The sequence below is a fragment of the Lepidochelys kempii genome, chromosome 1 (assembly GCF_965140265.1).
Source record: "Lepidochelys kempii isolate rLepKem1 chromosome 1, rLepKem1.hap2, whole genome shotgun sequence".
Lineage (NCBI taxonomy): Eukaryota > Metazoa > Chordata > Testudines > Cheloniidae > Lepidochelys > Lepidochelys kempii.
The window spans coordinates 347,305,293-347,413,182 of NC_133256.1; the positions used below are offsets into that span (position 1 = coordinate 347,305,293).

The 107,890-nt window shown below is 65.2% G+C and overlaps 1 protein-coding gene across 1 annotated transcript; it reads left to right on the forward strand.

Annotated features, from left to right (window-relative positions):
- Nucleotides 1–22,625: 22,625 nt before the first annotated feature.
- KCP (kielin cysteine rich BMP regulator) lies at nucleotides 22,626–76,481 on the forward strand. Its single transcript, XM_073328950.1, is given in 45 exon segments — nucleotides 22,626–23,326; nucleotides 26,964–27,520; nucleotides 28,156–28,228; nucleotides 30,476–30,726; nucleotides 32,609–32,792; nucleotides 36,382–36,458; nucleotides 37,956–38,052; nucleotides 48,127–48,209; nucleotides 48,884–48,977; nucleotides 50,065–50,147; nucleotides 50,885–50,978; nucleotides 51,422–51,501; nucleotides 52,404–52,489; nucleotides 52,734–52,824; nucleotides 53,264–53,363; nucleotides 53,966–54,051; nucleotides 54,354–54,386; nucleotides 54,388–54,448; nucleotides 54,919–55,071; nucleotides 56,346–56,452; nucleotides 58,236–58,329; nucleotides 58,922–59,095; nucleotides 59,757–59,839; nucleotides 60,391–60,484; nucleotides 60,781–60,963; nucleotides 61,831–62,001; nucleotides 62,176–62,352; nucleotides 63,275–63,357; nucleotides 63,551–63,724; nucleotides 64,193–64,375; nucleotides 65,761–65,854; nucleotides 66,171–66,338; nucleotides 67,145–67,227; nucleotides 68,576–68,696; nucleotides 69,667–69,749; nucleotides 70,754–70,853; nucleotides 71,428–71,516; nucleotides 72,086–72,188; nucleotides 72,773–72,915; nucleotides 73,250–73,422; nucleotides 73,974–74,085; nucleotides 74,286–74,387; nucleotides 74,600–74,764; nucleotides 75,290–75,590; nucleotides 76,086–76,481. Coding segments are annotated over 45 exon segments (5,973 nt in total). The 5' UTR covers nucleotides 22,626–23,214; the 3' UTR covers nucleotides 76,304–76,481.
- Nucleotides 76,482–107,890: the final 31,409 nt, after the last annotated feature.

The following is a 107,890-nucleotide window of genomic DNA, read 5'->3' on the forward strand; positions in this document are numbered from 1 at the left end:
TTTCTGCTCCAAGTCAAGGGCGCCAGAAGAGGGGGGGACCAAGGGGCCATGGCCCCTCTGCTTTTTACCATCCATAAGGGCGAGCGATGGGGGGAGGGAGCAGAGAGGATTGAGTGCGGGGTGGGACTTGGGGGAAGAGGTGGTGGAAGGGTGGGGGTTTAGGGGGGCGGTGCAGCGGGGGGGGTCACGGTTCAGACACCTGTGGGGCCCCTCCCCACACTTTTAGGGTGCTTCCACCACTCCTGCTCCAAGTGCCAGGTGCATTCCTTTGACCAGCCTTCTCTAATATAACAACCCAGCAACAGGTGTATTTACCAACAACAACCCTACCAAAACAAGCCACTTCACGCACATCTCCCTCTGGGCCGCAGCTGAGAGACCCACCGACCTGGGACGGAGCCGCGTTGCAAAACGCTCAGATACTGCGGTGATGAGCGCGGGATAAAACCCTCTCTCGGAGAGAAGGAGGCTAGGAATTACACAGGCCGTCGCTCCAATCCGTGCCCCCAACGTCCCTCCCGACCCCGCCTCCTCCAGCCCTGCTTTCAGGGAGCACTTCATGCGCCTTGGGAAGCGTCTGCCTTCAGGGGGCACCGGGTCTCTCGGACACGCTGGCCGTGGGGTCGCCCTGGCCGATTCCCTGATTGTTGCCCCCTGGAGCCGGCCCGGTGTGGGTGTTTGGCTGGCTGGATTCGCGGAGGGGCTGATGCATAGGTACGGCAGGAAGCTGTTAAACGCAGAGCTCCGGCGCGCTTGGCCGGCTGCCACCCCACCCTGAGCTGTCGGCTTGTCAGAGCTCTCAGGGACAGGCGAAGCCAGGATGGGTCTGGCTAGTCCAGAGCCTGGAGACCTCCGAGCCAGAGCCGGGGGCTGCGCAATGTAGTACGGCGACCCCTGCCATTCCCCCAGTCAGTGCTGCCCTCAGTGTCCCAGACTGGCACTAGGGGGCGCTGGGCTGCAGGGTGTGGGGTGATGGACTCAATGGGGGCCCTCTCCCCTCTCAGTCAGTGCTGACCCCAATGCCCTAGGGGGCACTGTGCTGCAGGAAGCGGGGGGGGGCTCAGTAAGGGGCGCTCTCCCCTCTAGGTGGGTGCTGACCCCAATGCCCTAGGGTGGCACTAGGGGGCGCTGTGCTGCCAGGAGCAGGGCAGGGGCTCAGTAGGGGGCGCTCTCCCCTCCATCAGGGCTGCCTGCAACAGCAGGATCGTCAGCACAGGGCAGGCGAACACGGATCAACCAACCCCACTTCCAGCTCTGCAGCTTGGCAGAGACACGTGAATTTGCCGCCGTGGCAAAGACCAGGGGGCCATCTAGACCAGCATCCCGTTGTTCCACAGCTGCCTAGCGTAGTCACACCCCCCTCTGGTGGCTGGTCCGCACAGAGGATAACAGCCTGCTGCTGCTGCCAGCTAAGGAAGTAGCGAGGCCTGCGTGGTGGAGCTAAACGACTCAAGGCCCATTGACGACCCCAGGGTTGGGGTTGTTACACTGTCCCCAGTGGTGGCCAGCACTGATTGCAGCAGATGAAGGCGTGACAGCTCCCCGAGTCCCTGTGATTCCTCAGGGGTGGGGAGTTCTTCCTGACCCCCCGCTGCAAAGCAGTCGTGCCCTGGAGCATGACGATTGATGGCCTTTGTCACCTGTATTCCACAGGCTTTAATGGCGGGTGCTCTCCCAGTTCAGGTCCGTGTCTAAGTCTCTTTGTCACGTCTTGCCTCCATAAAATCATGTGGCAGTGAGTTCTGCGGGTTAACCGTGTCCCAGCAGACAGCAGACCCCACCCCCCCCCACTGCAGAAGGCCAGGCCGCTCTTGTGCCAAGCTCTCGTCTCAAGCTGGGAACCGAACGCATTCCAAACAGAAACCTGGCAGAATCAATCCGCCAGCATCCCAAATGCCAGCACCGGGGGACGCTTTCCAAGGGCCCGGCTCCACTGGGTTGGCGCTGGGGAGGTGAAACCACATGGGGAGTGTGGGGGGACATCCTCACTGTGCTCTCGCTGTCTACATGCAGCAAGTCCATGGTGGGAGAGAGAGAGAGACGAGCTCCCGGCACCTGGGGACTGGGACGAGAAGCCCGGGACTAGAGTCCTTCGTTCCCTCCCTTCAGGTCCCCACTGCCCCCCCCATGCTCCCATGCCCCCTCTCTATGGACAGCCTGGCACTTTATCAGTGCTGCCCCACCCTCAGAACTGGCCAGTACCAGGGGTGCTGGACCCGCTTCCTTCAAAGCCCCCCCCACCCGCCAGTGCCCGTCTCTCGAATCTCTCGGAGCTGTAGATGTCAGGGAAGTAGGAAATGGCCCAGATGGGACCTAGAGAGATTAGCGAGCAGGAGGGATCAGGGAGAGCGGCTGAATGAACAGAGCAACCGGCATCATCTACAACATGGATTTCCCAGGCTGCCTGCTCCGTCCGTTCAGCCGCTGTCCCAGACCCCCGGAGACCCACTCTCCCAGGCTTCGTGCCTGGCCTGTGAGATCTGCAGGGAAGCACACGGACTCTGCTGGGAAAGCCTGGAGCAGCGTCACACCTGTGCCCCAGCCCTGAGCCTCGGGGGGGGGGGGGCGCTCCCTCCCTGCGGCTCGCTTCTAACTCCCCTGGGAACTGGCCGAAGATCCCCCCTGCCACGGAGCCCCAGGAGCCGGGCCATGCCCAGCTTGCCAGCCCCCCAAGGATCCAGCTAGGCTGTGACCCATCACGGCGTGCCCCCCCAGCCCCACTCCAGCACGCACTGCTTGGCCATCTTCCCCTAGGGCTCTGTCCTACACACCAGAGGTGGGGCGGGTCCAAGCAGCGACGTAGCTGTGCCACCCTGAAGAGCGGCTTTCGAACCCCAAACCCACCCCGTGCTCCCACATGAGTGTCCTAGGGTCAATGCCTGCCCTGGCTCACTGCCCAGGGGCTGGAATCCCCCTGCGGACCAGCCCACCGGCCTTGGGGTTATTGTCAGGCCAGACCCTTCCTGCCCTCCGGGGCTGGGCTGAGACCCTCGTGTCACTCAACAGCGCCCCCTCTGGCCTGGTGAGGCTCAAGGAGCCCCAGCTGCGAGGACAAGGGCTAGGATGGGAAATGTGGGGGGGGGAGAACGGAGCCCCGACCCTGCCCTCCAGCCCCAGATACCCCCAGTGAGGATCCCATCACCCGGGGGTCTGTGCCAGGCCCCTCCCCAAGCCCAGGGGAGTCCTGAGGCTCAGCTGAATATGGGTCCACTCACCCTGGCGCCAGCCCCATTGCTGCCCCCTGCCGCCAGGCTGCCAGGCTCAGCTGGGGGCAAAGGCAAGATGGAAGGTACTGGTCAGGATCCCTCACGCAAAGCCTCGGAGAGGCCAGTGGCTTGCAAGGGTGGCATGGCATGGCCCCACCCCACTCACACCGGCCGCGTCGCCCCATTGCATAGACTCCTAGAACCAGAGGGTTGGGAGGGATCGCATGGGGCATCTAGTTTGACCCCCCTGCCAGGACAGAGGATTTGTTGGGTCTAAACCGTCCCAGACAGATGGCTGCTCAGCCTCCTCTCGAAAACATCCCGTGAAGGAGCTTCCACACCCTCCCGAGGTGTCTGTCCCAGTGTCCTACTGTTCTTACCGTTAGGAAGGGTTTCCTGAGATGTCGGCTAAATCTGCCGGGCTGCAGTTGCACCCATCGCCCCTTGTCCTGCCCTCTGCGGCAAGAGGGAACAACTTTCCTCCGTCTTTTTTGTGGCAGCCTTTCAAGGCCACTGCCATGCCCCCCCTGAGTCTCCTCTTTTCCAAACAAACATAGCCATTTCCTTCTGCCTTTGCATTCCATCCCTTTCATCGTCTCTGCCGCCCGCCTGTCAGTCCTTTCCAGTTTCTCTGCATCCTTTCTACCCATTGGTGACCAAAACCGGACCCAGTCCTCCAGCTGAGGAGCGGTACTTTCACCTCCCGTGACCGGCATGCTCTGCCTCTGTTTGTGCAGCCTTAACATTGCATATGCTTTTTGGGCAACAGCATCACATTGCTGACTTCCGTTGATCCACCACAACTCCCAGATCCTGCTCAGCAGCCCTGCTGCCAAGCTAGTTATCCCCCATTCTGTACTTCATACAGTCATAGGACTGGCAGGGACCACGAGAGGTCATCTAGTCCAGTCCCCTGCACCCAGGGCAGAACTAAGTATTATCTAGACCGTCCCTGACAGGTGTTTGTCCAACCTACTCTTAAAAATCTCCAATACTCTCTAGGCAATTTATCCCAGTGCTTAACCCCCCTGACAGTCAGGAAGTTTTTCCCAATGTCCAACCTAAACCTCCCTGGCTGCAATTTAAGCCCCTTGCTTCTTGTCCTGTCCTCAGAGATTAAGAACAATTTTTCTCCCTCCTCCTGGTAACAACCTTTTATGTACTTGAAAACTGTTCTCTTGTCCCCTCTCAGTCTGCTCTTCTCCAGACTAAACAAACCCAGTTTTTTCAATCTCCCCTCAGATGTCATGTTTTCTAGGCCTTTAATCGTTTTGGTTGCTCTTCTCTGGACTTTCTCCAATTTGTCCACATCCTTCCTGAAATGTGGCACCCAGAATTGGACACAATACTCCAGTTAAGGCCTAATCAGTGCAGAGTAGAGGGGAAGAATTACTGCTCGGGTCTTGCTTACAACACTCCTGCTAATACATCCCAGAATGATGTTCACTTTTTTTTGCAAGTGTTACACTGTTGACTCAAGAGTGGCATCAGAATCCACCCCTCTTCTCCTGCCCCCACCTGGCTCAGGGCCCTCCTTGGGCCACATTAGTCTCTCCCAAGTGGTTTGCTTGGATCAGGGGCCTCTCCTAGGTCTCCTTTCTCCACCCATGTATGTAGCTGGCTGCTCCGTGTGTCAGCCTGGGCACCAGGGCTGGGCTCACAAGCCAGGCATGGGCTGTGGCTGGCCAGGGGAGACCAGTTCTGTGTGCTGATGCAGCCTGTAACCCTGGCCTGATGGCTCAGCCCCTCCGCTGCTCCCCAAGGGCCCCAGAAGCTTGGTGCCGGGGCTTTCAATCCTGTCCCCCCAGCTCCCACTTCCCGGGGACTGAAAGCGGCAGGTGGGGAAGTAGGAGTGCTGGATGCTCTGCTCGAGAGCTGTCTGCTGGGGAACCCGCTGGGCCCAGCCAGGGGGGCCAGGCCTGGGGTCTTACCCCACACGCCCTGCCAGGAGCGGCCCAGGGCATCACTCGGGCTGAGGGCACCAGGTGAGGCGCTTGAGTGTATTCAGTTACCCTTGTACGGGCTTTGATACCCTGCGAGGGGGATCGGCCCCGGTGCCAGGGTGACCTCCAGAGGGCATGGGGCTGCGTGGGAGATCCCAGGGCAGTTTGGGGGTTGGAAGCCTGGACACAGGCAGGGCCCGATCCTGCGAGGGGCTGAGCGTCCCTGAGGGGGCCGAGTGCCCTCTGGCATGTAGGGTCTCTACGGGCCAGGCCCAGACGGTGCTGGGGACATGCTAAGGATGAGCCACTCCTGAGCATGGGCACCTCACTCCCTCAGCCCCCACTTCTGACTGCACCCCGGGCGGGGGGGGGGCTGCACCCGGGGAATGGCCACTGACGCAGCAGCAGGGCCAAAAGTCAATCAGGAGGGAGAAGGGAGGGACCCAGCTGGCTGGGCTGGCAGAGAGGGGTCCTTCCCATTTACCTTGGCTCCACTCCGCCCTCCCCACCCCATGCGGAGCCAGCCTGGTGAAGAGGGGAACCAAATGGCAGGAGTTGTCAACAGGCTTTGAGCTGGGGCCCTTCAGCACTGGCTGCTCCACAGGAGGAGCTCCAGAAAGTGGCCGCAGTAGTAGACCATTATCCTCCATGTGTATGAGCTACGAGCAGGGGACGCAGCACCCACTCCAGCAGCCTGTCTCAGGGCTGGCTGAGGGGAATGCGCCCCCCTTCCCTCCCCCCCGGACACATTCAGCACTGGTGCTGGGCTGGGCAAGCAGATGGGGCCTAGGAGCAGCTGTCCCACACAGCAGCTCCCCCTCTCACCCAGACAAGCGCCTGGCACCTGGCAGGGGGCACAGGAGCTGATGGCAGCCTGCCCCACGGTGGCTGTTGGTAGCGGGTGGAATGGGGCACCGGGGTCTGCAGTGAAGGGTTCACTTGGATCCCCGGCCGATGCCGCTGAGCCGCACCCCATCCACGGACCAACACACAATGCCCCCGGGTCCTTGTGCAAGAGGGGACGGGCCACGGGCCTGACAGCCCAGGAGCCGCCCTCCGGCCCCAGGACAGAACACCCTGGCAGATCTGCCATGGTCGCTCACTTAGCATTGGCTCATACAGTGCCCAGCGGGCATTAGGGCTTCCCGGCCAGCTAGCCAGGCCCAGTCCCTGCAAGGCCAGTCCCTAGGGAACCCCCTGCTTTAGCATGGCAGCTGCCGGTGCCAGAGCCGGGCACTGTGCCCAGGGGAGGGACTGGCCCGATTTGGTGCCTGGGGATCTGAGGCCCCCAGAGCAGAACCACTGGGTGCACGAGATCACAACCGACATCTACCTGGGGTCACCTTCTCCTGGGCACCTTTCCCAGCATGCTCCGTGTCTTCTCTGCCCCGCTCCCGCCGGGCTCCTGACACAGAGGCCAGCTCCCAGAGGCTGGTCTGCCCCAGGCCCCCCTCACCCACCTGGCCCACCTCCAAAGCAGCAGCCATATAACGCCTGCCCGGCTGCCCTGCTGGCCACCTCTAACGCCCATGACCGTTTCCTGCCGTGGAGCCAAGAATCAGGAAGATTCTTCTCCGCTCATCACAGGCCTGTGACGAGAGCCGCCTTGACTCAAACCCAGGCCAGTGGCTCGACAAGAAACCAGCTCAAAGGTCTTCTGATCCCCTGAACTGTAAACTCTCCAGGGCCTCACATTTGAATAGTGCCCAGCTCGATTATTATTCTTTGCATCGCGAAGTCATGTTAGTTTCCTTCCCCCCACCCCATACAAAAACCTGGGCTCATCCCAGGAAATTCACAGGCCGCAGGTTGAATACGAACTAGAGGAAATACTTGTTTGCACTACGCAGAGCTAACCTGTGGAACTCATTGCCAGGGGATGTTGTGATGGGTTCAGAACAGAATTAGATAACAGGACAGGTCCATCAACGGCCGTTAGCCAAGATGGTCAGACGCAGCCCCATGCTCGGGGCGAGACAAAACCTCTGACGGCCAGAAGAAAGGAGGGGAACACAGGGGTGGATCTCTCAAAATTGCCCTGCCCTGCTCACCCCCCAGAAACTGGACCAGGCCCTTGCGGTGCCAGGAGTTGTACAAACCCAGAACAAAAAGCCAGTCCCCACTCCAAAGAGTTCACAATCCAACCCTAACTCCACTGGCCCATTTTCCGAGGAGCCAGCTGATCTGGGAAGGAACCAAACCCTCCTGTACCCTTTGTGATGCAGCATCACGGTGCAGGAGAGCCGGGCTCCAGCGTCAGCGAGGTGGCCAAATGCAGTCATTTGCACCAGCATGGTGCCGCCCTGGTGATCTGGGGGCGTTTCAAGCTCCCATTGCACAGGTGCAAACGCCAGTGCGAGGGGTGAGGCATGGAGGAGGCCGGCCCGGGAAGGGACAGGAACAAAATAACTGGTCCATCTCCTGTTTGATGTTTGTGCAACACCCAACGCCCTGAGGTCCCAATTCTGGGCACCACTGCAGCCCGGCTAGTTGGGGATCGACGGGGAAACTGAGGTACAGAGACGTTAAGCGCCTCCGGAAATCAGCCCCCTAATTTATCTGCCTAGCCCCCAAGTTGGAAAATGCCGGCCTAAGTGATATGCGGAAGATCACCTGGCATAGTGCAGGCAGAGAGCTAGGAGAAGAACCCAGGAGTCCTGGTGCCCAGCTCCACCCGCATCACCCCGGACCACAACTGCCCCGTGACCAGGAAAAGCGGCTGGCAGGTGGCACGCTCTCTCCTGCTAGTGGCTGGCATTGTCCCCGCTACAGGGAGGTAGCAAATGGCTTGGCCACCTCAGCGAGCTCACTGGCAGGCCAGCCTCCCTGGGCCCTGCGTCACTGGGACCGGGCTGACAGCCCTGGGCTATGGCAGTGGGGGATGGCCCCAGGCAGGGGGAGATCATTCCACTTGGGCAAGACGGCCCCCGGATGCCAGCTGGAATGGCAGGATTCCCACCCAGCTGTGCTCACACCCTGACATTCCCCACCCCGGCTGAGCTGGGAAATCCCCATGGCCCTTTTGGATGTCAGCAGCTTCCTCGGCTGGCCTAGGAGAGGCCATATGGCCACAGGGCCCCTCCGAGCCTGGAGGCCTGGCTCTGACAGCGGCCAATGCCAGCTGCCTTCCCCTCCCCCACCACAAGTGGGGTTTAGCCATGTTAATCGTGGGGAGGGGGATTTCTCCCCCACTCCATCTGGCCCTCAGCTTAGCGCTCATGGAGCCAGAGCCCTTGTCGCTTTCCTCCCAGTCGGTCTCAGTGGAGTCGATATTCGGAGTCATATGAATGGCCGTCCCCATATGCTGAATCCACTTGCCTCTGTACCATCCTGCAGCACTGAGTTCCTCGAGTTAACGGGAGGAAATATTGCCTTTCCCATGGGGAAATATGACCCTGACAACAGATGGCGTGGAACAACAGCCGTGCTGGGCAGATCCTGAGGCAAAACCCCCTTGGACTACAATAGCGCCAGGATTTGGCTCAGACATAGGATCCATAAGAAAATAAGAGGCTACTACTGGTACCAGCAAAGGGAGTTGCTTCTTTCGCCCCAGGGGCAACAGTCTGTGCTCTGGTGCTGAAGGTCCCCGGTTTGATCTCTGTGTGGTGGGAGGAAGACAGGCAGGCCAGTTGCCTCTGTGCCCAGCCCCCCAGAGTGGCAAACTGCAGCTGCTCACTACCCCTAGAGGTTCTGACTTCTGACCCCACTGCCCAAGAAACCCCATGCTTCAGAGAGGGTGGGGGGCCCAGTGGGGTTAGCGAGATGCCCCCTCTGCACGATCCCCCTCTAGCATGCTGGGCACCATGGGTGCTACAGGGTCCCTGGGTCCCCTGATTACGCCCAGGCTACCCCTGCCCTCCGCAGCCTGGGGAGCGGGCAGGGCTGGACGTGGGCCAGAGGGGGAAACACCAGAAGGCACAGGCCTCAGCTCACACAGGGAGCCCCAAACAGAGCTGGGGAGAGAACCCAGGAGTCCTGACTGCTAGTCCTCCCCATTCTAACCATTAGACTCCATTCCCAAAGCTGGGATTAGAACCCAGGAGTCCTGGACCCCAGCCCCCCTCCACTGGACCACACAACCCCCTGCTCTGACCACTGAAGCCCGCCAGACTCTCTCTAAGTGAGAGGTGGGGCTGGGCCCTTCTCCTGTCACTTTCCCAGCATGCCTCAGCGGGTGGGGAGACCCCCCTAAATGCCTGCTGGGGGGGCTCTGTATTCAGGTCGCTCCCCCGAAGGGAGCAGGATGGCGGGACTTGGGCTGTGGACACGTCCCTGTCCTCTCGTGCCTGACCCCATGCGCCAGCTGCAGAGCAGGGCTCCCCATTCACCAGCACCCCACACGCTGCCCGTCACGTACTTTGTCCTCTCCGTAGAGTGTCAGGCTGCACCCCAGAGCCGCCAGCCTGGGCCCCTCCCCGCTGAAGGGCTCCGAGCCAGCAGGTGCCCTTGGGCCTCGGGGATGGGTCCGCCCCTGGAGAAGCAGCAGGTAGTTTTCCACGCCAGCCAGGGCAGATCCACTAGAGACCAGGATCCACGATCCACTGGAGACCAGCTTCTTCTGTTCCCCCAGCCCCCTAGAGCAACGGCTGAGGGGGGGCACCCAGCCATCCATGGGGAGCAGCTCCATCTGCCCCCCCCCCACTCCATTTCCCAGGGCAGGGCTGCCTTCACAGCAGGCTGTGCCCAGGCCGGGGGTAATGCCCCTCAGCCCCCTGAGGGGGACTGGGGCAACGGAACACGCACAGAACAGGGGAGAGCAGCGTCCCAGTGAGGGGAATAGAACCCAGGCATCCTGGCCCTTGGTCCCCCCCCACATCCCCTGATCTAGCAGCCGGACACACACACACAGCCCGCTCCCAGAGAAGGGTGGGGAATGGGCAAGGAGCTGCGTGTCCCCCCCCGGATGCCCATGCCGGGGTCACGGTGCCGGGGATCCAGGGCTGGGAAGGGTCGCCAGGTGCAGGAGCCCCGGCTGGTGGTGTGGGGCAGCGGGGGGAGCCAGGGGGAGAGGGGCCAGGTTGCCACCCGGCCCCAAGCGCCTTACCTGTGGGCGAGGGTCCCACGTGTTACCTGATGCCTAGCACGCTGCTCCGCGCCGAGGAGCCAGCCGCCCCCGCCAGCTGCTGGGCCTCATGGCCCCGTCGCTCGCCCCACCATAGCTCCGGGGTGCCGCTGCCCCACGCTGCCCCACGGCACGCCGGGTGCTCCACACCGGCGGGCGCTGGGCAGAGACAGGCTCACGCCGGGCACCAGCTGCTGCTGCTGCTCAGAGGCTCAGCGTTAACCCTGTGAGGCCCAGGCGGGTGGGCGGGCAGCTAATGCCCTTCCTGCAGGCCCATAATTGGATTCGGCTTTGCCCGACACTAATGGATTGATCCCTTTTCCGTCATGTGCCGGCCTTCAGCTCCACTGGGGCCACGGCACGACACCCAGCTGCCTTGCTGCAGGGCCGGGAGCTTGACGGGACCAAGAGGCAGTGGGGTCTAGTGATGAGAGCAGGGGGCTGGAAGCCAGGACTCCTGGGTTCTAACTTCAGCGGGGGAGTGGGGTCTAGTGGTTAAAGTTGGGGGGCTGGGAGTCGGGGCTTCTGGGTTCTGTCTCCAGCTCTGGGAGAGGAGGGGACGGGACGGGGGTCTAGTAGTTAGAGCACGGGGCTGGGAGTCAGGACTCCTGGGTTCTATCCCCATCTCTGGGAGGGAAGGGGGGGTCTAGTAATTAGAGATGGGGGGCTGGGAGCCAGGACTCCTGGGTTCTATTCCAGGTTCCACCACCGACATCCACAGGCAAATCTCTCCCTGCCCCGCATGCCTCAGGCGCCCTCTGTAAACTGGGGGTGATGAAATGTCCCGCCCCCAGAGAGGGGCTTGGGGCTTCACTCAGGATGGCGACGCGCTTTGGGATCTTCCCCTGGAAGATGGTACAAGTCGGGCCGAGGGTTACTGGGGCGGCCCCAGTTGTGACTTTGCTCCTGCTTCTTAAAGCCTGAAACTTCCACTCCACCACTGAGAGAGACACAGAAGGAAAGAACTAGCAATGGTTTGTGTAGGTCCTACCAAAACCCCACCCAGGAGCTCCCCCTCCTGGCTTTACAAGGGTGCTGGTGTGGCAGAGGCTGCTCCCCGGGTGCCGCTGAAGAGCCGGGGCCGCCCCGCGAGCCAGGAGCCCAGCGGAGTCCCGGCGGGTTTACTCCTCCTTGCCCGCTGCGGGGGGACCTGTGCAGAGCCTGGCCCCTTCAAGGAGCCGTTCCTGGGGCGCAGGGTCCCCTGAGACCCACAGGTCTGGGGGACAATAACTTCTGCAAAAGATGGCCCAGCCCTGCCCCCACAAAGGATCTCAGGAAACCTCAGGGGGAACTGCGTGGTGTTTCTCTCCCCACCCCCGCTGGTAGTTCTGGGGGCGGGGGGTGGGGCCCGGGGCCCGCGCTGTGTTTGCAAATGCCCGGTTTTACTCAAATCTTCTTCCACGTTTCCTGCTGCTGCTCGAAATGCCGGCAACAGCCCCAGTCCCCCGGGGCTGCCCTGCCTGGCGTCTCCTGGGCCGCTCCCACCCTGGGCACAGCTCAGCGTTCACCCCCGCTGGGCCCCCTGGGGCAAACGGCGACAGGTGGTCCCCGCAGGGGGGACTCCATGCTGGGATGGCAACCCCAACGCCCCAAATCTACGGCTTGGCTTCACCTACCTTGTCCTTAGCTGGCCCACCAACACCTTTCATGGCCACCTGCTGCAGGCCCCCAAAGGCCAGTGAGTCCCCGTAGCCAAGAAGCCTCCTGCAGTAGCCATGGGCCATTCTGGAGCCCCAGCAAATTTTGCTAGGGTCAGGGCAAGTTTTGAAGCAAAGCCCCGTCAATCGGGCTCCCCAGGTGGCCATGCTCAGAGGGGGCCCCTGTGTCTGGGCATCAACAGGCACAAGGAAACCTGCCCCCAGGAGCAGGTGCTCTCCCCCAGGGTTGCCCCCTCTGAACCCACTGGACCCGGGCCCTGGATCACCGGAGCTGGGGTCGGGGGGAGAGCGGCACAGGCCCATAATAAGACACTTGGCGCAGGCTCTGGGAGACCCCACCTGGGGCTATGGGGCAGCCCGGGCTGGGTGAGCCTAGAGAGAACCCCAGGGTGGGTCCGTGCCCAGCCGCCTCAGGAGATATTCCTGGGGGAGCAGGGGAGGGGGGCGCACGCCCCGGCAGCGGGACTAGACCCACACGGGGGCTACGTGTGCCAAGCTGGGAGCGATTCTACGCAGCAGCTGCTTCGGGCGGGCTCGTCCCACAGCCAGAGACGTAGTCGGCAGGAAACAGACAAACCGGCTTCAACTTCCCTTGGCCTCCCCGGGGGTGAGGTTCAGCTCTTCCGTCCCGCTGCAGCCCGCGGGGGCTGGGCCTGCTCCCTCCTCCCCAGCCTGGACCTAGCCCATGGGCTTGGAGAAGCCAGAGTCAAGTGAGAAAAACAACAGCCGTGCACGACAAGTTCCACCTACGCAGGCCTGCAGGAGCCTGGTCTGGGACCCCGGCCCCAAGCTCCCCGGCAGGACAGAGCCATGCTACAGCCAGGGCGCGCCAAGCTCAGGGGCACCAGGCCCTTCGCAGACGGTCGTGCAGGATCATGGCCCCCTGGCGGGACCGTTCCTGCAGCCCCCCGGGCAGTACCCTCGCCCGGCCGCGGGGCCCTCTGCGTCGCCCTCAGCACCCGCTCCTGCAGCCCCCCGGGCAGTACCCTCGCCCGGCCGCGGGGCCCTCTGCATCACCCTCAGCGCCCGCTCCTGCAGCCCCCCGGGGCAGTACCCTCGCCTGGCTGCGGGGCCCTCTGCGTCGCCCTCAGTGCCCGCTCCTGCAGCCCCCCGGGGCAGTACCCTCGCCCGGCTGCGGCGCCCTCTGCGTCGCCCTCAGCGCCCGCTCCTGCAGCCCCCCGGGGCAGTACCCTCGCCCGGCTGCGGGGCCCTCTGTGTCGCCCTCAGCGCCCGCTCCTGCAGCCCCCCAGGCAGTACCCTCGCCCGGCCGCGGGGCCCTCTGCATCGCCCTCAGCACCCGCTCCTGCAGCCCCCTGGGGCAATACCCTCGCCCGGCCGCGGGGCCCTCTGTGTCGCCCTCAGCACCCGCTCCTGCAGCCCCCCGGGGTAGTACCCTCGCCCGGCTGCGGGGCCCTCTGCGTCGCCCTCAGCGCCCGCTCCTGCAGCCCCCCGGGGCAATACCCTCGCCCGGCCGCGGGGCCCTCTGCGTCACCCTCAGCTCCACGCTGCGATGCGGGGAGCACCCACAAACCAACCCCCACAGCTCCACGCCACGGCAGCTTGACGAGGCCGAGGAGGGGGGAGGAGAAACACCGGTGGAGTTACAGCAGGGATGAGTTTGGCCCGATGAGCCCAGAGCTTTGGGAAGTTGGCCCGGCGGGAGCCCTGGCACTGCAGCTGGTCTGTGTCTGGGCCGGTTTGACTGTATAGGCGGTGGGTCCCATTCAGTACCTGCCCCCAATGCCGAGGGGAGGTCCCCTGGGGAGGGTCAGCACGGGAGGTGCTGGACTGGTGCCAGTTACAGTGCCCAGTGGGGCCGGCACAGGGGACGAGCCCGACGCTGAATAATCCCCAAGCTCCCGCCGGGGCACCGCCAGCCGCGGGTACCTCCTGGCACTCCGGGGGAGCGGCACCCGTCAGGCCCAGACAGTTTTGGAGCATCTCAGGTCTGAATCTCCTGCCAGGCGCCCAGAGCTGTTACCCTGTAGCAAAGCAGAGCTGTCTCCAGGGTCCCGGGTGCGAGTGCCCCCCAGCCTGGCTGATCCGGGGGGCGGGCTCCGCTGACGGCACAAACAGAGGTGTGTCCTGTTCCCAGAGTCTTTGACTTTTCCCACCCCCTGGGAGGCTCAGTCAGCTGGGCTGGCTGTCTCGCCCTGCTGCTACGGGACCCCTCACCGTGGTACCTGGCCTCTTATCCCACCTCCTGCCAGACGGGCTCGAACCCTCTGTTCAGTTAGGGGCAGGGGAGCTCAGCTCCCAATGGGGCGGGGGGTGACAGGGACACTTTGGAACTCCTGCCCCCTCGGCTGGGCCCCACCATCCAGCCCCTCCCCGCTGACTCCAGACCCCTTGACCCTGGGCGGGGGGCGTCCTGCAGCGGGTGAAGAGCATTATTAGTAGCTGTGTCCATTCTGACCAGCCCTGATCTCTCGCTAATGAGCTTTGAGGACAAAGAGGATTAGGGCTCCAGCAGCTGGAGGGCCGGCGGGGTGGGACACGTCCCCGGGATAAAGGGGGCCAGCGGGGGGTTAGTGGGCGAGCCCGGCGGGGAGGTGAGCAGGTGAACACTCGCCTGGCTCCTGCATGGCCGGTGGAAGAGGGACGGAGCCAGGTCTCGAACCAGCCCCGGGGGACGGAGCCTGGCAGGGGTCCACAGGGCACGGGGGGGCTCATGGCAGGAGCTGCAGCGTCTGGACACAGAGGGGTGACCCCGCACAGACCGAAGGGGGCTCTGCTACCGGCCGCACTGGGGTGCACCCCGCGGGGAGAGCGGATCCCAGCAGACACCCCTCCACTGGGGCCCTCAGCCCTTCCCCCACTCCATCCTCCCTGCCCTTGGACCAGCCGCGCCCCCGTCTCCTCCGGACCCCTCCTTCCAGCCTGCTTCGCCCACGGCGGTGCCCGGCACCCACCTTCCCCTATCCCTGCTGTGTCGGCCCTGCGACCTGGGGTGAGTGGGAGCGGGAGGTGGGCGTGAGTTCGCTGGCCCCGTCTTTGCCCGACAGCGACTGATCCATGGGCAAACTGAGCTCACAAGAGTCAGTCAGCAACACCCCTGAGCCCCTGGCCATGCCGGTGCGGGTAGGACCCCTGAGCCCCCTCTCCCTTGAGCTGCAGGAGAATCTCCGCTAGCAGGATGGGGCCTATGACACGCAGCCACAGGGTTCTGTATCCGACCAGCACAGGTCTGCCAGCTGCCCCAGATGTTCCCCCGAATGGATCCCTTCAGGATCCCAGCCTGCCCCTGATTCCCAGGACGTTCTCTGGTCCCGCAGAGATGGGGACACGCTCTGTGTAACTGCTGGGCGCACCAAGCAGGGGTGTCAGGCTCTTCTGCTGCTAAGCTGCCCCCTGCCCCCTGAAGGGGGAGAGAAATGTCCCCAGTGGGTAGTGAGAGGTCCTGATTGTCATATCCCAGCCCCCACCACACCCCACGCATGGTGATCCCAGCCCCCACGACAGCCCCAGCCCCATGCAGGGCAATCCCAGCCCCCACCACGCACGGCGATCCTAGCCCCCACAATGGCCCCAGCCCCACGGAGGGCGATCCCAGCCCCCACGATTGCCCCAGCCCAATGCAGGGTGATCCCAGTCCCCGCCACGCCCCTGGCCCCATGCACATCGACCCCAGCCCCCACCATGTCCCAGTCCCATGCACGGTGATCCCAGCCCCCGCCACACCCGACACACAGCCTTCCCAGGCCCCAGAGGAAGAGCAGCATGATCCCAACTCCGATTCTCCTCCCCTGTGTGATGAAGTGGAGGAGTTTCTTGTTTTTCCTTCTTTCCTATGGGGGATTTTCTTGGTTTTCCTATGGTTTGCATGCAGAGGGGGTGGGACTCAGTTTCCCTAGGTGCTACGGGTTTAACAAGGTGATGGGAGAGGGAGTTTGTTGTTACAGAGGACCGGCGAGGGAACTTGGGACCCCAGCCACTGGCTGGAGAATGGAGACCCCAAAACTGGTGACCTGGTGACCCGGAGCTCAGCTCAGGAGTCCCAGCCGGGTTTGGCCAGTGGGAGGACAATGGGCTGCGAAGAGAGGAGGGGGGCCCAGGCGACTCTGTTTACCTGTCAGAATTCAATGGACAGAGGTGGGGCTTGGGGCCGTGATCTCAGATGCCCAGCGGGGAAGCAGGGGGGCTCTGGGCTGGAGGGAGGGAGCAGGCAGAGCCCACCTGGATGCAGGGGAGACTTGGATGTGCTGTGCTGGGGGAGGCCAGGCCTGAGGCCCTGAGAGTTTCCCGTGCTGTGTTCAACGCTCAATAAACCCTCCTGTTTTATGCTGGCTGAGGGTCACTCTGGGCTAGAGAACAGGGGGGTGGAGGCCCCGGGGGTCCAGAGCAAGTGGACTCTCTGAGGGGGCCCACAGCGGGAAACAGGTGTGCTAAGGCTCAGAGAGGTGCGGCTCCAGGAGTTGGAGGGGCTTAACCCCCGAGAGAGAGTGGACCCCCGGGAGAAGGGCTGTCTCACTGAAAGGGGTACCCCCTATGACGGTGCTTCCTGTGGGAGCCAGCGGAGGTCGCTCAATCAGGGTGAACTGGAAACAGAATGGGGCAGACAAACCCCAAAGGCTGGGGGATATTCCAGTACTTAGATGTACCAAACCAGCTTCTTTCACACCTCACTGGTTACTCAGAAGTCCAAACAAGGAAGTTCCCTTCAAGTGCCCAGCCTCTGGCCTCCCTCCAGACACACACGTCAGATATGATGGCGGTTACTGGAAATCTGATTTCATCATATAAAAGAAAAGGTCCTTCCAACCCCAAAGGAGCAAGCCCCAGACCCAGGTCAAATAATAACTTAGATCTTACCCCAAATTCACAATTACAGCCAATTCTTACTAACTCAACTAACATTTATTAAAAAAGAAAAGAGAGCGTGTTGGTTAAAAGCTCAAGATACATAAATACTTGAGTTCAATTCTTGAGGTCCAGATACAGAGCAGAGATGAGCTCGTAGTTGCCAAAAGTCCTTTTAGAAATAGTCCAGAGGTTAGAGCCCAATGTCCATATTCAGGGTGACTCTGGTCAGTGACTAGGGATCTCCATCCTTATGGCTCAGGGTTTCCCCCTCTTGAACCCAAAGCAGATCTGAGATGAAGAAGGATCCTGTCCCAGGGTTTTTATACATTTCCTGCAACCATTTGGCCTGAGAAAACAATACACTTAACTTTCCTTCTCCCAAACATCCTGGCAATTAGCACAGGGTCATTTATCCATTAAATCGTTCAGACACAGGCTATCCCAACCTTCAAAGACACATACAGACAACAATCCTATTTCACTCAAGTGTCTTCCTAAATGTTAATATTCCTTTTTTGATCTTTGAATCAAAGCCATAGCAATAGACAAGACTCGTTTGCTGACATCACAAGACCTGAGCCAACATCTCCCCTTCTACCGCTAACAATGCCGGCTGCATTTCACAGCTCGGTTCATGTCCAGATCTCCCTAACTTGTCTTTAAAGTTCGGCCCTGTGTCCGGTCAGTCTGTGAGTTAATTAACTCTTTCTGCCCCTGTCACCTTTCAATGAGATATAATAATTTTATTAAGATGATGTTGAAGTAAAAAGAAAACGGTACAGAGTTTAAGCATAGAAGTTTCTGGTTATCAGGGAATAAGGTACAGATTATCAAGGGGTGCGAAATTCGGTTTAGGAGTGGGTGGCGTTATTACACACATAACGTCACACCCCCCATAGACCGCATGGGGCCAAGAGTGGGCACAATCTGTGAGTCCATGACACCCCTCACCACACGCAGCCATTCAGGCCTGGGCAGAGTGGAGAGATCCTGAGTCCTGTCTGTGCCCATGTGCCAAGCTCATGGCACGACTCCGTGCGAGGCGGTCAGCTCAGAAGGTTTCTATGACACCACGCCGGGTGCTTTCCGGGGCTCCCACCAAGGCCTGTCATTGAAGGGGTCCCAACGGGTTACCCTGGCCTCAGTGCAACATGGACTCTTTGCCAGGCTGCCTGCGGGGCACCGCGTGGATACAGCACGCAGGGCCAGAGCTGAGCGGGCCAGCAGTGGACTGGGCTGGGCAAACAGCTAAACAGAGAGCTGAGAATTGAGGCATATGGGCTTGCACGAGAGCCAAGCCGCCGGCTCCTTCTCAGCTCTCCGCTCCACCAGCCAAGCCAGGGCCGGCAGTCAGGGCACCTCGACACCCCATCGTCCGAGGTCTGATGGTTTCTCAGGAGTCACCGAAGTTGCCAGGTGGCTCGACACCATGCTGAGCACAGCTGCAGAGGGGAGACCATCCTCCAGAGCAAATCAGCTCCCACAACGGGCCTCAGTTTCCCCCGAGACCTTTCAGAGGTTTGTGGATACCTGCGGCATCACTCACGTCACAGCCAGCACCCTGTTCCCCCCAGTAAGGGTGAACCAGAACATGCAGAAAAGTTAATCAAACCCCTTCAGATTCTCCTCTGGACCCCCTGGCCCGGAGCCATCCCACCTGCCAGGAGACATTGGATCCAGGTCTGTTGGTGGGAGGGGAGTCCAGGCCCACTACCCAGGTAGACCCTGGGGGACCTGACTGCCAGGGGAGTCCAGGCCCACTACCCAGGTAGACCCTGGGGGACCTGACTGCCCGAGATTACAGCAGAAGGAAGATCAACATAAAACCCATCAGAAGAGGTGCCATAGGGTGGGGGATCCCGAATCACATCTGGGGGCAAGATTCTCAAGAAAGGGGGACAAAGCAGGGATGTGCCGGGACCCCTCGATCCTGCTGTTAGGGGGCCAGTGGGATCCACCCATCAGAACAGGTCCTATCTTGTAGCAAATACACCCTGATCGCTACCCCAGACTGACTCTGTGGGCAAGCCCCAGCCTGTTTCCTTCAGACCCCGCCAGGAGATACCCAGCCAGAGCCAGGTGCCGCCTGCATTCCCGGAGGGTTATGTCAGAGGCGAGAGGTTCAGGCAAGCCCCCCGCCCTCTGTAGGGCAGCTTGGCTTTGCTCTGCTGTTTCACAGCTGCTGAAGGCTGTGGCTTCGTGCAGAGTTCGGATCGAGGTCTCAGTCCTGGGGCCTTCGGTGGGAAGGGTTAGTGCGGCCACTCGGGGGCACAATCGAGCCAGGCAGGAAGGGTTAGAGTGGCAGGCAAGCCTGGGTTCGGGCTCGGGGAGGGGCGGAGAGTGGGTTGGGGACATGAGGCATTTATATCCAGCTCTGGGCGGGAATTGGGGTCTAGTGGCTAGAGCAGAGGTGCTGACCCTGATACATTCTCCCAATGTCCTGCCACTGTTAATAATTTACACCTTATTTCCTGTCTGAATTTGCCTAGCTTCAGCGTCCAGCCATGGGATCGCCTTAGACCTTCCTCTGTTAGGCTGCAGAGCCCATTCATAGATACTCACAGACTGGGGTCAAGCCACCCTGGCCCTTCTCTTGGTTCAGCTAACAAGATATGGAGCTGCCTGTCCTGTAGCGAGGCCCCGAGAGCTCCAACCACTTTGCAAAGCTTCATTCGTCATCCCAGCCCCGCTGGGCAGCAGCCAAGGATTGCTGCCAACTGGCTGGTGTACATGTGCCCTACTGCCCTCGAGTGGCTGCAATCAGAACAGCTCAGCTGTGTCCCAAGCCCTATACTGCTTATGGAGATTCTCCTTTAGCTCAGTAGCAGGGACTCTGGAATGGGAGAACACCAAGCTCTACCCCCCACTGTCCTCATGCAGCTCTGCGAGGCCCAGCTGGGCAGCACAGTGACCACCATCGCTTTGTTATAGCATTGCTAGCCCCATTGTATAGGTGGGGAAACTGAGTCACAGACCAGCTTGGCACCTGCCCTCCAGCCCCCTGTTCTCACCATGGGATCAGAGTGTCTTTTGCACTGCTGGAGTGACTTTTGAGGGCTGGGGCGGGGCACGGGGGGAGGGGTATTAGCCACAGAGAACTCAATAGTGGGGTGCAGTGACTACTGACCACCCCTCAATCTGTATCTCTATGCTGTGGCTATTTCACTCAAGTGTCTTCCCACACTACCAGAGGCTCGTTCACCTGCACGTCTACCAATGTGATCTATGCCATCATGTGCCAGCAATGCCCCTCTGCCATGTACATTGGCCAAACCAGACAGTCTCTACGTAAAAGAATAAATGGACACAAATCAGACATCAAGAACTGTAACATTCAAAAACCATCCGGAGAACACTTCAATCTCCCTGGTCACTCGATTACAGACCTCAAAGTGGCAATTCTTCAACAAAAAAACTTCAGAAACAGACTCCAACGAGAGACTGCTGAATTGGAATTAATTTGCAAACTGGATACAATTAACTTAGGCTGAATAGAGACTGGGAGTGGATGGGTCATTACACAAAGTAAAACTATTTCCCCATGTTTATTCCCCCCCACCCCACCCCCCACTCTTCCTCACACATTCTTGTCAACTGCTGGAAATGGCCCACCTTGATTATCGCTACAAAAGGTCCCCACCCCCACCCCCCTCTCCTGCTGGTAATAGCTCACCTGACCTGATCTCTCTCGTTACAGTGTGTACGGTAATACCCATTGTTTTATGTTCTCTGTGTATATATATATATATCTTCCTACTGTATTTTCCACTGAATGCATCCGATGAAGTGAGCTGTAGCTCATGAAAGCTCATGCTCAAATAAATTTGTTAGTCTCTAAGGTGCCAACAAGTCCTCCTGTTCTTTTTGCGGATACAGACGAACACGGCTGCTACCCTGAAACCTATTCCTAAATGTTAATACTCCTGTTTTGATCTTTGACTCAAAGCCATAGTATAGACAAGACTCGTTTGCTGACATCCCAAGCCCTGAGCACACAGCTCCCCTTCTCTCTCTCACAATGCCCCGCATGTCACAGTGCTGTTTGTGATGAAGTGGGACTGTTCTTAATGTTTCCTCCGAATATTGTGGGGGTGCCTCAGTTTCCCCTATGTAGTTCTTAAGTATCTAGGTGGTGGGGTAAGGGTGTATGATCATTGCAGAGCCCTAGAGGGCAGGTGTGTACAGGGGTCTGGACACAGAGAATGGCCGACACCCTGTTTCCTGGCCACTGATGGCCTGGCCCTTCCCCCCTGCAAGGTGAGAGCTAAAGGGTTGGAGAACAAAGGGATCAGGTGACCTCCTGGCCTGGGAAAGGGACAAAGCCCAGGGGAGGAGAGGCTGGAGGGAATTTCAGTTTGGGGCTGGCTGGGACATGGAGTGAAGGGCAGACTTGGTTGTCTGGCTCACTGCCCCCCACAAAAAATGGACCCAGCTGAGGGGTCCTGTTCTCTGCACCTGCAAGCTCTGTGTTAGACCATGTTCCTGTCATCTAATAAACTTCTGTTTTACTGGCTGGCTGAGAGTCACATCTGACTGCGGAGTCGGGGGGCAGGACCCTCTGGCTTCCCCAGGACCCTGCCTGGGCGGACTCACTGTGGGAAGCGCACGGAGGGGCAGAGGATGCTGAATGCTCCGAGGTCAGACCCAGGAAGGTGGAAGCTGGGTGAGCTGTGTGTCCTGAAGACAGGCTGCTCACAGAAAGGCGACTGCCCCAGAGTCCTGCCTGGCTTCATGGGGAGCAGTTCCAGAGCATCGCCCGGGGACTCCATGACACTGTTCATTTCCAGATCTGCCAAGCCAGTCAGGTCAGGCTGGAGGTAATTAACTCTTTCCGGCCCTGTCACCTTTCAATGGGACATTAATAATTTTATTAAGATGATGTTGAAGTAAAAAGAAAACGGTACAGAGTTTAAGCATAGAAGTTTCTGGTTATCAGGGAATAAGGTACAGATTATCAAGGGGTGCGAAATTCGGTGTAGGAGTGGGTGGCGTAAGGGATACATCATCTGCAATCTCCCCGATTGGGGGTAAAAGTTTAGCGGGTCAAAGTACAGACATTGAGCTATGGGGGTGTGTTGTCCACATCATGGCTATGTTCAGGTGTGGAGTATAATGAGTGGATAGGATGATGAGGATGGATCTACCCTCATTTGGTGGGCTTTAATGTTCCGTGAGTTTATGGTTCCAGTTCATACGGTCCAATGGGAAAGTCTCTCGGTCCTTTTCCCGTAGTGGATGCAGGATGTCGTACCAACTCATAGTACACTCAGGACCTCACACAGGGCACGGTGGGCAAAGGTTGTTGACTCTCTGCAGAGACCCAGGTGTGACTGACACCACCTGCCTGGGCCCTGGGCCCCGGGCCCCGTGGAGAGTCCGAGAAGACAGTGGCCACTCCAAGGGAACATTTGGCCCCTGGCAACTAACGCCCGTGGAGCCCTTCCCCCCCCCCACCAGGAAGCCAGTGGGGTGCGACCAGCTGGGGACCAAGGGGCTGGAAGGAGGAGACGCTCCTGGCCTGGGACTAAGGCGGGCTCAGGGGGCTCGGGGCCGAGCCAGGGGGCAACTGCCTGTTCTCTTGGCTAACCAAGGGCTTTCCAGGCGGTGTCCAGACATCTAATAACCCGACTGCCTGTCCCCGCTGGCTGAGTCCCAGCAGGCGCGGGGGGGGGGGGTGTCCTCCCCGGGTGTCCAAGCAAGGAGGACTCGCTGCAGGGAGCTCCCGGGGGACGCAGGGGGGCTGGGGGCGCCGAGGATGGGACCCAGGAGGCGGTGAAGCCAGGGGAGCGTGTGCCCCTGCGGGGACTGGCGACTGAAGGGGTCCGGGGCCTGTCCCAGAGCACCGGGCTGGGGATCCCTGACACCCCATCTCACACCCAGAACCGAAGCAGGGAAGCCAGGGGTCAGATTTTCAAAAGAGCCGGCGCTTGGCCCGCAGGGTTCTGGACCCTGCCCGGGCAGGCTCGGGCCCTCAGCCCGGGGCTGGGCTGAGTCGATGCCGGTGCGGTGCCGCGTTCCGGGCCCAGCTGTCCCCGGCCCCCTCTGGGGGCGAGACACCCCCTTTGCCCAGCTCTGAGCGGGTCCCTTCCGCGCTGCCTCTCGCCCGGCTCCGCTCCGGGTTTTCGCTCCGGCCCCCAGAGGGTCCCGGCGCCGGCCCCCTTCCCCGCAAGGGGATCCCGCCGCTGCATTGCACCGAGGGGCGCACGGAGTCCGGAGCGCGCCCGGCTGCTGCTCCCCCCGCCGCCGCCCCGCCAGCTCCGCTCCCCCGCGGGCCGCCCCGGCTGTGCCCCCAGAGGGGACGGGCGCGGTCCCCGGCACCTCCGGCTCCGGGCCAAGGCAGAGCCCGGCTGCGCTGCGGGGTGTGGCGCGGGGCCCCCCATCCCCGTGCGCCCTGCGCCTTGGCCGGTGCTGCGGCCTGGCTCTGCCCCGGGGGCTCCCCGAGCTAAACTGTACACGGCGGGACCCCCGGCCCCGATCCGGCCCCGATCCGGCCGCCCTTCTCCCCGCGCTCCGTGCGCCTGGCCCCGGGCGCTCGGCCCATGGCGCGGCTGCCCCTGGCCCTTTGGCTCGGGCTGGCGGCGCTGTCCCTGCAGGCCCCGCCGGGCGGCGAGCCGGGCCCCGAGCTGCCCCCGCTCCACTACGGCGACAACGGTGAGTGAGCCCCGCTCCGACGGCCGGGCCGAGGGGACCCACGTGCCCCGCCCGGCTCCGCGCAGATTCCTTCCCGGCGTCGGGAATCCCCTGCCCCGCGGCGGCCCCAGCCCTGGCCCCGCCGGCGAGGCGCGGAGCCCCCCTGCTCCATGGGGGCCCCCTGGGCTCGGGCTTCCGCTGCTGGAGCGGGCCCGGGGCCAGGCACAGCCTGGGTTGCTGGACCTGCCCGGAGGGTTCTCGGTTTGGGGGGCCCAGGGCTGGCCTTGGGGGCACCTAGGGGGGTTCCCTGTTGGAGGGCCTGGGGCTGGCACTGGAATGGAGTTGGCACTGGCCCAGGAGGGGATGAGCCACCCCTGGGCGCTGCGTGTTTCCTTGGGGCGCCCGGCAGCACTTTGGGCCTAGTCACGGTTCTTCTTCCCCTTGGGGTCAGGCTGGGCCCCTTCTTTCCCCCCCTCCACGTGCTGGTTTGGTGTGGGGACGGGGCAGGGAGAGGGGTGACATGAACCAGGGCCGAGAGCCCCAGGGCCTGCCGCCTGTCCTGGGCTGGATTCCCAGGTGATGATTCTCCTGGGGCCTGTTCACTCCAGAGGGCCTGCAGGCTGGGACCCCGGCGTCCGGGTGCCCCCGGCGATATGTGGCTGAGAATGCGGGCACTCTCTGCAGCTGGGCCTCCCACGCCCTCCCGGGGCCATCTCCAGATGTTCCTAACTCTGGGATCTCACCAGATGTGGGGTCACTAAAGATACAAGGGCCAAACCCAGCTGTGGTGGGAGTGGTAGAATCCCTGTCTCTGACACCGGGATCCAGCTGGCCCGTTCCCTTTATCGTACTAAAGGAGGCCTGTCTCTCTGGCCCCCTTGTTGATCTGGGTCAGTTTCAGCCAGTTTCTTAAGAACTCTTCATTCCAGCCCAACAGGGAGGTGACCCCCACCCCATCCTGCCCTGCAACCATAGCCCATTTCCCATGCTGGGGAACCACGCAACGGATAAGGGGAAACCGAGGCACACTCAGGCATCGTAAAAATATTCCAGAAAATTCCCACTGTATCACGTTTCTTCCAACTGGAGCAGGGTCACTTTAACCAGTGGCCTGGGGAAGTTTGGCCCCACCGGTGCCCCAGCGTCTCTCCCGGCCCCAGGGGTCTCACAGCACCTGGCTCACCAGGTCCGGCCTCTTCCGTGGCACATGAGGAGCTGCTGTGTGGCCCTGCCCTCCCAGACCCTTTGGGTTTGAAACGGGGCTGGGGTCCTGCTACTGCCTCGTCCCCCTCGTCTGCAGGGAGCGAGGAGGGCCATGAATCCACCTTCCTCCGAGTCTCCACCCCACCAATGTCTCCCCATTAACCTTCTGCTCCCTCTGGGGGTCAGATGGGTCTGAGCCCAGGTGGGTCCAAGAGGACATGGGTACTGATACCGGGAGTGGGAGCCCGTCTGTCCCCACCCTCTGTGCCCCCGAGGCTGGGTGGATGCTTCCCTCCAAAGGATCAGCCCTAGCTGGACACTCCCCTGCCCTGGGCAAACCCTGTGCCATCCAGCCTGGGGCAGCCTGCCCGCTGATGGCCTGATTCCCTACAGGTGTTGCACCCCCAGTCCTGGTGATCCCGCGGTGGGGGTCTGCCGGGCCGGCTGCTCACCCCACTTTGGGTTTACCCGAGTCCCACTCCTGGGGCCCCTCCGCTGGTTCCTGGGCCCAGCACCCAGCTTGGTGTGCCTGGTACTGCCTAGGGAAGGCAGAGAGAGACTGGGGCAGAAACGGGGGGGTTCTCCAAGAGTCTGTATGAAGTTGGGGTGCGGCCCCCACCCTGTGGCGCCGGGACATGCCCTTTTGGGGGGAACGCCCCCAAACCAGTAGACGCACCCCCTGCTGGCTCATATGCTCTGGCAGAACCAGGAGTGTTGCATGCAGGAGAAAACACTCCTTGCAGGCATCGCAGCGCCCCCTACAGACAGGCTGCACCGCGGCGCCCATCCACGCCGCCCTGCTCTGCCTGCTCCTTGGCGCTGGTTGGTAACCGCCCGGGGTGGGGTGCGGGCGTCATGTGTGTCACAGCCCCTCCCCTCTGGGGTTTGGGATCAGCCCGCTTGGGAGCCAGGAGGGTGCCATGGGGAGCCCCACAGGAAACCGAAATGAGGGGGGCTGTCAGGAGGGGAATTTCCCCGCCCCTCAGCTCCATCCAGGCAGGCGTGGGGCAGAGCCCCTGCCCGGCGTATCAGGGAATGCTGCCGGCCTGCCATGGGCCGCACTGCCCATGGGCCTGTGGCAGCAGCCCGGGCAGAGCCGAGGACACCAAAGGCCATGAAGCCGCGCCAGCTGCCCCATCAGCCAGGGCTTGGGGTGCAGCCCGCGGGGCTGCAGCTTCCCGCTCGCAAAGCCTGGGCGGGCTCGGCCCGGTCTCCCCGCGCTGCCAGAGCAGGATGGAGCCGCCCGGAGCCGGCGACCGCTCCCTGCCCCGTGGGGCCGCGTGGCGGAGGGGAGCTGGTGGCAGCCGTCTGGGGCATGTGGGCAGCGAGGCCTCGGCTCTGGGCACCTCGTGTGGCTGACGCTGTCGCTGGCCTCGGCACCGGGGGGAAGGCAACTGGGACCGAGCTGGGGAGGGGGCCGTGTGGCGAACGCGGCTGGGCAGCAGGGGGCTGCAGGCCGGAGGCCCAGGCTGAGAGAGGTTGGGGTGCGGGGACCCCCTGTACGAGGAGCAGGAGACCAGGCCTGGCGCCTGGGGGCGGCACTCGAGAGGGGCTGAACGGCTGCATGGCTCAGGCTGCCCATAGCCACTACCCGGTCTCTAGAGCCGCAGGCCTGGCAGGAGGAGATGGACGTGCTGCGGGGGATCCTGCCGCTGGTGCCCCCGGGCACAGACCCCGCTGGGCTGGGGGGGCTGAGTGAATCCCAGTGAGATCCAAGGTCTCTCTCTCTCTCTGCCTCTCCTCCCCTTGCCCCCCAGGCAGCCCCCCCGATTCCCTCTGCCCCCCTCCACCTTCTTCAGCAGGGCTCCCATGCACCAGGCTCCTGCCGGCTGCATGTGAACACAGCCCCTGGCTGGGCCGTGGGCCAGTACCTGGCATGCCATCCGCAGCACAGCTGCACAGAGCTGTCAGGGACAGCCGGGGAGAATCCTCAGGCGACCCCCCGGCTATCCACCCCCCAGCCCATGACGGTCTGTGCCCAGGGCACCAGCACCAGGATCCACCCCCCAGCCCAGTGGGATCTGTGCTCAGGGGCACCAGCACCAGGATCCAGATCCCCAGGCTTTTAGAGCTGCAGGTTCCAGACCCCCCCAAGTCCCGCGCTGGGGTGAGGGGATGGGGCAGGGGGGTGGCTCTTCCTTCCCATTTCTTCCACTTCTCGGCTCCCACTGGGTCTCTGTGCACAGGGCCAGTGGCCCATGGCTGGCTGGGGGCAAGTTTCGTGTGGGTCCCCAGCTCCCCTTTGCTCAGGGTCAGGATCGGGGGCCCCTTGGGGTTCGGCATCGGTCCAGCCAGGGACTCAGCATGAAAGTGGGGACCGGGGGGTCCCAGCAGAGATCCCCGCGTCCCGCCTGGGATGACGGCTCTGCAGACGGAGATGGAGCGGGGGAGAACCCGGGGGGCGGGAGAGATGCGCGTTGCTAAATCCCCCCCCCGACCCCTGCTTGCTTCGCAGTCATTGACCTGCTGGAGGCGCTGAACGTCACCCGCTCCGTCCAGGGCGTCAGCAGGGCCCCGGGCCCCGAGCCGGGCGCCCCGGCCTGGAAGTTCCGCCAGCGGGTGCCCCACCTGACGCTGCCCTGGGACTACGCCGTCTACCTGCTGGCCAGCTCGCAGGGCGCCCTGGGCTTCCACTTCGTGGCCAGGCAGAGCCAGGGCTCGGCGGGCACGCTCATCTCCCTGGTGTCGCCGGCTGCTGCCGCGCGGGACGGGCGCCCGCTGCTGCAGCTGGCATCCAGCACCCGCGCCAACCAGCTGCGTCTGGACTACCGCGCCGGGCCCGGCATGGAGCCCGCCTCGCTGCTCTTCCCCGGCGGCAGCCCCTTCGCCCGGGGCCGCTGGGCCCGGCTGGCCCTCGACCTGCAGCCCCACCGCCTGGCGCTCTTCGTGGACTGCCGCCCGGCCGTGCTCCTGGAGAGGGGTGGCCTGCGGGACGCGCTCAGCCTGCTGCTGCCCCTTGACCTGCAGATCACCTTCGCCAGCCTGCCCGGGGACCCCGCCAGCAAGTTCCTGGTGAGCCCTGCGCCCACAGGCAGCTGCCCCCTGCCCGCCCCGGCTCCGGACCCGGGCAGCCCTCCATGGGGCTCTGCCAGTGTCCTCCCCGAGCTAGGGCCTAGCAGCAGCGGGAGGGTCCCGTCCCCTCCACTGCCTTCTCCCCCCTAAGCTCAGGACTGTCTCCCTTCCCAGCTCTGCCAGGGCCCCTCACTCCCGAACCGCAGCCCGCTGCCATCCCAGCCCTGGGGGTCCCCCATACACAGCTCTGCCAGGGCCCCTCACTCCCGAACCGCAGCCCCCTTCCATCCCAGCCCTGGGGGTCCCCCATACACAGCTCTGCCGGGGCCCCTCACTCCCGAACCACAGCCCACTGCCATCCCAGCCCTGGGTGCCCCCCATACACAGCTCTGCCGGTGCCCCTCAGTGCCGACCTGCAGCCCCCTGCTATCCCCACCCTGGGCTTCCACCCCACAGCCCTGCTGGTGCCACTCCCTCCCAACCCGCAGCCCCCTACTACCCCAGCTCTGAGCACCCCACACAGCAGCCCAGAGACACACGTGCACACCCCAGTTTCGTGGGTGCAGTGATGTTGGGCTCTCGCCCCTGGTGCTGGCGGGCGACCCGGAGCCTGACGGGCTTCGCTCTCGCTGCAGGGTTATTGGCAGACGGCTGAGATCTCCCCCAGCGGATTCCCACGCCGGCCGTGGCATTGTGAGAACCTGGCAGGTAGGAGCCAGCCATGGCCATGGGGCTGGGATGGGGCTGGGATGGGGCTGGGATGGGGGGTGCATCTCCAGACCACCCCGCACATCCAGCTCCACCCCGAGCTGGGTGGGGTCCCACAAGGGAGAGATCTGAATAAATCAGCATTGCCCCTGCTTAGCAGAGTGCCAGGCCCCCGCAGAATCCTGCTTCCCCCTCCTCCTCCTGTGGGGCGCTTGGCAGGTCTTGGGGGGGACACGTGGGGAAGCTGAGAATGGGGGGCGATTAGGGTGAGGAAGGGGACTTGCCTCTGGGTTGGGACAGAGCCGGGCAGACCCGGCGCTCTCCTCTGGGAATCCTGGATCGGCCGGTCACCGGGGCTGGGGCCTGGCCATGTGATGGCCCCCCAAGCCCTTCCCCGGGGGCCTGGCTGCTCCGGGCCCTTGGACCCTTCCCCCCCACTCTAATCACTAGAGCCCACTCCCCTCTCAGAGCTGGGGATAGAACCCAGAAATCCTGGCTCCCAGCCCCCCTGCTCTAACCACTAGACCCCACTCCGCTCCCAGAGCTGGGATAGATCCAGGTCTCTGTTCTCAGCGTTGCAGCTGCAGTCAGTCCTGGCCCTGTCCCCCGGCCTTTCCTCCCCCCACCAACCCCCTCCCTGGGCTCCTCTCCTCTCCCGCCCCCCGTCTCTCCCCACTGGCCTCAATTCCGGCCCTGGCAGCCATAACAACAGCTGCCCCCGCGGCTGCCCCCGGCCTCATCCGCTAACGAGCAGGGCCTCGGGCAGCCTCCAGCGCTAATTGCTGGGGCTGGCTCCGCTCCACCGCCCCCATTGAGGCTGGGGGGATGGGCCCTCAGCTGCGCCGGGTGCAGGCTCCTGGCCACCGCATGTGGGCTAACCCCCCTCCGGCGCCCCCCTCCCTGGGCAGTCAGTCTGGGATGGAATCGGGCCCCCAGCCATAGATGCAGGCTTGAGGCCAGCCCCCAGGAGCCGGAGGACAAGGAGGATCTGGGGAGATACAGCGGGTGGGGAGCGGAGAGTTTGGGACCTGGCTGGATGTGGGACAGACGGGCAGGGCCCGGCTCTGAACGCTGCCCCTCAGGCACTGCCCATGTGCTCAAGTCCCCGGGCCAGGCAGCCGCGTAGTGCTCCAGGCGCCGGGGGACCCTGGGCAGCCCCCCATCCTCCCCTGCCCCCTCTGATCTGCAGCACATCCCCCCTCCCCCATATGAGCCCAGCAAGGTGCAGAGACCAGCCTGGAACCAGCTATCGGCCGGGCACATGGGGCTCGCCGTGGCCGGTGCCAGTTCGGGGCTGGCCAACCGGCTGCCCTTGGCACTGGCTGCTGGGCCAGGGGGAATCAGCTGTTTCCTCTGGCTACGCTCTGGGTGCTGGGCCCACCCTCGGCTCGGCTGGCTGGCGCTGGGTGCAGGGTGGGATTCGGTGCCCCAGGTTGATGGGCATGAGTGTGCATAACACATGTGAGCTGAGCATGGATGGGGTATATCGGGGGGAGGGGCCCCCATGTATCAAACTCCCCGCCGCAGCATGGAGGTGAGGTGGGCTTGGCCGGCTGAGGTGTCTGGGGAAGGTCTCTGTACCGTCTCCCGGCCTGTCCCCGCTGCAGTCACCAAAGGCCCCGTGGATATTGCCCGCCCTGGCCAGGGCTTTGCCCAGCTTCCTGGCAGGTGCAGGTCCTGGCTCCCAGACAACAGGCCTCCTTTGGAAGGGGAATCCCCACTATTAGCAGTCTTGAGCCCATGACACACATCAAGGCAGCTCTGCATCTGTCCAGCAGAGGGCGGCGCTGTGCACCAGCCATCTAACTGGCACCCTGGTGGCTGCTGGGAACTGGCTTTGAGATGTCTTGGGGGGGGGGCGAGTAGGGGAGGGGTTCCCCAGGGGAGCAGCGAGGGCTGGGGTACATGGGGTTCCCATTTATCCCTTCCCCCCTCCCCACTGCTCCAGGTACCCCCAGGATCCCAGGGGCTGGAGTCATTGGGCTCCAGAGCGGGTGCCGGGGGTGCGCAGTGCCAGGCCATCAGCGGAGCCAGGGGAGAAGTGGCACCAGTTGGGGGGTGGTTCGCAGAGTTCCCTGGGACTCAGGCTTCCCCCCAGCAAACCCCTCGTATCCAGCCCCCAGGCATCCATGGGTAGCACAAGATCCCCGTTCCCACGGGGACGGGCACATGCCAGCCCTGGCGGGATTGGAACCAGCGCTGCGGAACCATCTCCCCCGTTCACGCCCTGCCTGCGGTGTGTTGCAGACCCCTTCCCCGTGCCGTACACCCTGGCGGAGGAGGGGTACCTGGCCGAGCCCCCCTTTGATCAAGGATCCCCCCTAGCCCCGGAGCCGCCGGCCATCGCCGACATCCGCAACTACCAGCAGCAGCCCGGCGAGCCTGAGTTCCCCCCGGGGCTGGCGCGGCCCCACCCGGACGCCCTGGAGGACAGAATGCAGCGGCTGGAGGAGCTGGTGGATGGATTCGGGGCCATGCTGGACATGGTCAAAGCGCAGGTAGGACCCGGGGACGCGGCCCAGCGGGAGGCAAAGCTCCGGGGAAAAGGCACTCCGGAGAGCGGGCAGTTCCTCCGAGACAATAAGGGGCCACTGCAGACTGCCCCCGTGGGAAGGAGCCGGGCCGGGGAGCTGCTAACGGCCGGCACCAGGAAGGCTGACGGGTTTCACCCATGGTTTGTTTCACTAAGGCAGTAAATGGTGAGCGGATACTTCACACGGGTCATATGAACCACCGGGGCAAGGAATGCCGGCCCCGACAGGCCAGGCCCAGGGGAAAGCTCGTCTAGAGAGGTGAGATGTGTTCAAGTCGGCAGGGCCTGATGAAATTCACCCTCTGATGCTTAACGAAGTAGCTGAAGCCATCCCAGACCCGGTAGCGATTATCTTTGAGACCTGGCCACCGGGTGAGGGACCAGAGGGCGAGAGAGGGCAGACGCAGCACCTTTCTTGAGAAAAGGGATCAAACAGGACTTGGGGGATTAGAGACCCCTCAGCCTGGAAGCTAGGGAAGGATCGGCTTGTGAGCACATAGGGGAGAGCAGGGACAGCCAGCATGGATTGCCTCGACCAAAGCATGCCAAAGCAACCTAATTGCCTTCTGGGACGGGGTTGCTGGCCGAGTGGGCGCGATTGGGGGGTGGGGGAGAAGCTGTAGGTCTGATGTAGCTTGATTTTTAATAAGGCTTTGGACACGGTCCCGTGTGACATTCCCTCGAGAGATGTGGTCGCAATGAAATTACTATAGGATGGGCGTGAAACTCATTCAAAGACGGTTCTCCGAGAGTCGTTACCCGGGTTCACTGGCCAGTGGGGCGGCCGTGTCTGGTGGGGTCCCGCAAGGGTCAGGGCTGGGTCCAGGACGAGTCAATACTTGGATTACTGACTTGGTTCCCGGCGTGGAGAATACGCTGCTAAAGGTTGCAAGTGACACCCGGCTGGGGGGGTTGCCAGCCCTTGGCGGGGTGGGGTTAGAATTCAGCGTGAGCTGGGCAAACGGGGGAATTGGTCTGAATTCAACACGCTGAGATTCAATACAGACGGAGGCAGGAGAAATCAAAGGCAAAGCTGCAAACCGGGGAGCGGCCGGCGAGGGGGTGGCGCTGGTGAAAAGGAGCTGGGGGCTACAGCAGATTGGACGTTGAGTGTGGGTCAGCCGTGTCTGGCAGGTGTGAAGAAGGCTACGCTCCTTCTGGGGCGCATTTAGAAAACCTGACCTCGGAGGAGAGGTTAAAAAACGGGACCTGCTTAGTTTTGAGAGAAGGCGACTGAGGGGGGACCTGAGAACAGTCTTCACATCTCACGGGTTGTTCTCCAGAGGACGGGGATCCGGTTTTCTCCGCAGAAGGCAGGACAGGCAGGAATGGGCATAATCCGCAGCAGGGCCCGTTTTGGTTGGATAGGAGGGGAAACGTTATTGCTCTCAGGGTCGATCAGCTTTGGACCAGGCTTCCGGGGGATCATGGGATCCCTGACACTGAGGGGTCTGGCAGGGCTGGTCCAGGTCCATATGGTCCTGCCTCAGCGCAGGGGTCTGTACGTGACGTCTCAAGGTCCCTTCCAGCCCTGATTCTATGAGACTCAGCCCCCTTCCCAGTCAGGAATAGTCCTGGCTCCCAGCCCCCTGCTCTGACCACTGGACCCCACTCCCCTCCCAGAGCCAGGGATAGAACCCAGGAGTCCTGCCCCACCTCTCACCCACTAGACACCACTGCTCCCCCAGAGCTGGGATAGAACCCAGGAGTCCTGCCCCCCTGCTCTAACCGCTGGACCCCACTGCCCTCCCAGAGATGGGATAGAACCCAGGAGTCCTGGCTCCCAGGACCCCCCCGCCCACTAGACCCCCAGCCCATGCTCACGGCTCGCCCGCTGTCTCCTGCAGAACTGGGAGCTGCTGGCCCGCGTGAAGTCCCTGGAGCGCTGTGAGTGCCGGAGGCCGGCGTGCGTGTGGGAGGGGACGCGGCACGAGGACGGAGCCACCTGGGACAAGGACGCCTGCACCGCCTGCATCTGCCTGCAGGGGGAGGTGCGGTGCTCGGCGCGCCAGGACCGGCCCCAGTGCCTCGGTGAGCAGGGGCCCGGGGCCCTGGCTCCTGTAGGGGGCGCTGTGCCATTCAGCCATCACGGCCATGCCGAGGGCTGGCCTGGCTGCCGGTGCTCCGGGGGCATCGTGCCCAGCCTGCCCTCTGCTGCGCGGGGCAGGGCTGGGTGCGGCTGTGCCAGGCGCTGAGCTCTCACCCCAGCGCCTGGCTGGCACCGACCTTTGCCCCTCTGCTGCCGTCAGGGCAGCTCAGCCGTCTGCGGCTCTCGTCCCTCTGCCTGAGCGACTGCCGCGGGGTAACAGCTCTCGTACTGCTGGTGGGGGGAGCTCCCCCTTCAGCGCCAGTGGGCATGCGGCTGCCGGGGCGGGGCACACAGAGAGGAGGGCGCGGGGCTGCCCGGGGCGGGGCACACAGGGAGAAGGGCACGCGGCTGCCGGGGCGGGGCACACGGGGAGGAGGGCGCGGGGCTGCCCGGGGCGGGGCACACAGGGAGAAGGGCACGCGGCTGCCGGGGCGGGGCACACGGGGAGGAGGGCGCGGGGCTGCCGGGGCGGGGCACACGGGGAGGAGGGCGCGGGGCTGCCCGGGGCGGGGCACACGGGGAGGAGGGCACGCGGCTGCCGGGGCGGGGCACACGGGGAGAAGGGCACGCGGCTGCCGGGGCGGGGCACATGGGGAGGAGGGCGCGGGGCTGCCCGGGGCGGGGCACGCGGGGAGGAGGGCGCGGGGCTGCCTGGGGCGGGGCACGCGGGGAGGAGGGCGCGGGGCTGCCCGGGGCGGGGCACACGGGGAGGAGGGCGCGGGGCTGCCGGGGAGGGGCACACGGGGAGGAGGGCGCGGGGCTGGCCGGGGAGGAGGGCGCGGGGCTGCCGGGGAGGGGCACAGGGGGAGGAGGGGGCGGGGCTGCCGGGGCGGGGCACAGGGGGAGGAGGGCGCGGGGCTGCCGGGGCGGGGCACGCGGGGAGGAGGGCGCGGGGCTGGCCGGGGCGGGGCACGCGGGGAGGAGGGCGCGGGGCTGGCCGGGGCGGGGCACGCGGGGAGGAGGGCGCGGGGCTGCCCGGGGCGGGGCACGCGGGGAGGAGGGCGCGGGGCTGCCCGGGGCGGGGCACGCGGGGAGGAGGGCGCGGGGCTGGCCGGGGCGGGGCACGCGGGGAGGAGGGCGCGGGGCTGCCGGGGAGGGGCACAGGGGGAGGAGGGCGCGGGGCTGCCGGGGCGGGGCACGCGGGGAGGAGGGCGTGGGGCTGGCCGGGGCGGGGCACGCGGGGAGGAGGGCGCGGGGCTGCCGGGGCGGGGCACGCGGGGAGGAGGGCGTGGGGCTGGCCGGGGCGGGGCACGCGGGGAGGAGGGCGCGGGGCTGCCGGGGAGGGGCACAGGGGGAGGAGGGCGCGGGGCTGGCCGGGGCGGGGAGGAGGGCGCGGGGCTGCCGGGGAGGGGCACAGGGGGAGGAGGGCGCGGGGCTGCCCGGGGCGGGGCACACGGGGAGGTGGCCGGGCCCAGAGATCTGACCAAATGCCGCAGGGAGGGGCACCGGGCTGGCCCGTGGGTGCTGCCACGTCCCTGTGGGTGGTGTGAACGGTCTGGTTTTGTTTTAGAGCCCTGTGCCCCCAGCCTGTGTTCAAATGGGGGCTGTGCCAGGCCTTGAGCACTGAGCCCTCTGGATTCCTCTGCCAGTGCCTGGACCAGGGGCACTTCACCCACACGTACCCCCCAGCGGGCCCACAGCCCTGCTCTGGGCTCCCAGCAGCTTGCCCCGTGCCTCACCCCTCCCGGCCCGCGCTGCCCCCTGCCAGCCTGGAGCCAGACGGCGTTTGGGGAGGGTGAGCTCTCCTGGGCCGTGCCGCTGCATGGGAATGAGGGTCGTGTGCGTGCCTACGTGTCTTCTCTTGGCGTCCTGCGGGCCAGTTCCCTGCCCCCGGGCGCAGGGCTGGTCTGCACTCCTACCGCCCCAGGCAGGGGGTCCTGACGTGGGGGTGGGGAGGTTTGGGGCCGTGGGTTTCAGCCGGGGCAGTGCGGTGCAGTCGGCAGAGGGAGCAGCCGTGGCTGGGGCCTGTGCATCTCCCGGCTCCGGCTCCGTGCCCCCCCGCCCGGCTGCCCAGTTCACCCACCACCTCCAGCTGCCCCAGGGCGACTCCAACACCATCAGGCGCCCGGTGGGTCAGAAGAGCTGTGGGGCAGTGTCCTGGCGGCCCGGGGTGCTGCTCTGGGACTGCTCCCGAGGAAGCCGGGCAGGACCCTGGGGGAGCCTCCTCTCCGGGAGCAGCCTGTCTGCAGGACACACAGCTCCCCCGGCTTCCACCTTCCTGGGTCTGACCTCGGAGCCTTCAGCCTCCTCTGCCCTCCGTGTGCTTCCCCCAGCGAGTCCCCCAGGCGGGGTCCTGGGGGGCCAGAGGGTCCTGCCCCCCGACTCCGCAGTCAGACGGGACTCTCAGCCAGCCAGTGTGACGATGTGACGCAGCAGGGAGGGGGGAGTGTTGACCTGGGAATGTGCCCTGGGGAGGGGAGACCTGAGAGCCTGTCACCTGAGCCGGGAGGGGGACGGGGAGGTGACACCTCTGCCCAGGAATGTGAACAGGGGCTGCAGCAGGGAACCTGCTGGGTGAGTTTAGTTTCAGTTTGGGGCTGGGTGGAGGAACACAGGGAACCCCAGGGCTGGGGTCTAAGCTCCCTGCTCCCCCAGAAGGACGTGATTGAGGGGTCCTGGTTGTACCCACAAGCTCTGTTCTGGACTGTGTTCCTGTTGTCCAATAAACCTTCTGTTTTACTGGCTGGCTGAGAGTCTCAGTGGATCCCAGGAAGAGGGGTGCAGGGCCTGGACTCCCCCACGCTCCGTGACAGCCAGTAACACAGAAGGTTTATTAGACGACAGGAACATGGTCTAACACAGAGCTTGTAGGTACAGAGAACAGGACCCCCTCAGCTGGGTCCATTTTGGGGGGCCGTGAGCCAGACAACCCCGTCTGCACTTCACTCCTCGTCCCCAGCCAGCCCCCAACTGAAACTCCCTCCAGCCCCCCCTCCTCTGGGCTTTGTCCCTTTCCCGGACCAGGTGGTCACCTGATTCCTTTGTTCTCCAACCCTTCAGCTTTCACCTTGCAGGGGGGAAGGGTCCAGGCCATCAGGTGCCAGGAAACAGGGTGTCGGCCATTTTCTGCATCCAGACCCCTGCACACACCTGCCCTCTAGGGCTCTGCAATGATCATACACCCTTACCTCACCACCTAGATACTTAAGAACTGCCTAGGGGAAACTGAGGCATCCCCACAATATTCAGAGGAAACATTAACAACAGTCCCGCTTCATCACAGGGGGTTGCCGAGGGCTGCTGTGTCCACAGGCTGGAGGTCACGGTTTGAACCCTGCCCCGGTGAGCCCAGCTGGACTGGTGGAGCTCCCGGGGACTACAGGTCCCAGCATGCATTGGTGCCCCATGCCCTGAGCATGGATCAGCTAGCACACCAGTGCATGCAGGGAGCTGGAGTCTCCCTTGGCTGCAGCTCGGCACCTGCCCCGCTCATTCCCCTGGCCGGCTGTGGGGTGGGGCCCTTGCAGGGCTCTGGGCAGGGGCGGGGATCTCCCACCTACTATGCTAATGCTGTGCCCGTGTCCCTCCCAGGCTGCAGCTATGCAGGGCAGCTCTACAGCAACGGGGACGCCTTCGCCAGGGATGCCTGCACCACCTGCCGCTGCCGGGTGAGCGCCCGCAGCCCTGCCAGGCCCCCAGACATGGGCACTGGAGGGGCTGGGCAAACGGACACTGGGGGGGTGGGCACATGGGCACTAGGGGGGCAGGCTCATGGGCATGGGCACCAGGGGGGGCCTGGACATAGACACGGGCACTGGGGGGCTGGGCACACGGACACGGGCACTGGGAGGTGGGGTTGGACACATGGACCCAGGCACTTTGGGGGCTGACACCCCGACGTGGGCTTTGAAGGGAGTTTGGGTGCAGGAGGGGGCTCAGGGCTGGGGCAGGGGGTTGGGGGGCAGAGGGGAAAGCGGGGGGGCGCTGTGCTGGGGGGAGCAGGACAGGGGCTCAGTAGGGGACACTCTCCCTGGCAGTCGGGAAGTGTCTCTCAGGGGCCTGGCCCCCGTGTGGTCCCAGCACTGTTTTGCAGAGCTGGGGATGGACCCCGGAGTCTGGGCCGGCGCTACGTCCAGGAGAGTGCCCCTGCCTCCTTTGCTGCCCCTCTTCAGCTCCCGTTGGGGGCCCGATTCTTCGTCCCATCCTGTCCTTGGCACCGGCTGGTCGGGGGCTGCTGCCCTTTGCCCCAGAGGCAGCTGCATTTCAGTGCTGGGGGGGACCCCTGCGGGGACACAAAGTGCCCTGGGGAAATGCCAGAGAGGAAGGAGGCTAATGTGGGTGAAGGGGATCCCAGGCTGAGCCCGCGTGCTTTGGGGTTCAGGGTGCCAGGTGGTCAGCTCTAACCTGCCAGAGTCCACTCCCCTCCCAGAGTCGGGATAGAACCCAGGAGTCCTGGCTCCCAGCCCCGCCTGCTCTAACCCGCCAGAGCCCACTCCCCTCCCAGGGCTGGGATAGAACCCAGGAGTCCTGGCCCCCCCATATGTCTCACTGCCCGAGCGAGTGCAGCAGATGTTGGTGTGTGCCCGTGTGGAGGCGTGTGCCCGTGTGGAGCCGTCTCCCTGTGCTGAGGCGTGTGCCGTGTGCCCAGGAGGGGGAAGCCCGCTGCGTGACGGAGCAGTGCCCGCCGCCCGCCTGCCAGCACCCGCTCCCCTCGCAGGGGAAGTGCTGCCCCGAGTGCGTGGGCTGGCTGTACAGCGGGCACCGGCTGAGGGACGGGCAGAGCTACCAGGAGGGGCCCTGCAGCACCCTGCACCTGCAGGGTGAGTCCTGGGCACCAGGAGGGGAAGGGGGGCAAGTGGGTCCCACTGCCTGAGGTTCAAACCCAGAACCACTGCCCCCGGCTCAGGGCTGGGCTAGCAGGGGCTGCGGGGCACCGGCAGAGCTCAGGGGGTGGGGGGATCCCAGGGCTGGGCCGGCAGGGGGCTGCGGGTCAGGGCTGAATAGCAGGGCACAGTAGATTTGGGGAGTTGGGGGTGCCAGTCGCTGGGGCATGGGCTCCTTGTACCTGGGGAGAGGGACTCACAGGGCGCAGCGCCCCCCGCTGGCCATACAGGGCTGATCCCGCAGTCTGGCTGCCCCTGCCAACTGTATTTGCTCCCTGTCAGGCTGGGACCGTGCGGTGCCAGGAGACCGTGTGCCCGGAGCTCTCCTGCCTGGAGCGCGAGACCCTGCCTGGGCAGTGCTGCCCCACCTGTCTGCCAGGTGAGGTGCTGCTGGGGCGGGCACATGGGTCAGGCTGGCTCTGGGGTGCCCCTGTTCCCACCCCTTGGCAGAGGCCCAGTGGCGTGTCCCAAGACCCGCTGTGTCTGCAGGGGAGGGGAGGCAGTGGGCATAGACCCTGGGGTTCGCTGTCCCGCCAGGCTGTGTGGGGCGGTGCTGGAGGAGTGCAGCCAGCTCTGGGGGGGACCGTGACGGTGGGAGGGGTCTTTGTTAAAACTAACAATGGGCATTTGTCACATGGCTGCCAGAGCCGGGTACAGGGCAGCACAACCGGGGCACCCGAGCCCAGGTCATCCGAATCCAGGGCAGCCCCTCAGATGCTAAAGGAGTTGGCGGCTGTGATTGCAGAGCCATTGGCCATTATCTTTGAAAACTCGTGGCGATCCGGGGAAGTCCTGGACGACTGGGAAAAGGCTAATGTAGTGCCCATCTTTAAAAAAGGGAAGGAGGAGGATCCTGGGAACTACAGGCCAGTCAGCCTCACCTCAGTCCCTGGAAAAATCATGGAGCAGGTCCTCCAGGAATCAATCCTGAAGCACTTACATGAGAGGAAAGTGATCAGGAACAGTCAGCATGGATTCACCAAGGGCAAGTCATGCCTGACTAATTTAATGATGAGATAACTGTGGATGAGGAGAAAGCAGCGGACGTGTTGTTCCTTGACTTTCGCAAAGCTTTTGACACGGTCTCCCACAGTATTCTTGCCAGCAAGTTAAAGAAGTATGGGTTTGATGAATGGACGATAAGGTGGATAGAAAGCTGGCTAGATTGTCGGGCTCAATGGGTAGTGATCAATGGCTCCATGTCTAGTTGGCAGCCGGTGTCAAGTGGAGTGCCCCAAGGGTCGGTCCTGGGGCCGGTTTTGTTCAATATCTTCATAAATGATCTGGAGGATGGGGTGGATTGCACCCTCAGCAAATTTGCATATGATACTAAACTGGGAGGAGTGGTAGATACGCTGGAGGGCAGGGATAGGCTACAGAGGGCCCTAGACAAATTAGAGGATTGGGCCAAAAGAAATCTGATGAGGTTCAACAAGGACAAGTGCAGAGTCCTGCACTTAGGACGGAAGAACCCAATGCACCGCTACAGACTAGGGACCGAATGGCTCGGCAGCAGTTCTGCAGAAAGGACCGAGGGGTTACAGTGGACGAGAAGCTGGATATGAGTCAACAAGAAGGCCAGTGGCATTTGGGGATGTATAAGTAGGATCACTGCCAGCAGATCGGGGGACGTGATTGTTCCCCTCTATTCAACATTGCTGAGGCCTCATCTGGAGGACTGTGTCCAGTTTTGGGCCCCCCACTACAAGAAGGATGTGGAAAAATTGGAAAGAGTCTAGCGGAGGGCAACAAAAATGATTAGGGGACTGAACATATGACTTCTGAGGAGAGGCTGAGGGAGCTGGGATTGTTTAGTCTGCGGAAGAGAAGAATGAGGGGGGATTTGATAGCTGCTTTCAACTACCTGAAAGGTGGATCCAAAGAGGATGGATCTAGACTGTTCTCAGTGGTAGCAGATGACAGAACGAGGAGTAATGGTCTCAAGTTGCAGTGGTGGGGGTTTAGGTTGGATATTAGGAAAAACTTTTTCCCTAGGAGGGTGGTGAAACACTGGAATGCGTTACCTAGGGAGGTGGTAGAATCTCCTTCCTTAGAGGTTTTTAAGGTCAGGCTTGACAAAGCCCTGGCTGGGATGATTTAGTTGGGGATTGCTCCTGCTTTGAGCAGGGGGTTGGACTAGATGACCTCCTGAGGTCCCTTCCAACCCTGATATTCTATGATTCTATGGATTCGGGCCAGGAACTTGGATCCGGGACCCAAGGAGCTACGTCTCAGGGACTGCAGAGGAGCCGACATTAAAAGGGGAGAGCCCCCTGCTGAGAGCCCATCCTGCTCCGCCCAGCACAACAACCCCCGTTGAGCCCCTGCCCCGCTCCCCCCAGCGCAGCACCCGCTGCCCCACTCACCCCCCAGCGCAGCGCCCTGAGCCCCTGGCTCCCTGCAGCCCAGGGAAAGGAGGGTGTCACGGAGTGTGGGGGAGTCCAGGCCCTGCACCCCTCTTCCTGGGATCCACTGAGACTCTCAGCCAGCCAGTAAAACAGAAGGTTTATTGGACAACAGGAACACAGTCCAAAACAGAGCTTGTGGGTACAACCAGGACCCCTCAATCACGTCCTTCTGGGGGAGCAGGGAGCTTAGACCCCAGCCCTGGGGTTCCCTGTGTTCCTCCACCCAGCCCCAAACTGAAACTAAACCCACCCAGCAGGTTCCCTCCTGCAGCCCCTGTTCACATTCCTGGGCAGAGGTGTCACCTCCCCCTCCCCCTCCTGGCTCAGGTGACAGGCTCTCAGGTCTCCCATCCCCAGGGCACATTCCCAGGTCAACACTCCCCCCTCCCTGCTGAGTCACATCGTCACATCTCTCCCCCCTTCGAGACTGAACTGAGCGGGGTCACGCTGACCAGTGACCTGGGGAAGTTCGGGGCCCCCTCTCCGGGACAGCGCATCCGCTATCAGGTTGGCACTTCCCTTCACGTGGACCACGTCCATGTCGTAATCCTGCAGGAGCAGGCTCCATCTCAGGAGCTTGGCGTTGGCTCCTTTCATCTGGTGCAGCCAGGTCAGGGGAGAGTGGTCGGTGTAGACGGTGAAGTGCCGCCCGAAGAGATAGGGCTCTAGTTTCTTGAGGGCCCACACCATGGCCAGGCACTCCTTCTCGATGGCCGCGTAGTGTTGCTCCCGGGGTAACAACTTCTTGCTCAGGTACACGATGGGGTGTCTCTCCCCCTTTTCATCCTCCTGCATTAACACCGCCCCCAGTCCCGTGTCTGAGGCGTCGGTGAACACCACAAAGGGCTTGTCAAAGTCTGGGTTTGCCAGAACTGGGCCACTGACCAGAGCCTTCTTCAGCGCCCGGAAAGCCACCTGGCACTGCTCGGTCCAGACCACCTTGTCTGGCTTCCCCTTCTTGCATAGCTCCGTGATGGGGGTGGCGATGGCGCTAAAGTGGGGCACAAATCTTCGGTAGTATCCTGCCATCCCAATAAAGGCTTGGACCTGCTTTTTGGTGTGGGGAGCGGGCCAGTCTCTGATCACCTCCACCTTGGCTGGTTCCGGCTTTAGGCGGCCGCTCCCCACCCGATGGCCCAGGTAAGATACTTCCGCCATCCCCACCTTGCACTTCTCCGCTTTTACAGTCAGCCCAGCCCCCTGGAGTCGGTCCAGCACTTGTCTAACCTGGGACACGTGGTCCTCCCAGGTCTGGCTAAAGACACAGATGTCATCAATATACGCCACGGCAAAACTCTCCATCCCCCTCAGGAGCTGGTCCACTAGGCGCTGGAAGGTGGCCGGCGCTCCCTTGAGGCCGAAAGGCAGGGTCAGGAACTCATAGAGCCCCAGAGGGGTGATAAAGGCCGATTTCAGTCGGGCATCTGCATCCAGCGGCACTTGCCAGTAGCCCTTTGTAAGGTCCATGGTGGTAAGGTACCGAGCTCCTCCCAGCTTGTCTAGGAGCTCGTCTGGCCTGGGCATGGGGTAGGCATCCGATACAGTGATGGCATTGAGCTTCCGATAGTCCACACAGAACCAGACAGACCCATCCTTTTTGGGGACCAGCACCACCGGCGAGGCCCAAGGGCTGGCAGATGGCTGGATCACCCCCAAAGCCAGCATGTCCCAGACCTCTCTTTCCAGGTCCTGAGCAGTTTTCCCTGTGACTCGGAAGGGGGAGCATCTTATCGGCGGGTGCGACCCTGTCTGCACCCGGTGGACAGTCAGATTAGTGCGTCCAGGCTGGTTGGAAAACAGCTGTCGGTACGGATGCAGCACCTCCCTGACCTCAGCTTGCTGGGCAGGGGTTAGCTGATCCGAGAGGGGAATTGTTTCCAGGGGGAAACCAGCTCTGGTCCCAGGGAATAGATCTACTAAAGGGTCATCTCCCTGCTCTTCCCACTGTCCACACACGGCCAACACCACGTTCCCCCTGGCATAATATGGCTTCATCATATTCACATGGTACACCCGGCGGTGGTGCGCCCGGTTTGACAGCTCCACCACATAGTTTACCTCATTGAGCTGCTTGACGACCTTGAAAGGGCCCTCCCAGGCGGCCTGTAGTTTGTTCTTTCTCACTGGGATGAGAACCATCACCTGATCCCCGGTGGCGTAGGCACGGGCCCGTGCCGTGCGGTCATACCAGACCTTCTGCTTCCTCTGGGCTCTGGCCAGATTCTCCCTGGCCAGGCCCATGAGTTCCGCCAGTCTCTCTCGGAAGATCAGGACATACTCCACCACTGTCTCTCCATCGGGAGTGGCCTTCCCCTCCCACTCGTCTCTCATCAGGTCCAGGGGGCCCCTCACCCTCCTGCCATATAACAGTTCGAAAGGCGAAAATCCGGTCGACTCCTGGGGCACCTCCCTGTACGCGAACAGCAGGTGAGGTAAGTACTTGTCCCAATCCTGTGGGTGCTGGTTCATAAAGGTTTTCAGCATCATCTTTAGCGTCCCGTTAAACCTCTCCACCAGCCCGTTGGACTGGGGGTGATAAGCTGAGGCCCAGTCGTGCCGGACCCCACATTTCTCCCACAAGCACCGGAGCAGGGCCGACATGAAGTTGGAGCCTTGGTCTGTCAAGACTTCCTTGGGGAACCCCACTCGGCTGAAAATGGTCAGGAGCGCATCGGCCACGGTGTCGGCTTCAATGGAAGCTAAGGGCACTGCCTCGGGGTAGCGGGTGGCAAAATCTACCACCACCAGAATGTATTTCTTCCCCGACCGGGTTGTCCTGCTGAGAGGCCCCACGATGTCCATGGCCACCTTCTGGAAAGGCTCCTCTATGATGGGCAAAGGTCTCAAAGCCGCTTTCCCCTTGTCCCGGGCCTTCCCCACCCTCTGACAGGGGTCGCAGGATCAGCAATACTGCCGGACCGTGGTAAAGACCCCGGGCCAGTAAAAGTTCTGTAGCAACCTCTGCCGGGTGCGCCGGATTCCCTGGTGCCCTGCGAGGGGGATGTCATGGGCCAGGTACAGGAGCCTGCGGCGATACTTCTGGGGGACCACCAGCTGCCTCCTGATCCCACAGGACTCTACTTCCCTTGTGGGAGCCCATTCTCGGTACAGGAACCCCTTCTCCCACAGGAACCTCTCCTGGCAGCCTCTCCTCATGGTCCGTACCACACTGAGGTCGGCCAGGTCCCTGAGCTTCCGCAAGGAGGGATCTTTCCTCAACTCGGCCTGGAACTCAGCGGCTGGGGAAGGGACGGGGCCCGGTTCCCTCTCGCTGGCCAGGTCTGAGGCCTCCGCCTCTCTGAGCCGTGCCCCTCGGCCCTCCCTCCCCACCAGGGTAGGGTCCTGCGCCTCCGGTGTGATACCCTCCCCGAGGTCAGGGCGCAGTGCCCCTCGCCGGCTCTGGCTACGCGTCACAACCAGGGCGGCCTGGGGCTTGCTTGGCCAGTCCTCTAGGTCTCCCCCCATCAAAACTTCAGTGGGCAAATGGTGGTGTACCCCCACATCCTTGGGGCCCTCCTTGGCCCCCCATTTCAGGTGTACCCTTGCCACGGGCACCTTAAATGGGGTCCCGCCCACCCCTGTCAGGGTCAGATAGGTGTTGGGCACCACCCGATCTGGGGCCACCACCTCGGGCCGGGCCAGCGTCACCTCCGCGCCCGTATCCCAGTATCCATTGACCTTCCTTCTTTACTATACGAAAGAATAGTAAATATGGCAGGCGACCAGCTTGGCTTAATGGTGAAATCCTAGCGGATCTTAAACATAAAAAAGAAGCTTACAAGAAGTGGAAGGTTGGACATATGACCAGGGAAGAGTATAAAAATATTGCTCGGGCATGTAGGAATGTTATCAGGAGGGCCAAATCGCACCTGGAGCTGCAGCTAGCCAGAGATGTCAAGAGTAACAAGAAGGGTTTCTTCAGGTATGTTGGCAACAAGAAGAAAGCCAAGGAAAGTGTGGGCCCCTTACTGAATGAGGGAGGCAACCTAGTGACAGAGGATGTGGAAAAAGCTAATGTACTCAATGCTTTTTTTGCCTCTGTTTTCACTAACAAGGTCAGCTCCCAGACTGCTGCGCTGGGCATCACAAAATGGGGAAGAGATGGCCAGCCCTCTGTGGAGATAGAGGCGGTTAGGGACTATTTAGAACAGCTGGACGTGCACAAGTCCATGGGGCCGGACGAGTTGCATCCGAGAGTGCTGAAGGAATTGGCGGCTGTGATTGCAGAGCCACTGGCCATTATCTTTGAAAACTCGTGGCGAACCGGGGAAGTCCCGGATGACTGGAAAAAGGCTAATGTAGTGCCAATCTTTAAAAAAGGGAAGAAGGAAGATCCTGGGAAGTACAGGCCAGTCAGCCTCACCTCAGTCCCTGGAAAAATCATGGAGCAGGTCCTCAAAGAATCAATCCTGAAGCACTTGCATGAGAGGAAAGTGATCAGGAACAGCCAGCATGGATTCACCAAGGGAAGGTCATGCCTGACTAATCTAATCGCCTTTTATGATGAGATTACTGGTTCTGTGGATGAAGGGAAAGCAGTGGATGTATTGTATCTTGACTTTAGCAAAGCTTTTGACACGGTCTCCCATAGTATTCTTGTCAGCAAGTTAAGGAAGTATGGGCTGGATGAATGCACTATAAGGTGGGTAGAAAGCTGGCTAAATTGTCGGGCTCAACGGGTAGTGATCAATGGCTCCATGTCTAGTTGGCAGCCGGTATCAAGTGGAGTGCCCCAAGGGTCGGTCCTGGGGCCGGTTTTATTCAATATCTTCATAAATGATCTGGAGGATGGTGTGGATTGCACTCTCAGCAAATTTGCGGATGATACTAAACTGGGAGGAGTGGTAGATACGCTTGGAGGGCAGGGATAGGATACAGAAGGACCTAGACCAATTGGAAGATTGGGCCAAAAGGAATCTGATGAGGTTCAATAAGGATAAGTGCAGGGTCCTGCACTTAGGATGGAAGAATCCCATGCACCGCTACAGACTAGGGACCGAATGGCTAGGCAGCAGTTCTGCAGAAAAGGACCTAGGGGTGACAGTGGACGAGAAGCTGAATATGAGTCAGCAGTGTGCCCTTGTTGCCAAGAAGGCCAATGGCATTTTGGGATGTATAAGTAGGGGCATAGCGAGCAGATCGAGGGACGTGATCGTTCCCCTCTATTCGACATTGGTGAGGCCTCATCTGGAGTACTGTGTCCAGTTTTGGGCCCCACACTACAAGAAGGATGTGGATAAATTGGAGAGAGTCCAGCGAAGGGCAACAAAAATGATTAGGGGACTGGAACACATGAGTTATGAGGAGAGGCTGAGGGAGCTGGGATTGTTTAGCCTGCAGAAGAGAAGAATGAGGGGGGATTTGATAGCTGCTTTCAACTACCTGAAAGGGGGTTCCAAAGAGGATGGCTCTAGACTGTTCTCAATGGTAGCAGATGACAGAACGAGGAGTAATGGTCTCAAGTTGCAGTGGGGGAGGTTTAGATTGGATATTAGGAAAAACTTTTTCACTAAGAGGGTGGTGAAACACTGGAATGCGTTACCTAGGGAGGTGGTAGAATCTCCTTCCTTAGAGGTTTTTAAGGTCAGGCTTGACAAAGCCCTGGCTGGGATGATTTAACTGGGAATTGGTCCTGCTTTGAGCAGGGGGTTGGACTAGATGACCTTCTGGGGTCCCTTCCAACCCTGATATTCTATGATTCTATGATTCCTCCCATCCACCTCCAGGGGAACAAGGCACTCTCTCCGGAGGGACAGCCCCGCGCCCACCCTGTAAACTGAGCACCCTGAGTCCAGAGCCTCCAGCCCTCTGGTGGAGCTAGCCTGGGGTACTCTTCCCTCCGGGGCAGGTGGTAAACTGGCAGCCCCCCTTTCCTGGGTCATCTGCCCCTCGTCCAGCTGGGTCCCTACCCAGTTAACCCTGGGTAGGTTGGGTCTGCTCAGTTTGTCCCTGAGCCCGGGGCACTGGGACCGTACGTGGCCTCTCTGGCCACAGTGATAGCAGCTCAGGTCACGTTGGTCCCCTCGAGCGGGTCGGAGGGGCCCGACGCCAGGCATTCCCCTTCGGAGGGGGTTCTCCCTATTTCCCCGCTGGGAGGCCCCCTGGTGACTCTCGGGCCTGTTCTTTTGGGACTCCTCCCGGCTACCCCCTGACCGACTGTTCACAAACTCGTCGGCCAGCTGCCCTGCGTGCTGGGGGTTCTCGAGCTTTTTGTCCACCAGCCACAGCCTCAGGTCGGACGGGCACTGATCATACAGTTGCTCCAGTACGATTAGGTCAAGCAGGTCCTCTTTAGCTCGGGCCCCAGCTGTCCACTTGCGGGCATACCCCTGCATCCGGTTGACCAGTTGTAGGTAGGTGACCTCAGGCATTTTACGCTGACTCCGGAACCTTCTCCGGTACATCTCGGGGGTCAGCCCAAACTCACGGAGCAGGGCCTGTTTGAACAGTTCATAGTCCCCTGCCTCCGCCCCTGTCATTCGGCTGTACACCTCCACGGCTTTGGGGTCCAGTAAGGGGGTGAGGAACTGGAGCCTGTCTGCAGGGTCAACCCTGTGCAGCTCACAGGCGTTCTCAAAGGCCGTCAGGAAGCTATCTATGTCCTCCCCCTCCTTCCGCTGGGCCAGGAAGCACTTATCAAAGTTCCTTGCAGTCTTGGGTCCCCCCTCACTCACCGCAGCCGCAGCCGGGGCCCCACTGCTCTTCAGCCTGGCCAGCTCCAGTTCATGCTGCCTTTGTTTCTCCTTCTCCTGACGCTCCCTCTCCTTCTCCTGACGCTCCCTCTCCCTCTCCTCCTGCTCATGTTGACGTTGTTTCTCCTTCTCCTCCTGCTCATGTTGACGTTGTTTCTCCTCATGTTGACGTTGTTTTTCATGATCCTCCAGCTCCCTCATTTTCATCTCCCTCTCCCATTCCAGCCGCCTCCGCTCCAGGGATGGGGAGCTCCGCCGGGAGGATCCCCTGCTGGGTGCCGGGGTCAGGGTGCCCTCGGTATTCGCTGGGCTTCCCCCAACCCCTCCCCCAGACATAGGTAGGAAGGGTCTCGGGATGTCCTCAGCAGCAGTCTGACCCCTCCCAGCCCGGTCAGGCCCCAGGGCCCACGCTGTGTCCGCCGGGCGGCTTCCCTCAGGGACAGGGATCGGGTCATCCAAGCGATCCCTCTCCTCCAGCTGGGCAATCAGCTGTTCCTTGGTGGACCTCCCGATGCGCAGCCCTCTCTGCCTGCACAGCTCCACCAGGTCGCTCTTCAGGCGTTTAGCGTACATCTCCCTGCTGGCCCCTCGCAGGCCGGGCAGCTTCCCACGGTTTCCAGGAAAAGCCCCTCGTGTGCCAGTCCTTCTCGAGGTCACCACCTCTTTGCCAGGGTCGAGCTGCAGATTCCTCCGCCCCTGGGACCGCTCGCTGCAATCCCCCGGGGGACCCTGTTACTGCAAAAGTCTTTCTCTCTGGTCACACATTCCCAGGGGTTAACCGCCCCCCGAAACCGTCTCTCTCTGAATCTTCAGCACGCCTGGTCCCCGTCAATTCCCCTTCGTTTTACTGCTCCCCAGTCACTTACTGCAGGAAGCGCCGTTCACGGGGTGCAGTAGATCCCACCGCTGCCACCAGTTGTCACGGAGTGTGGGGGAGTCCAGGCCCTGCACCCCTCTTCCTGGGATCCACTGAGACTCTCAGCCAGCCAGTAAAACAGAAGGTTTATTGGACAACAGGAACACAGTCCAAAACAGAGCTTGTGGGTACAACCAGGACCCCTCAATCACGTCCTTCTGGGGGAGGAGGGAGCTTAGACCCCAGCCCTGGGGTTCCCTGTGTTCCTCCACCCAGCCCCAAACTGAAACTAAACCCACCAGCAGGTTCCCTGCTGCAGCCCCTGTTCACATTCCCGGGCAGAGGTGTCACCTCCCCGTCCCCCTCCTGGCTCAGGTGACAGGCTCTCAGGTCTCCCATCCCCAGGGCACATTCCCAGGTCAACACTCCCCCCTCCCTGCTGAGTCACATCCTCACAGAGGGGTGTCCGTGTGACCCGACCGCTCTCCTGTGCCCAGGCTGTGAGTACGACGGGCAAAGGCACCAGGACGGAGACGTGTTCCTGGCCACATCCAACCCCTGCATGAACTGCTCTTGCCTGGTGAGACCCTGCACTCCAGGGGCAGGGGTTTGTCCAGGGCCCGCACAGGGCAAACCGGGGGGGGGGCCAGGGCGGGGGTCACAAGGGCTGTGGGTCAGTTCTGAGGGGCACCAGCAGAGCTGGGCGAGGGGAGCCTGGGGCAGGGCTAACGGGGCTGCGGGTTGGGAGTGAGAGGCACTGGCGGAGCTGGGGTCCCCAGGATTTGGGCTCCCCCAGCTCCAGAACAGCCCCTTGGAGGGGCCCCTCTGTGGGCCAGACCCCCAGGGGGTCCCACTCTCCTGTCAGGGCGGCCATGTGGCCTTGCCACCCCGTATCCTGATCCTCTGGGGCTGCAGCGCCAGGCACCGTCCAGGCCACAGCGACCCCCAGGGTCGGGCTCTGCGTCTCTGGCATCCTTAGCCCCCAAGAGAGTCCCCCTCCCCCGTCCAGGTCCCTGGGGTGCCGGGTTTGTAGGGCCAGGATCCCCCCAGGGGACGGGATCCCCCCAGGGGATGGGATGGGGTCGGGATCCCCCCCCAGGGGACGGGATCGGGACAGGACCCCCCAGGGGATGGATTGGGGCGGGAACCCCTGGGAACCCCCAAGGGCTGGGACCCCCCCAGGGGACGGGATGGGGACGGGACCCCCCAGGGGACGGGGTGGGGTCGGACACCGGCTGCGTCTCTCCTGCCCAGGATGGGAACGTCCAGTGCCTCCGACTCGTCTGCCCGCAGCTCCACTGCGCCACCCAGGAGGAGCTGCCCGGGGCCTGCTGCCCCCACTGCCAGGGTGAGCCTGGGGGGGCACTGCTGGGTGAGTGGAGGGAGGGGAGGCAGGGGACAATGTGGGGGAAAGGGGGTGCTGGGGGGGCAGGATCAGGCCCTTTTAACAGGAGACAAGAACCTTCCACTGCAGGAGACGTCCCAGCCCTGCCGGTGCCCCTCACTCCCGACCTGCAGCCCCCTGCTATCCCCATCCTGGGCTCCCCCAGCCCCCCGCAGCCCTGCCGGTGCCCCTCACTCCCGACCCGCAGCCCCCTGGTATCCCCATCCTGGGCTCACCCCCCCCCCCGCCCCGCAGCCCTGCCGGTGACCCACACTCCTGACCCGCAGCCCCCTGGTATCCCCATCCTGGGCTCACCCCCCCCCCGCCCCGCAGCCCTGCCGGTGCCCCTCACTCCTGACCCGCAGCTCCCTGGTATCCCCATCCTGGGCTCACCCCCCCCCGCCCCGCAGCCCTGCCGGTGCCCCTCACTCCTGACCCACAGCCCCCTGCTATCCCCATCCTGGGCTCCGCCCCCGCAGCTCTGCTGGTGCCCCTCACTCCCGACCTGCAGCCCCCTGCTATCCCCATCCTGGGCTCCCCCAGCCCCCCGCAGCTCTGCTGGTGCCCCTCACTCCCGACCTGCAGCCCCCTGCTATCCCCATCCTGGGCTCCCCCAGCCCCCCGCAGCTCTGCTGGTGCCCCTCACTCCCGACCTGCAGCCCCCTGCTATCCCCATCCTGGGCTCCCCCAGCCCCCCGCAGCCCTGCTGGTGCCCCTCACTCCCGACCTGCAGCCCCCTGCTATCCCCATCCTGGGCTCCCCCCACACCCCCCGCAGCCCTGCCGGTGCCCCTCACTCCCGACCTGCAGCCCCCTGCTATCCCCATCCTGGGCTCCCCCAGCCCCCCGCAGCTCTGCTGGTGCCCCTCACTCCCGACCTGCAGCCCCCTGCTATCCCCATCCTGGGCTCCCCCCACACCCCCCGCAGCCCTGCCGGTGCCCCTCACTCCCGACCTGCAGCCCCGCTCTCCCTGCCCCTACTAGCCGTGGCCTGGGCTCAGTGATAGCCGGGGGGCCAGGGGCCCGATTGATGCCGGTTCTCTCCCACCCAGGCTGTGTGGACGGAGCCGCCCAGCGGGCGCACGGTGAGGAGTGGGTGCCGCGCGCAGACCCCTGCCAGAGCTGCCGCTGCTTGGTAAGGCCACGCCCCCCCCCGTGTCGCTGGGCAGGGCCTGGGGGCCCCCATCCCCTCTGGCCCCAGGCCTGAGGGCACCCCCTGCCGGTGCTCCCCGCTGCCCAGGGCAGAGCTCTATTCCCAGGCTCCGCCCCGCCCGTTATTTGGCTGGACCCTTTCCAGGGGGGCCCTGGGTCTGTCTGGGGGTCTGGGTGGGGTGGGAACGCCCTGGGATGGGAGCTGCTGGCCTGTGAGTGGCCCCCGGAGGCCCTGACATCTCTGGCTTCAAGACTAAGCTCGTTAAGTTTGTGGAGGGGATGGTACGATGGGCAAGTCACTGATCTTCGACTACTAGCGTAGACGTGCCCAATGGCCTGTGGTGGGGTGCCAGATGGGGTGGGATCTGGGTTACGACGGCGAATCCTTTCCTGGGGGTCTGGCTGGGGAGTCTTGCCCACGTGCTCAGGGATCAGCTGATGGCCATATTTGGGGTCGGGAAGGCATTTTCCTCCAGGGCAGACGGGCAGCGGCCCTGGGGGTTTTCGCCTTCCCCTGCAGCGTGGGGCGCGGGATTCTCTGCACCCCGAAGTCTTGAAACCCCGAGTTGAGGACTGGGACAGCTCAGACGTGGGTCCGGGGTCTGTGACAGGAGGGGGCGGGTGAGGTTCCATGGCCTGCGATGTGCAGGACGTCGGACGAGACGATCCTAATGGTCCCTTAAAATCTGTGAGTCTATGCCCCCCCCGCCCCCCCCACAGGAGGGCCGCGCCGTGTGCAGGAAGAGGCAATGTGCCAGGCTGTGCCGCCACCCTGCCAGCCCCCGGCCGGGCACCTGCTGCCCCGTCTGCGACGGTGAGTGAGGGGCTTCTCGCGGGGGGTGGGGGCTGTGCTCCCTGGGGTCGGGGGGGGCGGGGCGGGGTCGATGGGGAAGTGGGTCTGGGCCCCCCTCGTTGCTGGATGGCTGGTCTTATTGGGCCCAGGCCAGGTAATGCCAGGGTCAGTGCCCCCCTCCCAACCCTGGGGCGCGGGCTCCGTGGTCCCTGCATGGGGCCTGCCAGTGAGGGGCCCAGCTGGTGCCAGGCGGGACGGGGGGTGAGGTGGGCACTGGGCTGAGGCCCAGAAAACTTATTGCATGCTCTGGCTGTGGGGCCGGCCCAGTGCCGTCGGGAGGAGGCCCCCTGGGTTCCCGTCCCACCCTGCCAGGGGGCTGGTGCTGGGCTGGGGGCTGCGGCTGTGTCCGGGGATGGGGAACTGGGGGGGGCGCCCTCAGGTTGCATTGCCCTCTCTCCCTGCAGGCTGCTCGTTGGATGGCCAGGAGTTTGCCAGCGGGGAGCCGGTGCCCAGCGGGGAGCCCTGCACCCAGTGTGCCTGCACGGTGCGTGCTCCAGATGGGGGCAGCCTGGCACTGCCCGTCTGCACACCAGAGGAGCTGGGGCCTGCCTCCCCCGGGCACCCCTGGGGAGGGGCTGGCCGGTGTCCCGGCGTCCCCGGGGCGATGCTCTGGGGCTGCTCCCTACGACCCAGCCAGGACTCTGGGGAAGCCTCCTCTGGGGAGCAGCCTGTCTGCAGGGCAAGAAGTTTCCCCAGCTTCCCCCTTCCTGGGCCTGACCCCGGGGCATTCAGTCTCCTCTGCCCCACTGTGCGCTTCCCGCAGCGAGTCCGGGCCCCGGGGGCAGCCAGAGGGCCCTGCCCCCCAACCCCGCAGTCAGCCGGGTTATTAGTCGACGGGAACACGGCGCAGGGCAAAGCCAGGGCTCTGGTCCTCCCCTTGCGCCCCAAGCCAGCCGAGACTCACTCGCTTCCAGCCCCCCGGCCCCTGCCCTGCCCGTTGCTCCTCCTCCGGCCTTTGTCTCGCTTCCCGGGCCAAGCCCCCTCCTGGGTCTCCAGTTAGGAAGAGGCGGCCAGAGCATCCCTGCAGGCAGCTGAAGCAACCCCCGCAAAGGTCCACACACCCTTATTCCCACCACCTAGACATTGGTGCGACACACGGGGAAACTGAGGCACGCCCAGCGTTCATGCAAAACAGTAAGACTCACATACAACATAACAAGAGAAAATCCCCACTTTGTACATCGGGGGCCCCAGAGGGCTGGGGGCCCCTGCTGCTCCGTTGGGTGGGGGGCTGGGCCGGGGCTGGCAGGGGCTCCTGGGTGGCAGGGCTGGGAGGGTCTCAAGGCAGCATGTGGGGCTGGGCCCTGGGGCTCCCCAGACCAGGGCGGGTGGGGGGGGCAGGCTGGGGCAGCGACTGCTAAAGTGGGGGGCACATGTGTCGTGCAGAGAGGGAATGTGTTGTGCAAACCCACCGCCTGCCCGCCTGCCCCCTGCCCGGAGCCCGTCCTGAGACCCGGCGAGTGCTGCCCGCGGTGAGTGGGGCTGGGGGGGGGCGCTGCCCGCGGTGACTGGGGCGGGGGGCTGGTAAGGGGGAACACTGCTTGGAGCGAATGGGGGGCCGGGGCAGGTAGCCAGGGGGAGGAGAGGGCTCGGGGGAGTTCAGGGGGCCTGTTTGCAGCGGGGGGGCTGGGGGGCGCCCGTGGCGTCGCTGCCCTACGGTCGCGATGCCAGGGGCCGGGTGCCCTGGCTGCACCCCCACCGCCCGCCTCGCCCTAGGTGCCAGGACTGCCTCTACGATGCCCAGCCCTTCCCGGACGGCGCCACCTTCACCCCCCCACAGCAGCCCTGCTTGAGCTGCCGCTGCCAGGTGAGCCGGGCACAGGGGCAGGTGCCTGTGGGGGTTAGCGCCCCCGGGAGCCCTCTCCATGGGCCATGCAGATGGCACAGCCCCTGCCCAAGGGATGCCAGTGCCCCGGGTGGGCCGCTGGCCTGGCAGCCTCACCACGGGCAGCCCCTGCTCTTGCCCCGCTCTCCCCATGCTGCAGAGCAGCGGAGACCTGGCAGTGCCAGGCCTGCCCTGGCCAGGGCCGGCAGCAGGCGGGGCAGCAAGCACGGGCTGCGGGGGGGGGCGGGGCACGGGCTGCGGGGCAGCAAGCACGGGCTGCGGGGGGGCCGGGGCACGGGCTGCGGGGGGGGGCCGGGCGGCTGGGCATGGGGCTGTGCCATGCTGGCGGAGGCTCTGTGCCAGCGGGCGGGAGCGGGGGCCCCTCGCCGATGCCCGGCTATGCTCTGGCTCGTGCCCACAGGCCGGGGAGGTGTCGTGTGAGCGCCTGGAGAAGAGCTGCCCACCCGTGCCCTGCAGCCACCCTGGCACCACCCAGGGCCAGTGCTGCCCAGCCTGCCATGGTGAGTAGCTGGCGGGGCGAGGGGAGGGCTGGGGGGAGGGACCAGCAAGGGGCCTCCGGAGCTGCTGGCCCCACGGAGAGCCCCTAGCCCTGGCAGCAGGGCATGGGGGCGGGAGGGTGCCCCCAGGGCCTCCAGCAGAGCCAGCTCCTCCCCTGCATCCCCTGGCACAGGGCCTGGCGCCACGGGGCACAAGAACCCCCCAGGTTACGGGCTGGGCCGGCCTCCAGCGTTGCCCAAGCAGGTCTGGGCGTCCCTCCTGCTGGGTTCTGGGCAGGGCTGGTGCTTCCCTGTGCCCGTCCCGCTTGGCTGCGCTGGGAGGGGGGCCCACGGGGCCCGACCCATCCAGACCCCTGCCAGACCCCCCCGGGCCACTGGGCGGTCAGAGCCAGGACTCTGAGCAGGTGGGGGGAGTTTGAGGAGCTGGGGTCTCTGAAAGGGGGGGTCTCCGGGGTCTCTGAGCAGGGTGGGGGGCGGTAGAGGCTCTCTGGGGGCGCTGGGGTCTCTGAGCCGGCCTGGGGGGTTTCCGGGGGTTCAGCTGGCGGCTGGGGCTGGCAGGCTGCCCCCCCGTGCGGGGTTGTTCACCCCTCTCTCTCCGCGGGCAGCGTGTGAGTACGAGGGGCGCCCCTACCGCCACGGAGAGACCTTCACGCCCCCGGGCCGCGGGCCCTGCATGCAGTGCGTCTGTGCGGTGAGTGACCCGGGGGACTCCTGGGACGGTCACAGGTGGTTTCGGGGGGCCGGGGGGGCTCACCGCCACGTAACCAGCCCCTTCCTGTGCCCAGGGGTGCCTAGCCATACGGGCACAGGGAGAAGGGGACGTGGGTCCCTGGCACCGAGCTAGGGCAGAGCAACGGAGGCCTGGGGGGTTGCTGGGCGGGGGGCACTGGGGCGGGGCAGCCCCGCCGAGGGGTGCCAGGGCTGGGCTGTGCGGGGACACCGGCGTGCCCGGGTCTGTGCCCGCTCATCACTGACACCGGCTCTCTCCCGCAGGCTGGGCACGTGCAGTGCCAGGAAGAGAGGTGCCCCCCCCCTGTCCTGCGCCCAGCCCGTCCGGGACCCCCAGCGCTGCTGCCCCCTCTGCAAAGGTTGAGTAACGCCCGGTTCTGGGCCAGCCCCGGCCCGACGGCGCCCGCGTGCGGCACCGATGCCCTCTGTGCGGGCCGGGGACGTCGCCGGGGCAGGGCGCTGGGTGCTGCTGGCCCGTGGGCATTGACTGGGCTCGCCAGCCCTGGGGCAGCCCCCGGCTGGGTGGGGAAGGCTGCTCGCTCCCTGAGAACAGACCCGCCCCACACCTGAGAGCAGGGCCCGGAGCTGGGGGGCTGGGAGGGCAGGGCCCCGGGCGGGGGAGCTGGGGGCTGGGAGGGCAGGGCCCGGGGGGGGAGCTGGGGGGCTGGGAGGGCAGGGCCCCGGGCGGGGGAGCTGGGGAGCTGGGAGGGCAGGGCCCGGGGCGGGAGCTGGGGGGGCTGGGAGGGCCCAGGGGAAGGAGGGGTGAGCGGTCTGGGGGTCCCCAGGGGCTGTGGCAGGGAGGTCCCCCCTCACGGCCTGCATCCCCCAGTGTGTGTGCTGGCCGAGGAGGAGTTCGAGGAGGGGGCGCAGTGGAAGCCGGACGGGGACCCCTGCACGACCTGCACCTGCCTCGCCGGAGAGCCCGTCTGCGGGGCCCTGCCGTGCCCGCCCCTCGCCTGCCAGCACCCCGCCCGGCTGAGCGGTGAGTGCCCCCCCCCGACCCACCCCCACACACTGCCCCCTGCTCCCGCCCCTCGCCTGCCAGCACCCCGCCTGGCCGAGCGGTGAGTGCCCCTCCCCCCCTGACCCCCCCCCACACACTGCCCCCTGCTCCCGCCCCTCGCCTGCCAGACCCCGCCCGGCCGAGCGGTGAATGCCCCTCCCCCCCCTGACCCCCCCCCCCACACTGCCCCCTGCTCCCACCCCTCGCCTGCCAGCACCCCGCCCGGCCGAGCAGTGAGTGCCCCTCCCCCCCGACCCCCCCCCCACACTGCCCCCTGCTCCCGCCCCTCGCCTGCCAGCACCCCATCCGGCTGAGCGGTCAGTGCCCCTCCCCCCCGACTCCCCCCCACACAGTGCCCCCTGCTCCCGCCCCTCGCCTGCCAGCACCCCGCCCGGCCGAGCGGTGAGTGCCCCTCCCCCCCGACCCCCCCCCACACTGCCCCCTGCTCCCGCCCCTCGCCTGCCAGCACCCCATCCGGCTGAGCGGTCAGTGCCCCTCCCCCCCGACTCCCCCCCACACAGTGCCCCCTGCTCCCGCCCCTCGCCTGCCAGCACCCCGCCCGGCTGAGCGGTGAGTGCCCTCCCCCGACCCCCCCCACACTGCCCCCTGCTCCCGCCCCTCGCCTGCCAGCACCCCACCCGGCTGAGCGGTGAGTGCCCCTCCCCCCCCGGCCCCCCCCCCACACTGCCCCCTGCTCCCCGCCCCTCGCCTGCCAGCACCCCGCCCGGCCGAACGGTGAGTGCCCCTCCCCCCCCGACCCCCCCCCCACACACTGCCCCCTGCTCCCGCCCCTCGCCTGCCAGCACCCCGCCCGGCCGAGCAGTGAGTGCCCCTCCCCCCCTGACCCCCCCCCCACACTGCCCCCCCTGCTCCCGCCCTCCTGAGCGGTGAGTTCCCTTCCCCGCACTGCCCCTCCCCCACTGCCCCCATCCCTCACTTCCCCCCACTCCACCCAGCTCAATTGTGGGTGCCCACCTGGCCCCACCCCCTCCGTTCTGTGGTCCCCCCCGGCCCTGGCTCCGCACCCCTGAGCTCCGGGGCTCTGCGTGGCACCGGGCCCATGGCAGACACCAGGCGCCGTGGGTCCATCCAGCGGGGGCAGCCCGTAGGGCCGGCCGGGCACCGGGAGTGACCCCTCAGTGCCTCCTGCTGGCCCAGGCCCCGCCTGCCGTGGGGCTGGGCCGTGGGGCGGGTGGCCCCGGGCCGATCGGGGCGCCCCGCTGTGCTAACCCGCCTGCTGTCTCCTCGGCCAGGGGACTGCTGCCCGACCTGTGCCCAGTGCTCCTACAACCAGCACCTCTACGCCAACGGGCAGGCCTTCGCCCACCCGCACAGCCCCTGCCAGCGCTGCCAGTGTTTGGTGAGGGGGCCGGCCCGCGGGGCACCGCGGCGGGCGGCCAACCGGGGCCTCTGTGCCCCCGGAGCCGCCCCTCCCCGCTGGGGGGCAGTGGGGACGCCCTCCCCGGTTGCCAGGGTTGTGGTGCCGGACCTCCCAGTCCTCTAGGGTCGGGGGCAGAGCAGGGTGGGGGTGGGCCCGGAGGCCCCGCGGGGTGGGTCGGGGGGGGCTGGGCGCGCAGGCCCTGGGGGGATCCGGGGTCGGGGGCAGAGCAGGGTGGGGGTGGGCCCGGAGGCCCCGCGGGGTGGGTCGGGGGGGGCTGGGAGCGCAGGCCCTGCGGGGATCCGGGGTCAGGGGCAGAGCAGGGTGGGGGTGGGCCCGGAGGCCCCGTGGGGTGGGTCGGGGGGGGCTGGGCGCGCAGGCCCTGGGGGGATCCGGGGTCGGGGGCAGAGCAGGGTGGGGGTGGGCCCGGAGGCCCCGTGGGGTGGGTCGGGGGGGGGCTGGGCGCGCAGGCCCTGGGGGGATCCGGGGTCGGGGGCAGAGCAGGGTGGGGGTGGGCCCGGAGGCCCCGTGGGGTGGGTCGGGGGGGGGCTGGGCGCGCAGGCCCTGCGGGGATCCGGGGTCGGGGGCAGAGCAGGGTGGGGGTGGGCCCGGAGGCCCCGCGGGGTGGGTCGGGGGGGGGCTGGGCGCGCAGGCCCTGCGGGGATCCGGGGTCGGGGGCAGAGCAGGGTGGGGGTGGGCCCGGAGGCCCCGCGGGGTGGGTCGGGGGGGGGCTGGGCGCGCAGGCCCTGGGGGGATCCGGGGTCGGGGGCAGAGCAGGGTGGGGGTGGGCCCGGAGGCCCCGCGGGGTGGGTCGGGGGGGGGCTGGGCGCGCAGGCCCTGGGGGGATCCGGGGTCGGGGGCAGAGCAGGGTGGGGGTGGGCCCGGAGGCCCCGCGGGGTGGGTCGGGGGGGGGGCTGGGCGCGCAGGCCCTGGGGGGATCCGGGGTCGGGGGCAGAGCAGGGTGGGGGTGGGCCCGGAGGCCCCGCGGGGTGGGTCGGGGGGGGGCTGGGCGCGCAGGCCCTGGGGGGATCCGGGGTCGGGGGCAGAGCAGGGTGGGGGTGGGCCCGGAGGCCCCGCGGGGTGGGTCGGGGGGGGCTGGGCGCGCAGGCCCTGGGGGGATCCGGGGTCGGGGGCAGAGCAGGGTGGGGGTGGGCCCGGAGGCCCCCGCGGGGTGGGTCGGGGGGGGCTGGGCGCGCAGTCCCTGGGGGGATCCGGGGTCGGGGGCAGAGCAGGGTGGGGGTGGGCCCGGAGGCCCCGCGGGGTGGGTCGGGGGGGGCTGGGCGCGCAGTCCCTGGGGGGATCCGGGGTCGGGGGCAGAGCAGGGTGGGGGTGGGCCCGGAGGCCCCGCGGGGTGGGTCGGGGGGGGCTGGGAGCGCAGGCCCTGCGGGGATCCGGGGTCGGGGGCAGAGCAGGGTGGGGGTGGGCCCGGAGGCCCCGCGGGGTGGGTCGGGGGGGGCTGGGCGCGCAGGCCCTGGGGGAATCCGGGGTAGGGGGCAGAGCAGGGTGGGGGTGGGCCCGGAGGCCCCGCGGGGTGGGTCGGGGGGGGCTGGGAGCGCAGGCCCTGCGGGGATCCGGGGTCGGGGGCAGAGCAGGGTGGGGGTGGGCCCGGAGGCCCCGCGGGGTGGGTCGGGGGGGGCTGGGCGCGCAGGCCCTGGGGGGATCCGGGGTCGGGGGGCAGAGCAGGGTGGGGGTGGGCCCGGAGGCCCTGCGGGGTGGGTCGGGGGGGGCTCTCGGGAGCGGCCGGTGACCTGCCCCCTGCCCGCAGGACGGGACCGTGCAGTGCTCGCCCGTCGCCTGCCCCCCGCCCAGCTGCCCCCGCCCGGAGAGCCAGCCTGGCCAGTGCTGCCCCACATGTCGGGGTGAGTGTGCCGCTGAGGGGCTGGGCGCCCCTGGGTTCCCCACCGAGCTCTGCCGGTGAGGCCCTGCCCCAAACTGAGCCCCCCCGCCCCGCCTCCCCATATCCCCCCATGGGACTCGGCTGCCCCTTGCAGAGGCAGTGAGTGGCCCCCAGAGGGCACTGTGACCCCGGGGCGCTGCCCTGGGGCAGACGTGCGATGCCCCCGATGCCCCCGTCCATCGCCCGACCGGCCAAGCGGACCTGGGGGGAGGGGCCCGGGGCTGGCGGCCCCCTCGGGCTCCCTGGGGGCACAGGGGGCAGGGGCACCTCCGCAGGGGCTGCAAACGGGGTGGGCTGGGGTGAGGGAGCCAACCCTGGGGGGCTGGGCCTGAGGCCCCGTCACACTGAGCAGCTGGCTGATCCCAGCCGGGGGGAGAGGGGGCACAGGGCAGGGCTAGGGGGCAGGACAGGTTAGGCTGGGGGGCAGGGCTGGGGGGCAGGATGCGAGGGAGGGCATAGGGCAGGGCTGGGGGGCAGGATGGGAGGGAGGGCCTAGGGCGGGAGGCAGGACAGGGTGGGGGTCGGTGGTCGCTGACATCTGCCCTCCCCCCCAGGCTGCAGCGTGGAGGGGGGCGCGGTGGAGGCGGGCGAGCGGTTCCCCAGCCCGCGGGACCCCTGCCAGCTCTGCGTCTGCACCCACGGGATCGTCAGCTGCTCGGCGCGGGATTGCCCTGGTGCCCTGTGCGCCCACCCGCTGCCCGGCTCCTGCTGCCCGAACAACTGCAACGGTGACCCCCGACCCCTGCCCACGGGGGCCACGAGCCGGTCCCCCTCCCCCCTGCCCGTGCCTGGTCTCCCACTCCCCCTCCCCCCTGCCCATGCCCGGTCTCCCACTACCCCGACCCCTGCCCGCGGGGGCCACGAGCCGGTCCCCCTCCCCCCTGCCCGTGCCCGGTCTCCCACTACCCCGACCCCTGCCCGCGGGGGCCACGAGCCGGTCCCCCTCCCCCCTGCCCGTGCCCGGTCTCCCACTACCCCGACCCCTGCCCGCGGGGGCCACGAGCCGGTCCCCCTCCCCCCTGCCCGTGCCCGGTCTCCCACTACCCCGACCCCCTGCCCACGGGGGCCACGAGCCGGTCCCCCTCCCCCCTGCCCGTGCCCAGTCTCCCACTACCCCGACCCTCTGCCCGTGGGGGCCACGGGCCAGTCCCCCAACCCCGATCCCCCGACCACGGGGGACCCCACTGGGCTAGTTTCCCCAGCCCCAGTGGACACGGCTCTGCGGGGTTGGGGGCGGATCGGGCGCTGCTGCACTGGGCCCCGACCCACTGGACGGGACCTGGGCGGCACCTCAGGGGCCCTCGCTGTCTGCCCCATCCTCCCAGCATGCATTGCAGAGGCGGGGTCCCCTCCGTTAGCCCCCCCGTGTCCCCTCTCCGTCTGCCCTAGGCTGCAGCTACGGGGGGAAAGAGTACCCCAACGGAGCCGAGTTCCCGCACCCCACGGATCACTGCAAGCAATGCCACTGCCTCGTAAGTGCCGGGGGGCGAGCGGGGCCCCAGGCCCGAGGTGGTTCAGCGTGGCCTACTGGACACCTGGGTCCCAGCCCGGGCTCTGCTGCTGCCTTGCTGGGGGAAGCTGGGCCGGTTGCGTCTCGTTAGCCCATGGCAGGGGGAGCGATCGTGCAGCCAGCGCCCCCGCCGGCCCCGCTCTGCCTGCTCCCCGCGTTACAAGTGGGGAAACTGAGGCACAGAGCAGGCAAGCACTGGCAGAGCTGAGACTAGAGCCCAGGGCTCCAGTCCAATGGCTGAGCCACTGCCCCCGAGGGAGGGACCCATTTAACCCCGTCCCGGCCACAGCGAGGGGCCGGGGCGTCGCAGTGGACGGTGGTTTTCACGCTGTGCTGGGTGGGGGCTGGGTGGGGTTGAGGGCGGAGGCTGGGGGCACAGTCTGGGGCGGGGGTCACGGGATGGGTGGGATGCTGAGCTGGGGCACAGGGTGGGGTGGGGGCTGGGAGGCAGGACTCCTGGGTTCTCTCCCCGGCAGTGCCCGGCTGGCTCTGACCTGCCTCTCCCCCCTGCAGAACGGCCATGTGCACTGTCTGTTGCGACGCTGCCCGCCCCTGCCCTGCGCGGAGCCCTTCCTGGTGCCCGGCGGGTGCTGTCCCCAGTGCCCAGGTAGGCCGGCGCGCGGGGCAGTGGTCTGGGGGGGTCACGGCCCCTTTCCAGCTGCCCCCCATCTGTCTGGGGGCCGGGGGGGGGCTGGGAGGCACCATGGGGCTGTTTGCTGGCAGGGCCGAGCTGAGCCCAGCCCATCTGGGCTCCCGGGAGGTGCCCCCCAGCACTGACCCCACAAGCTAAACCCTCTGCCGCCTTGAAACCCGCCCCTGCCATGGCCAAGGGCAGGGAGCGCCTGGGGGAGTCGGGCGCTCTGTCCCCGGCGCCCCCCCTCAACCGCCCCTGTCTCCTCCCAGAGCCCCCGGCGGGCTGCCTCTCCGCGGGCGTCTCCTACCAGCCCATGCAGCGATTCTACGACCCCTCGGATGCCTGCCGCCTCTGCATCTGTGCCAACGGGACCGTCACCTGCCAGCACCAGCCTTGCGCCCCCGCCCTCTGCGCCCACCCCCTGCGGCGGGACTGCTGCCACTCCTGTGACGGTACCCCCCCAACCCCCTGAGCCCCCCACTGGGCCTCACTGGGCTCCCCGGTCCCGCTGAGCCCCCACTGGGCACCCCGCGGGCCACACTGGGCTCCCCGGTCCCGCTGAGCCCCCCACTGGGCACCCCGCGGGCCTCACTGGGCCCCCCGGTCCCGCTGAGCCCCCTACTGGGCACCCCTGCGGGCCACACTGGGCTCCCCGGTCCCGCTGAGCCCCGCACTGGGCACCCCGCGGGCCACACTGGGCCTCCCGGTCCCCCTGAGCCCCCCACTGGGCACCCCGCGGGCCACACTGGGCCCCCCGGTCCCGCTGAGCCCCCTACTGGGCACCCCGCGGGCCACACTGGGCCCCCCGGTCCCACTGAGCCCCCCACTGGGCACCCCGCGGGCCACACTGGGCCCCCCAGTCCCGCTGAGCCCCCCACTGGGCACCCCGCGGGCCTCACTGGGCCTCCTGAGGCCCCTGATGGACTCCCGAGCCCCTATGTTCTGCACCCACCCCCTGCTGCCGCTCTTGTGATGGTAGCCCCTTTTGGGTCCCCAGAACCCCCTCCCTGGGCCTCCCCAGCCCCCCTCGGCCCCTTGAATCCCACCTGGGTCCACTAAGCATTCCCCCCCAGTACTCCTGGGCTTTGCACGTACCCTCACAGCAGGGCTGCTGCCATTTCTGTGACGATACCCCTTGGGCCCCCCAGCCCCCCGCTGGGTCCCCTGAAACCACCCAGTGACCTGGGCCCCCAAACCCCCCGCTGCACCCCCAGCCCCCGTGCTCTGCTCCCCCCTGCAGCAGGAACACTTCCCCCCAGCCCCCGGCTCTGCTCCTGCCCCACTCTTGTGCCCAGTGCCATCACCCGCTCTGCCCCCAGGCTGCCTGTACCAGGGGAAGGAGCTGCCCAACGGGGAGCAGTTCCCGGACCCCGCGGAGCCGTGCCACGTCTGCACCTGCTGGGAGGGCAGCGTCTCCTGCCAGCCCAGGGCCTGCCCGCTGCTCCAGTGCCCCTTCCCTGCCCGGGGGCCGTGCTGCCAGGTCTGCGAAGGTGGGTTGGGCATGGGGTGCGGGCGCAGGCCGGGCTGGGCTAGCCCAGGGGGCTGCTGGGCTCCACCAGTTGGGGCGCCAGGGTTGGGGGGTGGGTCAGCCCATGGGGGGTGTCTTGGGCCCTGGCCTCCTCTGCAGTGCCTGGCACCGGGCTCACTCTGTCCGGCCCCCACAGGCTGCGAGTACTTGGGCGAGGGTTACCTCGATGGCCAGGAGTTCCCGGACCCCCAGGACGCCTGCGGCCGCTGTGACTGCCTCCACGGCTTCGTCACCTGCACCAAAACGCCCTGCGACCCGCCAGGCTGCCGCCACCCTGCCAGCCCCCCAGGCCGGTGCTGCCCCGTGTGCCAGGGTAAGTGGGGCTCGGGGGAGGGTGGGCACCGCGTGGCATGGCCACTCTCCGCCACCACCAGGCATGGCTGGGGAACCTCAGGCCTTGTTAAAGTGAAGGGGTATGGCCAGTGCCCCCCAGCCCCGCTGGTGCCCCTCATCCCTGACCCACAGCCCCCTGCTAGCCCAGCCCTGGGCTCCCCCTGGTGCCCCTCAATCTCAATCTGCAGCCCCCTGCTGTCCTAGCTCTGCCCCTCCCAGCCCCACTGGTGCCCCTGACCCACAGCTCCCTGCTAGCCCAACCCAGCTCTGTCCCTCCCCAACCCCACTGGTGTCCCTCACACCCGACCTGCAGCCCCCTTCTAGCCCAGCTCTGGGCAGAACCAGGGGGCAGGGTGGAGCCAATCGATGGCTCCAGCATTTCTGTTCCTCACGGGCACCGCAGGCAGGCCTGGGCGGGTACCGATGGGCTGAGCTGGTTTGGCCATTCCCAGTGCCCACGACAGGCCCAGGTGCCAGGGGAGGGGAGGGTGGTCCAGTGGTTAGGGCGCTCGCGTGGGGAGGAGGAGGCAGGTTTTGCTGCCGACGCCCTGCTTGACCCTGGGCAGGTTCTGGGCCTCAACCTCCGTCCGGCCTGGCCAGCGTGACGCCAGCCCAGCCTGCCCCACCCGGAGCGGAGCCTGAGGCCATGCCAGCCTGGCCTGGCCCCCGGAGTGGTGGCTGTGGCGAGAGCCACAGGCGAGAGGCCACCCAGGCCTGGTCTGGGGGCGTTGCTGGCTCCACGGCGGGACGGTGCTGGGCGTGGGGCTGGGCGCAGGATCGGGGCCAGATCTCCCAAGTGCTGGAGGGGGCTTGGGATTGGCGGGTGCTGGAGGGGGGACACCTGGGATATGGGGGGCTGGTTCTCCCCTGCTCTCAATGTCTTTCCTCCCCTCTGGTGCCAGGCTGCCACTTCCAGGGCCAGGACCTCGCGGACGGAGAGACCTTCCCGGCCCCCGGCGGGCGCTGCGAGCAGTGTCGCTGCCTGGTACGTGCCTGGGGGGGCATGGCCGGCCCTGTGGGGAGAGGGCTGGGCACAGCCCCAGGGGGCACAGGGAGCCGAGCTGGCACAGGGCTGGGGTTGTGCCAGGGGGATGGAGCCCAAGGGGAGTGGGGGCGCTGGGGGGCTCAGCATGGCTGGGGGCCTGCCCTGCTCACCCCCGTTCCCTGCCCTCTTGCAGCGGGGAGAGGTGTCCTGCGGGCCCCTGCCCTGCCCTGGGGTGACGTGTCCCCACCCGGCCGTGGGCCCCTGCGACTGCCCCGTGTGCGACGGCTGCAGCTTCCATGGGCGAGCGTGCAGCAACGGGGAGCGCTTCCCCGACCCTCACGACGCCTGCCAGCTCTGCTCCTGCCTGGTGAGTGTCCACCCCCGAAAAGCAGCCAGCTCTGGGGAGGGGCCCCGCTGCAAACAGCACCCCACGGTGCTGGGGACGGGGGTCACAGTCCTGGGGCCAGCTGCCTCTGCAGGGGACACCCCGGGGCCTGGCCCGGGACAGCGGGCAGGGCCTGGGCCAGGAGCCAGCAGGCTGGGAACAGCTGCAGATGGGCGGAACCGTGGGCTTAGCTAAAGCAGTTTCTCCCACGGGACCGTGCCCAGTCGTGCCGCCCTGGGGCCAGCGCTGAGTGCCAGGGGAGGTGCCCCTGCAGATCTAGCCCCCCCCCCCCCCGCAGATTTCCCAGTGCTGGCCTGGCCCTGCCTCCGGGCACCGCGGGGGCTGGCGGCCCCAGGGACGGGGTGCAGGCTCTTGGGGGGGCTTTCGGTCCCTTGCCTGCCCAGGGCAGGAGCCCGGCCAGGTGTGATGCCAGCGGCTCTTGCCCCGCAGGATGGCAGCGTGACGTGTGTGCCCGCGCCGTGCTCCCCCGCCCCCTGCCGGAACCCGGTCGCCCTGCCCGGCCAGTGCTGCCCACAGTGCTCCGATGCCTGCCGCTACCAGGGCCACCTCTACGAGAGCGGGGCCCCCTTTCGCCCCCCGGGGGGGGACCCCTGCTCCACTTGCACCTGCCTGGTGAGTGAGCCGGCCCGCAGTGCCCCCCGGCTCCGCCCGAGCCCCCCAACCTCCACCCCTTTCCCCCTCTGACCGCCACCCTGCTCCGCCCGAGCCCCCCGACCTCCACCCCCTTCCCCCTCTGACCGCCACCCTGCTCCGCCCGGTCCCCCCGACCTCCACCCCCTTCCCCCTCTGACCCCCACCCTGCTCCGCCCAGGTCCCCCCGACCCCCACCCCCTTCCCCCTCTGAACCCCACCCTGCTCCGCCCAGGTCCCCCCGACCCCCACCCCCTTCCCCCTCTGACCCCCACCGTGCTGGGCCCAGGTCCCCCCGACTCCACCCCCTTCCCCCTCTGACCGCCACCCTGCTCCGCCCGAGCCCCCCGACCTCCACCCCCTTCCCCCTCTGACCCCCACCCTGCTCCGCCCAGGTCCCCCCGACCCCCACCCCCTTCCCCCTCTGAACCCCACCCTGCTCCGCCCAGGTCCCCCCCACCCCCTTCCCCCTCTGAACCCCTCTGCTCCACTCCCTTCCCCCTCTGACCCCCTCTGCTCCCTTCCCCCTCTGACCCCCACCGTGCTGGGCCCAGGTCCCCCCGACTCCACCCCCTTCCCCCTCTGACCGCCACCCTGCTCCGCCCGAGCCCCCCGACCTCCACCCCCTTCCCCCTCTGACCCCCACCCTGCTCCGCCCAGGTCCCCCCGACCCCCACCCCCTTCCCCCTCTGAACCCCACCCTGCTCCACCCAGGTCCCCCCGACCCCCACCCCCTTCCCCCTCTGACCCCCACCGTGCTGGGCCCAGGTCCCCCCGACCTCCACCCCCTTCCCCCTCTGACCCCCACCGTGCTGGGCCCAGGTCCCCCTGACCTCCACCCCCTTCCCCCTCTGACCCCCACCGTGCTGGGCCCGGTCCCCCCGACCCCCACCCCGTTCCCCCTCTGACCGCCACCCTGCTCCGCCCAGGTCCCCCCGACCTCCACCCCCTTCCCCCTCTGACCCCCACCGTGCTGGGCCTGGTCCCCCCGACCTCCACCCCGTTCCCCCTCTGACCCCCACCCTGCTCCGCCCAGGTCCCCCCGACCTCCACCCCCTTCCCCCTCTGACCCCCACCGTGCTGGGCCCAGTTCCCCCCGACCTCCACCCCCTTTCCCCTCTGACCCCCACCCTGCTCCGCCCGAGCCCCCCGACCTCCACCCCCTTTCCCCTCTGACCCCCACCCTGCTCCACCCAACCCCCCGACCTCCACCCTCTTCCCCCTCTGACCCCCACCGTGCTGGGGCCAGGTCCCCCCGACCTCCACCCCCTTCCCGCTCTGATGGCTTCCCTTCCTTCCAGGGTGGAGGGGGCGTATCCCAAGCCGGGGGTCCCCCCACACTGACGGCTTTGCCTTTCCCCTCTCAGGGCGGGGACGTGCTCTGCGTGATGGCCCCGTGCCCCCCGCTGACGTGCACCCACCAGGTGATAGAGCCCGGGGACTGCTGCCCCCGCTGCAAAGGTACGACCCACCCTGGCCGCTGCCCGCCCAATATCCCCCAGGGGACAGAGGGCCTATCCCTTTAAGAGAGGCGGGCCATCTACATAACTCCGCCCCAAACAAGTGGTCCATGTCAGTCAATAGTGACTCATTAGCATGTGGGGTCTGTGACCTCTGTTGGTCTATATTGGGCCGATAGTGCCCCCCCGAGTCAGGCAGCTGCAGGCTGTGGCCTAGCGTAGTGGGCACCCACGGGTCCATATCGACCTGTATGATGGACCGTGCAGAGAGCACAGGCATGACATTGGTGTGAGTCTGACCCGCTGCTCTCCCGCAGGCTGCATGTACGATGGGCAGGAGCACGCCGATGGCACCAGCTGGTTCTCCTCCCCCTGCGTGTCCTGCCTGTGCACCCACGGCATCGCCACCTGCGCCCAGATCCGCTGCCTCGGCTCCTGCCTCCAGCCCGTCCAGGTGCCCGGGGAATGCTGCCCACTGTGCGCAGGTGCGAGGGCGGGTGCGGCTCTGCCAGGCCCACACGGGGGCGGGGAAGGGAGCGGGCACAGGGGGCTCAGAGGTGGGCAGCTGCTGCAGAAGAGGGCACGGGGCTGAGCCGTAGGGTTGTAGGGTCAAAGGCTGGACGGGACTGTCTGACCCCCCCAGCCTGGCACAGGCCAGAGAACTGCCCCTGTTACCCCCGTATCGAGCCCAGAGACCTGCGACCCAAGCGCCTCCCAGACAGGCCCCGGGGGCCGGAGCTCCAACGGGAGTGTCCGGCCGTGCACCCGTTAGTGTCTGAGGGACGTCCTCACGCCCGGTGGCCCTGTGTGTGCCTAAGGATCACAGCCTGGCACTGGACGTGTGGAGTCGCTTATCGACTGCGAGCCCTGGATCCCACCCAGCGTCTCTGCTCTGCGGGGGACAGGCCCCTGCTCTGTGCACCTGCGTCCCTCGGTCCTGCATGGGGGACTTTGCATTCGGCTGCACTGAACCCTTTTGGTTGAATGCGCCCAGCATGCCAGGCAAGGCAGATGGCACCATGGGACGGCCCCTCCTCAGCATTATTTACCTCCCCGCCCCCAGGCTTTGCGTCGGCTGCAGGTGTTATCAACAGTGATTCTACATTTACTGTTTCTATGACTAGTGGCTGATCTGGGAGCCAGGACTCCTGGGTTCTTCCGCGGCTCTGGGAGGGGAGTGGGGTTTCGTGGTTAGAGTGGGCAGGGCTGGGAGCCAGGACTCCTGGGTTTGTCCCCGGCTCTGGGAGAGGAATGGGGACTCCCCCCACTGCCCTGACAGGTTTCTCCCCAGATTGCATGTTCGAGGGCCAGCCGTACAGCCCCGGGGAGAGCTTCCAGCCGTCACTGGACCCCTGTGAGATCTGCACCTGTGAGGTAAGGGGACAGGGAGCAAACACTGCTCCCCCTCCTCCCAGGCGGCGGGCTGGGGACACCCCCAGGCCTCCCACACTGTGCACTCGTCCTGGGGGTGCCGCAGCTTTGGGGGTCTGCTCTCCCATCTGGAGTCTTGTGGGAGACTCATCAGGGAGGGGGGCTATTCTGACCCCTGCCCCTGGATTGGCAGGGTGTAACAATGCTGGATCTGGCAGGACCCAACGGAGAGTGTCAATTCAGGACAAATTGCTGAAAACAGGGCAGTTACAGTCCCAGGCTGGGGTTTTTCCACCTCTAAGGCACCAAACCAGACAGACAGAGAGGACTTCGGTCTCACCCACTGGCTGACCACAAGTCACACAAGCAATTCCCTCAGACACTCCAGTTCCCCAGTATCACCACCAGGCCACTGGTTATGGGACAAATGGTTATGAAAACCAAGACCCCAGTGAAAGAAAAAGGAAAACGGTTCTCCTGATCCCAAAGGACCCAAACCCCAGACCCAGGTCAATATACAAGTCAGATCTCACCCACAAATCCCGCTGTTGCCAATCCTTTAGCATCTAAAATCTAAAGGTTTATTCATAAAAGGAAAAAAGATAGAGATGAGAGCTAGGATGGGTGAGATGGAATCAATGAGATCCAGTGATGGCCAAGTTCTTGGTTCAGGCTTGTGGCAGTGATGGAATAAACGGCAGGTTCAAATCCAGTCTCTGGAGAACGTCCCCAGCTGGGAGGGGTCGTTCAGTCCTTGGTTCAGAGCTTCAGTTTGTAGCAAAGTCCCTCCAGAGGCAGGAAGCAGGACTGAAGACCACGTGGAGATGAGGCATCAGCCTTTTATAGTCTCCTCCAGGTGGCAGGTCCCCTCTTTGTTCGTACTGTGGAAAATTACAGCAAAATGGAGTTTGGAGTCATATGGGCAGGTCCCTGCGTGCCTGGCTGAGTCGCAAGGTGTATCCGCCTTCTCTCAGTGGCTCAGGTGTGTCGCTGATGGTCCTTCATGGGCCATCCGGCCGGCTAGGCAGAGCTGACACCAACGTGTCCGGGGTGTCCCCCAGAAGCAGAGCACAAGTTTGAGCTACAGACAGTAGAGAGCCAATACTTATAACTTTACATACAACAACGATTCACACATGCAGACAGCGTAATCCTACCCAGCCAATCACAGCCTTGTCTGAGACACCCCACGTGACCTCCTTTGTACCAGATTTGGTGCCACTTTAGGACCTTGGTTGCACCAATGATCTGTACGGTCCCAGATTCTGTCAATAACGTGACACAGGGTCTGTGCTGTGAAGGGTCGGGGGGACGGGGCAGTAACCAGCCTGGTCTCTGCCTTTCGTTCCAGCGGCTGGCGGTCGGGGGGCCTCATGTGCGCTGCTACCGCAGGCAGTGCCCCAGCCTGGTCGGCTGCCCCAGGAGCCAGATCCAGCCGCCCGGGCCACAGCACTGCTGCCCCACCTGTGCCCGTGAGTACCCTGCGGGCACACGCCAGGGCTGCTCAGCCAGGGCCTGGCACGGGGCGGCCATTGCTCTGGAATGCCCTGTGCCTACCCCACACACCCCACAGTGCCCCCTGCTGGGCAAGGCCGGGCTGGAGTCTCCAGGAACTCCCCCCACGGCCAGTGCCCGCACCTCACTCCCCACAGTGCCCCCTGCTGGGCAAGGCCGGGCTGGAGTCTCCAGAAACTCCCCCCCCGGCCAGTGCCCGCACCTCACTCCCCAAAGCACCCCCTGCTGGGCAAGGCCGGGGCTGAAGTCTCCAGGAACTCCCCCCACGGCCAGTGCCCGCACCTCACTCCCCACAGTGCCCCCTGCTGGGCAAGGCCGGGCTGGAGTCTCCAGAAACTCCCCCCCCGGCCAGTGCCCGCACCTCACTCCCCAAAGCACCCCCTGCTGGGCAAGGCCGGGCTGGAGTCTCCAGGAACTCCCCCCACGGCCAGTGCCCGCACCTCACTCCCCACAGTGCCCCCTGCTGGGCAAGGCCGGGCTGGAGTCTCCAGAAACTCCCCCCCCGGCCAGTGCCCGCACCTCACTCCCCAAAGCACCCCCTGCTGGGCAAGGCCGGGCTGGAGTCTCCAGGAACTCCCCCCACGGCCAGTGCCCGCACCTCACTCCCCACAGCACCCCCTGCTGGGCAAGGCCGGGGCTGAAGTCGCTGCGAGTGCCCCCACGGCCAGTTCTCCCACTGCGCTCCCCACAGCAGCCCCTGCTGGGCCAGACCGGGGCTAGAGCAGCTGGGAGCTCCCCCACGGCCAGCGCCCGCTCCCCATAGTGCCCCCTTCCGGGCAAGGCTGGAGCTGGGCTGTTTCACTGGTCAGTCCGTTCCCGTCACACAGGTGTCTGGCCCTGGCTCCCCCCGGCAGGGCGGGGTGGGGCTGTCTCTTGTGCCTTGGCCCCTCTCCCCGCCCCTCACCCCACTGCCTTTGTGGCTTGCAGAGGCCTTGAGTAACTGCACGGCCGAGCTGGCCGGGAACGAGCTCCAGGCGGCTGGCGACCCGTGTTACACCTGCCAGTGCAAGGTACGAGCCCCGGGGCCGGCTCTGTCCCTCCGCTGGGCCTGCCGGGCTGAGCTGAGCCTGACCCCGCTGCGCGATCAGACCCCCATGCCGGCGCTTGCTCCAGGGGAGTGCGGACGCCTCCTGCCCTCAGCCCTTCGCGTCCCAAGATTGCGCCCCCGGGCCGTGCCGTGCAGCCCCCTCTGTGGTGGGGCGGGGCAGCCGTGGAACGGCGCAGTCATTCCGGGAAGGAAGAGTCTCGTCTCTGACGCACACGGCGCCTTGGGGTGTGCCCACGGCCTGCCCCCCATGGCCCACGTTTAAGGTCACCCCCACCACCGCCCTGGGGCATCGGGCCAGCGCAGAGTGCAGGGGAGAGCGCCCCCTGCTGGGCCCCTGCCCCATTCCTTGCAGCACAGCACCCCCTAGTGCCGCACTGGCAGGCACTGACGCCCGGCGCTGACTGCCAGGGGAGAGCCCCCCCTGCTGAGCCCCCGCCCCGCTCCCTGCAGCACCCTGGGCCTCCCTTGGAGGTCTCCCATCCAAAGAGTGACCAGGGCCAGCCCCGCGTGGTGTGAAGTGGGGCCAGAGCCCAGCAGGGAGAAGTGGGGAGTCCATGACCCTTGATTTTCAGGGTGCCCCCCATAGTGGGAAGGCTCCAGCTCTCCCTCCAGTGACCCTCTAGGGGCTGGCCCCTCAGAGCCATGGAGAGCACGCTGGGTGTGGCCTGTCCGCCCCATGGCTCCCCTGCTGGACCCCTCTCCGGGCCCCCCAGGTTCCTCTCATCCCATTAGCAGCAGGCCTGTCCGAGAGAGAATCGTGAGGGGCGCCCAGCTCCGGGCACTGGCCTGCATACCCACAGCTGACCCTGGTGTGTGTGTGTGGGAGGGGGACGTGCCACCGCCCCGTCCCATGTGTCTGTGCCCAAGTCGCGGCCCCGTCCCATGGGTCTCTGTGCGCCCATGTTGCCATCCTGGGTTGCCCCCTGTGCCCTGGCTGCATCCCGGCCCCCGCTCTTCTCATTGCAGGATCTCACCTGGGTGTGCGTGCACCAGGGCTGCCCGCTGCTCAGCTGCCCTCCCGCCGAGCAGTTCACCCCCCAGGGCGCCTGCTGCCCCGTCTGTGACGGTGACGTATGGCCAGCGCCTGCTCGCACCCGGAGGCCTCGCCGAGGGGCCCCTTGGAGCACACTTCATTGTGGGGGGGAGGGGGAGCGGCATGGCACCAAGAAGCGGGGGGCTGGGATCTGGGGATCCCTGCATTCCAGGCAGCAAGTCCCCCACTACCCAGCTGGGCACGGAGCCCTGTGGCTGGGGTGCTCGGAGCTGGCCACGCACAGAGGCCACAGGGCAGTTGTCCCTTCAGTGGCAGCAGAGGCCAAGCGGGCAAGGGGGACCCCGAGGCGGTGACGCTGGGTTAGCTTCCCCCAGGTCTGTCTGTCTGTCAAGCACCCGTCCCTGCAGACAGACAGCACAGTGCTAGATCAGAGCTAATAACTCTGAAGCCTAGTGATGGCAAACTGCCGGTCAGCACAGGGCTGACTGTGTGAGAATCCCCCCCGTCCCATCATGTGGCCCCCCCAGGAACTGTCTTGCGCCATCAGTGGCATTGCTGGTCACAGGGCGGCTGTCTGCCCACGCAGTTCCCAGCGCCCATCCCCATAGGTCTGGGGCAGCGGCTGACCCCCCACCCTCCCTTGCAGAGTGCGTGACAGAGACTGGAGAGCGCCGGGTGCCGGACGGTGAGAGCTGGGTGGAGAGCGAGGACGACTGTGTCAGCTGCACCTGTCATGTAAGCCCCAGCGGGGGCAGCCCCCACCCGTCTGGCGCTGTGCCCTGGGGCATCCCCTCCCCCACACCTGGTGTGTCTGTGCCCTGGGGGCTCCATTCCCACCCCCAGCCTGGCGTGACTGTGTCCCTACCCCTCTCCCTCCAGCCAGCGCTTCCCAAACAACTGGCGATTCCCCAGGCGCCGGGCAGGGAGGGGCTTCGCCTGGGGCCCCACAGCAGGGCCTGGAGGGGAACCCAGGAGTCCGGGCTCTGTGGCAGGGATCCCTGGACAGGCCATATGGCACCTTGCTTGGGCTGCCCCCTCCCGGGCCAGCGGTCGCGGGGTACGGAACAGGGGGGCGGGGGGCAGGCCCACCTGTGTGCCAACGAGGCCAAGGGCTGCATTTGGGGGGCAGAGGGCAGGGCTCTCCGTGTGGAAAGGATGGAGCAGTCCCCCTGCGCCAGGCGTGCCCTGTGCAGACTGGCTACCGGTGCCCTCTGTGCCTGGGGCTGCCCGGCTGGGGGGAGAGGGGCGGAGGGCTGTCGGGTGGAGCCGGGCTCCCACTCCTCTCCGTTGTCTCTGCCACGCAGCGCGGCCACGTGGAGTGCCACGTCACGGCGTGCGAGCCCGTCGAGTGCCAGGGCAGCCTGCGGAGGGTGCGGATGCCCGGCTCCTGCTGCTACGAGTGCCAAGGTAGGCGCTGCTCCTGGCGGGCTGGCCGGGTGCAGGGCCCACGCCACAGGAGGGGAGGGGTGGCAGGCCAGTGACTCTGCAATGGCAGGCTCCCTAGGGGCGTGCTGCTCCCCCGGGCGGGTGCCCAGTACGGTGCCAGCCCCTCGCTGGCAGATCCCGGAAGGTGGCACGGAAGAGGTTAAAGGGGCTGCACACAGATGGTGCCAGTCTGCGCGGGGCAAACTTCACAGCCTGTGCGGTGAGGCTGATCAGTGTCAGCCCTCCGTCCCAGGTGGGGAAACTGAGGCACCGAGCAGGGGAAGGGGGCCCTCTGCACGCTGCACAGAGACCAGTGCTGGGAGTAAGACCCAGGAGTCCTGGCTCCCCTGATTCTCCCTGCTCGAATCACCAGCCACGCTGCCTTCCGCCTTCCCGCACCGTCTGGCAGGCGGCACACCGGCCCCGCGCTGGGCGGGCCAGACCTGGCGCCCCTGCCTGCGCCATGCCAGTCCTGCCACCTTGCCAGGACCCGGCGCCTGCCCCCAGGCCGCTGTCTTCTGGGCCTGGGGGATCCCCACAATGCTGGCTCCATCCTCTGCCCTCAGACCCAGAGGGCTCCTGCTCCTACCAGGGCCAGCGGTACCCGGCCAGCGAGCGCTGGCAGGTGGACACCTGTACGACCTGCACCTGCGTCTCCGGGGAGGTGCACTGCCAGATCCAGCCCTGCCCCCCGGCCGCCTGCGCCGCGGTGAGTGGGGGCCCAGCTAGGCCCCTGCCCTCCCTCTCCCCGCTGGTCGAGCTCCTTGGCTGAGCCATGGGGGGGCAGGTCAGGGGCCCCCCTGAGGACTTGCCTTGGCCACTGGGGGGGTGAGTACTGTCCCATTGCCAGGATCCATTGCGCCCACCCCGTTACCCTGGGAGGTGTCCCATAGCCATGCGGGGGGGGATGGCAGCCAGCGCCGGGCGTTACAGGGTGGGAAGGGTGGAAGCCGGGAGGGGGATGGGAGAGGGGCAGCCAGCCGTGGGCATTACGGGGGCAGAGGCTGGCACCCGCATCCCCGTAACGGCCCCTGTGTGCCCAGGATGAGACACCTGCCCTGGCGCCAGGCACCTGCTGCCCTCGCTGCCTGCCCCGCCCCGCCACCTGCCTGGCCTTCGGCGACCCACACTACCGCACCTTCGACGGACGCACCCTGCACTTCCAGGGCACCTGCACCTATGTCCTGGCCCAGGACTGCCAGCGGGAGGACTTCAGGTGAGAGGGGGCGCAGCAGACATGGGCAGCAGCCCCAGGGAGGGGAGCCTGGGGGGAAGGGAAAGGCTGCCTAGTAGTGAGAGCAGGGGGCTGGGGGCCAGAACTCCTGGGTTCTATCCCAGCTCTGGGAGGGGAGTGGGATCTAGTGGGTTAGAGCAGGGGGCTGGGGGCCAGGACTCCTGGGTTCTATCCCAGCTCTGGGAGGGGAGTGGGATCTAGTGGGTTAGAGCAGGGGGCTGGGGGCCAGGACTCCTGGGTTCTATCCCAGCTCTGGGAGGGGAGTGGGATCTAGTGGGTTAGAGCAGGGGGCTGGGGGCCAGGACTCCTGGGTTCTATCCCAGCTCTGGGAGGGGAGTGGGATCTAGTGGGTTAGAGCAGGGGGCTGGGGGCCAGGACTCCTGGGTTCTATCCCAGCTCTGGGAGGGAAGTGGGGGCTAGTGGTTGGCGGTTTGGAGCCCGGACTCCTGGGTTCTGTTCCCAGCTTTGTCCCTAGCCCACCGAGGAAAGCCCTCCCCACACACACAAACCCTGTGCCCGTCTCCTGCCCGCAGCATCCACGTGACCAACGACGACCGGGGGCGCCCGGGTGTGGCCTGGACCAAGGAGGTGACGGTGCGAGTCGGGGACACCGTGGTGCAGCTGCTGCAGGACTGGCTGGTCAGGGTGAGACGGGCGACAGTGCCAGGCTGGACGCCCACTGCACCCCGAGCCTCTGCCCATGGCGGAGCCGGGTCTGGAGCCTGCACTGGGCAGGGCCCTGGTGCAGTTATGGGAGGTCACCTGGAGGCAGGAGGGAACCAGGCTGCACAGGTGGGACCCCGGTGTCCTCCGGTGCCCGCTGAACCCCTGCCCTTCCCTCCCAGGTGGACGGCCAGGTGGTGACCTTGCCCTTCCTCAAGGAGCCCCACCTCTACGTCGAGCGCCAAACCAACACCGTCCTGCTCAACACCAACATCGGGGTGAAGGTAACCGCCGGGCATGGGGGTCCTCTGCCCTGCCGCTGCCTGCTGGGGTGCCGCCCCCAGGCCTCCGATCCAGGCTGCGCCAGCGGGAGGGCATTGTCACGCAGGTGATCCAGCCCGGGGCCTGGCAGGCAGAGCAGCACCTGTGACCGGCGGCTGGCTGGGCCCTGTGCCCCGCGTTCGGGGGGTGCTGCCCATCTCCCCTCTCCCCCCAGGTCCTGTGGAGCGGGCGCTCGCAGCTGGAGGTCAGCGTGCCCGGCACCTACAAGGGGCACATGTGCGGCCTGTGTGGCAACTTCAACGGCCACCCGCAGGACGACACTCGCCTGCGCTCGGGGCAGCTGGCCCGCTCCGAGGCCGCCTTCGGCAACAGCTGGAGGGTGAGCGGGGGCCGCCCCAGGGACAGCAAGCCAGGTCCTCCGGCTGCCCACAGCCCAGCCCCCTTCCCCACCATAACTCCCCCCCGCCCGGCCCCCTTCTCCACCATCACGCCCCCCAGCCGGCTCCCTTCCCCCTCGGTATCCCTCTGGGGTGCCCATCATGACCCCCGAGTGCCCTGGAGTGCGGGCTGCGACCCCCAACTAGGGGGAATTGTATGCGGAAGGGAGACAGCCATGGGGAGGAGGTAGCCAGGACATGGGCAGCCCCCCTTGCCCTACTCCTTGCAGCGCCCCCCAGTGCCACACCAGGGCATTAGGGCCAGCACTGACTGCCAGGGGAGAACGCCCCCTGTTGAACCCCCCCCTTACTGCAGGACAGCACGCCCTAGCACCGCCATAGGGCGCTGGCCCCCCAGCCCCTGCCCTCCCTCCCTCCCTGCAGCCCCCGGGCTCTGCTGGGTCTCCAGGCTGGGTGGGTGCTGGGGGCGATCCCCCCTCCCCGCGCTGACGGCGTCTCTGGGGCAGGTGCTGAGCGGTAACGGCACGGGCGGGCCCTGTGCCGACGGGCGGGATGTGGATCCCTGCAAGGAGGCCGGCTACCGCGCCCGCAAGGAGGCCAACGCCCGCTGCAAGGTGCTGAAGTCGGGGGCGTTCAAGCCCTGCCACCCCCTGGTGCCCCCGGAGCCCTTTTTCGCCGCCTGCGTCTACGACCTATGTGGGGCCGGGGCCGGGGCCGAGCCCTGCCTGTGCGACGCGCTGGAGGCCTACGCCGCCCTGTGCCGCCGGGCCGGCTTGGCATTGAGCTGGCGCTCCCCCACGCTCTGCGGTGAGGGGGGGCGGGGGCCAGGGCTTCCCACTCCTCCCACCCGGACCCTCGCAGCCCCAGGCCCGGCCGTGACCCCCACCGGTCGGGGGGCGGGCCCTGGGCTGGCTCAGATCGGGGTAGGGGGGGAGCCCCGGGGAGGGGGAAGGTCCCGGGCTGGCTCAGATCAGTGGGGGGAGTCCCTGGGGGGCAGGTTCTGGGCTGGCTCAGATTGGGGGGGGGCAGGACCTGGGGGGGGGCAGGCCCTGTGCTGGCTCAGATTGGGGGGGAGCCCTGCAGGGGGGCAGGCCCTATGCTAGCCCAGATGCAGGGGTGCAGAAGGGGCAGGTGGTGGGCACAGCCCCAACCCCCTGGGGAGATTCAGGCTGGCCCCATGGCCACAGGGGCAGTTCTGGCTTCTCACCCTCGGGGCTGAGCCTGGGCTGAGGGGGGAGGCAGGTCCCAGGACTGCCTCTTCCCCCCCCGAGCCCTGGCACTGACCCCTCCATCTCCCTCCAGCCGTTGGCTGCCCCAAGGACCGGGGCTACGTGTTCGACGAGTGCGGCCCGCCCTGCCCCAAGACGTGTTACAACAAGGATGCGCCGCTGGGGGCCATCGAGTCTCGCTGCTTCACGCCCTGCGTGCCCGGGTGCCAGTGCCCCGCCGGGCTGGTCGAGCACGAGGCCCACTGTGTCCTGCCCGAGGCCTGTCCCCGGGTCATCTACGACAGCCTCTGAGCCCTGGGACTCCCGCGTCCTCCGCCATGGCCCCGGGGCCGGCCACGCTGCCTCCCACAGCCCCTGGGTCGCCCGCTTCCTCCGCCATGGCCCCGGGGCCGGCCACGCTGCCTCCCACAGCCCCTGGGTCGCCCGCTTCCTCCGCCATGGCCCCGGGGCCGGCCACGCTGCCTCCCACAGCCCCTGGGTCGCCCGCTTCCTCCGCCATGGCCCCGGGGCCGGCCACGCTGCCTCCCACAGCCCCTGGGACGCCCGCGTCCTCCGCCATGGCCCCGGGGCCGGCCACGCTGCCTCCCACAGCCCCTGGGACGCCCGCGTCCTCCGCCATGGCCCCGGGGCCGGCCACGCTGCCTCCCACAGCCCCTGGGACGCCCGCGTCCTCCGCCATGGCCCCGGGGCCGGCCACGCTGCCTCCCACAGCCCCTGGGACGCCCGCGTCCTCCGCCATGGCCCCGGGGCCGGCCACGCTGCCTCCCACAGCCCCTGGGACGCCCGCGTCCTCCGCCATGGCCCCGGGGCCGGCCACGCTCCCTCCCACAGCCCCTGGGACGCCCGCGTCCTCCGCCATGGCCCCGGGGCCGGCCACGCTCCCTCCCACAGCCCCTGGGACGCCCGCGTCCTCCGCCATGGCCCCGGGGCCGGCCACGCTCCCTCCCACAGCCCCTGGGACGCCCGCGTCCTCCGCCATGGCCCCGGGGCCGGCCACGCTCCCTCCCACAGCCCCTGGGACGCCCGCGTCCTCAACCATGGCCCCGGGGCCGGCCACGCTCCCTCCCACAGCCCCTGGGACGCCCGCGTCCTCCGCCATGGCCCCGGGGCCGGCCACGCTCCCTCCCACAGCCCCTGGGACGCCCGCGTCCTCCGCCATGGCCCCGGGGCCGGCCACGCTCCCTCCCACAGCCCCTGGGACGCCCGCGTCCTCCGCCATGGCCCCGGGGCCGGCCACGCTGCCTCCCACAGCCCCTGGGACGCCCGCGTCCTCCGCCATGGCCCCGGGGCCGGCCACGCTCCCTCCCACAGCCCCTGGGACGCCCACTGTAACGATGCTGGTTCTGGCAGGATCCAACTGAGAGTGCCAGTTCAGGACACATTGCTGAAAACAGGGCAGTTACAGCCCAAGGCTGGGATTTCTGTGCACCCCACTGGCTAACCACAAGTCACACAAGCAATTCCCTCAGATACTCCAGTTTCCCAGTATCACCACCAGGGCCACTCGTTATGGGGACGACTGGTTATGAAAACCAATATCCCAGTAGCAGAAAAACAGTTCTCTCGATCCCAAAGGACCAAGCCCCAGACCCAGCTCAATATACAAGTCAAGTCAGATCTTACCCACAAATCACACTGTTGCCAATCCTCTAGCATCTAAAATCTAAAGGTTTATTCATAAAAGGAAAAGATACAGACGAGAGCTAGAATCGGTGAGATGGAATCAATGACATCCAGTGATGGCCAAGTTCTTGGTTCAGGCTTGTGGCAGTGATGGAATAAACGGCAGGTTCAAATCCAGTCTCTGGAGAACGTCCCCAGCTGGGAGGGGTCGTTCAGTCCTTGGTTCAGAGCTTCCGTGTAGCCAAGGCCCTCCAGAGGGCAGAAGCAGGATTGAAGACCAGGTGGAGGAGCTGCCGCAGCTTTTCTCAGTCTCTTGCCAGGTGGTCTCTGCTTTCCTTGTCCCAGAGACAAGCTGCCCCTCACATGGCCTGGCAAACCCTCAGCGGTCTGTCCATAGGCAGGTCCCTGCGTACCTGGCTGAGTCGCAAGGTGTATCTGCCTTCTCTCAGTGGGTCAGGTGTGTCGCTGATGGTCCTTCATGGGCCAGCCGGCCGGCTAGGCAGAGCTGACACCAACGTGTCCGGGGGTGTCCCCCAGAAGCATAGAACAAGTTTGAACTACAGACAGTAGAGAGCCAATATTCATAATTTCAACTACAAAAACAATACACACAAGCAGACAGCAGAATCATAACCAGCAAACCCCAACCTTGTCTTAGACACCTCATTTGACCCCCTTTATACAAGATTTGGTGCCACTTCAGGACAGTTGCAACGATGATCTATACGGTCCCAGTTCACGCCAGTAACCTCACACCTGCGTCCTCCGCCATGGCCCCGGGGCTGGCCACACTCCCAGTTGGTGCCCCAGATATGACCCCTGCAGCACCCATGGGGGACTCACAGGGAGCCTGGCAGCTCCAATACTCCTCCCCCACCCACAGGGAGGAGGCAAGGGTCTGCCACCCCCTTGTCCCCACTTTTTCCCCTTGGATCCCCCCCAGGTTGCCCCAGCCAGGGCATGCAGCCATGGGGGTGCAGGGAGGGGCAGGGTGCCAGGCTGGCCATGGCTCCCACACGCCCAGCTGCAATGGCTTGAGGACCATTTCCTGAACACCAGCCCCGGCAGCACAGAGTGGGGAGAACGGACGCCTGGGTTCTATCCCCAGTACCCCCTAGGTCTCGGAGTCCCATCCATGCCCTTAGCATCAAGTCCTGCAGGTGCCCTGACACTAGTATTGCTGGGCACACAGGCTGGCATGGAGCCCCCCCCGGTCTGGATCCACCCCTGTCCGTACCCCGCCCTGCCCAGCACCCAGTGGCATCGTCAGCCAGCAGGTGCCATCAGCCAGTCACACGGGGTGCTGTGTCCTGGCACAGATGGGCTGGCCAGTCCCCCTGGCCTTGGGGAAAGATGCCAGGTGCAGATTGTGCCACCCCTGTGCCCCTTTGGCTGGACAGGGGCAAGGGTATTTATCAGTGTGGTGGGGCTAGGCCAGACCTCACCCCCTATGCCCACAGCAATAAACGTGGTAACCATGGGCAAGCGTCTGGTCCTTGGGCAGCGGCCTCTGGCCAGTGGGGGCCTGTGGCCCATCACCCGGGCATCTGCTGCTCAGGCAGCCCTGCGACGTTGCCCACGACCCAGTGTGGCCCGTGGAGTCAGGGCCGCAACCAGCCCAGCCCCTCCTGTGCCTGGCTCGCCCCATGGGGCCCAGTTGCACCAGCTATGGGGGCAGCTAAGTGGCAGGGTTCAGCTGGCTCAGAGTCCCTGGGTGGCCCTGCCCAGGAGCCTGCCAGGGGTGCATTGGCAGCAGTGGCTCCCCACTGCCCACCTGGCCCCCAAGGCTTGGGGTGCAGCTCCCTGGCCAGGTGCCAGCGATGCCCATCTGTATCGCGGCAGGTGCTCTCTGTGGGCAGAAATCCCCCCCACCCCCGCAGTGCTCTGGGCACCTGGGGCCATGTCTTCCCAGGTGCCCTCCAGATCCTCACCAGGAGCCAGCGGGTCGTCCCCCAGGGCACTCGGCCCTGCCCTGCCCACGCCCCTGGCCCTGCTGCTGTGGAATCACTAGTGCTGCCCGCGAGCTGCATGTCTCCGGATGCCGCCTGGCGCCCTGCGGAGCTCCCTCTCCCTGGGGTGGGGGCTGGTCACTGGCTCTGTGACCTCCCCCCATTTCTCTCCATCCCCCCCCCCCGGGTTCCATTGATGCTTTGGGGGGAGGCTGCCTGCAGCTGGCACAGACGGAGCCCAGCCCCTCGGAGCAACGCTGCCGTCAGCCCAGTGCCCCGTGATGGCAAAGGAGAGTCCACCGGGGGGGGGGTGGTGGGACGACTGATCTCACCTGAGCCTCCCGCAGTGTGGGCCACCGGGAGCCGAGCTGGAGCCAGGACTCCTGGGTTCTTTGCCCAGCTCTGGGAGGGCAGTGGGGCTGGCTGCTGCTATAGACCTGCTCAGGATTGTTGTTCCTACACCACCCCCCACCTCCCCGGAGGGTCCTTGACAAAATGCCCTGAGGGTCGGGTTGCGGGGGGGGGGGTGGTTCCCTTCATCCCCCCGGCCCTATGGGCCATTCTGCCCCAGGGACAGGCACCAGCCAGAAGCTCAGCCAGGGACCCAAAGCCCTGGAGCCAGGGGGCAGTGGCCGTGTGCCAGGAGGCAGGGGGAGAGCCGTGCCAGGCTCAGAGCCCAGTGCCAAGACCCCCTGGCAGGTGCCCAGCTGTGCCCATCGCAGTGGATCAGACAGGCCATCACAGCACCCAGCCCGAGACACTCACCGGGTGGCCACGTCCCGCCCCAGGGCCTGGCACCCCCCAGCACCACAGGCTGCAAACTGGGGTGGGGCACCCCTTTGCCAGGATAGGGGCAGGAGGGCACCTGCCCCAAAGAGCGTAGCCATGGGCAGGGGAGGGAGATGGGCCCCCTTGCCCAACCCCCACACTGCAGCTCAGATGTCCCGAACCTGACACCTGGTGCCCCTGCATAATTGAGGAGCTGCCAGCAGCCAGGGAGCCGGGCGCCTGACACAGCCACCACCAGGTACGATTCCCCCCACACACATACACGGGGCACCAGCTGCCCCCCGGCATGGTGCAGAGGCTGGGGTGATGGGCACAGGACAGCATGGCAGGGCCCTGCATCTGCTCAGGGCTGATTCCTTGGCTGCCCCTTGTGAGCATCTGCAGGCTGGGGACATGGGCACTGCCCACTTGGGGGGCATCCTTAGCCCATTGCCAGCCCGGGCCAGCTCCCAGCCTCGGCACACTGCGGACCCTCCCTGGGTCGGTCCGGCCCCTCCCAACCTACCCGTCTGTGGGATGCCCAGCCACCCCCTCCAGGCTTCGAGCCCCCGGGGGCCATGGTGCCGGGGGGACCCCATCACCGGGGCCAGTAGTGCCAGACATGGGGGGGGAGTCCTGGGGCCTGGCGCAGGGGAGCTGTGGGGGGTGCCCTGGGGTAGGTGCACGGGGGGGGCAGGTCCTGGCTCCAAGCCGTAGGGGAGCTGATCACCACCTCCTCCGCAGGCCACCAGCTGCCTGAGATGGACCCATTGCCCCAGGAGGCCCCGAGCCTGTGGGAGCTGTGTGGGCTCCACCCGCAGGGGGCCCAGAGGCCAGGGGCCACGCACCAGGTGAGACGGGCCCCACACAGCCTCTCTGGGCAGCTGCCACGTGGGGGGGGCTGGTGACCCCCTCGCCCCCAGGGGCCAGACCACTGCCCCATTGCCAGCTTGGTGGGACAGGGCTGGGGACACCCCGGGGTGCTGCGCTGGCAGGAAGCCTTGCAGGGGCTGGACCCGGTTGGGTCAGGAGGGTCCAGTGTGGGGCAGCTTGGCCCATGGCTCCTGTGGGGGGTGGGCAGGTGCTGAGGGCAGCTGGCATGAGCTGGGCACATGGGCTATGAATGCCAGAGAGATGGTGTGAGCTGGACAGCACCCTGCAACCTTCTCCGCTGCACTCCAGCTCCGCCAGGGCCCCTCAGTCCTGACCCGCAGCCCCCTGTTACCCCAGCCCCCTCCCCACTCAGTCCCCCTGGGGCTGACCCTGCCTTCCAGTGCCCAGTTTGCACATTGCTGTGATGCCCCCTCCCGGTGCCCCCCTGTGCTCTCCTGCAGCAGCTGCTGGGGAGCAGGCTGGGGCTGCTGGCACCGTCCCCACCCCTCTGAGCCCTTCTCCCCCCAGGGCTGTGGGGCTGGGCCCCAGGGAAGCTTCTGCACCGAGATGCTGCTGGAGACGCTGCTGGCGGCTGGATGGCGGCACCACCTACTGGCACAGGTGCGCTGGGCTGGGTCAGACCCTGCGGAGTGGGGCAGGGATCTAGGCAGGGCTGTGGCCCATGGGGCAGCCAGACCCCGGGGAAGGGGCAGCCCCTGGCTCTCTAGTGCCCCCCTGTGGCAGGCTGAGGAGCTGCTGTGCCCCGCCATGCCCAGAGGGGGGCAGCGTCCGTCACTGTGTGACCTGTCCAGGTCCTAGCCAGCGCCTGCCCCACCAGTGGCTGGGGGGAAGTGCCCCCAGCACAGGGCCCACCCTGTGTGGCAGAGGGGCCAAGGCCTGGGGTCCCTTAGCCCTGAGGGTCCATGCCAGGGCCCAGCCGTGTTCGCCCCCTGGCTCCGGCCCTGCGCTCGCTCGGTGGCTCCCAGAGCTGAGCTGTAGCATCTCTTCCCCCTCCCCTCTGCCCTATCTGCCTCCTGCCCCCCTGCACTCCTCCTGGCTCCGCTCCCCAGAGACTCCCCAGCCGTCTGCCTCCTGCCCCCCTGCGCTCCTCCTGGCTCCGCTCCCCAGAGACTCCCCAGCCGTCTGCCTCCTGCCCCCCTGCGCTCCTCCTGGCTCCGCTCCCCAGAGACTCCCCAGCCGTCAGCCTCCTGCCCCCCTGCGCTCCTCCTGGCTCCGCTCCCCAGAGACTCCCCAGCCGTCTGCCTCCTGCCCCCCTGCGCTCCTCCTGGCTCCGCTCCCCAGAGACTCCCCAGCCGTCTGCCTCCTGCCCCCCTGCGCTCCTCCTGGCTCCGCTCCCCAGAGACTCCCCAGCCGTCTGCCTCCTGCCCCCCTGCGCTCCTCCTGGCTCCGCTCCCCAGAGACTCCCCAGCCGTCTGCCTCCTGCCCCCCTGCGCTCCTCCTGGCTCCGCTCCCCAGAGACTCCCCAGCCGTCTGCCTCCTGCCCCCCTGCGCTCCTCCTGGCTCCGCTCCCCAGAGACTCCCCAGCCGTCTGCCTCCTGCCCCCCTGCGCTCCTCCTGGCTCCGCTCCCCAGAGACTCCCCAGCCGTCTGCCTCCTGCCCCCCTGCGCTCCTCCTGGCTCCGCTCCCCAGAGACTCCCCAGCCGTCTGCCTCCTGCCCCCCTGCGCTCCTCCTGGCTCCGCTCCCCAGAGACTCCCCAGCCGTCTGCCTCCTGCCCCCCTGCGCTCCTCCTGGCTCCGCTCCCCAGAGACTCCCCAGCCGTCTGCCTCCTGCCCCCCTGCGCTCCTCCTGGCTCCGCTCCCCAGAGACTCCCCAGCTGTCTGCCTCCTGCCCCCCTGCGCTCCTCCTGGCTCCGCTCCCCAGAGACTCCCCAGCCGTCTGCCTCCTGCCCCCCTGCGCTCCTCCCCCGCCCGCTCGGCTCCCCGGCTCCGCAGCATCTCCCCACCTATCTGCTCCTGTCCCCCGGCGCTCCTCCCCCGCCCTGGTCCCCAGATCTGCAGCATCTCCCCACCTGTCTGCCCCCTGGTGCAGACACCCCCCGGGCCCATCTGCAGCTGATGTGGCCCTTGGATCCGGGCTGGCACAACCCCTTGGCCTCATCTACTCTGGGGCCCCACATTTCCCCCCCCAGATTGCCCAGCTTGGCACAGGGGTGAGGGGGAGCTAGTGTTGATGTGACCTGGGGCAGAGCCCATCACTCCCCAGGCTGGGATAACAGCTCACTACTGCTGCTGGCTGGCACTGAGCCAGCAAGCCGTGGGGAGGGGGAGGGGGCCTTTGACTTCAGCCTTGTCCCTCGTTCCCCACCCACACCCCCTGCCCTGCAGCTTTACTGGGACTTCCAGCTGCTGGACTCCGACGGCGACGGCCGCCTGCCCCCCCGCGACGCGGAGCTGCTGCTCCGGGAGGTGCCGGGAATGGGCGCCAGCGGGCCAGCCTGGCACAGCTTCCTGCAGGAGCACAGGCATGGCCTGGCCTGGCGAGACATAGAGGTACCCAAGCAACTGCCCAAAGACCAAGGCTGTGGGGAAGGGGAGTCTAGTCTCTAGTCCAGTCAGCCTCACTTCAGTCCCTGGAAAAATCATGGAGCAGGTCCTCAAAGAATCAATCCTGAAGCACTTGCATGAGAGGAAAGTGATCAGGAACAGCCAGCATGGATTCACCAAGGGAAGGTCATGCCTGACCAATCTAATCGCCTTTTATGATGAGATTACTGGTTCTGTGGATGAAGGGAAAGCAGTGGATGTATTGTTTCTTGACTTTAGCAAAGCTTTTGACACGGTCTCCCACAGTATTCTTGTCAGCAAGTTAAGGAAGTATGGGCTGGATGAATGCACTATAAGGTGGATAGAAAGCTGGCTAGATTGTCGGGCTCAACGGGTAGTGATCAATGGCTCCATGTCTAGTTGGCAGCCGGTGTCAAGTGGAGTGCCCCAAGGGTCGGTCCTGGGGCCGGTTTTGTTCAATATCTTCATAAATGATCTGGAGGATGGTGTGGATTGCACCCTCAGCAAATTTGCGGATGATACTAAACTGGGAGGAGTGGTAGATATGCTGGAGGGGAGGGATAGGATACAGAAAGACCTAGACAAATTGGAGGATTGGGCCAAAAGAAATCTGATGAGGTTCAACAAGGATAAGTGCAGGGTCCTGCACTTAGGACGGAAGAACCCAAGGCACAGCTACAGACTAGGGACCGAATGGCTAGGCAGCAGTTCTGCGGAAAAGGACCTAGGGGTGACAGTGGACGAGAAGCTGGATATGAGTCAGCAGTGTGCCCTTGTTGCCAAGAAGGCCAATGGCATTTTGGGATGTATAAGTAGGGGCATAGCGAGCAGATCGAGGGACGTGATCGTTCCCCTCTATTCGACATTGGTGAGGCCTCATCTGGAGGACTGTGTCCAGTTTTGGGCCCCACACGACAAGAAGGATGTGGATAAATTGGAGAGAGTCCAGCGAAGGGCAACAAAAATGATTAGGGGACTGGAACACATGACTTATGAGGAGAGGCTGAGGGAGCTGGGATTGTTTAGCTGGGATTGTTTAGCCTGCAGAAGAGAAGAATGAGGGGGGATTTGATAGCTGCTTTCAACTACCTGGAAGGGGGTTCCAAAGAGGATGGCTCTAGACTGTTCTCAATGGTAGCAGATGACAGAACGAGGAGTAATGGTCTCAAGTCGCAGTGGGGGAAGGTTTAGGTTGGATATTAGGAAAAACTTTTTCACTAAGAGGGTGGTGAAACACTGGAATGCGTTACCTAGGGAGGTGGTAGAATCTCCTTCCTTAGAGGTTTTTAAGGTCAGGCTTGACAAAGCCCTGGCTGGGATGATTTAACTGGGAATTGGTCCTGCTTTGAGCAGGGGGTTGGACTAGATGACCTTCTGGGGTCCCTTCCAACCCTGATATTCTATGATTCTACGATTCTATGATAGTGGGCAGAGCACAGAGGTGGGGGGGGGGGGCTGGGAGCCAGGACTCCTGGGTTCTATCCCCAGTTCTGGGAAGGGGGGTGTAACGATGCTGCCTCTGGTGGGACCCAACCTAGAGTATCAATTCAGGACAAATTGCTTAGAGCAGGGTGTGACGAAGTGGGAATGTTCTTAATGTTGTCTCTGAATACTGTGTGGGTGCCTCAGTTTCCCCTAGGTATTTCTTAAGTATCTAGGTGGTGGGATAAGAGGGTGTGATTGTTGCAGAGCCCTAGAGGGCCAGTGTGATGGTGTCTGACAGAGAATGGCCGACACCCTGTCTCCTGGCCACTGACGGCCTGGGCCTCTCCTCTGCAAAGGTGCCAACTGAAGGGGTTGGAGAACAAAGAGACCAGGTGGCCTCCTGGCCTGGGAAAGAGACAAACAGAGGCCAGAGGAGGGGCGGGAGAGTTTCAGTTGGGAGCTGGCTGGGGAAATGGAGGGAGGCCCAGATGGGGCTCTGGCCTCCCTGCCCCCCAAGATGGACCTGACTGAGGGTCCTGTTCTCTGTACCTGCAAGCTCTGTGTTAGACAGTGTTCCTGTCGTCTAATAAACCTTCTGTTTTACTGGCTGGCTGAGAGTCACGTCTGACTGTGGAGTTGGGGGGCAGGACCCTCTGGCTTCCCCAGGACCCCGCCTGTGCGGACTCTGTCCTGGCATCCCTGGGTGATGCTCTGGGACTGCTCCCGACGAAGCCAGGCAGGACCCTGGGGGAGCCTCCTCTCTGGGAGCAGCCTGTCTGCAGGACACACAGCTCCCCCGGCTTCCACCTTCCTGGGTCTGACCTCAGAGCATTCAGCCTCCTCTGCCCTCCATGCGCTTCCCCCAGCGAGTCCGCTCAGGCGGGGTCCTGGAGGGGCCAGAGGGTCCTGCTCCCCCTGACTCCTCAGTCAGACGGGACTCTCAGCCAGCCAGGAAAATGGAGGTTTATTAGATGACAGAGACATGGTCTAACACAGAGCTTGTAGGTACAGAGAACAGGACCCCTCAGCTGGGTCCATTTTGGGGGGCAGTGAGCCAGACAACCACGTCTGCCCTTCACTCCATGTCCCCAGCCAGCCCCAAACTGAAAACTCTCTCCAGCCCCTCCTCCTCTGGGCTTTGTCCCATTCCTGGGCCAGGAGGGCACCTGATTCCTTTGTTCTCCCACCCTTTAGCTCTCACCTTGCAGGGGGGAAGGGCCCAGGCCATCAGCTGCCAGGAAAGAGGGTGTCGGCCATTCTCTGTGTCCAGACCCCTGCACACACGTGCCTGCTAGGGCTCTGCAATGATCATACACCCTTAGCCCACCACCTAGATACTTAAGAACTGCATAGGGGAAACTGAGGCACCACCACAATATTCAGAGGAAACATTAAGAACAGTCCCACTTCATCACATCTCTGCCCCCTTCAAGACCGAACTGAGTGGGGTCATTTTAGCTGGAGACCTGGGGAAGTTTGAAGCCACCAACGTTCCCATGGATGCCCCAGCATCTCTCCCGTTCCTTGGTGGGAGTTACACCAGGCCCTTCCAGTTTCATGCCCTCCCTTAGGTCGGGGTTGGTCGATAGCACTCACATGCCGCATGGGGGAAGGTTTATGCGGCCCGTGCCCTTTGGTCACCCCAAAACCCCCAGGGGTCAAACTGGGATCGGGTCTTCTCCCAGAGCTCCAGTCTGGAGGGCTGCAATTCGGGCTCTCTTGGTTAAGAGCCCCCATCTTGACCTAGGCCACATACTGTTCACTTACAGAACTAGCATGGAGACATCCACTTCTCAGCAACCTTGTCTCCCCAACAAGCTGGCCAAACACAGCCACTTGGTTATAGGACGGTGTACCTTTCTTAACAGCTCTCACTCCATCTGAGACCTTCTCAGAGCTATCCACACTGGATCTTTCGACAGGAAAGTCAGTGGATCCATTCACAACAGAACATTTCTGGCTGTTAGGAACTGAAACTTTCTTGGTTAATGTCAGGTTTCAGAGTAACAGCCGTGTTAGTCTGTATTCGCAAAAAGAAAAGGAGGACTTGTGGCACCTTAGAGACTAACCAATTTATTTGAGCATAAGCTTTCGTGGGCTACAGCTCACTTCATCGGATGCATTCAGTGGAAAATACAGCAGACTTTATTTATACACAGAGAATATGAAACAATACCTCCTCCCACCCCACTGTCCTGCTGGTAATAGCTTATCTAAAGTGATCATCAGGTTGGGCCATTTCCAGCACAAATCCAGGTTTTCTCACCCTCCACCCCCCCACACAAATTCACTCTCCTGCTGGTGATAGCCCATCCAAAGTGACAACTCTTTACACAATGTGCATGATAATCAAGTTGGGCCATTTCCTGCACAAATCCAGGTTCTCTCACCCCCTCACCCCCCTCCCAAAAACCACACACACACTGATGATCACTTTAGATAAGCTATTACCAGCAGGACAGTGGGGTGGGAGGAGGTATTGTTTCATATTCTCTGTGTGTATATAAAGTCTGCTGCAGTTTCCACAGTATGCATCCGATTGAAGTGAGCTGTAGCTCACGAAAGCTCATGCTCAAATAAATTGGTTAGTCTCTAAGGTGCCACAAGTCCTCCTGTTCTTTCTTGGTTAAATCACTTTCACACCCTTCAGTTGCAGTAAACTGCTTGCAAAGACTCCATGAGGATTCCTTTCTCCAGGGGCTTTTCCATGCAACAGTTCACCCCTCACAGAAATTCTGCCCTTACCCTCTTCACCTAGGGCTTGCTCTAGAGGAACACTTTCCTGAGCAACAACAGACTCTTTCTCGGTCTCCCTCACATCCAGAATCACCTCTGGCCCATCCAGAGGATTCCTACACAATCCCCTTTCAGGCAAACTTACAGACTTCCTAGATAAAAGGCCAGAAGCATTCTCCTTCCCTTTGCCACACACAAGTTCAGGAATCTTCTCCTTCTTGCTACAGGTTTCCACACGCTCAGTAGGTAACACAATCAAATCCTCTTTCTGCTCTCCTTGTGCCCTGGCTAGGATCTCACCCTGATCAGACAGAGTTGCGACACCCTTTCCCAGCCACACACTAGCAACGGGCAAAATACAAGCACCAGAATTGTCTGGTCTCTGGGGTTTTGCATAGACACTAACTGGATGCGACCTAGTTACAGGGCCATTCTCCTGAGCAGACACAAACTTAGGACCCTTCCCTTCCTGGGCTTTAGCTGAATCCAGAACCAGCTCTGAGACAACTGCACCATTCTCAACCATCACAGGCTGAAAGGCCCCTTCTGTCTGCTCCACAGACAAAGAAGAGCCGGACACACTTTCTCCTTTCCCAGACACCCAGCTTGGGATCTCTTTCCCCTTGGCCCAGCACACAAGGCTGGTCACAGACAACTGCTTGGAGATCAGGGTAGCTCCCTCCACAGGCAAGTCAACACCCCTGATAGACACAGGCACGTTTCCTTCACTGTCCCAATTCTCCACCCAGCTAACAGGTAAGGTCCAGGGACTCTCATCTTCCACTCTCCTCGCCTTCCCACCCTGCTGACTGGACACAGCCATCAGCTCACAAGGCTGCCTAGGCTCATCCAGACTTTCCTTACCAAGCACCTTGCCACTCCCCACAGATCCCCTGCCCTGCCTGTGAGTCCCCCCGCTCAGCTGGGGTCTTAGCTCCCCCCATGCTCAGCGCTGCCCTTGCTGTCCCAGTGGGGGTAGGCAGCAAGCTCCCTGCTTTCCTCACTACATCAGAGCCAGCCTGAGCCCCCTCTCCGGTGTGCAGGGGGGCAGGGAGCATCTCTCGGTCCCACCCAGCCCCAGGGGTCTGCTCACAGGCAGGCAGGTAGCCCGAGCCTAGCCGCTCCTCCCCGCTGCCAGCCAGGTCATCTGCCTTTTCACTGACCATTTCCCCCTCCGCCGATTGGTTCCCTGGATTCAAAGGACTCATCGAGCAGCTGGAGAGGCCTAGGGGACCTCCCAGGGGTGAGTGGGGATAGACCCTGGGGGGCCAGTTCCTCAGGGAGCCTCGTTACTAAATTGTTCACCCTGGTTAAGGGGGGGGTGTGGACGCCACCTCACTGCCTTTGAGCAGGCTGGAGATTTGAACCAGGGGAACTCTGCAGAAAAGCCCCAGTATCTAGCTGGGTCCTAAGACCATAGACGGGTCAGCCAGATAGGTGGGGAGGTGGACAGGCTTCCACTCCTGACCCCAACCTATATGTGTGCGTGGAGTTTCCTGGGCTCAGGCCCCTCCGACCCCCCAGTGGGAGGAGAAGGGGATGGTCAATGGGGAGACATTCCTGGGGTGGTGAGACCCTGGGACACAGAGAACTGTTGTCAGGCCCTGGGTGGTGCAGCCCCCACAGATGCTGCAGGGCTGAGAGACCTGGGTAAAGGTGCCAGGGACGAAGCCCCTCACCCTGCCTATGGCCCAGATCCCTGTGCAGACACAGGAGGGGTGGGGCTGGCTGGACGTTGGGGTTCTCCAGGATATCAGCTGTGAGACCCTGTTGTGGGGTGACTGTGTCTCTTTGGGACAGGATCCAGGCCCGGCTCCTGTAACAGACAAGGGTTTGAATTTGAATCCAGGGAACCAATTGGCAGAGAGGGAAATGGTTAGTGAAAATGCAGATGACCTGGCTGGGGGGAGGAGCTGCTAGGCTTGGGCTACCTGCCTGCCTGTAACCAGGGCCCGAGTGGGACCAAGAGATGCTCCCCACCCCCTGCACACCGGAGAGGGGCTCACGCTGGCTCTGATGCTGTGACCAAAGCAGCGAGCTCGCTGCCTGCCCCCACTGAGACAGCAAGGGCAGCGCTGAGCATGGGGGGAGCTGAGACCCCAGCTGAGCAGGGGGACCCACAGGCAGGGCAGGATGGCTGCCAACCAGGTTTGCCTAGTCCAGAGGTGCTGCTGGGAAGTGATCCCATGGCAGGGAGGAGGTGACCCAGGACAGGGCTCAGCGGGGCTGTGACCCCAGGCCCAGCCCGCAGGAGGGAGCAGGTCCCACTCCCTTCCCCAGCAGCTGAATCCCAGACCGAGCTGCAGAAGGATCCCTCCTTGGAGGAGCTGAGGGAACGTGCTGGCCGCAGGCTGCAAACCCCCTTGGGGAAGGCTGCAGGGACAGATTCCCGTGGGAGAAGGGATTCCTGTACCGGGAATGGGCTCCCCCAGGGAATGTAGAACTGTGGGGGATCAGGAAGCAGCTGGGGGTGCCCCAGAAGTATCACCCCAGGCTATTGTACCTGGCCCACCATGTCCCTCTCTCGGGACACCAGGGGATCCAGCACCCCAGGAATGTCTCCCCATTGACCACCACCTTCTGCTCCCACTGGGGGTTCAAGGGACCTGACCCCAGGAGACTCCACACAGACATATAGGCCGGGGCCAGGAGTGGGAGCCTGTCCACCACCCCACGCATCTGGCTGACGGAGTCTACGGCCTTGGGACCCAGCAAGGGAGCTAGACACCGGGGCTTTTCCGCAGGGTCCCCCTGGTTCAAATCTCCAGCCTGCTCAAAGGCAGTGAGGTGGGCATCCACATCCCCCCCTCCTTAACCAGGGTGAGCAATTTAGTAACGAGGCTCCCTGAAGAACTGGCACCCGGGGGTCTATCCCCACTCACCCCTGGGAGGTCCCCTAGGCCTCTCCGCTCCCCCACCGCCAGTTCATGCTGCTTCTGCAGCTCCTGCAGCTCTTTCTCAGGCTCTCGCTGTCTCTCAGGGTCCTCTCCAACCCCTTCAGTTGGCACCTTTGCAGAGGAGAGGCCCAGGCCGTCAGTGGCCAGGAGACAGGGTGTCGGCCATTCTCTGTCAGACACCATCACACTGGCCCTCTAGGGCTCTGCAACAATCACACCCTCTTATCCCACCACCTAGATACTTAAGAAATACCTAGGGGAAACTGAGGCACCCAGTATTCAGAGAAAACATTAAGAACATTCCCACTTTGTCATAAAGGGCAGTCACAGCCCCAAGCAGGTGGTTCTCCACCTCTAAGGCACCAAACCAGCCAGACAGAGAGGACTTTGGTCTCACCCCACTGGCTAACCACAAGTCACACAAACAATTCCCTTCGACACTCCAGTTCCCCAGTATCACCACCAGGGCCACTCGTTATGGGGACAAATGGTTATGAAAACCAACACCCCAGTGAAAGAAAAACGGTTCTCTCCATCCCAAAGGACGAAGCTTCAGACCCAGGTTAATATACAAGTCAGATCTTACCCACAAATCTCGTGGTTGCCAATCCTTTAGAATCTAAAATCTAAAGGTTTATTCATAAAAGGAAAAGATACAGACGAGAGCTAGAATCGGTGAGATGGAATCAATGACATCCAGTGATGGCCAAGTTCTTGGTTCAGGCTTGTGGCAGTGATGGAATAAACGACAGGTTCAAATCCAGTCTCTGGAGAAAGTCCCCAGCTGCGAGGGGTCGTTCAGTCCTTGGTTCAGAGCTTCAGTGTAGCCAAGTCCCCCCAGAGGGCAGAAGCAGGATTGAAGACCAGGTGGAGGAGCTGCCGCAGCTTTTCTCAGTCTCTTGCCAGGTGGTCTCTGCTTTCCTTGTCCCAGAGACAAGCTGCCCCTCACATGGCCTGGAAAACCCTCAGCGGTCTGTCCATAGGCAGGTGCCTGCGTACCTGGCTGAGTCGCAAGGTGTATCTGCCTTCTCTCAGTGGGTCAGGTGTGTCGCTGATGGTCCTTCATGGGCCAGCCGGCCGGCTAGGCAGAGCTGACACCAACGTCCGGGGGTGTCCCCCAGAAGCATAGAACAAGTTTGAACTACAGACAGTAGAGAGCCAATATTCATAATTTCAACTACAAAAACAATACACACAAGCAGACAGCAGAATCATAACCAGCAAACCCCAACCTTGTCTTAGACACCTTATTTGACCCCCTTTATAGAAGATTTGGTGCCACTACAGGACCTTGGATGCAACAATGATCTCTACGGTCCCAGTTCATGTCAATAACGTCACGGGGTCTACTCGGTAGAGCAGGGGCCGGGGAGCTGGGACTCCTAGGACTCCTGGGTTCTATTCTCTGCTCTGCTGGTAGCTGTGAGTCTGCCAGTGTCCCGGCCTCACTCACTGTCCCTTGTGCCAGGCGTTCAGCTGCTCTCTGGGGAGGGGTGGCAGAGGGCAGCAATGGAGCTAGGGCGGGGGGGCACTGTACCCTGGGGCCCTGCCAGCTGGACTGATTGCAGGAGCAGGCTGGGGGGGGGGGAGTGGACGCAGGGCTGGGGGGGGCGGGGCTGGCACTGTCTGCATGGGAGCAGGCGGGTCCAGGGCTGCCCTGGCACTGACCCACCCGTGTGTCTCCTGTCCCCAAGGCCTGGCTCTCTGCAGACCGCCAGCCACACCCAGGGCACGCCTGGGCCCCTGGGCAGGGACGCCGAGTGGAGCCGGGGACATGCTGCCCCAGCGGGACGGTAAGGAGCGGGCACTCCCAGGGGGCCGAGGGACAGTGCATTGCCAGCGTGTGCCAGGCCTGCCCCCGGGGCAATCACGACCCCCCCTCCCCTGAACTGGCATTCAGCCTTACTAGCTGGGCCACTGGGTCATGGGTCCTTGTCCCACAGCTGCCAGCCCCCCATAACTCCCCTCCCTGGGCCATGGACTGCCCTGGCAGGTGCTCTAAGGCAGGGTAGCTTGGGCTCTGGGGCCCGTTTACCCTGGCCGTGATGCCCAGGGGGCACTGGGGACGCCTGGCCTCCAGACTGAGACTCCCACACACTCACTGCATGCCTGGTCTGCTGACAGCCAGGATCCAGGCCAGCTGGGTGCTGATGGGACACTCTGTGCCTTGTGGGGGCTCATCCCTGGAGAACGCCCCCCCCAGGCTCTGCCCTATCTGTGCCCCCTGCCAGATACTCACTGGTCACCCTCCCTCCCTGCAGGGTGCGGGCACCGAGGACAGCAGCCTCCTGTGCCCCTGGGCAATGCACCGGCCCTGGCAGCTCCTGGATGGGTAAGTCTGACTCCCCGCCCTGGCACTGCTGCCCTCCCCTCGCCCATGTCTGACAGTGCAGCCCCCCCAGGACCTGAGCCATGTACAGCAAGGGGGCGCAGCCAGTGCTAAGCCAGGAGACAACAGGGTGGGGAGGGACGGGCATTGCCGACCTGCTCCTGCCCCATTGTAACCCGAGCAGTGCCATGGCGGGACACAGCTGAGGGGTCCGGGGTGAAGCCCCACCACCCCCTTCCCCTCCCCCAGCACACGGCAGGGCCCAGCACCGCCTGTGGGAAGCCGGGCCCCGGACACTGGCACCAAGCCAGGGCCCAGAGGAACCCACAATGGGGCAGGAGCCAGGCCAGACGGGCCCCATCCAGGGCAGAGGGTAGGACATGGGGCCAGACAGGCCCGATCCAGGGCAGAGGGTGGGACTTGGGGCCAGACGGACCCCATCCAGGGCAGAGGGTGGGACATGGGGCCAGACGGGCCCCATCCAGGACAGAGGGTGGGACATGGGGCCAGACGGGCCCGATCCAGGGCAGAGGGTGGGATTTGGGGCCAGACAGGCCCCATCCAGGGCAGAGGGTGGGACATGGGGCCAGACGGGCCCCATCCAGGGCAGAGGGTGGGACATGGGGCCAGATGGACCCCATCCAGGGCAGAGGGTGGGACATGGGGCCAGACGGGCCCCATCCAGGACAGAGGGTGGGACATGGGGCCAGACGGGCCCAATCCAGGGCAGAGGGTGGGACTTGGGGCCAGACGGGCCCGATCCATCTGGGGAAGCAGTCATGCAGGGGGGCGCGGTCATGGAGCCCCAGAGCTGGGGGTGACTCCTGGCCTTGCTGTAATGTTGCCTCTTCTCTGACTGACGCTCTGGGGCTGGCTCTCTCTCACTACCCCCCAGGATCAGGCCCCATGGCTCTGCTACAACCCCACTAAGGGCAAGTGGTGGGCACCTGGCTGGGACACCCTCAGCAGCACCAGGCAGGCCCGAGAGCCTGGAGACGTCCCCGTCCCCCATTCCTCAGTTTCCCCCCGTGTGGCTGTGCTGTGAGGTGTCCCAGACCCCAGGGGCAGGCCGCGAGGGCATGGGGCTGGGTGTGAGTGCTCCCTGCGGGCGCAGGCCAGGCGGGACAGAGGACCTAACCCTGACCCCTCCGCGGGAAGGTTCTGGGACTCGGCGCCCTTCCAGGTGGTGTCGCGGCACGAGGCGCTGGCCGGGCGCAGGCTGGTGGCGGGGCGGCGAGCGGTGCCTAGCTGGACGAGCGGGGCAGAGGCTCTGTGGAGCAGAGCTGCCCAGGTAGGAGCCGGGCGGGGGGACAGCCACAGCCCGAAGGTCCACACCCCCCTTCCTACCGCCCACCCCGCCACCGTGCCTGCCCTGGGCCCTGTCTTGCTGTCAGAGGCTCTCCTGGGTTCGGGTGGGTCCCCCCTTACTGCTCTGCCTGGCACCGTGCCCCGGGCAGGGCAGCCCCGCTGGGCCCACTCAGCCCCCGCTTGTCTTCCCATGGTGGGCACTCCTGGGTGGGTGTGGGTGAGGGGGTGCGGGGCACGGCCGGGGAGGGGCTGGGGGGCACGGTGAGGGGGTGCGGGGCATGGCCGGGGGAGGGGCTGGGGGGGCACGGTGAGGGGGTGTGGGGCACGGCCAGGGAAGGGGCTGGGGGGCACGGTGAGGGGGTGTGGGGCACGGCCGGGGGAGGGGCTGGGGGGCACGGTGAGGGGGTGTGGGGCACGGCTGGGGGAGGGGCTGGGGGGGCACGGTCAGCAGGCGCAGTGGCGTGGGGCACGGCCAAGGGAGGTGGTGGCTCCAGGGAGCTAGCAATATCTGGTGCCAGGGTGGCTGCCAGGCCTGGGACCCGGGTTGCTCCCGCACCTCCTGGTTCTTGCTCCGTCCTCAGGTGTGAGCTCGGCCCAGCTCCCCGGGCTGGCCTGGCCCTGAGGAATCGCCTTGGTGCCAGGCTCTGCCGCTGGGCCGTTGGCCTGGCTGAGCACCTGGATGTGGCGTGGCCCGGGTGGGGCAGGACCGGCAGCTTGCACGGCCACGGGGCTCCGGGCAGCCTGTGCCGGGCACCTCACAGCCACGTGCTGTACGGGGCGGGTCCTGGGCACAGTGCGGTGCCATGGGGGGCGGGGGGGAGGGACTGGGCACAGCATGGAGGGCGGGGGGGGAAGTGGTCGCGGAGCCTGTGGCTGATCCCGCTGCCCCTGTGCCGTGGCCCGGCGTGCCCAGAGAAGGGGGGTCAGATCTGGTGGCACCAGGCGCCGGCTGATCGCGACAGAGGGTCCCAGGGGCGCTGGCGCACTCTGGGACTTCCTTCCCCGGAGCCAGGGCCGGGACACGGGCTGGCTCACTGCCCCCCGCCCCCCCCCACGCTTGGCCGTCTCCTGCCCCAACGGGTACAGCCCCTCAGCAGCTACTGGGGGCAGCGAGGCCATGGGGGGTGGGGGGGCGAGTGCCCAGACGAACCTGTGCAGTTATACCTGTGGGGGGCACCGTGCCCTCTCTGGTCAGCAGCCCAGCTGTGGCCCCTGCCTCGTTTCCGGGGGTGGGGGTTCAAGCCTCCAGAGGTGCCCACCCAGGTGGACCCAGCTGGCTTCGGGCAGGTGACTCGGGACAGCACCAGGGAGCAGAACCCAGGTGCCCATCGGCCCCGACCACTGGCCCTGCCGTGGGACGCAGGTCCCAGCACCTGTCTGGCTCACACCCAGCTCGCACGGGCACCCCTGCTCCGGGCCACACCCGTGCTAGGCACCATAAGGGCAGCCACGAGGGGGTGCTGTGTCCAGCCTAGCCCCCACCCACGGGCTGCCCCCTGCTGGTCCCAAACCCCTCCCTCATGCTGCTCTGGGGCAGGGCTCCCCATGGCTGAGCGGGTGGAGGGGGGGTCGTGGGGCCCCAGCAGCCCCAGGCACGGCAATGGGTTTATCATCGGGCCGCCACAGGGTTCGGGGTCCATATAGGGTCTATAATGTCTGGCTGTGTCTCGTCTAAGCCCCAGGAGATGCCGTGCAGTGAGCCAGGGGCCCTTCATGCCTGGGAGCTGCTGCAGAGAGAAACAGGGGCCTGGCAGCCCCACGAGCAGAGGTCGCCGGAGGCCCCGGGACCCCCCCAGAGGGAACAGCGGCTCCTCCTGGCCCCAAACGTGCTTCAGCGGCAGGGAACTCCACAGCCGGCACCAGAGGCCCAGGAACGGGGGGAGCTGGAAACCCGGCAGCCGCAGGGGTCTCCACCAACGGCCCAGCGGGGGCTACAGAAAGCGCCGGGGGCCCAGCCGCTCCAGGGAGCTCCGCAGACAGAGCGGGCGGCTCTTGAGCCCCAAGATCCACAGGCCCTCGAGGCCCAGGACCAGGGGGAGTCCAGGGCCCAGAAGCCCCAGGGGCGCCCACACGGGGAGCAGGTGCCCCTTCCGGTGCAGTGGACCCCACAAGGGGACCCAGCGGCTCTTGAGCCCCCTGAACAGAGGGAGCCACTGGTCCTTCAGCCCCAGCAGCTGGACCCCCCTGAACCCCCACAAAGGGAGCTGGGGCCCCATCAGGCTCAGGGGGTGCTGCAAAGGGACAAGACTCCACTGGGGCTGTTGGGGGCCCTGGAGCCCCAGGGGTCCCTGGGGAGGGACCTCGCAGCCTTTCAGGCCCAGGAGCCGTGGCAAAGGGAGCCGGAGGCTGGCCAGCCCCAGGACCTTCGCGCTGGCCTGGGACCGATGGGGCTGCGAACCCCTGAGCCTGCCCAGAGGCAGCTGGAGACCCGGCAGGCCCCAGGGAGGCCGCAAAGGGAGCCAGGAGCTCCTGAGTCCCTGGGGGTCCCTCAGCTTCAGGAGGTTCTGCGGAGGGAGCCCCAAGGACAGCAGGCACTGCATGCCTGTCGGCTCTGGGGGGCTCCACAGTCAGAACTTAGTGCTCCACAGCTCCAGTGGGAGCCCCAGGCCCCTGCACCCCAGGAAGTGAGGGGCCCCCCAGAACCCCTTCAGCCTCAGGGATCTCTGCAGAGTGACCTGGAGCTTCTGCAGGGGGAGCAAGGAAGGCCCCAGGAAGGGAGGGAGCCAGTGGGCCCCGTGCACCAGGACCCAAAGGGGGCAGAGCCCCCTCTGCCCTGGGACACTCCCCAGAGCGAGCCAGAGCCTTGGGGGACCCAGGGGGCTCAGCTGCCGGAGCCATGGGGGTCTCAGCTGAAGGAGCCCTCAGGAGCCCCTCAGCCCCAGGGAGCTTTGCTGAGGGACCCCCCCTGGGTTCATCCCCAGGGACTGAGGGAGCTGAGACCAGCCCCAGTTCTGGGGCCAGGGAGCATCCAGGCCCAGGGGATGCTGCACGGGGAGGAGCTTCCAGCCCCTCGGCTCCAGCCAGCGCTGCCAGGGGAGGCCACCCCGCTGGAGCTGGGGCCGCTCTGGGCCCAGGGGCACCTGCAGGGGGACCCCAAAGTGAACCAGCCTCGGGAGCTGGGGGGGCCACGGATCCCACAGCTCCACAAAACTCCACTGGGGCCACTCCAGCCCCGGGAAAGTCCAGAGCTCCAGGAGCTGAAAGGAGAAGAGGCTCCCCAGGTCCCTCAGCTCAAGGGATGGGGGCCAGGGGCCTGTCAGCCCCAGGGAGCACTGCTGAGGGAGGCTCTTGGGCCCCGGGAACTTGGGGGTCCCCAGGTTCTTCTGCCCCAGGCACTGATAGGACCAGAGGTGGCCCAGCCTTGGAGAGCTCTGCTACTGGAGGTGGAGCCTGCTCAGCACCGGGAGCAAGAGGCCCTGGAGCCCCTGGAGCCAGAGACTGAGGAGCCCCAGGTGTCCCTGCAGAGGGAGCTGGAGACTGAGGAGCCCCAGGTGTCCCTGCAGCGGGAGCTGGAGACTGAGGAGCCTCGGGTGTCCCTGCAACAAGAGCCAGAGACTGAGGAGCCTCGGGTATCCCTGCAGCGGGAGCCGGAGGCTGAGGAGCCTCGGGTATCCCTGCAGCGGGAGCCGGAGGCTGAGGAGCCCCAGGAGTCCCTGCAGTGGGAGCCAGAGGCCCTGGAGCCCCAGGTGTCCCTGCAGCCGGAGCCAGAGGCCCTGGAGCCCCGAGTGTCCCTGCAGCCGGAGCTGGAGGCTCTGGAGCCCCAGGTGTCCCTGCAGCCGGAGCCGGAGACTAAGGAGCCCTGGATGTCCCTGCAGCTGGCTGGGGAGGTGCTGCCGGCCCAGGGTGCTGTCCAGTGGGGACAGCAGGCCCATCAGCTCCTAGAGCCAGCGGAAGCCACTGGGCCTTCCCCACCCAGCCCTGGGCATCCAGGCCAGAGCCCTGGGGAGGCCCTGGAGTGGGATCAGGCAGTCCTCGGTACTGGAGGCTGTGGGGCGAGCCCTGGCTGGGCGGACCAGCACAGCAAGCGTGGAGAACAAGCCATGGGGCCATGCTGGGTAAGGAGGGGCAGTGGGGAGGGAAGCCCTGAGGCAGGGGATGGAGGTGGGGCCCATGGTGCAGAGGGGGTGTGGCCTGTGCCATGGGCTGGGGGCTCCCATGCCTGGTGGGGGAGGGGGCGTGACCAGTGCCATGGGACGGGGGGGCCCCATGCCCGGGGGCAGGGGTTGGTGGCTGGGGTGGGAAAGCTGCTCAGGGATCTGGTGTTCCCCAAAGCGCCGCAGCCCTGCAGCCCCCTGCCTGGAGCCCCCCAACCCGAAGGGAGGAGACCAGCTCCCAAGCAGCTCACGCAAGGAGCGCCGAGTGCGGGAAGCTGCCACCGGAGCCTGCCCTGGAGACAAGAGGGGTACACATGCCCCCCCCCAGCTCGGGCACTGCCAGCTGGGAGGGGTTTGGCCCAGCCCCCAGGGAGCTGCGCTGAGCTCAGGGCGGGCTGGGTCCAGGTGCCCCCCCTAAGCCGACCCTGGCATGGGCCCATCCTATGCCCGCTAGCCACGTCCCAGCCCCATAGAGTCACAGCTGGACCATGGCTTGGTGCCGGCCCGAGTGCCCATCTTCCCTGGCCCAGGCACTGCGGGGTTAGCGTGGTGCCCGTCACGGTGCCGTCTGCACCGACCCATGGGCCAGGATGGGGCCCTTGTGCGGTGGGGGTGCTGCGGCCTGGGAAACCCAGGGGCTTGGGGGGTGGGCCGCGCTCAGGGGTCACCCGCTGCGGGAAGAGGCACATGTAGGGGGAGGGGTGTCTCGCTCAGCTGCCCGGCCCCCTGGCACCCCCGTCCCTAACGCTTCTGGTGCCATTGCAGCCTGGCCTACCCGCCCCATGCGGCCAGCTGCGGGGCAGCCCCCTGCGCCGGGAGAAGGCCTTTATCCGCCCCTCCCGGAGGGAGCAGCAGGAGGCCGTGCGCAGGCTGGCGGAGCTGCAGCTGGAGGGGGGGCACAAGTACCGGCGTGACAAGGAGCGGCAGCTGCTGCGGGTGAGGCGGGGGGGCTGCCCGGACTCGCCCCCCACACGGGCCCTGCTGTGGGGGCAGGGGTTGTCCTGCCCAGGGCGCCCCCAGGGGCGAGGCTGGGGAGTGTCACCGTTCTGGGCCCGGCCCCTGCGGTGTGGGGACCAGAGTGCCCGCCTAAGTGCCCCAGGGCCCGGATGCCCCCTGGCGCTGCCCGGGAGGTGGGACGGGATCCTTGGGGCAAAGATCGGGCCAGGCAGGGGGTGCAACTCCGGGGCAGGCTGGCACCCCACGGGGCGCTGCACCCTCTGCCCTGGCCTGTGCGGAGCTGGGGGGTGGCTGGGTCCCACTCTGGGCACTCTCTCCAGCCCTGTGGAGGCTCCGTTCCCCTGCCCTGGCAGTGCCAGGCCCCGGAGCTCCCCGGGCAGGGCTGGCACAGCTGCTCTGTGCACCTGGAGAAGGGGCCACTCCTTGCCCAGCTGCCCCCTCCCCGGGCTCTCTCAGGTTCGGGTTCAAGCCCCCACCCCGTCTCCCCCTAGTTCCAGGAGCGACTGTCCATCGCCAGGCACAGGTCGGTGGAGAATCTTCTGGGGAGACCCCAGCCCGCTGCGGAGCCTCAGCTGCAGGCAAGGGCTCTTCTGCTGCCCAAGGGGGGGGGTCCAGCCTGGTGTGGGGTGGCGATCACCCCAGAGGGTGGGAGGTGGGATCCAGCCCAGTGTGGGGCTGGGGGGAGATGATCACCCCGGGGGGGGGGGAGTGGGAGCCAGCCCAGCATGGGGGCAGTAGGAAGCAGTTGCCCCAAGGGGGATGGGGGGGTGGGATCCAGCCCAGCGTGGGGGCAATAGGAGGGCCGGGGGGAGGCAGTGGCCCTGGGGGTCAGGGCACAGATGCACCAGCAGTGGCAGATGACAAGACCCTGTTGGCATCTCCCTAGATGGGGCGGGGGGCTGCCTGGGGCTCAGGGAGGTGGCCTGTCCCCCTGCCCCGCTCTCTCTGGGGCGCCGCTCCTCCACGCTCGAGGCTCTTGGCCGGCCAGGCCAGAAGTCCCCAGGCGGCTGGCTGTGCCCCGGGGGCAGGCTGGGTGGGGCAGCGTTGGCTCAGCCTGGCCCGTCCCCCTGGCAGGAGGCCCGGGCACAGCAGAGGGTGGCGCTGAAGCAGCACCTGGAGCAGGTGAAGTGGGCGCGGACGCGTGGCATGCAGGCCAGGGGCCACAGGCAGGTGCCCGCGGGGAGCGGCATGGCTGGGGGGGCGGGGGGGCAGAGGAGCAGTCCTGCAGCATGGGGCCGGGGAGCCGCTGGGGTGCCCTGGAGTCTCGTCTCTCGCTCCAGCCCACTGGCTGCTCCGAAGCAGGGCTGGGGTCCCTGCCATTCCCTCACCCGCCCCCCCGCATCGCTGCCTGGGGGCAGGGCTGGCCTGGGCAGGAGGGGGTCGGAGGGGAGTGCGGCTTGCGGGAGGGGGTCGAGCAGAGCAGCAGGGCGTGTGGGGCCAAGACCCCCAGCTCTGGCCTGGGCCATCCCACCCCTGTGCTGGCTGTCCTGCCTGCCTCCCCCCCAGGCTCATTCTGGCCCCAGGGTGCCCCCCCCTCGCTTGCCCCAACTCTGGCCCAGACTGTCCAGTCACAACCCCACCATTACCCTGCTCCCCCAGGGCTGGCCGCCCCTCCCCCGTGCTGGCCCAGGGCTGGCCGCCCCTCCCCCGTGCTGGCCCAGGGCTGGCCGCCCCTCCCCCGTGCTGGCCCACGCTGACCCATGCTGGTCTCTCCACAGGAACACGCTGAGTTTCCAGGAGCTCTTGGAGCCGCTGGTGCCACCGGGTGAGGAAGGCAGCAACCTGAGCCCGGCTGGGAAGGCCTGAATATGGGTGGGCATGCAGGGATGGGCGGCCCCCTCCCCTCGCTCCCAGCCCGGCATTGCCCAGCCGTCAGGGGGCCGCCAGCACACAGCCTGTGATGAAGTGGGGGATTTGCGTAACGTGTTGTATGAATAGTTTGTGTGCCTCAGTTTCTCCATGTGTGCCTCAGTTTCTCCATGTGTGCCTCAGTTTCTCCATGTGTGCAGCATGATTAACTAGGTGGGGGGGACTCAGGTGTGAGCATCTCGGGGCTGCCTGGTCAGACGTTGTGACCGATTTTGCCGGAAAGACAACAAAGGACGGAGGAGGGGCAACTGGGCATGACTGGGGGTGGGGGGTGGGCTGTTGGCCGCAGGACACTCTCCAGGGTTGGGACTCGGGGGACAGGCCAGGGCTCTGGCCCCCACAGATGGACTTTGCTGAAGGTTCCTGCTTTCTGTGCTAACAAGCTCTGTTCTCCACTGTGTTCCCGACCACTAATAAACCTCCTGTGTCCCACGCTGGCTGAGTCCCTGCTGGCTGCGGAGTTGGGGTACGTGGCCCCATTGGGGGTGAGTGAGGTTTCCCCAGGTGTCCCAGCCAGGGGGACTCACTGTGGGGAGCATGGATGGGGGGGGCTGAACGCTCTGAGGTCAGACCCAGGAGACGCTGTACCCAAGGGGGATTGCCCTGGTGAGAGCGCGCCCTGAGGGGTGTCACACTGCCCCCAGGGTCCTGTCGGGCCCCCCCTGAGAGCGGGGCTGGAGCCCTGAGCGCCCAGGGAGCCAGAGCCACCCCACAGCCTGCTGCCCAGCCACCCCGGGCTTTGACTGAGGTGGGGCAGACACCACAGCCAGCTGTGTGCAGGGCTGGCCCCATCCTTCTTGGCTCCCCCCATGCTCACCATGGCTCAGAGCTGTGGGGCTGGAGATCCCGGAGCGTGGGGGGTGCTGTGGGGCTGGAGATCCTGGAGCGTGGGGGGGGGCGTTGTGGGGCTGGGGCACAGGGAAGGACAGGAGCCGCAGCTCAGGGGCCATTCCCAGGGGCTGGAGAGGAGGCTCAGGGGTGCTGTGGGGCTCAGGCCCTCCTTCCCCCCATGGTGGCTCTCTGGGGGGTCCCCACCAAGAGGGCGAGGGACTGCCGGTGAGGACAGTGGGCAGCCACCAGAGATCCCCAGTGGATGGAGACACTGGCTAGGCAGGGGAGCCCCCTGGCGCTGCCAGGGGCCTTGGAGAGGAGCCCGCAGGACTGTGCAATGGCTCTGCCCACGTGCGGCCCAGCCTGGCACAGCCTACAATAAAGTCACCCACCCTTCACCTTGTGTGAGGATGTGACTCAGCAGGGAGGGGGGAGTGTTGACCTGGGAATGTGCCCTGGGGATGGGAGACCTGAGAACCTGTCACCTGAGCCAGGAGGGGGACGGGGAGGTGACACCTCTGCCCAGGAATGTGAACAGAGGCTGCAGCAGGGAACCTGCTGGGTGGGTTTAGTTTCAGTTTGGGGCTGGGTGGAGGAACACAGGGAACCCCAGGGCTGGGGTCTAAGCTCCCTGCTCCCCCAGAAGGACGTGATTGAGGGGTCCTGGTTGTACCCACAAGCTCTGTTCTGGACTGTGTTCCTGTTGTCCAATAAACCTTCTGTTTTACTGGCTGGCTGAGAGTCTCAGTGGATCCCAGGAAGAGGGGTGCAGGGCCTGGACTCCCCCACACTCCGTGACAACTGGTGGTAGCGGTGGGATCTACTGCACCCCGTGAACGGCGCTTCCTGCAGTAAGTGACTGGGGAGCAGTAAAACGAAGGGGAATTGACGGGGACCAGGCGTGCTGAAGATTCAGAGAGAGACGGTTTCGGGGGGCAGTTAACCCCTGGGAATGTGTGACCAGAGAGAAAGACTTTTGCAGTAACAGGGTCCCCCGGGGGATTGCAGCGAGCGGTCCCAGGGGCGGAGGAGTCTGCAGCTCGACCCTGGCAAAGAGTCGGTGACCTCAAGAAGGACTGGCACACGAGGGGCTTTTCCTGGAAACCGTGGGAAGCTGCCCGGCCTGCGAGGGGCCAGCAGGGAGATGTACGCTAAACGCCTGAAGAGCGACCTGGTGGAGCTGTGCAGGCAGAGGGGGCTGCGCATCGGGAGGTCCACCAAGGAACAGCTGATTGCCCAGCTGGAGGAGAGGGATCGCTTGGATGACCCAATCCCTGTCCCTGAGGGAAGCTGCCTGGGGGACGCAGCGTGGGCCCTGGGGCCTGACCGGGCTGGGAGGGGTCAGACTGCTGCTGAGGACATCCCGAGACCCTTCCTACCTATGTCCGGGGGAGGGGTTGGGGGAAGCCCAGCGAATGCCGAGGGCACCCTGACCCCGGCACCCAGCAGGGGATCCTCCCGGCGGAGCTCCCCATCCCTGGAGCGGAGGCGGCTGGAATGGGAGAGGGAGATGAAAATGAGGGAGCTGGAGGATCATGAGAAACAACGTCAACATGAGGAGAAACAACGTCAACATGAGCAGGAGGAGAAGGAGAAACAACGTCAACATGAGCAGGAGGAGAAGGAGAAACAACGTCAACATGAGCGTCAGGAGAAGGAGAAACAAAGGCAGCATGAACTGGAGCTGGCCAGGCTGAGGAGCAGTGGGGCCCCGGCTGCGGCTGCGGTGAGTGCGGGGGGACCCAAGACTGCAAGGAGCTTTGATAAGTGCTTCCTGGCCCAGCGGAAGGAGGGGGAGGACATAGATAGCTTCCTGACGGCCTTTGAGAATGCCTGTGAGCTGCACAGGGTTGACCCTGCAGACAGGCTCCAGTTCCTCACCCCCTTACTGGACCCCAAAGCCGTGGAGGTGTACAGCCGGATGACAGGGGCAGAGGCAGGGGACTATGAACTGTTCAAGCAGGCCCTGCTCCGGGAGTTTGGGCTGACCCCCGAGATGTACCGGAGAAGGTTCCGGAGTCAGCGTAAAATGCCTGAGGTCACCCACCTACAACTGGTCAACCGGATGCAGGGGTATGCCCGCAAGTGGGCAGCTGGGGCCCGAGCTAAAGAGGACCTGCTGGACCTAATCGTACTGGAGCAACTGTATGATCAGTGCCCGTCCGACCTGAGGCTGTGGCTGGTGGACAAAAAGCTCGAGAACCCCCAGCACGCAGGGCAGCTGGCCGACGAGTTTGTGAACAGTCGGTCAGGGGGTAGCCGGGAGGAGTCCCAAAAGAACAGGCCCCCCCCGATGCAGAGAGACAGTCACCAGGGGGCCTCCCAGCGGGGAAATAGGGAGAACCCCCTCCCAAGGGGAACGCCTGGCGTCGGGCCCCTCCGACCCGCTCGAGGGGACCAACGTGACCTGAGCTGCTATCACTGTGGCCAGAGAGGCCACGTACGGTCCCAGTGCCCCGGGCTCAGGGACAGACTGAGCAGACCCAACCTACCCAGGGTTAACTGGGTAGGGACCCAGCTGGACGAGGGGCAGAAGACCCAGGAAAGGGGGCCTACCAGTTTACCACCTGCCCCGGAGGGAAGAGTACCCCAGGCCAGCTCCACCAGAGGGCTGGAGGCTCTGGACTCAGGGTGCTCAGTTTACAGGGTGGGCGCGGGGCTGTCCCTCCGGAGAGAGTGCCTTGTTCCCCTGGAGGTGGATGGGAGGAAGGTCAATGGATACTGGGATACGGGCGCGGAGGTGACGCTGGCCCGGCCCGAGGTGGTGGCCTCAGATCGGGTGGTGCCCAACACCTATCTGACCCTGACAGGGGTGGGCGGGACCCCATTTAAGGTGCCCGTGGCAAGGGTACACCTGAAATGGGGGGCCAAGGAGGGCCCCAAGGATGTGGGGGTACACCACCATTTGCCCACTGAAGTTTTGATGGGGGGAGACCTAGAGGACTGGCCAAGCAAGCCCCAGGCCGCCCTGGTTGTGACGCGTAGCCAGGGCCGGCGAGGGGCACTGCGCCCTGACCTCGGGGAGGGTATCACACCGGAGGCGCAGGACCCTACCCTGGTGGGGAGGGAGGGCCGAGGGGCACGGCTCAGAGAGGCGGAGGCCTCAGACCTGGCCAGCGAGAGGGAACCGGGCCCCATCCCTTCCCCAGCCGCTGAGTTCCAGGCCGAGTTGAGGAAAGATCCCTCCTTGCGGAAGCTCAGGGACCTGGCTGACCTCGGTGTGGTACGGACCATGAGGAGAGGCTGCCAGGAGAGGTTCCTGTGGGAGAAGGGGTTCCTGTACCGAGAATGGGCTCCCCCAGGGGAAGTGGAGTCCTGTGGGATCAGGAGGCAGCTGGTGGTCCCCCAGAAGTATCGCCGCAGGCTCCTGTCCCTGGCCCATGACATCCCCCTCGCAGGGCACCAGGGAATCCGGCGCACCCGGCAGAGGTTGCTACAGAACTTTTACTGGCCCGGGGTCTTTACCACGGTCCGGCAGTATTGCCGATCCTGCGACCCCTGTCAGAGGGTGGGGAAGGCCCGGGACAAGGGGAAAGCGGCTTTGAGACCTTTGCCCATCATAGAGGAGCCTTTCCAGAAGGTGGCCATGGACATCGTGGGGCCTCTCAGCAGGACGACCCGGTCGGGGAAGAAATACATTCTGGTGGTGGTAGATTTTGCCACCCGCTACCCCGAGGCAGTGCCCTTAGCTTCCATTGAAGCAGACACCGTGGCCGATGCGCTCCTGACCATTTTCAGCCGAGTGGGGTTCCCCAAGGAAGTCTTGACAGACCAAGGCTCCAACTTCATGTCGGCCCTGCTCCGGTGCTTGTGGGAGAAATGTGGGGTCCGGCACGACTGGGCCTCAGTTTATCACCCCCAGTCCAACGGGCTGGTGGAGAGGTTTAACGGGACGCTAAGGATGATGCTGAAAACCTTTATGAACCAGCACCCACAGGATTGGGACAAGTCCTTACCGCACCTGCTGTTCGCGTACAGGGAGGTGCCCCAGGAGTCGACCGGATTTTCGCCTTTCGAACTGTTATATGGCAGGAGGGTGAGGGGCCCCCTGGACCTGACGAGAGACGAGTGGGAGGGGAAGGCCACTCCCGATGGAGAGACAGTGGTGGAGTATGTCCTGATCTTCCGAGAGAGACTGGCTGAACTCATGGGCCTGGCCAGGGAGAATCTGGCCAGAGCCCAGAGGAAGCAGAAGGTCTGGTATGACCGCACGGCACGGGCCCGTGCCTACGCCACCGGGGATCAGGTGATGGTTCTCATCCCAGTGAGAAAGAACAAACTACAGGCCGCCTGGGAGGGCCCTTTCAAGGTCGTCAAGCAGCTCAATGAGGTAAACTATGTGGTGGAGCTGTCAAACCGGGCGCACCACCGCCGGGTGTACCATGTGAATATGATGAAGCCATATTATGCCAGGGGGAATGTGGTGTTGGCCGTGTGTGGACAGTGGGAAGAGCAGGGAGATGACCCTTTAGTAGATCTATTCCCTGGGACCAGAGCTGGTTTCCCCCTGGAAACAATTCCCCTCTCGGATCAGCTAACCCCTGCCCAGCAAGCTGAGGTCAGGGAGGTGCTGCATCCGTACCGACAGCTGTTTTCCAACCAGCCTGGACGCACTAATCTGACTGTCCACCAGGTGCAGACAGGGTCACACCCGCCGATAAGATGCTCCCCCTTCCGAGTCACAGGGAAAACTGCTCAGGACCTGGAAAGAGAGGTCCGGGACATGCTGGCTTTGGGGGTGATCCAGCCATCTGCCAGCCCTTGGGCCTCGCCGGTGGTGCTGGTCCCCAAAAAGGATGGGTCGGTCCGGTTCTGTGTGGACTATCGGAAGCTCAATGCCATCACTGTATCTGGTGCCTACCCCATGCCCAGGCCGGACGAGCTCCTAGACAAGCTGAGAGGAGCTCGGTACCTCACCACCATGGACCTTACAAAGGGCTACTGGCAAGTGCCGCTGGATGCAGATGCCCAACTGAAATCGGCCTTTATCACCCCTCTGGGGCTCTATGAGTTCCTGACCCTGCCTTTCGGCCTCAAGGGAGCGCCGGCCACCTTCCAGCGCCTAGTGGACCAGCTCCTGAGGGGGATGGAGAGTTTTGCCGTGGCGTATATTGATGACATCTGTGTCTTTAGCCAGACCTGGGAGGACCACGTGTCCCAGGTTAGACAAGTGCTGGACCGACTCCAGGGGGCTGGGCTGACTGTAAAAGCGGAGAAGTGCAAGGTGGGGATGGCGGAAGTATCTTACCTGGGCCATCGGGTGGGGAGCGGCCGCCTAAAGCCGGAACCAGCCAAGGTGGAGGTGATCAGAGACTGGCCCGCTCCCCACACCAAAAAGCAGGTCCAAGCCTTTATTGGGATGGCAGGATACTACCGAAGATTTGTGCCCCACTTTAGCGCCATCGCCACCCCCATCACGGAGCTATGCAAGAAGGGGAAGCCAGACAAGGTGGTCTGGACCGAGCAGTGCCAGGTGGCTTTCCGGGCGCTGAAGAAGGCTCTGGTCAGTGGCCCAGTTCTGGCAAACCCAGACTTTGACAAGCCCTTTGTGGTGTTCACCGACGCCTCAGACACGGGACTGGGGGCGGTGTTAATGCAGGAGGATGAAAAGGGGGAGAGACACCCCATCGTGTACCTGAGCAAGAAGTTGCTACCCCGGGAGCAACACTACGCGGCCATCGAGAAGGAGTGCC